General features: G+C 44.7%; 2 protein-coding genes across 6 annotated transcripts; one reads left to right on the top strand and one right to left on the bottom strand.

Annotated features, from left to right (window-relative positions):
• Positions 1 to 44,456: 44,456 nt before the first annotated feature.
• Positions 44,457 to 96,859, top strand: LOC144949607 (casein kinase II subunit alpha). Of its 5 annotated transcripts, none has more exons than XM_078879568.1 (13): positions 44,457 to 44,499; positions 45,890 to 46,012; positions 59,297 to 59,408; positions 65,680 to 65,781; positions 69,153 to 69,203; positions 71,003 to 71,062; positions 72,676 to 72,759; positions 75,752 to 75,862; positions 77,055 to 77,156; positions 78,693 to 78,844; positions 83,588 to 83,736; positions 84,836 to 84,925; positions 86,083 to 96,859. In XM_078879568.1, the coding sequence occupies exons 2-13, from the start codon at positions 45,912 to 45,914 to the stop codon at positions 86,199 to 86,201; spliced, it is 1,233 nt and encodes a 410-aa protein (XP_078735694.1). In that variant the 5' UTR covers positions 44,457 to 44,499; positions 45,890 to 45,911; the 3' UTR covers positions 86,202 to 96,859. The 5 variants fall into 5 exon arrangements, with proteins under 5 accessions (XP_078735694.1, XP_078735695.1, XP_078735698.1 ...); XM_078879569.1 differs by having other exon boundaries at positions 44,464 to 44,828; positions 45,895 to 46,012; XM_078879572.1 differs by having other exon boundaries at positions 44,464 to 44,828; positions 78,693 to 78,793.
• Positions 96,860 to 106,467: 9,608 nt separating this feature from the next.
• Positions 106,468 to 131,654, bottom strand: LOC144949606 (RNA polymerase II subunit A C-terminal domain phosphatase-like). Its single transcript, XM_078879566.1, is given in 16 exon segments — positions 106,468 to 110,289; positions 112,750 to 113,021; positions 113,268 to 113,394; positions 114,401 to 114,745; positions 116,608 to 116,749; positions 117,258 to 117,398; positions 118,468 to 118,588; positions 118,590 to 118,742; positions 119,424 to 120,391; positions 121,112 to 121,272; positions 121,396 to 121,486; positions 122,210 to 122,360; positions 123,320 to 123,448; positions 124,276 to 124,369; positions 125,369 to 125,452; positions 131,315 to 131,654. Coding segments are annotated over 16 exon segments (3,426 nt in total). The 5' UTR covers positions 131,635 to 131,654; the 3' UTR covers positions 106,468 to 110,162.
• Positions 131,655 to 144,179: the final 12,525 nt, after the last annotated feature.

The following is a 144,179-nucleotide window of genomic DNA, read 5'->3' as shown; positions in this document are numbered from 1 at the left end:
GTTTCGCGGGGGGGGGGGGGGTTATTTTGACCATACTTCACCACGCCGGTCGGTAAGGGTTCGTGACGCCGGCGAGCTCAGACGTTAAGAGACAAAACCAATGTTGCCATTGATGTATGTACTATGTTGGACTCCTATCGCGCCGTACGTAGCCAACCGTGCAGGTGCGATAGTGCTAAGGTTGAACTGTGTCGGTTTAACACGTAGTAGTAGGAGGCTTTCACTACCAATATCATCCATAAAATATTTTTTTGGGTTAGATCGCGTAAATATATAAATGTGTCGTTAAACCCGCCACCACCCGACACAGCCAACTAGTAAGGTTTGTCACGTAAACAGAACGTGGCCAATTCGTCCCTAGTACAGCACTAACCGGTATGTTGGAGAGCCAAGCCACAAAATTTACAATCTGAGTACGACGTTTCGCCAGTAATTACAACGGGCATTATCAGGCAGACAGCCAGATTTGTGGATAAATCCTCCTGTTTCGTTCCTTGAATAGAGGGGTAGGTGTGATGACGTCACTTGTGAGCCCTTCACGTGCGAAGGGGTGGGATTAATTAATTCATATAAATAACAATTGGTATCCATTGCCGGTTGAGTTATTCATCTGGTAATCAACGAACATTATCTATGCACGTTGTTATTGTACCGCCTGTCGTTTGCGTGCAATAAAATAGCAGCAACTGTCATTGCGTCGCCCTGCCCCGTCGTTTGTGAGCCGCTTGCGAGCCGCAACTGAGTCTGAGCTCGCTTGCTGGAGCGAAACGTCGGACATGGTGCCGGACGACGTGCGGCGCTAGCGGTTGCCGCCCAGTTGAAGAATCACAACGCAGCCTCACGATGATGCAATCACAGTTGTAACTTTATTACAATCAAAGCTAGAGAAAGGGAGTACGGAACACAATTACAAAAGGGGCATCTTAGAGTAGAGGCAGGAAGAAGAACAAATTAAACTCACAGACGTTCGTCAATCTTACGAAACGTAATAAAGCCGTTGTCTTTCCGCGTGTAGTTTTGTTGTTGTTGTTGTTGTTGCGGTTGCAATTGTCAAAGCGTTTGAATTAAACGATCCGGTTGAATACTCTTTGGTTGATAATTGTTTTTTTACCCTTCTATCTGGCAACAAAACTGACACCTTTTTTACGAGGAGTCATGTTTGCATAGACCACAATACCTGCAGTCATAATGCAAACAAAAAACATAACTCTGAAAAAGGTGTCAGTTTTGTTGCCAGATAAAAGGGTAAAAAACCAATTATCATATTTTTTACTGACAAATGAGATACCAATGGTACTCTTTGGTTCTTTCGGTAAAGTCACTTTAGCAAAAAAAAATTGCTGTGGTTTTCCCACCTGATGATGATTGCTTGTGTTGCGATCGAAACGTCGCGATTTAACTTATTGCATTTTATACCTACGTGACTTTACCGAAAGAACCAAAGAGTATGTATGGATCCCTGCAGTCACGAACACTTCAAATCTAGATTCATCCGGTTTAAAACAAAGGCCTCGTAGCGAAACGGCGGTTATGTCCTTCAGAATGCACTGCAACAAATTGCGAACTGACAATTGGGTGTTGTTGGAAATTAAAGCGGCACATTCAGGCGAGTGTGCGCGACCGTTTTCACGTCACAAATATTTCTGACGGGTGCCCCCCCCCCCTTGTGGATTTTATATTTGCACTCAGTCACATATTCACTTTAAGATGTTTTTTTGTTCATGTTTTTTTTGTTTGTTTGTTGCGGTTGCACCCGATTCAAGAGCCGAATGGCTCACAGGGCTATACCTAATAAATGAACTTGAATAAATGAACTTGAACTTGTGCATGGTACATCAGGGATGCATTTCGGCCGGAGCTGTCCAGTGCTGAGTTCCAGAAAATTACTTCTGCACTGCCGCGTGTTGGGGATGAGGGGCTTGGGGGTGGGTGACTGGTTGGGGGGGGGGAGGTGAAGATTCTGGGGGTGGAGTGGTGGATGGAGAGCCCCGGCAAATACTCCATGAGTTTAGTTAAGCAGTTATATATATCTATGATTGAATGTCATCGGCAATTAATCAACATTGCGAGTGTTTGTGTGAACTTTTTTGACCAGATAATATTTCACCCTAACCTTTGCCGTCTAGGAAACGTCGTACACTTTCAAATTTGACGCTACATCATGGGCGTTGTTTTATCTCAAATGTCCCATCAGCAACAACGGAAGAGAGAGAGAGATGGATTAGCGCAGCGTTCTTCACTAATTTCCAGAGGGAGGCGACTTTCACCGATAAGACATCACTGGGCGTGAGGGCCGCCACGCCTCTAAAACCACTGGGGTTTGACACCATTTGTGGATTGTCGAGGGCCACGCTAAAGGCCAACAAGACATACCAGTGGCCCGCGGGCCTCGCAAGGAAGTAAGCGGATCAGGAAGCCCCTGAAGACGGGAGACAGATGCCACGATGGATCATTACTCTAAGCGAGGGACCCGCAGACCTCCATCTCCTCTCCACTGATCTTTACAACCATACCCAAGTGCGACGGCGATCCGTCAGCCGTAGAGATCGGCGGTCAAACGCGTGGATTTTATTGTGAGAAACTACAAACGACTTTTTTTTTATGTTACCAGGTAAGGTCCACTGTAGCTGTAGAGCTCGTTTTCCGAAACGAACTGTCCACAAATGATAGCTCGATGAAGTGCTCTACCATGCGGAAATTTAAAGCGGACAAATGCTCAAAACGCACGTTTCGAAATGTGGAGGGCGAAAAAAACCGGAGGACCCAGAGAAAAATCCACTCGAACACGGGGAGAACATGAAAATTCTAAATATACAGCAGCAGGCGTCAGGGTTGGTATCGGCAGGGTAAGGTAATTTACCCTTTTTACCGGGTAAAAGGGTAAAGGTGTCGACATGCCAAGGGGTAAGGGTAAAGGGTAGGGTAAAGGTAGGCTCGTTGCTTTTACCTTTTACCTTACCTGCTAAAGGATAAAGGTAGGGTAGAGTGATTGTATTGTGGTAAGGTAAAAGGTAGGGTAAAGGTAGGCTCGTTGTTTTACACTTTTACCTTACCTTGCCGAGGCCTACTCCTGTATACCAGGCGAGGCAGTTAACATCTCGCCACCGCGGCACGCGAGTTAGACTCGGTCGTGCAGCTTGGACGAATCAAATGAAAGTGAGTGAGCTGAATGTACCCAGCTGTTGTTTGTGTTGCAGTGACTGAGAGGGATGAGAGCGTGCATCTCGTTTACACACGGGAAGCCGTTTCTCCTCTTATGGATCGGGTGAAATATCAGTTCGCTGAAACACTCAACCGCACCAACAATCCACGTGATTGTTGGCGGTGACATTTATGCGTTTGCTTCATAAAAACAACTGAATCCCTGCCCACTTAAAGTCCATGGGTCAGAGCAGAAATTGGTAGCGCCTAAGATAGCAGCAATCGTTCCGTAAGAACTGCTTTTTGCCGTTTAGTTTGTTGTCCTTCCCCCGGGACACCTGCGATTAGCGCGGTTGGCTACGTACGGTGCGAAAGAAGTTCAACATACGCACACACGTAGTAGTTTCAGTTGAATTATAGGTAGAATGATTTGATAGCCCAATCATCATTTCATGTGCTTACACTTATCACACACGTTACTGCTATTGGCCACGTATCGAAGATGGAACCAGGCAAGTTACGCCAGCCCGGGTGGTCATTGATGATAAGATGTCCACTCTAGGCTCGTGTGGACTGTCACATACCACTTTTCAACATGCACAGTGTACTTTATTCCTGACAAAACAAAGGTTAAAGGCGAAATAATGTATCGTGGAAGTCGGATGTTACAAACGTTGCGTTGTGTGATCGTTAATTTGGACAGTCATTCACTCCCCCAATATACAGACACTTAGACTTAATACAGGCGCCCATGTTGAGTTTTTGTTTAAAATATGTAAATGTATTTCCACATACGGAACTTTATTTAACGAAGCCAATTTCACTCATTAATTTTGCGGGGAAGCATGCATAGCAGCAGCGATTGCATTTGCGTGCAAATATTTGTATTTGTTTAAATGAAATTTGGGCCACATCCTTACACACGATTTGCCAACTCTTCATCGTCGACTTTACGAGCACCTGGACGAAGTCGAAGCGTCATGTCGTTCGTTCACGAGTGTCATTCATTCGCCGATTCCATTCCCTTTGGCACGCGTCAGCCAGTAGGCCCCACTTTTGCAACAACTGCGTGATAATTCATTTTAAAAAAGAAGCATTTGTCTCTCTGAGATTGTCCGGCCGAAGTCGTCGTTCAATGCGTGATCCTGAGGGTAAACGAAACAACAACAACAACAACAAAAAAGAGATCTCAACCAAACATCCACGGCACACATATTTGATCTGCCAATCACACGCACCAATTCAAATAATCGGCCCATGCGCAGCTGATTCTACGTGGGATTGTAACAGTATGGAAGCACTGTGAGAGATGGTGACAGCTTAGGGGGAGGCATTCATCCAGCAGTGGATTGTTCACCGCTGATGATGATGATGATGATGGAGAGGAATTTACAGCCATGTTGTCAATCCACTGCTCGTGAGGGCCTGTTGACCATACTTCACTGCGCTGGTGCGTGCGGTTCGTGAAGGCGGAGGGGTGTAGACGTGGCAGCTTAGAAGTGCAGTACAACAATTGATTTTACTGTGCTGCCCATCAAGTAGCTCTGCAGCACCATGGCAACCGATGTTGAGTACCGTGATCACCCGGGCTCAACGCTGCTTCGCTTCTGAGGTCTGGCGACAATTGGGTGCATTCTGGGTAATGTAGTCATTGGTAAATACAACGTCTCAGCGGTAAGAGCGAGTTCAAAACCTTGTTGGGGGGTCGACTCAGCCCATCATCCCTCGAGGGTCGATAACAAAATAGGTACCACTTTGAAGGGAAGTCAACAGTGGTTGTCCTATGGGTAGACTTACCCCTCCCCCCACCCCCTGCCATAGGAATGTGGAATTTCCACCACTGGCTCAGAGCTGTAAACAGGAGACGCGCACCACCACGTTTGAGCAGTGAAATCACTTTGACTCTCACGAGGTCGCGCGTAATAATTGCGCAACAGAGGCAATTGGGAGCAAGGTTTTTTTAGGGCAAGTATTGATTTGGTCAGCTGTAGATGGTCAGCTGCAGCTTCTCATTGCTGTAGCTGCGGGTTGCGTGACATTGCACAATGTCTGTGACCGTATTCTCCAGATGATAAGGCACTACGGAGAGTCAGACGCACCCTAGACTTGTGCTCAGTGTCAGCAAACGTTACGCGCACGCGCGCGCACGCACGCACGCGCACGCACGCGCATGCACGCACGCGCACGCGCATGGACGCACGCGCACGCGCACGCACGCGCGCGCACGCACGCGCACGCACGCTTGTACACAGCTACCGGATTATAATTAAAGGGGGGGGGGGGGACATAGTGCGACTTATACTCCAGAGAATACGGCATCATTACAACTGCGGGTGTCAACAGCTGTTGAGTCGAACAGTTTACCTTTTGGCTGGGAGTTAAATCGTAGGCGTCGGTTGTGATTTGTGTTAAGGATAGAGTCACATTTTATTTCAAGGGTGGAGTGCCGGCCCGGAGTATGATGGATTGCTCAGGGGACCTAATGCAATGTCTCACCTTTAAGAGTTGTTAGCGGGGCGTTACACATTACCTGCAATACAAAATGAGCCAACGTATTTGAGGGGTTTATCAGAGAGAGAGAGAGAGATAAAGTGAGAGTGCACGTGCATTTCCCAAAGTATAAGTGGACGGTTTGCGTGTGTGTGTGTATGTACGTGTAGTGTAGCGGTTAGCGCGGCGCACTACAAACCTGGCGACCCGGGTTCGATTCCCGCTCACGGCCAATATCAGTGACGATTATCTGAACCGGTCCTGGGCCTCCCCTAGGTCGACTCAGCCTCAAATGAGTATCTGGTGCGATGTGTAAACAACGCCACTAGGGAGACAAAGGCGGCCGGGCGTGGTGTTGGCCACCCCACCCCCTCGTGTGGCGTGCCGGCCTTCATAGGTGCTCGCTAACAGCACTTGCCCCTACAGTCTGTTAAGGCTATAAGGGGGATCTTTGTCTTTGTTTGTGTATTATTATTACGCGGGATATCAGAGAGCAGTGACATGGTCGTTAGCGTGTGTCGGCAATTCGCCACGAGAGCCTGGGTTCGAATCCTGGCCATGCACATCAGCAATGCAACAACGGAGAGTCGGAATGTGAGCTGACCTTCCTCCGAGTTGCCTAACATTGAGTTGCCTGGCACGACGCGATAACTTTGTCAAGCGGGAGATAAGTTGCGGCGAGGCATAGTGCCAGTACCCGTAATAGGGCAGCCTACGCAAACTGCAGGAATAACAATAATACAAATATCACGACGTTTCGATCGCAACACAAGCGGTCGCTTCTGTTGCGATCGAAACGTCGTGATATTTGTATTCTTTTTTATTCACTTCATTTTCATTTTTATTTTTTTATTGTTATTATTTCTTCTATCTACGTGACTTTACCGAAATGACCATAGAATATAAACAAGTCACGATACATACACATACCTCAATGCACTCTCAACTGGTTAAATCAATTTAATGCTGATGAGCTGATCATACAATAATTAAACACATTCCTGCGGAGGGAGCTGGTAGGAACGTTGGGTTGCTCGGTCAATGGCCAGGTTCAACGGCGGCGTGGTGTATTCCGCAAATATGGCCGACTGTGAGGGCGGGCACAAGCCGGCGTGAGTAGGTTAAACGTTGAGTTTTATAAGGGCACCACGGGGTGACCCTCCCCTCCCCACCCAGCCCCTCCCCACCCAGCCCCTCCCCACCCTCCCCTGTCCACCCAGCCCGACCCCTCCCATTTTTGGATGAACGACAGACGGACGGACACAATAATCCCCTATGGGCTGGTGGAACCAGGAGGTTCCTACCAGTAACATTTACAGCTCTTCATCCATCCATGGCCAGGAATCACATTCGGCGCCACGGTGGTGAGATGTTAACTACCTCGCCTGCTACACAGGAGGTCGTGGTGTTGATGCCGACCCTGCCGCTTGTATATTTGGAGTTTGCACGTTCTCCACGTGGTCACGTGGATTGTTCTCCGGGTCCTCTGGTTTTCCCTCCACATTTAGAACCAACGTCACGCGTTTTAGAGTTATTTGGCTGCTATAAATTTCCACGTGATAAGCCGCTTCGTTGAGCTATCGTTTGCTAAAGGCAGGTCGCTTCTGAAAAATAACTACGTATTACTCAGTGGGCCTTACCTGCTAAACTAAACATATTAGTTTAGTCTGAGTTGAGTATAAACACTCATCGTCTTGAAATCATCATCATTATAATTAGTTTACAAGCAATTCAAAACCCAACGCAGGACCCTGCTTAGGTAAAGAATCCTTGCGAACTTTCCTGGAGAAATACATAATTACATTTCTAAAAGTGGGTCAGAGTAAGGGGCAGTGGAGCGTCCGTGGCAGGTCAGGCAGCAAGGGAGTTGTGGGGGTGGCGAGCCGTGTGACCGCCGGTTCACCCCCTTCACCCTCACCCCCTCGTGTGCTCTGCGTCACTGACTCCGATGGTAGTCGTGCACTCTATCGTGAGATGACAGCGTTGCTTTGGTCGCGGTGTCAATGACCGGCGTTCACACTCAGCTTGGTCGTAATCGAGTGGTGTTTTTTTTGTTGAGTTAGATCGCGTAAATATGAATGCGTCGTTAAAACTCCACGCCCGTCCGCCCGCACCCTTGTGTGAATGAAGCACACGTGGTGGGTTTATTTTTTTTAAAAATCAGCATTTTACAACAATAATTTCAAAAATAAGTATTTTGGGTTTTTGTCAGTGTCATTGTCGATCGTAAACCCTTAGAGCCGGGGTGGGGAACCTTTTTTTCTGCCAAGGGCCATTTGGATATTGAAAACATCATTCGCGGGCCATACAAAATGATCAACTTTAAAATTAGCCTGTTATATTTGGTCAAACATTTAATTAACTCACCACTAATGTGATGGCTGGAACGGCTTCTCTTTGGTGAGGCGTGCGATGTTAGCTGGTATTGATGATGTTGCTACTCGCAACTGCTTTTCCAGGTTTGCTCCTAGATTTATTGAATTTCGAGTCCCGCCTGCGGTTGCCTTGGCAGGACCACACCAAATGATTTCGCGGGCCTTGTACGGCCCAGCAGGCCGGACGTTCCCCACCCCTGCCTTAGAGAGACAATCCAAAAATGCACAGATCACGTGTGCAAAATCGACCCTGTGTCAAGTCGTGATTTCCGGTTGTGCCGCGTTTTCAACTCCTCAAGTAGCTCCCCACGGTTGGAGCGAAACGTCGGACATCGTGCCGAACGACGAGCAGTACCACAACGCGACGAGACGCCGGCGAACGGCACGACGGGAGAGAGACGCCGCTGGAGACTCACCTCCGTGTGGAAGCTGCTGCCCGTTCATCGCGTCCATCCCAACGAGCGTCAGCTCGACACTCTCCACAGAGAGTCCTAAACGAGAGGGGGACGTGCAAGTTCACGCCGGGACACGTTGGCAAAGAAATCCTCCACGAGACACCTCGCCGCCGATCTCGTCAATGAGCCGTAAACCATCATCACGCGAACTGCGGTCATCCTCCCAGCGGCTGTTGGCTCAGCCGTCGGAGCAAAGTCGGCGGTCACCGCATCGTCGCGCGGCGCTTTCAGACGCGCTTCTGCGGCCGTCTGGAACGCTCCTTTCTTCCGATATTCGGAATCCACTGGTGCTGTGCGCTTTTAAATCGAGATTGAAATCGAATTTCTTTCGAACTGCTTTTTGGGTGTTTAGTTTGTTGTCCTTCCACCTCTGATTAGCATTGTTGGCTAGGTACGGTGCGAAAGAAGTTCAACACACATACGTACATACAAACTGTCCCCTACCACCACACCACCTCCCAAAGGCAAAATAAAAGTCGTGATTGCTCCGCTCAGGTCACCGCTGGCGGTAGGGGCCCTCCCCCGGAGGGACCTACACAGACGCCCTTGGCCTACTCTTCCACGCAGTCCAGACGTCTCGGAAGAGGCGACGGAGTGCTCGCCGTTCGATCGATTTAACCCTGGCGTTGCACACCCATTCGTACTGTGGGGTGGACACGGAGGCCCACGCAGGGACTTCGGAAAACTTTCACCGTGTTTGTCAGTTTACAACAAAAAACGTGGGGGGGGAATGTTGTTGTTCGCGTTTAAAATATTTACGGGACTTTTTTTGCCAGAATCAAAGTATGCAAAAATATATAAATAGGGGTTAATCCTTTCTGGCAATGAAACGGCTGTTAAAGGTATATATTTGGCGTTTGAGCATCTTAACACCCGTTTTCATTGTCGAAAGGGAGTACAGCTATTTGTTTTTTTCAAACTTTAAAATATTATTTGACTTTGGGGCCGTCCATAAATGACGTCACGCGATTTTGGACGATTTTTGACCCCCCCACGTCACACGGCGTCACAAAATGTCAGACCCCCCCTCAAATATGACGTCACAAAGATCTGCCCCCACCCCCCTAAATAAAACATGCTTCAAATCGCTTTAAACTATTGTCATTGTAGTGCGTATTTAATGTGGCGCTGCACTCTGATGTTGTAAGAGAAAACATTAAAACAATCTATTTAATTAAGTAGAACGTGTTGTCTATTTTTATTTAAAGTTGCGCATTTTGATGTAACGTCACATTTCTCAACCCCACCCCCTCCTCCTCGTCACACATCGTCACAAATGTCTGACCACCCCCCCCCCCCCCCCGGTGCGTGACGTCATTTATGGACGACCCCTTTACCAGTGTCCACACTGTCCACGCCGGTCTCTTCCGACTCCACGTGCACCGCTCTCCGCTCTCTGGCCCCGCCTGCGACACCACGCGAGGATGAGAACACCGCGAGGCATTTGTTTACGGATCTACTCATCCATCGATTGAAATAACCTCTTAGATTCACTGTGAACTGGAATGTATAGACAATAATAATGATGATGATGACGATAATAATGTACAGCGCTTTGTCATTCAGAATCAGAATCTTGATTTCGGAAATCCGATAAGCTATGAAGCTCTTTTTGTCACAGATGTCTCCAGTAGGGGCACGTGGTCAGCGAGTTACAACAGCGAGAAAGACAAAAACAACGACAGTGGTGCAACATGGTTTGCAAGTTGCTAAGTATCAAAACAATTATATCAATTACGTGAGTTGGATTCATCAAGCTTGGGCAAGGCAGCGAAGTCAACAACAAAACAGTCCCAGACCACACCAACAACACATTCCTGCGGAGGGAGCTGGTAGGAACGTTGGGTTGCTCGGTCAATGTCCAGGGTCAACGGCGGCGTGGTGTATTCCGCAAATATGCCCGACTGTGAGGGCGGGTACAAGCCCACGTGAGTAGGTTAAACGTTGAGTTTTATAAGGGCACCACGGGGTGACCAGCCCCTCCCCTCCCCACCCAGCCCCACCCCCACCCAGCCCCACCCTCCCCACCCAGCCCCTCTTCGCCCAGACCCTCCCCACCCTCTCCTCTCCACCCAGCCCCACCCCTCCCATTCTTGGATGCACGACGGACGGACACAATAATATCACTTGCCAATGTTGTTAGCCGTGACCAGGAGTTCAACTCATGTCGCTGAGTTCGTAACGCAATATCATCACCACACTAAAGTGCCTCTTATCCACGGCCCTGTACAACTGGGTTCGCCACCTGGCCCGTTTTTTTCCCGGGATCGTTTTCGCTTTCGAGGAGGAGGGAGGATGAGGGCGGCTGCTGCTGTCTTTGGGGAAAACTGTTCAAGTCATCCCTGGGGGCAGCGATCTGCCACGGTCATTGCCCGCTCTTTGTAAACAAAGATAGATAGATAGATCGTTTATTGTCATTGTCACCAGTACAACGAAATTTAAAATGCTCACCAGTAGTCAGGGCATCATTCTACACCCGAGACGATGTGTGGTACTTTTTGAGATCTTTGAGATCTTCTTCTGCTTCTTCCCAATATCGCTACCAGTTTTGTTTTTGTTATTCCTTAGAAGTAGTGACCCTTGGAGTAGCCTAGCGTGTGTGACCCATCAACCATTAACGAATGAAAAAAACCACGTTGTACAATCTAGCTTCGAACTTAACCCATTAAGGCCGTTGCCCCCCGGAGTTAGCTGATAATCGAAAAGGAAACAACTTGATCAATGCCACCTCAATAATCAAGTATTGTTCAGTGGTTACATAACGGGGGGGTGGGTGGGGGGGCCTTGTCGTCACCTGTCAGGTGACAGCGACACACGACGGCGTGTAGGAGTTTACGACTTTGGAAATCCCACAGCTCTCAGTGCCAATAGGGCAAATCGTGATGTCAACGGCAGTTTTGAAAGCAAAAAAACCCGACAAAATACGATGCCCCCCCCCGCCCCCATCGCAAAATGACCCTTGCCCCCATTGTCAACAGAACAATGCACGGTAGCTGTTTCGCTCCTGTAATGCCCATCGACGACAGGCGCTGGGCAAGAGATGTTAACTCCCTCGCCTGGTATGCAGGAGGTTGTGGGTTCGATCCCGACGCTGACGCCTGCTGTATATTTGGAGTTTGCGGTGTCTCTCTCTCTCCCCGTGGTCGTGTGGATTTTTCTCCGGGTCCTCCGGTGTTTCCCTCCACATTTAGAATCATGCATTTAGAGTATTTGACTGCTGCTATAATTTCCCACGCGATGGTGATGAACCACTTCGTGGAGCTATCATTCGTGGCCAGGCCGCTCCTGAGAAAGAACTGTACAACTCATTGAGCCTTACCTAGTAAAATAAAAAAATGGTTTAGTTTATCTTCTTGGTTCTTTCGGTAAAGTCATGTAGAAGGGAAAGAATAAAATAATAAAAATGTACATAATAAAATAATTATCACGACTTTTCGGTCACAACGCAAGCAGCCGTCCTCAGGTGAAGACCAGGTCTGTCGGGGAGACAGCGTCTGAATGAATTCATTCAGACGCTGTCTCCCCGACAGACCTGGTCTTCTGCTTGCGTTGTGGCCGAAACGTCGTGAGAATTATTTTATTATGTTTTATTTTTATTATTTTATTATTTCCCTTCTATGTGACTTTACCGAAAGAACCAAGAAGATGAATCCCTGCAGTCACGAAAGCTTTAAATCGTGGTTTAGTTTAATTTATAGTTTAGTTTTGAAGGCCCCAAAGAAACTGGTACACATGAGGTCGCGGGTTCGATCCCGACCCTGGCGCCTGCTGTATATTTGGAGTTTGCCTGTCTCTCTCGCTCTCCCCGTGGTCCGGGTGGAATTTCTCCGAGTCCTCCGGATTTTCCTCTCCACGTTCAGAATCAACATCACGCGTTCAGAGTATTTGGCTGCGATAAATGTCCACGTGATGATAATACGCCTCTTCGTTGAGCAATCATTTGTGATGGCCAGGCCGCTTCTGAAAAAGAGCTGTACCGCTCAGTGGAGCCTTGCCTGGTAAAATAAAAATAGTTTGGCTTTAAATTAAGGTGGGAATTTCCCAGCGTAGCCTTCACAATCTGCCCCCTCCCCCCACCTCCGACCCCACGGTGACTCAAAACCCTTAACCCCAGCTGCGCGTTAAGGGACATCACTTTTGACAAACAGCCCAGAACGTGAGCGGCACAGTGAAGCGAGCCTGCAGTATTGCCCAGGGATTAACGTCTCACTCGATAATCTCCGGGAACTTCTCTCGGCTGGCTTAGCAGGAGGAGATTACCGGCATAAGGCACTGCCACTAGAGTGCTGCGGTATACCTATTCGTAATAGTCCTATATATTATCCTACTCTACATTAATGCGATTCTACGAGCAGACGCCGACGGACGCACGCACACTGCACGCACACCACCGCTACACGCACACACCACGGACACATGCACACAACCGCACGCACACACCACAGACACATGCACAGAACCGCGCGCACAAACCACCGCCACACGCACACACCACGGACACATGCACCCCACCGCACGCACACCGCCACACGCACGCAACCGCACACACACACACCACCGCTACACGCACACACCACAACCGCATGCACCCCACCGCACGAAGGCCACCTTGGTATCACGAGGACTCAATCGGGCGAGATGGACGCGGCGCGCATGCCAAACATAATTCCCGGAACAGCGTTCCGAACTGTTCTGGGTTTGAAATTAAGCGCTGGTTATACTGACCCGAATTGCCTGAGCTGCTGCTGCTGCTGCTTGAATCACTGGAATCGCTAGAATCGCTTGAATCACTGGAATGGCTCGAATGGCTGGAATCGTGTTCATCCTCATGATTTCCGGGGAGGCCATGGGAGCCCAGGCAACCTTCATCTGCACAAAACACGAGTGGGTTTGTTTGGTTTTTTTTCCATTGGAAAGACCCGCAGAGAATCGTATACGCGTCTGTTAACAAAACCTTATTTACCCTTTTTGGAAACAAAACAGGTGTTAGGAAGATATTCAACCCCCAAATAGAAACGTTTTGCAAGGAATCAAGTCCGCATTGACCACACAGAGTTCATGTGGTGAACATGCAAGCAAAAATGCACTGGTAATATATGCATTGTCTTTGAAACTGATTGGGCCTGTCCCAGAGACTTATTTACGACCTAGTCTCACCAGTGTCAGACCAGATAATGCCATACCTTGATTTCTATTTGGTGTTTGAACATCTTAACACCTCCTGTTTTATTGGCAGAAATGGTAAAACCTATTTATATATTTTTAATACTTTGATATTCAGTTTAACAAGTAGGATTTCGCGACCAATATTATTCATATTAAACGTTTTTGGGTTAGATCGCGTTATTTATAAATGTGTCGCAACCCTCCACCACCCGACACGGCCAATAAGTAAGAAAGTGTCACGTTCACAAAAGACAAATAGTTCACTACTTTAGCCCACCGGTGTGTTGAAGAGTGAATCCACAACATTTTATTTTTCTGAGTACGACGTTTCGCTCGTAATTACATCCATTATCATCGGGCAATTTGCCAGAATGGTGAAGCCCTCACTTGCTCCCGGTCTTAAATAGAACCGTCTTTGTTCATTTTCCATACGTATTTGTTTATCGTAATAACAACAGCAACAATTCCATTTATTTACCTACCTCTTCCAAGATGTCTGACCTGCGTGGAAGAGTAGGCCAAAACGTACATTCGAGAGGGTTTTTTTTCCGGAGAGCTCTCTACAGTGCCAGAGGCCCTTCTACCAATCTCTACAATCCACCAAACTTTGCCAAAATCACCCTATTGCAGACGTGCGCCACCACACCTGCCATTATTCATCATCAACACATTTTTTTTTAAACGAACACATACCAGACAGAGCGCTCAGTTTGACATTTCGGGGTCGTTACGTTGAACACTGGCGAGGCGAAATCGCGCGGCTCAAACCCCGGTGGCTCACCCGGTTAATACCGCGGGTTGCGTTGGCCCACAACACCGCACTGTTTGCTTCACAGTGGACGTTTGAAGATCTTCCTTGCCTCCCCCCCCCCATCCGCCCCGATGTCATTCGAAACGAGCAGTTCCATTGCGCGGTCGTCTCCACGCTCGAAACGTGCCAAATTCAAAATAAAATTTCGACCCATCAATGTACTCGTTTGGGATTACACATATGGCAATCATTGCCACCCCACCACCCGCCACACGCCCGCCTTCCCTACTGGCAGGCTCATGCCCGATCGCAGGCCAGGTTGCTGTGCCACTTTCCCCACTCAGGGGCTACCCCCCCTAAATGTTCCCCGAGAGGACATCTAAGTGACTCGTCGCGCGGAGTCTCAAGCGCTCCGGAGACGCGCCGGCGTACAGGGCACTCCGAGTATAATAAAAAAATATATATGATAATAAAATATATAATAATAATAAATATGTAATAATAAAAAGCAAATCGTGACCGTTACCGGCCGAAGACGTGTGCGTGGGGCCGCACAACGAGACCGTCGGATGGCAAACTACGATCGCGGGCCTTCGCTCTCTCAGATGCTGCCCAAAACGAGCGGCAGGCAGGTCTCTAACCCTGGTGCAGGTCTCTAGCCCTGGTGCAGGTCTCTAGCCCTGGTACAGGTCTCTAGCCCTGGTGCAGGTCTCTAACCCTGGTGCAGGTCTCTAGCCCTGGTGCAGGTCTCTAGCCCTGGTACAGGTCTCTAACCCTGGTGTAGGTCTCTAGCCCTGGTACAGGTCTCTAGCCCTGGTGCAGGTCTCTAGCCCTGGTGTAGGTCTCTAACCCTGGTGCAGGTCTCTAGCCCTGGTGCAGGTCTCTAGCACTGGTGCAGGTCTCTAACCCTGGTGCAGGTCTCTAGCCCTGGTGCAGGTCTCTAGCCCTGGTGCAGGTCTCTAGCCCTGGTACAGGTCTCTAGCCCTGGTGCAGGTCTCTAACCCTGGTGCAGGTCTCTAGCCCTGGTGCAGGTCTCTAACCCTGGTGCAGGTCTCTAGCCCTGGTGCAGGTCTCTAGCCCTGGTACAGGTCTCTAACCCTGGTGCAGGTCTCTAGCCCTGGTGTAGGTCTCTAACCCTGGTGCAGGTCTCTAGCCCTGGTGCAGGTCTCTAGCCCTGGTGCAGGTCTCTAGCCCTGGTGTAGGTCTCTAACCCTGGTGCAGGTCTCTAGCCCTGGTGCAGGTCTCTAGCCCTGGTGCAGGTCTCTAACCCTGGTGCAGGTCTCTAGCCCTGGTGCAGGTCTCTAACCCTGGTGCAGGTCTCTAGCCCTGGTACAGGTCTCTAACCCTGGTGCAGGTCTCTAGCCCTGGTGCAGGTCTCTAGCCCTGGTGTAGGACTCTAACCCTGGTACAGGTCTCTAGCCCTGGTGCAGGCATGACTCTAACCCTGGTGCAGCCAGGTCTCTAACCCTGGTACAGGCAGGTCTCTAGCCCTGGTACAGGTCTCTAACCCTGGTACAGGTCTCTAACCCTGGTACAGGTCTCTAACCCTGGTGCAGCCAGGACCCTAACCCTGGTGCAGGCGGTCGAGGAGTGATCTGGGGAGGTGAGGCCGGTAAGTGACGGTCATGGGAATAATAATAATAGCCGCAGGGTACGAGGGGAGTGTTCGAGGGTGAGAGAATACCACTCCAAGTGTATCGTTGACCACCTTCTGTGATTGCGTCCATTTAACAACAACAGAAAATCAACTCGTTCGTCACCAACACGTGGCCTGAAAACGAAATAAATAAATAGCAAAGTGCACTGCTCGTATGATATATATAATAGGTGATGTATCAAGGCCCTGACTCATAAATAGTACGTGCTATGAATAAGGACCATTGCCTGAAACGTCACCTGTTGTATATTTTCCCTTTCAAGGCCACAGTTTTATTGACATGTTTTGAGTTGTGCTTGTCTGTTTCTTTTCTCTGAACGTGGTTGTGCTGCGAATGTGTGTGGGGGGGGGGGGGGGAGCTTGAGGTGCAAACCACTCGAGGTAAATTTTCCGGATGACTAAGTTGAAACCAGCGTTGCCATGATATACATTTTTTCACGATATGATATCAAATTTCACGCAATGACGGTCATCCCGGTATCAGTTTTCCGTAACTTTTGCAGCCGCGTTTTCGTCGCATCGACGGTGCGCCTTGCTGCGCTTCCAGTAAATATGTGTCCAGAATACTTCCTCCCACTGCAGTTCACTGAACTGAAGAGCCCCCCGCGGCCAATAATTATTTTTCGATCATCACGATCCGTAACGCTTACAACGCATCGTCTTGGTTCTTTCGGTAAAGTCACGTAGAAGGGAAATAATAAAATAATAAACATCATAAAATAATTCTCACGACGTTTCGGCCACAACGCAAGCAGCCGTCCTCAGGTGAAGAACAGGTCTGTCGGAAAGACAGTTCATTCAGACGCTGTCTTTCCGACAGACCTGTTCTTCACCTGAGGACGGCTGCTTGCGTTGTGGCCGAAACGTCGTGAGAATTATTTTATTATGTTTTATTTTTATTATTTTATTATTTCCATTCTACGTGACTTTACCGAAAGAACCAAGAAGATGAATCCCTGCAGTCACGAAAGCTTTAAATCGAAGCTTACAACGCACTTGCTGTCTGTTGGGTGTAAAACCAATCATTATCCTACTTAAATGAGCCACGGAATTGATTACACCAGCACCGCCGCCGGTAGCGTTGTTGCTATTGACGTTGGAGGGCGATCCACCACGCGTTCAACAATTGGTTCGCGCGGATGTTTTCGACGGCAGTGACGACCGGCATCGTCAGGCAGCTGCCAGATTTCGCTGATTGCCCGATGGCGCCACTGACGCAGCCACGGATTGGCCACGTGTGGTCACCACGTGACGACGACTTCGTTGGTGGTGGAGGTGAGTGCACGACGCGGCAGCGGCATTTCGTTCAACGGCGGCGAACCGTTGCGAAAGCCTGCGCACGCATCATATTAAATTTCGATTTAAAGCTTTCGTGACTGCAGGGATTCATCTTCTTGGTTCTTTCGGTAAAGTCACGTGGAAGGGAAGTAATAAAATAATAAAAAATAAAACATTGTGAGAATTATTTTATTATGTTTTATTATTTTATTACTTCCCTTCTACGTGACTTTACTGAAAGAACCAAGAAGACGCATCATATTGTTGTGGATTTGCTCTCCAGCACACCGGTGTTGCTGTACGTGTCACGAATTGGCCACGTTCTGGTCACGTGGCACAACCTTACTGATTGGCTGTGTCGAGTGGTGGCGGGGTTAACGACACAATTTCATTTACGTGAACTAACTCCCCCCGCCACCCCAAATAAAAAAAACTACATTATAGATTATATTGGTCGCGAAAACGTGTTAAACTAATTTAAGAGCGACGATTCGTCCACACCTGAGGGTGAGTTTGCTTCACGTGCGTACGTAGGAGCGTGGGTGTGCAACGCACGCGCAAATTGTGACCCACGCGAACGCACCGCTCGCGATGATTCAGAAAAGAGAATGTTGCAGCCAACGTTTCTTTTTTGTGTTGTTGTTGTTGTTGACAAGGGCGATGCTGTTACCACACATCAAGCACAACCTCGCCGCTTAAGGCCGCGTGACAATGAGCACGACCAACATCCCCTTTGCCAATTAAGGGGCTTCTCCACAAATAATTACGAGGTGCAAGCAGCCCGTGTCCCCTTCACCTCCGTAACCCTCTGCGCTTCTCTCGTTCGCGCGTTTTTCACACTCTCGCCTTGAAAGCAAATCGCCGAAAGCCGACCCACGCGCGTGGAAGGCTTCTGGTGGTGAATGTAAAACGGGCGGAGGCGTCGCTTTGGCTCATTCTAAGTGGGTCGACCGCTGAGCCGGGAGGGTTTTTTGATTCTCTTGCGCTGGCCAGACGTTGTCTCAAGAGACGTCCGTGCTTCGCTCTGTTGCGGTTGGCACTGCCGCACTATTGCACAAGGAGAGGCAATGCTGCAAACTCAGTATACCCCAAAACTAAATTGTTAAAAACAATATGTGAAAATTATAATAAGTGGTCCTGAGTAAACGTTTTTTTTAACGGTATTGGGTTTCCACAAATGGAAATGAACCTCAGTAGATATTACCTGGGTTAATGAAACGAACGTTATTGATGATAACTAAAATATACCTTGGTGTTCAAAGCATATATGTCATTTGACATAAATATCCTCCCTTATCAACGAGATGGGTAACATCACATCACATCGGAGACTTTGGAAAGCGGTCGCTCAAGCGAAGTCGTGCTCCGGGTTTGTGAGCCTCCTAGGAGCCCCAGACCTCCAATACGCGAGCGGCATCGCAAAAATACCGGGAGATGAGTAGCCGCTGCTCGCGTGTCCTGCAAACCACTAACCGCCACGACACGACACGTGGTTGCGTGGCTGCCGAGAGGTTGGTGTACGGTGATTTTTCTGCAATATTTTGCTGTCTTTTCTTGGATTTTCTGTTTGCACATAGTCACTTTAAGATGTTTTCTTGTTCAAGTTGTTTTTGTTTGTTACGGTTGCATCCGATTCAAGAACCGAATGGCTCGCAGGGCTATACCTAATAAATTAACTTTGAACTTTAAACTTTGAGGTGCGCAGGCGGTGCAACTGCACTGGGGTCCCCACGGGCCGCAGTGCTACGAAGAGGAGAAGATGAGGTGAGGGGGGGGGCGATTCGGACTGAATCAAAATCGTAAATTTTGCTTCTCGACTAAAGCCCGTAGAGCGAAGAAGCTCTTTTGCTTTCGAGGGCGACTCGGCGGGCCAGTCGGCAGGCAGGCGACATCCAAGCTGGAGCAGGGGGTCGGCAAGCAAGATAACAAGAAGGGACATTTAAGTTCTTTCGAATTTGCCAAGAAAAAAAAGCCTCAATATTTCAAGAGCAATTCCTTAAAGAGCCGCAGGTAGCTCCGGAGTCGCACCCTTGCCCATGGTAAACTGAACTTCCATGGTGAACTGAACTTCCATGGTGAACTCGACTTCCATGGTAAACTGAACTTCCATGGTAAACTGAACTTCCATGGTAAACTGAACTTCCATGGTAAAATGGACTTCCATGGTAAACTGAACTTCCATGGTGAACTGAACTTCCATGGTAAACTTAATTTCCATGGTGAACTGAACTTCCATGCTAAAATGAACTGGCATGGTAAAATTAACTTCCATGGTAAACTGTACTTCCATGGTGAACTGAACATCCATGGTAAACTGAACTTCCATGGTAACATGGACTTCCATGGTGAACTGAACATCCATGGTAAACTGAACTTCCATGGTAAACTGAATTTCCATGGTGAACTGAACTTCCATGGTGAACTGAACTTCCATGGTAACATGGACTTCCATGGTGAACTGAACATCCATGGTAAACTGAACTTCCATGGTAACATGGACTTCCATGGTGAACTGAACATCCATGGTAAACTGAATTTCGATGGTAAGATGAACTTCCATGGTAAACTGGACTCCCATGGTCAAGAGTCGGCAACCAAAATAACAAGAAAAGCCATTTTTTTCCGAATTCGGTAACCCCCCCTCCCCAACCACCATCCCCCCCCCCCCCCCCTCAATATCTCAAGAGCGGCAATGCCACGTGGAGTACGAGACGGCAGTGCTCCTTAATAAATAACGTCACGAAGCAGTCCTTGAAAGACAAAGACCCGCACGTGGCACTACAGCTGCAGGGTTTGCCGGCTCCCCATACCGGAGGGATGGCTCCACATTTTCGTTCCTTGGGGTGGCGGTGGGGGCATGCCCAAGCAAGCAATCTACACCGCTGCCACGACATGAGATATGGTCAAACAAAACAAAAATCTCCCCGATGCTTTCCTGGTTTAACACGGTCTGTGTAGTCCAGCGTTATAATGATGGCCGTACAAAGTGAGTGAGAGTGAATGCGTTGTTTTTGTCAGCGACTGGAGGGGTTTTGATGGTTGAGATGAGAATAATAATAATAATTCCATTTAAATTTCGCTTTTCATCAAATATCTTAAAGCGCTGCACAAGACACAGCAGCAGCAGACGTTCGGCATAAAAAAATAATTATGTTATAGATACATTTTAATAATCCATTTACTAAACAAACAAAATGTTAATAATCGAAAGCATAAAACTAGGGTTTTGAAAATGCCCACATGCTCAGAGATTCGTTTTACCGACGCATTTCTCGTCCTGCGGGGTTGTCTCTCCAGGATTCAGGGACCTCAGATGCTTGCACGAGGCCAGCTGAACCAGGAGGAGGCCCACACACAGCGCCATCAGCACCACCCTGTGGTACACGCGCACGCAATGTCAGGCCGCGTCACATGATGCGACAACACGAGCTTATTCATAATAATTATTCATAATACGGGCCGCCTCGCCTCCCCAAAGTCGGCGAGCTGACCAAAACGCCGTACTCACCCACCCCTCACCACCACCAGTGCCGGATGATCCTCGTAGCAAAAGTAGCTGCATATGCTCCGGGCCCCACACTTTCAAGGGCCCCGCGCTAAATGCTTTCAAGCTATCAATACCGGTTCAATGAATCTGCACTTGCTCTATTACTATAGTACTATACCGCCTAGACTTTTTATGAACGACTGGGTGTTTAAGGTTAGCGATTTGTCATATTATCTGGCTGTATAGAAAATGAAATAAGTAATATTTAAAAATACTTTTTTTTAAACACGCTTTAATGAAATGTACCGTACGAGTAATGGCAGAACTCCACGACTCCAGGAAGTGGCCCCGAGGCTTGCCACAACGTAAGAGAACGTGGTGATTTACAGCCAACGTCAGTTGATCGTGGATAATTAGACCCAAGCCGAAACATAACATATACAAAAGATAATTTAGAAATAGTTTTTTTATGATAGAATATAGTATTGTCATCAGTAAGACATAACTATACCAAGTTTGCAGTCGATAGCACATTGAGAAGTGGGTTAAAATTGAGTTACAACATTTGAAGATATGACAACAACAACGACAACAACAACAGACAGAGTGAGTTAAATAAAAGCGTGAAAATACAATAACTTTACAGTGCAAGTAAAACAAATGTGTGTTTTAATATTTGTGTATTTTTATTTATTTAGGGCCCTTCTTATAACACATGCTACAGGCTCCGCACCAGCTTCATCCGTCACTGCCCATCAGCACGAACTATTACGAATAATAATAATAAATCACGGTTTAAAGCTTTCGTGACTGCAGGGATTCATCTTCTTGGTTCTTTCGGTAAAGTCACATAGAAGGGAAATAATAAAATAATAAAAATAAAACATAATAAAAATTTTCTCACGACGTTTCGGCCACAACGCAAGCAGCCGTCCTCAGGTGAAGACCAGGTCTGTCGGGGAGACATTCATTCAGACGCTGTCTCCCCGACAGACATGATCTTCACCTGAGGACGGCTGCTTGCGTTGTGGCCGAAACGTCGTGAGAATTATTTTATTATGTTTTATTTTCATTATTTTATTATTTCCCTTCTACGTGACTTTTCCGAAAGAACCAAGAAGAAGAATAAATCAAGCAAAAAAAACCAGGTTCGCATCCTGCGGGAGATGCGCGTGTGCATTAAAAGTTCAGAGCGAGCAGAGTTCGGTTGCGGGGATCACCGCGGGACCGAGGACTTGGCAGCGGGGCAAGCCGAGGCGGCTTGCCAAGCCTCGTCTTCGCAGTCGAAAGTTTCGAATGTGGACAAAACAATTCCCGCGCGCGCCATCTCCGTGGTATCGGTGGTCTGTGGGCGTTGACGCAACAGCCGCGAATCATCGGGAATCGGAGTACATTGAGTGACTCGCGAATATGCGAAAGGGTTCGTCCATAAATGACGTCACGCGATTTTTGACGATTTTTTACCCCCCCCCCCCTTCGTCACAAAAAGTCAGACCGCCCCCCCCTCAAATATGACGTCACAAAGCTCTGCCCCCCCCCACCCCAAAAATAAAACATGCTTCAAATCGCTTTAAGCCATTGTCATTGTAGTGCGTATTTAATGTGGCGCTGCACTCTGATGTTGTAAGAGAAAACATTAAAAAGTCTATTTAATTAAGTAGAACGTGTTCTCTATAATTATTTAAAGTTGCGCATTTTGATGTGACGTCACATTTATCAAACCTTCCCCTCGTCACACATCGTCACAAATGTCGGACCCCCCTCTCCGCACCCCTAGGTGCGTGACGTCATTTATGGACGGCCCCAAACTCGCGAGGGTTTACGTGCAACGGTTCCTTTCCCGGCCCTGCTTTCTCCATGCGGGTAATGAACACGGCAAGCCGTGAGCAAGCTATTGGGTGCCCCCTTCTGACAGAGGGCAGTCATAGGCCTTTGCACCCCCCCTACACAACCAATGGCTATTTGACCCTTATGGTGGTAACCAAATAATACAAAATAGCCGAGGCAATTAAATATTTTATTTCTGGGACACTATATTTTTCCAGGGGTGTACTTCACTCCGCGACTGGGTTACCAATCAATGCGAAATCAGTGCCACTCTGCGATGTCGAAAAGCCAACCATTAGCATAACAAAATGCGTTATCGAAAATTTCAACTGTGAAGAGTGCATCGTGTACAGCTCGTCGAGATGAGTCGATTGCCGCATCGCCGACCGTCCACAGACTAACAACGACTGCATCACGGACATCATGCGAGAGCCGGGGTACTAAGACACCCCGGGGTACAGCCACAAGGTTCATTTGAATCCACCGCGTGAACACGGGGGTCCATGCTGCCCCCCCCCCATCCCTCTCTCCGCGTCAAATCGCAATTGTTTCCATAGTCCATCAGCCTGCTGGCTTTCGAGGGCAGCAATGCCACAAGGCTGGACGTGTTCACAGACTCGAACTGGGCTATTCGACCTCGTGGGTTACTCAGCGGCGTTCATTTGACGAGGCCCAGCAAGACGACGCTGCCCCAGAGGTCGTCTGCTGACGCACAATGCTGCCTGGGTAATATCTGAACTGCAGACGTAATATCTGAACTACAGGCGTGCATCGCCACCGCCAACCTCCCAATGTATCTTGTAACTGATTTGCGTTTAATAATGAACGTGATGACGCCTCTTTCGCTTTGCTTACTACCACGTGAACAGTTGATTCGTTGAAACGATATGCTTGGTTCTTTCGGTAAAGTCACGTAGAAGGGAAATAATAAAAATAAAACAATACAATTATCACGACGTTTCGATTGCAACACAAGCAATCATCATCAGGTGTGGAAACCACAGCAGTACATATTTTCTTGCTGTGGATTTCACACCTGATGATGATTGCTTGTGTTGCAATCGAAACGTCGTGAGAATTTTATTGTTTTAGTTTTATTATTTTATTATTTCCCTTCTACGTGACTTTACCGAAAGAACCAAGCACATGAATCCCTGCAGTCACGAAAGCTTTAAATCGTTTAAACTAGTTTCGTTGATATGGGGAACACGATCTGAGTCGGTCGAAACGTGGACATTCACAAAGGAAATGGGACAAAAAGCGCGTGTGAACAAGCGTGGCTAGGTCATAGGTTCAATCCAGGACCATGACGATGCCTTTGATAAATTCAATCCCGAACCCTGACGATGCCTGTGATATATTTGAATTTCGCGTTTTCTCTCTCCCCGTGGTCGAGTGGATATTTCGCCTGGAACTCCGGATTTTCCCTCCACATTTTGAAACAAGCGTTCGGATAAATTCCCCGACTATGAATCCCCACGTGCCATGATGCTGCTGCTGCTGATGATATAAGCCACTTCTGTTAGCTATCACGTACGGCTCGGTCGCCTCTGAAAAGCGAGTTAATAGCACGGCGGGCTTTACCCGGTGAACAAAATAGTTGAGTTGATAATATTAGACTTGGGCTGACGCACTTCGCGGCTCGTGGGGATGATGGCCGGTGGACAGAACTCACGAAGCAGGACAAAGACAAAGATCCCCCGTATAGCCTTAACAGACTGTAGGGGCAAGTGCTGTTAGCGAGCACCTATGAAGGCCGGAACGGTACACGAGGGGGTGGGTGGCCAGCACCACGCCCGACCGTCTTTGTTTCCCCAGTGGCGATGTTTACACACCGCACCAGGTACTCATTTAAGGCTGAGTCGACCTAGGGGAGGCCCAGGACCGGTTCAGATAATCGTCACTGGTGTTAGCCGTGAGCGGGAATCGAACCCGGGTCGCCAGGTTCATAGCGCAGCGCGCTAACCGCTACACTACCGCTCCCCACCACGAAGCAGGACACACACACACACGCACACACGAGGGTGTCCACCACGGAGATCATTCGTCATCATCATCGTCGTCGTCGTCGTCATCATGAGACACGAACCCCTCGGGTTGCCACGATCTCACCCCGCCGAGTGAGGGCCGAGACCCACGGTGGACGGTGAAGATCGTGGAGCGACGGAGCACTGGGCGTTAACACGGAGAGGCTTTTCGCGACCGATATTATTCGGAATTAAGGTTTTTGTAGTCTGACAAATCGTTCGATGATGCTGGCAGCGAAACGTCGTGCTACTCAAATTGTAAATGTTGTGGATTTACTCTCCAACACACCGGTGGGCTGAAGTAGTAACTAATTGGCGCGTCGTTTACGTGGCAAATCCTTTACTAATTGGCCGTGTCGGGTGGTGGATGGTTACGACACATTTTTACTTACGCGATCTAACCCAAAAAAACTTTATTATGAATTTGGCGCTAAGTGGGGATCGTTGTCGCATTGTGAGTCCCTGAGAGATGGTGGCGGTTTTGGGGGGAAGTGGACAGATGATTGCGGATGATGACGACGACGATGATGATGATAATGATGAAGCAAAATCAGCTCGCGAGCACAGTAGGACTGTGAAGAGCTGTACAATGAATCATTCGTCAGACTGGTCCGTGTTAAAGGTTGGCTTGCGGCTGTACTGATCAGCGTACAGGGAAAGCTCGCGTTTGTAAATGCATCGCTAAGTGTAACACCCGTCCAGACAATGTGGTTAGTTCACTTGACGTTGGGGAATCACCGAAGCTGCCATAAAATTTTTTTTTTTAATGTGGGAAAACGGCCACGTGATCAAATGACAATCGTGGCAGCGTGGTAATTTATCTGCCAAAATGTTGGTGAGCACCACCTCTCGTTAGAACATTATGCCAAAGTTTCTTTCTTACCCGGGCACAGTTGGTTCACGTGCGTATAAACATTCACATCAGAAGACATTTAAAATATATATATGCAAAAACTGATATAAGAACGTAAGAACGAGCAACAATATTCAAACGTTTTGAATTACACATTCTGCAGGTAGTTGTCCACCTCCTCTTGCCTGTGCTCCGACCACTGATTAGGCGGTCACCTTCACGAAATTAGTTCATTAGGCAAAGAGTTACATAACACGTAAGTACATCTCAACGTTTAAATGTCCAGCGGTCCAGCATCGCACTACTGCTTACCTGTTTGCCATGGCCGAAGATCGATGGGAGGGTTTTGATATCGAGACTTCTTTTTTTTTTAAGTTCTTCACCGGACTGGCTCTGTTTCAGCAGTGGTCAGGTTTCTCAAGACACTAACTCAACTCGAGCGTTTTGAAACGGCTTTATAAAGGCACCGGTCATCTTGGTAAACATTTGCACGGAAACTTCTGGAAGCGGAGAAGGGCGGACGAAATAAAAAATATATTACGTCGAAGAAAAATGTGAAGTCATCAAAACACTCATCACATTCTTTTTTTTTTAAAGCTCACAAGCCACTTTCATTAACCTTGGGAAGATTACTCAATGTTGTGATTCAGGCAAGCACACACACGTTTCATATACATCGCATTCATTATTATTTAGTGATTGCCCTGAATATGAATATATTATTACGCGAATTTTTTTAAGGATTTGGTTATTTCGTGATTGCCTTTCACAGGAATATATTATTATTTGGATTTAGTTTCATGAACGTTCGCTTGAAATTGTCTCGCCCACTTACTGCGACGTTCGTACCATTAATTGGACGTCTGCATACAAACAAGACGCATCACGTGGGTGACAGCTAGTGATTAAGCTAGTGTGGGGCCTGCAGCATATGATATAAAGGGGCCCTAAATTTTTAAAAACTTTAATATTTAAACGCTAATTTTTTACTTGCATAGTAAAGTTATTGTATTTTTACATTTGCTATACAGCAAGATAATACGACAAATCGCTAACCTTAAACACCCACTCGTTCATAAAAGTTGAAGGCGGTATAGTACTATAGTAATAGAGCAAGTGCAGAATCACTGAACCGGAATTGATAGCTTGAAAGCATTTAGCGCGGGGCCCTTGAAAGTGCGGGGCCCGTAGCTACATATGTAGTTGCTACTAGTATAATCCAGCACTGGTAACAGCAGCTGATGCATCCCTTGGTGAATTATTGAAGGCACGTTGGAATCAAGATGATATGATACAGAGGTGAATGTGAACAGGATAAAGTGCTTTCGGAAAACAGAATGTACTCATCCTTCAGTGCACGTGACACTGCGAAACGCTCTGACACGTGTGGATCAGAAACATTGACAGCGATCGAGTGGACTGAACAAAACCTGATTCAGCGCATGCACAATATCGGTGGGTCCTCTCCTTACCGTTATTCATATTTACGTCGTTTCACGATAACGTCGTCGCCGACGAACGAGGGAACGTAATGAGATTTTCAATCCATTGAATCGCTACAACGTCGTGTGCGTGACGAGGCGCTACTGCGTCCCCTAGCGGGCGTTCACGTCTCAATGTTTACAACATCACCGCTATTCCATTGGAACCTCATTTGCCAGTGAAAAATATGATAATTGTTTTTTACCCTTCTATCTGGCAAACAAAACTGACACCTGTTTTTTACAAGGAGTCATGTTTGCATAGACCACAATACCTGCAGTCGTAATGCAAACAAAAAACATAACTCTGATAATGTATGCACTGTCCTTGGAGTTGATTATCATGTTTTTTACTGGCAAATGAGGTTCCAATGGTGTAAATGTTTACCCCGAGCTCTCATACTCTGATGGTGCATTGTCTTTGAGTTGTGCGCCTTTTGGCGTCATCTGGTCCAACCCATGTGAGACTAGGCTCTAAGGAAAGCTGTCTCGGGTGTGGACCAATCAACTTCAAGGACAGTGCATACATTATCAGAGTTATGTTTTTTGTTTGCATTATGACTGCAGGTATTGTGGTCTATGCAAACATGACTCCTTGTAAAAAAGGTGTCAGTTTTGTTGCCAGATAGAAGGGTAAAAAAACAATTATCATCACCGCTATTCTCCAGCCCAGTGTTCGTCACTGATTTTCGGGGTGGGGGAAGGGGGCACTTTCGCCGACAAGGCATCGTCAATGTTAAGGGCCGCCACACATTACTTGAAACCATTGGGGGTTTGACAGCGCAATGATGATTATAATGGGGGGAGGGGGGTGTTTTACTGGTAGGAACGAAGTGAACCAGCCTACAATAGATTATATCGTCCGTCCAATGTCCGATTAGGTGTAGCAACATCGCCCCCTACTGCAAACACTTGGCAGGACCCTACAAAAACCTTTAGACTCAGTGAGGCTTTCCTGGCTAAACAAGTGTAACATTCCCTTATAATTCCCTGAGATAGTTTTTAATTAAAACATTTAAATTCAAAATTAACTCACAGCGGCCTAAAGCCTACAGCTAGGCCTAAAGCCTAGAACTAGGCCTCAAACTCTCCCTTCGTATCGTACCCCCGCCATTTCATTTTATTATAGCCATTCATTTGTTCGTTCCTACCAGCCCACCCCGCAGGGACCTGTTCACCATTCGTGTATTGTCGGTGGCCGCACTAAAGGCCACCAGGGGGCCGTGGGCCTTGCAACGAAGAGGAACGCTGTGACTCCTCGACTACCCTTGAGCTCACATCAGACCTCTAAACGCAATCTCCGCCACCATTGCTGGTGAGTAGTCTGCATGAACTTACACTGTGAAAAAAAAGTACGAATAGGTTTTACCCTTTCTGGCAATAAAACAGGAAGGTGTTACGATGCTCAAACACCAAATAGAAACCTTTTGCAAGGAATCAACTCTGCATTAACCACGCACGATACTTTACACCAGAGACAGTCTTCTTCATGGTCTAGTCTCACCAGTGTCAGGCCAGAGAATGCCAAAAGGCTGAACTTACATGATTATGAACTTACATTTTGTATTTAAACTTGTTCTATGACATTATCTTTCTGGGTATCTCCCGTCATCTTTTTCTGTACCAATGTAATGTTTTTTCGGCAAATGTTGACAACAAAAATTACCCCCATGAACGGATCGTAAATTTATCTCATTAAGTCATTAAAACATGGCTGGAAGGGATGATTTGCTGATGGAATAGACAGTTGGAGGAATGGCAGTCAAAGTACTACAAATTATTTGTATTTTACCAGGTAAGGCCCACTGAGCCATCAGAAGCGACCTGGCCACAAATGATAACTCGACGTAATTTCTTATCATGTGGAAATGTATTGCAGTAGCCAAATACTGTCAAACGCTCGTTTATTCTAAATGTAGTGGGATAAACCAGAGAAAAATACCACGCGGCCACTGGGAAAGAGACACATGCCAAATATACAGCAGTAGGCGTCAGGGTTGGAATCGAAGCCACGACCTCCTGCATACCAGGCGAGGTAGTTAACATCTCCTCGCCACCATTGAAGAGATCGCACCCGAAAGAACAGAGATGGAGGCGACGCAATCAGCTCATGCGCAGGAGCGAGATTGAATTATGGCATCGCGGGACCACGAGCATTGGTGACAACGTGGAGTGGTCTTCGTCCAGCAGTGCTGATAGACAATGACTGGCGACAATGATGGTGTACAAGAATGCTATACTCTTTACGTCATTTTATTTGCAAGGCACCATTTACACGAATCATCTGCTGCTTCTGTTTTGCGCACGTGCCACTGTTGTTTTCTCTTCTTGGTTCTTTCGGTAAAGTCACGTAGAAGGGAAGTAATAAAAAAATAAAAATAAAACATAATCAAATAATTCTCACGACGTTTCGGCCACAACGCAAGCAGCCGTCCTCAGGTGAAACCAGGTCTGTCGAGGCGACAGCGTCTGAATGAAACAGCACACGTGCTTGGAGCATATATATAAGCTGGGTTGGAAGGGGGGGGGGAAAGGGCGCCTTGACAAAATAATTTGCATATCAAGAGGAATTTAGAATATTTATGGGGAATGCAGGTATGTGATTAATACTACTTATGCCCGTGCATTATGCAGGATTAGCAGCATCCAAGGGAGGGGATATGGGAAATGCAGGTATGTGATTAGTACTACTTATGTCCGTACATTATGCAGGATTAGCAGCATCACAGGGAGGGGATAGGGGTAGCATTAATAAAGGGAAGAAGTGTTAATAGTATGTAGCTGCAGTAACTAAAACCACCACGTAAACAACTAAAGTATAAACTACATAGTATCATCATTATACTAAATATACTCTACAATAAGCTGAGTTACTAACAGTAAGTAATACATTACAATTCTACATATTCTCTTGGGGGTTTTTTCATCTTCTATTATTTGTGAACTGCTTGAAGCTTGGGGGTATTTTAGTGTGTTTTATTTCTGGAACATGACGGTGAGCAAATTGCATTCGTGAAATAAATGGCGAGGACTGTAATTTGTTAAAAAAAAAAAAACCTTGCAAATATGAGCCACGGCCCCGCTGACACGGTGACTTCGTTCTGTGAAAACGATGGCGTGAGTGAGGTCTTTCGCATGCATTTTGCATCAGGCTTGAGTGCTTTTGGTAATCCCCCCCTGCCCCTGCAGAAGTTATAGAGTGTGGCTGCGGCAATTGCATACGAGAGTGTGTGTGTGTATATATAATGCATGCATGTGAGAAGTGGCATGGAAGTGGCCGCCATGCATTGTGTTTCAAACCCAGTAACCTGAAATGAATTCCCAGCCGTGAAAAACAATGAATATACGTGAACCTGACCAGGGGCGTGTTTCTCTCCTAAGTCGACTCAGCCCTAAAACGACTTTGAAAGAATCTACTGAGAAAGCGAATTTCTTTAGAACTGATGTATGTGCTTAGTTTGTTGTCCTTCGCCCCCGCATCTCCGAATTGCGCGGTTGGCTACGTACGGTGCGAAAGAAGTTCAACATACATAGAGTACCTGCTGTAGTAAGTGGGGGAGGTGGGGGCGGGGGGAGACAAAGACGGCCAGGTGTGGTGATGGTTACACCACCCTCCTCGTGTGCTGTGCAGCTTCTCGTGTGTTAGTGTGCGCTTTATATACAGCAGCAGCAACAACAACAACAACAAAGCCCACGTCTCTGGTGGCAATAATCTCAGTGAGAATCAGGTAACGGCGGCGGTATAAGTAGGCGCTTTGTGTGCGACGCACAAAAGCCACGTTTATAATGTGCCCTGCCACCCGTGCAGTCACCCTTCTCGGTCAACATCAAAGAAACATTTTATTTTTGCTAATAAATTGGCCAGCAGGAAAAGTTTAACGGTCACAAGCGCGTAGGTTAGCGGGGAACGAGACGTTTTAAAGCCGCGGTGTAGAGGATACCTTGGCACATAAACTCAACAAATCACATAAACTCACGTGTCCGTGAGTTGATGTGATTTGTTTACCCTGATGGTGCCGTTTAGCAAGTTGCCCGGCTATTTTACACGGGAGATGCTGCGTGATGCTGCGTGAGAACAATAACAACAGTAGCAGCAGCATCAACAACAATAACAAAAAACACAAAATATTAAACCATTAATATTGCAGAGAACTAGTAGAGGAAAGGTCCTTAAGGAATATTGAACAACTTTAAAAAGGAGGTATTTGACGTTCGTAAAACGTAAACACAGGCAAATCGAGTCCCGCTCACAAGCCAACACCAGTGACAATTATTCGTCTTGGGGCCTCCCCTAGGTAGATTGGGCCTCGAATGAGTACCTGGTGCGGTGTGTAAACATCGCCACTGGGGAGACAAAGGCGGCCGGGCGTGGTGCTGGCCACCCACCCCCTCGTGTGCCGTGCCGGCTTTCATTAGGCGCTACTCGCTAACGGCACTTTGCCCCAACAGTCTGTTACAGGCTATACGGGGGATCTTTGGGTTGAAATTATTATGATTAAAGATCCATGATATGAGTATCGTCTGTTTTGTAGATTATCGTTATATCGTGATGATAATTTATCATTACATGTTCCTTAAACATTTGATTTCCTCACAATATATTTCTGAAATGAAGAAAAACGTTCGCAATAATAATCATTTACATGTTAAATAAGTAAGTAAAAAAGTAGCAATTGCGCACTAAATTAGTACTTTGTCAAATAACACTGGTCAACACACTTTTTCTGGCATAAGGTATTCCAAAGGTTTTAAGGTAATTTTGGGGTGCTGATTCCAAATCTGGAATCAGTTTTTGTATATCACATCAGGTTTTTGAGATATCAAATATTGCATTTTCAATAAAAACTGCAGAAGAAAAATATTAAATAAAAGTGGATATCTACATAAAATGATATTATAAACACACTATCCTAAAATACAGCACCATATTTTAACACTAAAGCAGTCACTGACTCGCAACAACTTTCAATCATAAGTGACAGAGTTATTTTCGGGTAAAATCAATGAAAATGGGGTATGCCGATAGCATAAAAATGATGTGATAGAGAAAATCTGAGATCAGATTTGGAATCAGCGCCCTGAAATAAGTCTAAAACAGCTGCAAAAGTCCAGGCCAGAAATTTTGTTTTAGTTTTTGTTGACCAGTGTAATTGACGGAGTGACCGACGGCAAGAAGATGTTGTCTGTGCATTTTAAGCGTTACAGGTTGTAAAGTTGCAGTGATCAGAAGACGAACGGCAGACTCGTGTTGAGTGGAGAGCGATCGACTCGCTGTGAAGCAACCTTCAATCGTACAGCAAAGCGTACACAAATAAGATAATGCGGTGTAAAGGACATGACATAATAGTCGTCACATTGTATTGTTTTATATAACTAGTGTAATTGCCCGTCATATGACGGGTTCATAAAAAATTAATGTAATTAAAAATTATAAAATGTAAATATTATTGGATTTATGTAATTTAAAAAAAAGTCTCTATATGATCACATTCGGTGAAAGTTGACGATCATCTCCCAAAAGTTTTCCTTGCGATGAATTTTGTTGAATCGGAAACTTTGATGATGCCGGTTGCATTTTTGCACCTTGACAAGGCAAACGTAATAATAAAAGTTGTCCATTGGGGGGGTGGTGGACCAACAACAGGTCACGTTGAGATGAAATCCATCGGCACTCAAACGGTGTGTCCTTTGTGACTTATTGCCAACGATAGCAAATGCGAGAATGATGGGGAAGCTTGTCTTGGCTTCACGAAGCCTACCCAGCGTTACACACACACACAGCACGCAAGAGCGTCAGTCGTTAGGCACATATCACCAAAACTCTCTGCATAAATACACCGCATCGAATCGTGAACATTGACATTGCTGCAACCCTACGCTGAACGTAAACAACGTCTTTTTTTTCAACATTCTTTGGCGCAGAACGCGAAAGCAATATCAAGGGCGTAATGACAACCCGTTGACAGGTAATGCAGTTGCAAGCATAAAAAATGGAATTCCTCATTAATTTTTGTTCGCTTCCAAAATGCCTTTGCACCCAAGGCTCGCCTTACACGTGGGAGGTCCCGTTCCATCCGATGCCCTTGGATTCACACCAAGCAAAAGGCCGAACGATCCCCGTTTGATTCACATTATCCCTGTTTGATTCACGTGGTCATCGTTTGATTCACGTTATCCCAGTTTGAGTCACGTCATCACCGTTTGATTCAGGTGATCACCATTTCATTCACATTATCCCAGTTTGATTCATGTTATTACCGTTTGATTCACGTTATCCCAGTTTGATTCACGTGATCACCATTGGATTCACGTTATCACCGTTTGATTCACGTTGTCCCAGTTTGGTTCACGTTATCACCGTTTGATTCACGTTATCCCAGTTTGATTCATGTTATTACCATTTGATTCACGTTATCAACGTTTGATTCACGTTATCCCAGTTTGATTCACGTTGTCACCATTTGATTCACGTTGTCCCAGTTTGATTCACGTTATCACCGTTTGATTCACGTTATCCCAGTTTGATTCGCGTTATCACCATTTGATTCGCGTTATCACCATTTGATTAACGCTCTCATAATTTCATTGACGTTATCACCACTTTCTTCACGTTATCACCAATTGATTCACGTTGTCACCATTTGATTCACGCTATCACCATTTGAAAGGAAGACCTGGGTTGTCGGAGTAAGCGGACAACAATTGTTTATTTTACAATGCACCGTACTCAAGCATGTCATTTTACATTTTGTAATTTTAGCCAAGACACACGTGTTACATCGCAGAATCACGAGGCATCTTCTTGTCCAACCTACATAGTCACGTGGCATGATTGGAGCTTCGGAAGGCTTTTTATCCGGCAGTAGAATGACAATGGCTGATGATGATGATGACTAAGACACGAAAAATTGTCCTTTCTCACCGATGCCACTTCATAAACTATGGGCGAACTTTCATCCTCTCTGGAGGCCTTACCAGGCAACTCGAAGGCAAAAACATCTGTTCAACGGTGAGTGCCTGATCGCTGTGTGACACAGCTATCTGTGTGATTCGAGCTGGGACTTGGTGCCGGTTTTTTTGTCACTTGTTTGAATAACAACGCCACTCAAGACAACGTATGTACATCACGCGTACTTCTGCAGTGTTTCGAGACAGCGTCTGAATGAAACACCACAGGCTTGGAGCGTATATTTAAGCTGGGTTGGAGGGGGAAGAGCGCCTTGACAAAATAATTTGCATATCAAGAGTAATTTAGCATATTTATGGGAAATGCAGATATGGGATTAGTTACTACTTGTGAAATGCGTAGGAGGTGTCTTCACGACAGACCTGTTCTTCACCTGAGGATGGCTGCTTGCGTTGTGGCCGAAACGTCGTGAGATTTATTTTATTATGTTTTATTTTTATTATTTCCCTTCTACGTGATGACTTTATCGAAAGAACCAAGAAGATGAATCCCTGCAGTCACGAAAGCTTTACATCGAAACTAAAAGATGTTCACCCAACCAACCTCACAGCGGATCTCTTTGTTTTCGTCTCACTTGGCCTCGTTCTTAATGAAAAAATATTCATCACTCAGCAGAGCTTTCATTTCGCTGTCTCCACTTGCAGGCAATCAAAAAAAAAGACCGCCGAGAAGGGCGGGCATTGTGCACCAACAATGTGGAGAATTTGTTTACGTCGCTTGCGCTATTAGCCACAAGGACAGCAGCTTTGGGTGACTGAAGTCTTTGAGCCAGAGGTCGCAACCGGGTACCCGATACCCGTACCCTACCCGATACCCGGCTACCCGTACCCGGCCGGGTACGGGTACCCGTTTGCGACCCTGGTGCGGCCGGGTACGGGTACGGGTAGGCCGTGAGTCACTGGTGAGTAACCGTTTGTCACTCATTTCCCAACGTCTTGTGTCTCTTCTCACAATTCAAGTTCCTAGAATCAACCCACCCCGCGCCTGCAACATGGCTTCATCCCAGAAGTCGCAATCAGGTACCCGATACCCGGGTACGGGTACGGCCGGGTACGGGTACCCGTTTGCGACCCTGGTGCGGCCGGGTATGGGTACGGGTAATGAATAAAAACCCGTTTGCGACCTCTGCCGTACACGACCTGCCACCCGACCGCGGCGAAGCCGGTTACCCCGCTGGGTGGACGGAGGCGCAGGGGGTGGTTGGGAATGTGGCGGCGGTAGCGGGGGGTGGGTGGAGGATTTAAAAAAAAAACTGTATCTTCGTTTCAACTGCCGGGCCGGGAGATCGGATCCAAGTGGAGCCCTCTGAATTGTAAGTTCAGTGAACTGCCGCTGACCATCTCACCATGGCGGCATGAGACATTTTGTGGCTTCAAAAACAAAAATCAAACCGAGCTGCGCGCGGTGTTGGTTGCATGCCTGCGATGCAGAAGTTTATAGGCCAGGGTTGGTGGCTCAAGCAGATGAACGAAACTACAACATTGGTATGTGAGGTGGCCAGGAGATGTACAGTACAGCAAGGGGGTTCGCGTAATTTCCTGTTGTGTGCACCTTTAGGTGTTATAATCACCCTCATATTGTTATTCCTGAACACAAAAAGCAAACTTCAGGACAACAAACGAAACACGAAAAGCAAACTGCTTTTTTTATGTTCAGTTTATAGTTTTTCCCCCGCACCTCCGATTAGCACGGTTGTCTATGTACGGTGCGAAAGAAGTCCAACCTCCATACGTATGTTTGGCTTTTCTCTAGCTCCAGTCTTTCCCCCCCCCCACACACACCTTCACAAAACTCCTTAAAAGGGAATTGGCCAAATATCCCAATGCCAGAACTCTGTTGAAAATAAGTCGTGAGTCCTCAGGCTTTCGTGGAGAAATACAGAATGTTGTTAAATCGTCTTGCCCGTGCAAAGTGGCTTGACATGTGAACACACTAACCACTCGGTTACTCAGCCATCTTTTGTGTTTCATATTCAATTAATTCAAATTCAGTATTGTACTTACAGTTATGTCAACTACAAATATTGTGGAGTACTCTACAGTGTAATATTCACACACTTTATGTGCAGCTATTTCATAATAATAATTCCAGCCCCATTGTCAAATCCACCAATGCATGAAGGCCTCACCACACCGGGTCAACAATTGGGGATTTTTGACCATACTTCACCAAACTGGTCAGTGCGTGATGGTTCGTCTTATAACATTTATTTTGCATGTTTGCTGGGCTATCACATAGTTAAAGGTCACTCCCTGCCCTTTGGGCTTCCCACGGTCGTCACAATCACTGCAACATTCAATACATGCGAAATGTTGAATTATTACACATTGCTGTACATGTACTTAATGCTTCAATTCTCAGTTCCATTGCACAAATTCCAGTCTACAACTCTGTAATATAGTACTACTCGCATCGGTAAATAATTCCAAACTAAAGTATGGGTACAGGGACTCCTTTGCTTACGAAGTTTCAGAGGTATGAACAAACTTCCGATTTAAACTTTCGTGACTGCAGGGATTCAATATTCTTGGTTCTTTCGGTAATGTCACGTAGAAGGGAAAAAAAACATAATACAAATTCTCACGACGTTTCGGCCACAACGCAAGCAGCCGTCCTCAGTTGAAGAACAGAGTTGTCTTTCCGACAGCTCTGTTCTTCACCTGAGGACGTCTGCTTTACCGAAAGAACCAAGAATATGAACAAACTTGTCTGTGTGTCCAGTTGCCTTTTCGGACCGAGAGTCGTAAGTTCAACCACCGCGCAATAGATGGCGGTGGTGGCATCTACATCTGCAGAACGTGAAGACCCAGTGGCATCTACATCGACAGGAGATTATACAACTTTTACTGGTAGGAACCTCCTGGTTACACCAGCCCACAGGGGATTATTGTGTCCGTCGTGCAGGGAGGGGCTGGGTGGGGAGGGAGGGGCTGGGTGGGGAAGGGAGGGTGGGGGGTGGGAGGGGTGGGGCTGGGTGGGGAGGGACTGGTCACCCCGTGGTGCCCTTATAAAACTCAACGTTTAACCTACTCACGCCGGCTTGTGCCCACCCTCACAGTCGGGAATATTTGCGGAATACACCACGCCGCCGTTGACCCTGGCCATTGACCGAGCAACCCAACGTTCCTACCAGCTCCCTCCGCAGGAATGTGTTAAAGCCATTCCCCGTGTTTAGTGCACACGCCGTACAACATGTTTGGAATCTACGAGAGTAAAGTTGTACTTCCGAACAAATCGACTTACGAACAGACCTCTGGAATCTAACTTGTTCGTAAGTAGAGGAGTCCCTGTAATTTGAAAGTACTACTTACTGTTTTATAACAGTGCCAAACATTCACGGAATTGTTTAAAATCCCAGTGCAGACCTCTCCAAAACAGTTTGAGAATTACTGAACATTATTTATCACTATTATAACACTGCCTTAAAATAAAATAAATATTTCATAGGTTACGTTTTTAGCAAAGGCCGTACTTCATAGCACATCACATTTAATTCATTATATGAAGTTGGAACATTGCACGAAACGTCGACGATTATATGTCGTTGCTTTAAGGGAGTGTTGTTGACCAATGTTGAGATTTTTGTTGTGGATTATTTACGGACTTCGGGCAGGAAAGTCACAAAAAAATTGCACACGAACGACGTATTCACGCAAGCATCCGATGCTACGTTTTGAAGTTTAAAAATTAAACATCTTTGAATTGTATTGTTTTTTTTTCTTCATTGAAAGCTTATATTATTTTACATCTGGAAAACTTCATTGAAAACGAAATTTCCTTAGAATTTTCTCTCGTCGTTAAGTAGATGGCCTTGCTGGGGGTTTGGTTCGATGCGGACTTTCACCCGTTTGGAATTGCGGGATCGAGATCAGGCGACATAGAGCTGGCCGTGCGAGAAGACCGCCGTCGGCAGATCGATTTCAACGTAATCGAACATCTGTCCCTGCGCCTCCGTCGTTCATGCAGGGGGCGCGTAGGTTTGCAGCGCTCCCTGCATGAAAAAGACAGAAAGTGTAGCGTTCATCACAGATAAAGTTGTGCGTTAATATGTATAGATGATGATGATGATATTAATGGTGCAATGGCGCGCCCTGGTGGCTATCATTGGTCAAAATTCAAACACCATTACATTATTCAGTTAACCACGTTGAAAGGCTTTCGCGACCAATATTATTCAAAATAGAGGTTTTTGGGTTAGATCGTGTAAATATAAATGTGTCGTTAAACCCGCCACCACTCGACACAGCCAATGAGTAAAGTTTGTCACTTAAAATTCGTGACTAGTTCAGCACACCGGTGTGTTGGAGAGTAAACCCACAACAACATTTACAATTCAAGTACAGTACCATGACGTTTCGCCAGTAATTACAACTAGCATCATCAGGCGGACAGCCAATACATCAAAATTGTGTTCAATCTATATGGGATTAAGCGTTTCACCCTCGCACGCGTGGGGTTTTCTCTGGGTGTAAACACTCATTAATAGGCCGATAAAAACCTGAACATGTAGAGGACCGCAGAGCTTTGGAAATTGTTGGTGCTGTCTCACTGCGTCGCTGTCTTCCCTGCTCCTCTGTAGTTCCTCCTCGCGCCACTGAGTGGTTCTCTCTCTTCCAGGGTGAGTGAATACTCTGGAACGCCACGAGTTGAAAGTTGTTTATACGTTGTACGTTGTAATCCCGCTCGAGCATAAATCATTGTTCCTCAACGCCTTCATCACTTACGCTTTCAGACATCTGGACAGGAAGCTGTCTAGCTTAGCGGCAGTCAGCATGATTTCCAATTGTTTGCAATTGTTCACAAGGTTATGATCTGGCAGATGTTTGATGTTTTTTTGCCGGAAATCACCAACGCGTGGCACCAACTCCTGTAGATTTGGCTTTAAAACACTGGTGACATGATTCGCAAATGAGATACTAAAGTTGAAATATTATGCATGAAAAACCCTTATGTAAATACGTCTACATCAATCATACCACCCACACCTCCCATGTTTAATATTGCACGTGCTTTTGCGTGTTTACATTTGTATCATGCGTAAGGAACTCATCAAATAAAAAAAACGCAAATTAGAACTGGATTAAGAGTCATTGAACCCGAGCCACAACCCATCCTGCCCCAATGTGTAACCTCATTCTTATCGCTCGCTCGCTCGCTCCAGCCTTCCTTTCCCTATTTCTCTCCGTGTGCCCCCTCTCTTGGCTGCCACTGTATCACTAATTTAATCAATCATTTGTCAGCTCTTCGAATAACGTCTTTTTGCCCGTCCTGTCTGTTCTCCAATTCATCCATTTTAATCGCTTGTTTCTGATGTGCAGTATGTAAAACTCTTTTTTCAGAAGCGGCCTATCCACGAATGATTCTCAACGAAGTGGCTTATCACGTGGAAATTCCCAGCAGACAAATACAGTACTCTAAACGCATGTTTCTAAATGTGGAGGCAAAAACGGAGGACCACGGGGGAAAACATGGAAACTCGAAATATACAGGCATAGTCAGGGTCGGGATCGAACCCACGATCTCCTGTATACTCGGCGAGGTAGTTAACATCTCGCCACCTGCACATTGTCTTCTATACTAAAGCTTTCAGTATTTTGTTCTAATCAACTACGTCGCTGTCAGGAGAGACCAAATTTCTGATCAGTGTGTCTGCTGACGTTTGTGTGCGAGGGCCGATGTGTTATTCATGATGAATTCATCTTCCAAAAGTAATCATCCCTGCAATAATTCACCGCTTTATTCGAGAACTGTGGTCATGATCCAAACTAACCAGTGGTCCAAGAATACACACATTCTGTCATTTCCTGCAGCTGCAGGCCATAGGAGTGATTGACCGTGACAACTTGTGAAACACGACTTGTTTACCCACTGACTTCTCTTGTGCACTTGGCTGATCACTTCTTGCACGGTTGGTTGTGTCTCTTGATGTGAAGACAAATTAAAAAGCATGAGATGCCGTGTCTCGCTCGGATTTGCCTTTTTCACTCAAGTAACAAGTTCATATTGTTTGCTGCTAATACACGAGAGTATGTCACTTTATTAAACAATTAATAGTCAGTGATATCTTGAATCGGAATGCCTCACCACTGTCAGCGTTAGAATACTGTTTACAAAACGATAATGAGGCAATGTGTACCACAAACAACGGAATTGTTTGAATATGTATCATAGTACCACGTTGCAAGATATATATTTAACTTGCTTCTCAGAACGTCTTACATAGTTGTAAAATATGTATTTTATTTCAACGCCCTTCGTTAACTTAACTAGGTGACGCCACATTTATTTTCACAAGCTGTTTTGCTATGGACAATTACATATGATGTGAGTTTGAGTCCCAGCCACAGCTATCATTAGCATTGAGTGATATTTGCACCAGCCCTGGGAAACCTCTTCATCATCCCACATTGACCAGCGTGGTGAAATATGGTTAAACATCGCCGTGACTGACAAAACTATGGAATAAAAAAGGGCTGTAAATTATTATACATTCATTCAAATTATTAGACAGTATAGCCTGGCGGTGGTGGCTATGTCCGCATGTAATCCAGAACTGTCGAGGCGAGGATTGGTGGATAACACCAATGTTGTGAAACTGTGGGCATTGAGGTGCTATACCCAAGCTTGGCAGTAGGCGGTACAGCAAAAGTGGACTCCATCTGTTCCATCTGTATGGGTTTTCTCCAGGCACTCCGGTTTCTGCGCACATGTATAAACACTCATTAATTGGCTGATAACGTACGTACTGTATGTGCGTATGCTGAACTTCTTTCGCACCGTTTATTGCTGTGGTTGTTTCTTTCTGATGACGGGCAATTGTGTTGTGCCCGAAACGTCATGATTTAATTTATTTTGTACCTACGTGACGTTTTCTGTTTTGCCAGTGAAAACAGCTCTCTTTGAGACTCGTGTAATAATTCCGAAATACGATGGATAGTTATTTCGGTTTTTCAATAGTTTTCGTGGCACGGATTAAAAACGTTGACCGAGGGACTACTGAATTATATTTTTTCGTGCCACGAAAAAGATAAAACAAATTTCATGGAGTGTTTTATTTTGCTGTACTTTTTAGAGGAATTAAGTGAATTTTGTTTTATTGTTGTGGAGTGCCATGCACGTATATGTTCGGTTATCCATGTTATCGATGTCATGGAGATTACATTTTTTACTGAATTTAAACGAAACTATTTTTATTTTACCAGGCATAGCCAAACTGAGCTATATAGCGCTTTTTCAGAAGCGACCTGGCTACAAATTATAGCTCAACGAAGTCGCTTATCATGTGGACATTTATAGCAGCAAATACTCTAAATGTATGTTTCTAAATGTGAAGGGGAAACCCGGAAAACGCTGAGAAAAATTCACACGACCACGGGGAGAGAGACACACAAACTCCAAATATACAGCAGGCATCAGGGTTGGGATCGAACCCACAACCTCCTGTATAGCAGGCGAGATAGTCAACATTTGCCACCTTAGCACCCACATTTAAAACCATTTAATCAAGAAATGCATTCAAACTTAACAATTTGGTGTTTGAATAAATGCATTTAGAGCAAACTGAAAAAAAAAATGTTGAGTAATTTATATTACAGTACGAATCGTTATACACCAATTTATTACGAAAGTACAGCATATTTATTCAAGAAAAAATGGGAGTTGATTAGACAGTTCCAAAAATGATATCTTAATGGCCAATTGCGTTAAAACAAACCTTTTCATGCCTTTTATCTTTTAATGCCTAACAGACAAACCATATTGAAACTTATATTCAAGGTCTTTAATGAAATCTGCCTCATGAAAAATGTTTACAACTGTTTATTTGTTTAATTAATGCATTTAGGACACAGTGACTGAAAAGTATAATTAACTTTAATTGGTATAAGTGGAGTAATTTCAGCAATTCAGTGCATTTTCTACGTCAGTCGCAGAGTAGGATAATCTACACCGCTTTCATGAATATAAATTACGTGTCATTCGTATTCACCTTTATTGAATAATTACGGAGGTATAAATACTCTATGTTATAGTTTTGAAAGGAATGTTCTTTTAGAACCAATTTTCACAGCCTATCATATTCAAATACACAATTCTTACATGTGCAAAAATGAACATTTTAAAACTCAGTGAATGACTCTAAATCAGCAATAATATGTTTCGTGATTTTCAGAACTGCACTGAGGATTGAATAAGGAGAAATATGTTTTGTGCAGAAGTGTAGTCACCACATCTACGCCTCTATATAAGGAACGAAACAGTTAGACTTTTCCACAAATCTGGTTGTCGCCTGATGAAGCTAGTTGTAATTATTGGCGAAACGTCGTACTTAGATTGTAAATGTCGTGGCTTGGCTCTCCAACACACCGGTGTGCTGTACTAGTGACGAATTGGCATGTTCTTATTACGTGACAACCCTTACTAGTTGGCTGTGTCGGGTGGTGGCGGGTTTTAACGACACATTTATATATGTATGCGATCTAACCTAAAAGCCCTCTATTATGGCTGATATTGGTCGCGAAAGCCTAAGTGTTAAACTTGTATGGAATAATTTAATTTACGGATGTCCCATCATTCACAAATAACGTGACAAGATAAGTCACATTTTGAGTGATTTGGTCAATTAATCAGACACCATTGTAATTCATATATAAGTGGAGTTATTTCTCAAATGTTGTCTCAGTGGGCTCTCTCCTGCTGTAAATAAAATTCACATGTTGGTGGTGGAGTGGTTAGCGTGCTGTGCTAAGAACTCGATGTTCTAAGTCTGATCCACAGCCAAAGCGAATATGAGTCGTGTGTCAAATCTAAATTGGACTTGGTTCTCTCCCTCCACGAGGCCACACTGACTAGCGTGCTGAAGTATGGTTAAACAACCCACCACGACCGTCTGGCCATTGTGGAAGACGATGCAAAAAATCACCTCTGATGGAGGTCCTTCTGCCAACAGTTGGTGTGAATAGGAAATTGTCGGGTGGCACCGTCACCTTCACACAAAAATATGGAGGGCACTTTGTGATGTTTAACACTACAGCCACTTACGGGGATTTAAAGAGAGAAAAACATGTTTGAGGAGATTTTTTTTGGTAGGGTTTCCACCTTGTCTGGGTTTGACCCACAAGTCTGGGAATTGACCCCGATGTTCGTTTTCATTTGGATGCAAGTAATTGATTTGAACGGAGATTTGGTAGAATTGTGCTGAGCTTCAATTGTAGTATACTGTACGGTTTTTGATAAAACACTATAAATACACGCAAAAAACTATATATTTTTTTTATTTAACCAGATAAGGCCCACTGAGCTATATCGCTCTTTTCAGAAGAAACCTGGCCATAAATGATAGCCCAATGAAGTCGCTTCTCATGTGGAAATATATAGCAGCCATATACTCGAAGCGCATGTTTCTAAATGTGGAGGGAAAAACCAGAGGACCTGGAGAAAAATCCATGAACCATGCGAGGTAATTAAAATCTCGCCACCACGACGCCCTTTGACCCAGGTTGACTGAGATATGCCTGGGTTTGGTCCAGAGGGTGGTCCAGCTGGCTTGTGACCCCCAATTAATTGACCCCTTTACATTTTTTTAATTTTTTTAAGAAACTTTACTTAAAACATATTTAGTTGCAGAGAATTAAATGGGGGGAAGGGGTGGGTGTCACAAGACATCTGGGCCACTCTGTATAGTGGACAAAAAGGTGGTGAACCTTAGTTGGAGGTGATTGTGAAGTTGGAGGCGTTTTACACGGTGGTCACAAAGGAGCTAAAAAAAACGAGACTTTGTGGGGCGTTAAATATTGGAGGTGTTCCAAGTGGTTAAGATGTTTTTACACCGGGGCCACTGAGGAGATCACCATTCTAGACGGTGGGTGACACTTTTTATTCGGTTCTATTGGAGAAGATGTGGCTGAGGTAAAATTAATAACCACATCCACTGACTGAGGAGATCACGACAAAAACTGCCCACGCACACGGACGGGGGGGGGGGTCGTCACTTCGTGAGGCGATTTTATTATTATTTTATTAACTTAAAAAACCCAGCACCATGGTGCGCCTGGGGACGTGGAGCCCTGTCCAAGCGTGTGAGATAGCCGTGGGAATCTCCTCTGCCACCGGCGTGGTTGTGCAGCATCAACTCTGGTGGTGTGTGGGCGGGCAAGGGGGGTTCCAGAGAGCCCTCTCCGCCATATTGTGGCGCGCGCTCCTTCGTTTCCCGCCACCGCCCCCCCCACCGCGCACCCCCCCCACCACCATCACCCCCCCACCACCATCCCCCCCCACCGCGCCTCACCCTCCCCCCCCCACTATCCCCCCCCCCACCGCGCCTCAACCCCCCCCAGCGCCCCCACCCCCATCACCCCCCCCACCGCGCCTCACCCCCCCCACCATCACCCCCCACCACCATCACCCCCCCCCACCGCGCCTTACCCCCCCACCGCGCCTCACCCCCCCATCACCCCCCTCCACCCCCCCCTCCACCGCACCGCCCCCCCCCCTCCACCCCCACCGCACCACCACCACCACGGCCTTCCCTCGCCCTGCCGGCCACGGTCAGTAACGGGCCCTCCGTGTGCCTCGCAACCCGTTTCGATTCACTAAACGCCCTAGGCTCAGGCGGGACGCCGCGCCACGCCACACACGCCACGCAGAGACCCAGCGCCCCGTCGCTTCTCTTTGGCGCGCGACTCGGGCACCTCGCGAGGGGCGGGCGGGAGGGTGGTAGGGCCTCGCGGACCTTCCCGGCTTTGGAGCGAGGGGAGCCGGCGCGCGATTCTAGTCGAGGACGGGGGGTCCGCGGAGCGCTCGCGTCTCGGCTAGGCCGCGCCGGGGATATTTTGGTGAAGAGGACTTGGCGCTCATAAAAGCACACTTAAAGACGGTGGGACAATGTTTGGATGTTGTTATCTTTGTTCAATTGGTCGTAGCCAGTTAGCGTGGATAAAGATAAGTTGGATGTGTGTTGTAAATGCGTTTTAGTTCGAGGTGTGCCCTATACTGTATAGTTTTTTTAAGGTCGCGTGGTGTCTGCTGTTGAATGACGGCGAATTGCAGCAGTGTTTGTATATTATCGTTAGCTAGGTTTGTATGTTATTATTATGAGGAGCGCAACGCTTTTTTATAATAGTTTTTGTATTTATAGAGGAAGGTTGTATTGATTATAAACGCTTGCCTTAAATTGATAGGTTGCGAGTTTAAATCTGGGTTGCGGCTATACAACGTCAGTGATTACTTTCGGTATTGGTAAAATGCGTACCACTATTATAAGTGGAACGTCAACAACAGTGGTAGTCGTCTCATTGAGACCGGGGTCTCCTTCCATGGGAATGTTGGAAGTTCAATCAGTGGATCAGGACCACAACTTGTGCTATGGATGGCCATTTCAGCAGAGACTGCATTTATTGAATTAGTAAAGTTACAAACAGTGTCTGATGAACCATTTACAAGATGTACAAACCTGAAGTTATGTTACCACTCAGCAGAGTAACATAATTTACACATTCTATTCGATTATTTGAAGTTTTGTTTACTTTGTAATTCGTGACTTTGCAAACCATATAAATCCAATTTGTTAGAAGAGTACGGATTGTTTGTTGCCAAGGGGAGATCTTAATCCAGCAATGGACTGATCATGACCGATCATTATAATTATTATACCTGCACGATGTGTTTTCAGGTTGTACCCACGTGTCGTTCGGAATTGCCTTGACGTTTCACTCCACGTGCTGTGAGCTTCTTCGTGTTTCGCTCTATAATTATACTGTAAGGTCCCAAAGAAGCTCCCAAACACATGGGAGCGAAACGTCGGACATCATGCCGAAGAAAGCACTGGGTAACAATCCGAAAGAGAGCTATTACAGGACTACCTCGAAAAAATTAGTCTATGCAATAGAGGTACTGTGTATGGCAGTTGATTATCAATGTTTTTTGCCAATGTACCAGTCCAGGTCACAGTGGGCGAGCGATGTCTGCGCCCGTGGCGAGCCGAGCGCGTGTATACACGGACGTGAACACGCATCGCCCGCGCGAGTACTGGGACTATGAGTCACACGTGGTGGAGTGGGGGTGAGTACCAGATCGTATCATCATCACCACCATCAACCACCATCATCCATCCGTCCCTTCATGTGTCACCCCCTTACCCTGCCGCCTTGCCTCTGGATCACACAGCAACCACAATTGTCTTGTGACATACAACAATATTGATACTGCATTGACAGGCCGAGGATTTGTTCAGATGTTACTCCAGCTGTGGCTGGGAATCGAGTTATGTTTTTTTTTATTAAATACACAATTTTTTTGACAGTGTTGTTATATTTCATTTCGTGTAATCCTTATCTTGTGTGTACCGTATGTTGAACTTCTTTAGCACCGTACGTAGCCAACCGTGCTAAACGGACATCGTGCCGAACAACTTCTTAAATTGACGTTTTAATTGAAAAATAAAAATAATTTTTACGTATTTTCTCTTATGGGATTCCCACTTTATGGAAAGGCAAATTGTGGTTGCCCTTTGGCTTTGGGCCAATAATTGAGGAAGAGCACTGCCTCATGCTCATTTTGGCTGGGAGATAATGACTTTTTTTGTTCACAGTATTTTAAATATCTGTGTACTGCCTCTTAAAGTGGTAATGATTGTTAAACACGCACAAATACACATCCTTGACTCCAGAACAACTCTACTGTAATAACCAGTCATTCACTATAACATTATTCCAGTGTTGCATTTCTTATTGATTTAATTACAATTACTCTTGAAAACATGTGGCAATTTGGGAAAAACTACTCACGGCTGAGACAGCCTTCAGCAACATGCAACGACATGTTTATCTGTTGGTGATGCAAATATCTCTTGACTTTGTTGTCATTACTTTGGAATCCCTACTGCTTCATGTTAACATTGCAAGCAAATACGTCTGGGTAATCTTAGTAATCTGTTAAGATGCGTGGTTTTATGTGTCAATAGTTTGCATATTTATGATGTCCAGAGTTGTATATAAATGTTTTTAATATTACAACTCCTGTATACCAAAACGTAAGATAAGACATTTAGTTCTGAAGCAATATGTCACTGGAACCTTTATAGATGCAGCATACATTGGAATAATATCAATATTAGTTTTTTATACTTACTACTCATGTTTGAAATTTATTTAGCTTTTTATTAATATTCATCTTGAACTACCATTTATATTAATACATTTGTTTCCTTTTGGCTGGTTATTATGGATAGTCGGGCAACAATACATTGAGGAATCATTTCACGATTCAGATATTTAATTTCTGTGTAAGTATAAAAAAGCCAGACAGCTGGAAAAAAACACAGCAGAATATGTATACCTAGGCAATTTATTGAAGGTAAATTGGGATAAAAATCATAAAATACAGAGGTAGATAACTTTTGCAAAGCTGGATTTAATAATTAAAAACTACACGTGAATTTACTTGAAGTTGAACATTTTCAGTCAGGGCAAGTACCCACTATGATGTGGGTCTGAAAATGGACACTGACAAAAAAACACAAAAGAGCATGTTAAAAGTGCAAAAAGAAGCACATGAAAATGCACACTTGGAATTGCACTGAGAGACAGAAAGAGGACCACATGAATCAAACACAAATCCCATGTATAATATTGACTATTAAGGAAAGTAAGTGGACTTGCACAGGATGCATGATGATGATAATGGGTGATGGATAAAACTGGTGCTAGAATGGCAGCCAAAGGAGAGAATGCTCCCCCCGAGAAGATGACCACCATGGAGATGGAGCAATTGGATAAGTTCATGTGCAGGATTAAGATGGAATTCATAGCATCGCAAGACTCGGGGATGTGACAGCTTGTGGGGAGGTCTTCATCCACCAGTAGAAAGAATGGCTGCTGATGATGATGATGAGGCCATCGAGACCAAAAAGGCCACACTTTCCAAGGAGGGCCTTGGTTTAATTAAATACAGTCATATAGTAGCTCTTATAATTCCCATGCAGAATTATTATATTATTGTTATTATATTCATTAGAATTTTATCAAATAGTTCATCCAAGTAAAAGGTCAGCTCTATGGAAGCATTGTACAGCGGTTATCGGTGTTTCAGTGATTAACCTTGCCGCCCGATTCAGGGACATGATTCGATTCAAAAATCCATTCTTAACATTGTGGTGAATGTAGTGGCCTCTAGCAGTCTCCTCTTTAACTTCAAATGTAGACTCTAGGGTGCACAAAATTCTATGTTGTATTATTCAAAGTTGGTTGATGCAATGGCTTGTCATTAATATTACTTGAAGGTCAGAGGTGTAAGGCTCTTAATTTTCACGCTGTTTCCAGTATGACCATATTTCACATTTTTATTAATTAAAATGAGCAGTAGCTTGTATTAAAATATATACATATACACATTCTACATTAAATGTATCTGTAAACGTATGGTCACGAACACATTACGAAGATGGTTTGAATTTAAATATGTATATTATCTCAAATTTGTCTTTTTTTCTGCACATTGTTGTAAGCAATTAGACAAGCTGCACTTGCTTATTTTTTCTAAATAATTTAGACATTCTTACAGTTCATTCACATACATTTTTCCTGCATTCACTTTAAGTTTTCATTTTATTTATACGTATATGAATCTTTAACCAGGATAAACACCCTTGAGATTTACATCCCATTCCAAGGATTTCCTGGCAAGATGGCAGCAGTACTGATATCAGTTTCACAGCAAACAATTAATAACAGACAAAGGAAAATATGAAAATAATATACATTGGTACTCAATAATATTTTAAAAATATTCATATTCATGGACAATGTATGACATGGAAGAAAATAACCTAATGGAACAATGTATACGTTTTAAACCTTGTAGTAATATATTATTTTACATTTAAGACGTAACTGGATTCAGTCTGCTATTGGGATCTCATTGGTTCCATTCGGATAGTGCTGAGTAAGGGAAAGCTTTGTGGTGCAAGACAGAGCTGACAGGGAGTCTTTCGCATGAGAAATGTCTCTGAGCTTATAGCATGCTTACAATTCATGTGAGCCAGGTAAGAACAGAAATATGGAGGCAATGTGCCATATACACCTGGATAAAAACGAGGCAGTGCAATTAACATTGACTTTCCAAATGATTATTATTGTGTCATGTGGAGGGATAGCAATATATTTGTAACGTTTATTTATATATCAAGTAACAAGAGCTTCAGGAGATGTCATGTGAATTTCAGAGATGTTTCTGGGGATGTTGAGTACAGTGGACATTTGTTCACGAGTGTCCCGGAGCCTCCATTTGTGCACAAGCGTCCATGTGCTGTATCTTTGTTATTCACGACTCTCCACTATTGCCGACAGTCGCATCAGCTTTGGAGCTCCTGTTTTTCACCTCAGCGGGCATCCATTCATTTTGCCACGTACTAATTTACTCGTATTAAATACTTTTAATGCAGCATTAGTATTCGTGTTTATGTTACAATTACGTTCTCAAAATGGTCAGCCATACGCGAATCCTGATGCCCACTGTTATAGATTGGAACCAGGCTGGTGATAATAGTAGAAGATATATTATAGGCAGATTAGGTATAACAATGAATGCCTTCGGAGCAGGTTTAACAAACCACTTCCTATATCTATACAGAAAACCCAGTTTGACTCTTGTCGTTTTTAACCAGATTGTCAATGATTTTTTTACATTTCACAAAGAGCCTCGGGTTCAGGCCCAGATACTTCTCAGTGGGTTGCTGCTGTGTAATGGTCAGAACACTCCACTTGCAATTCAGAAATCTCCTGTTCAAGCTCCCAGCAAATAATAGGCACGTCATTTTTTAATCATCCCCCACCTCTGTCTACACAGCAGTATAAATGGGTACATCACACATTTAGTTGATTGGCAGGGTACATGTGGTGGGATAAAGTGTGGGCACTTCCACCTCTTTAAAGACATCTGGCCAGTGTGGAAGAGTAGGCCAAATACCCTCTGAAGAGGTATTCTTGACTTCTCTCTCTAGTTGAAGCCCCCTCTTCCCAGAGACTAACTGCAACCTTAACTTTTTATTTTCCCTTGTCGGTATGAACAATCTATAATTTATGTGCGCTTTTTGAATTTTTAAACATTTACAAGCATTACATTGGAATATGCTTCCCATTTATATGCAAAGTAGCAATTGTGGAAACTTTTAATACGTTCTGAATTCTATGGGGTGCAGAATTGTCCAAGAGGTTTTTTTTTTTACGAATGGAGATGAGATGTGTGAAGTTATGCAAATACAGCAGTTTGTGTTGGGGACAGCTATTTCTCTGTATAGCTGTTTGCCTAACAATTAATATAAACAAAAAATAATGACGCCATAAAATCCATAATAGAGTTTTTTTTGGGTTAGATCGCATAAATATAAATGTGTCATTAAACCCGGAACCACCCGACTCGGCTAATTAGTAAGGTTTGTGACGTAAACAGAACATGCCAATTCGTTACTAGTACAGCACACCGGTGTGTTTGAGAGCAAACCCACAACATTTACAATTTGAGTTCGACGTTTCGCCAGTAATTACAACTAGCATCATCAGGTGACAGCCACAAATCTGTCTGTCGCCACAGCATACTTCTATAGAGATTACCGTTGGTAGGCTATTTTAATACACACAATAGACAGGAAGGACAAGATCAAAGGGCTCGCATAATGCACATGCATAATGTACGTTGACTCAGCAATCCCCCCCCCCCACTTTGCGCAAGAGCGCAGAAACGTGGTCACCACGTCTACGCCTCTATATAAGGAACGAAACAGACTTCTCCACAAATCTGGCTGTCGCCTGATGATGCTAGTTGTAATTACTGGTGAAACGTTGTACTCAAATTGTAAATGTGGGTTTACTCTCAAACACACCGGTGTGCTGTATTAGTAACCACAATTGGCATGTTCTGTTTACGTGACAAACCTTACTGATTGGCTGTGTCGGGTGGTGGCGAGTTTAACGACATTTATTTTTATGAGTTATCACCCAAAAAACATCGTATGGATAATATTGGTCGCGAAAGCCTACGTGCTAAACTGACTCCATAAACAGTTTAACTGCAGCAAAGATCCTCCATTGCAAACTAACAGCAATGAGAGTTTGGTTTGGCAGCTGTGATGCTGCTTGATATTTGGCACATTTACAAATCTTGCATAACAGGTGCACAGCGCAGAGTGGTGTTACATGATACTCCATAATTTATAAGTATTAAGGTCGAGAATTTGGAATTTTGCGTTCTCTTATTTGTCAGCTTTAAATTCATTGTCCTTTATTTAACTGAGTTTTTTTTTCTCATGTACACTCTGTTACCAGTGGTTACATAGGGTTGATTACGAATGGGTTTTTTAATCATTGATTTATTAATAAAAGTTATGATTGTTTCATATCTTTCCGCATAAGAATGTATTATTATTCCTGCTCTGATATCGACTGTTTGCTTTTGAAATTGACCACATAATTTACTTTGCAGAAGTTTGAAGTTAATGCTTGACACTGCTAACTCGCTTGGGATGACTGATTGTTTGGACATAAATCTGTGAATTATAGTGTGCATTTGCACCTCAGTCTGCTATAACAATGTGTGAATAGTGAAGCAATGTTTGCATTTATCCTTCTTATCATGTGTTTTTTCAGGTAAGTAGTCTCATGACTATTTAGGAGGATCTTTGCTTATGATGTTTGACCAATTCCTTCATATTTTACACGTCAGAGGAACCTTGGGTATTTGGTGACAGCTCGTACATGGTTGTAAATAACATGCAAATATTCTCACAGATGAATGCAAAATCTACTTGAGTTCTGTATATTGATGACATGAACTTCAGTCCACCACCAACCAAAGTTGTGGATCGTAGATGTACACCACTACACTCATTGCTTGGCATCTGCTAGTATTAGTGTATTGAACGTTTTAAAGTCTTTATTGACTACTTGCCTGTCTTCCCAGTTGACTTAAGTGCAAAACGAAAATTTAAATGATGGGTTTCTGTGCAGTCAGCGAACGGTGAGACCATTGTCAGCAGAGGGGGCTGGCTGTGCAGGGAAATGTATTGTTGGACTCTACCACGTGCTTCCATCAATGCGTCCTGCCTTCAACCTACACTTGATCAGCATGGTGAAGTATCATCAAATAACCCCGACTACTACTTGAATGGTGTGGGAAGGCTCTTTATCCAGTGTTGTTGGGGTGATAAAAGGGTTGTCTATGAGATCATTATCACTTGCACAGTTTGGGCGCCTGGTTTTAGCTCTGGTATGAGCCTGGAAATCATACCCAGGATTTTAGGAGTGCCGGTTTTAAACTCATTAACATTGCACAGTATTTCCCTTGACAACATGATACTTGATATGTAGTCCAAGATTTTGGCTGCACCGACTGAAATATTTACAAAGCCAAATATTAAAAAAGCCTATTTTAATCTGCGTTTCTATTTTCAAAAATTCCATCAGAGTTGTCGCAAGGCAACTTTAAATGTACACTTTGTAGCTGTTAAGTACGACTAACATAAACTCACAGATGTGTCACTTAAAAGCATAGTCCTGTAATATGTTTTTTAGGAAGGATCAGTCAACATTTCTTACGTTCATAACAAGCACGATATATAACTTATAAACTGATCTCTATAATACACCAATTTTTCGATTTAAAGCTTTCGTGACTGCAGGGATTCATCTTCTTGGTTCTTTCGGTAAAGTCACGTAGAATGGAAATAATAAAATAATAAAATAAAACAGAATAAAATAATTCTCACGACGTCAGGGAGATAGCGTCTGAATAAAGACGCTGTCTCCCCGACAGACCTGAGGACGGCTGCTTGCGTTGTGGCCGAAACGTCGTGAGAATTATTATATGATGTTTTATTTTATTATTTCCATTCTACGTGACTTTACCGAAAGAACCAAGAAGAAAAATACACCAATTATTATGTATTTAGTAAAATAAAGGAGCCCATTGAGAAGACCACATCTCAAACGGAAGGGAAATCTGAATGATGATCCGTGGTGGAATGCTATTTTTGCCTTGAATTGTAGGACATTTAAAAAAGTGGAATACCATACACCGGCAGAAAATTGTGTTTACCAATGACAGTAGGTTTCTTTTTTTAACAAGGGCCTGTGTGCCTCGGTTATAATGCCCTGTAGAAAATACAGTGCAGCGCTATTTTAGCACTGTCGTTTCTTTGCAATGGTGGGTGCTGTACACTGCAGCAGGCCCTTGCCATGGGAAGGTTACATTTCCACCACTGCCTCCAGGCTGTGATTTTCAAAGGTATAACACACTCTTTGACATAACTAAAATTGTATTTTGCCCTGCTAAATATAATGCATATGTTTATTGAAAAAATGTTGTAGATTATAATTGTTTTTTTTTTATTAACCCATCTTCTTCTGTAATGATAATTGCATTTCTCATTCAGTGACCCAAATCATATTTTTTAACTAATTTAAACAGTTTTTTTTTTGTTATTGAATGCCTCTTGGCAGTGAGACTCAAGTTTAATTAGGAAATCTTGAGTTTTGGCCATATACATACTCACAATAGCTGGTTATTTAGAGACGGTGACTCTCTCTTTACAGTGCATTAGATAAAAATAGTGTTCTAATTTATGACTCAAGCTCTTACACTGTGTACTTTACTGAATGATGTAAGAGGGTTTTTTTTAAACAACTGGTTTGGTAATTTTTTGCAAAAAATACCAGGTAGCTGTGAGGAAGGAACAGTCCACAAGAAATAAACGGACTATAGTGGTACGTTTGTTTACAATCTCTTGTTAACAAACGTACCACTATAGAGCCATTTCATCACACATTTTTTTTTATAATACAGTAGCTGACACAGCAGCATCTCCTTACTGGGCTTACTTTTAATCATCCATATGAATGAACACCTACATGCAGAGCTCATAACCTATACAGTCTTTCTAATTTTTGATTATGGAGAAACTATTTATAGATTTCACTGGTTTAAATTCGTCATGGCATGTATGTAGTTTTCTATTCCATGCTACATTTCTCACTGGATCGGAGCCAACCTGTCAATTACTTTCATCCTTTGACTTCAAGAATGAAATCGCATAGGTGTTTGTTTAAAAGGCTTTTCCCAAAAAAAATAATCACCGGTACAATTACTGACAACCCCTTGTGAATCAGATGCTGAGGTTAATGCAGTTTTTATGCATGCAACTTCGTCGTTTTCTTCAAGTGTGGACAGCATTCCATGTCCCATTCATTAAATCCCCTCCTGTTTTCCAACAAAGTTACACATTCATTACTTAGCAATTGTGGTCTATTATGGCCCATGTTTTCAGTCATTAAGTAAAGCCTGAGGGGCCCAAACCCCGCTCTGCCCTCCCATCTTGCCTGGGCTGCTATGCCCAGACAGCATGGCAGTGGATCTTGGTAAGGAAAGGCATCTGCATGGCCTATGAATAAATAATAATCCTGTGCTGTTAGGTAAGTAAATAAAAGGAAAGAGTTGAGTGTTGTTTACCTTTACAAAGCCTTATTAATATAGTTTTCTTCTAAGAGAAAACATCTCTGGCACCACACTCGTAAACATATTCAACATTTATTATGAGAAAGTGGTGGGGGGGTGGGTATAGTGTTGCTTCACCATGACCATTTCACCCTAAACAGCCAGTCAACGAGGGTTGTGGAAGGGATGCATACAGGAGCGGTTCTTATATCACTCGCCACTGATGTTGGCCGTGGCCAAACACAACCTCAGGTGGCATTCTACTCACCACTGCACAAGTGCTTCAGCCCGTAAAATAAATCTTCATCAATAGCCATAATCGTTATACTGCTGGATGAAGACCTTTATCCAACACGGTCCCCTTCCTACAGTCTTGCGGTGTCATAATTCGTCTCGCTTCCGCACATGAGCTGATCTCATCCGCTCCATCTTCATGGTCGTCTTCCTCTTGGGCGTGTTCCCTCCTTTGCCTACCATTCCTTTGCCAGTCTCGTCCGTCGGCCATTGCTCCTTAAAGTGACGTGTCCTGCCAAGTCTTCTTACTTTTCGATTTAAAGCTTTCGTGACTGCATGGATTCATATTCTTGGTTCTTTCGGTAAAGTCACGTAGAAGGGAAATAATAAAATAATACAAATAAAACATCATAAGATAAAATTCTCACGACGTTTTGGCCACAACGCAAGCAGCCGTCCTCAGGTGAAAAACAGGGCTGTCGGAAAGACAGCGACGTTTCGGCCACAACGCAAGCAGCCGTCCTCAGGTGAAGAACAGGGCTGTCATTAGGACGCTGTCTTTCCGACAGCCCTGTTCTTCACCTGAGGACGGCTGCTTGCGTTGTGTCCAAAACGTCGTGAGAATTTTATGTTATGTTTAATTTTTTTTATTTTATCATTTCCCTTCTACGTGACTTGACCGAAAGAACCAAGAATAAGTCTTCTTACGTTTCCTAAAAATCAATACGATTTATCTCGGTGGCATTTGTTTCGTTGTCTTTATTAGTGCTCATATTTCTGATCCATATGTCATAGCAAGCAATATGGACCCAATTAAAACGTTCTTCGTATTGGAATGTTGCTTTCCATTGCACTCCACCTTGCTTTTGCTGATCTCTCTAGTTTGTCATTTTGATCCTATTCTGCCTTCACTATTTTTTCATTCATTTCCTGTAGTTCATTTCTGTCGGTTGTTGTAATGACTGTTATCAGTAAATCTGAGATGGTAATACTTTTTGCTCCTATTTGTTTTATGCATTTTTATCTCCAGTCGAGTTTTTTTGCATATAATTTGTCAGAATAGCCTTACTGAGAACATATTTCCTTGCCTGGACTCCTCTGTTGATGTATTATATTGTATTTTTTCATCTCAGTATAGCTGTTTCATGTATATAAACGGTTTCATTAATTTCAATATTTTTTTCCCGTATCAAGGCTTAGATGAAAGCTTAGATGACTGCATTAGTTTTCTTTGAAACCAATTATTTTTCAGAGTATGCAAAAGCCAGGCATAATGTATGTGATATTGCTTTTTTTAGAATCTGAATGATTATAGGTATGTGGTCAATAGTAAAAAAATACCATATTTATGAGTGCATATGCTTGTATAAAGAAATTGCATAGTGGTTTCACGCACTACCTTGCAATCTCAGCATCCAGGGATTGCTTCTTGGCTCTAAAGCCCTTTGACAATTGGTGTATGTACATTAAAATATCCTCAACTTCCTCTTGGTTGAGTCAATCTGTGAGTCCTTCGCGCAATGTGTTATTGACATCAGAACTGGTAAGACAAAGTAATGGTGTCAGCCCCACTGCCTTCATCTTTGCCGTTCTGTTCATACTCGGTGCTTGCTCTCACCATTTACCACAATGGTATAGGCTAAAAGTGTGTGTGTGTGCTATGCCTGTGTGTACACTTGGCATGTGTGTGTGTTTTTTTTAGCCAACTCTGGGTTGCTTTCAGTTTGTATTTGCACCACATTGGCACCTCAGGGGTTTTATCGAGTTGTGCTGTACAGCAAGGACCACCGACCTCATCATTCATGCTGAGTGGTGAGCACAGGGGGAAGCCATGCAGGAGAAAAGGAGCATATGAACAGGCATTGTGGAAGATATGGCGACTGGAAACACGAAGGGGGACAAACCTAATTCAAGGATCACAGAAGATGTTATTGAAAGGGTCATAGGGGGAAGGAGGGAGGATGGAGAAGACATTTGTGAAAGATATTTGTTTTTGTGGTTTTAAGTGATATATAAATTAAAATGTGTTGTGTGGATCATGCAGCTAATCCTGTGCCCTCTAAAAATGTCTGACATAGCTCCACTGAAATTAAGGACTAAATCACTGTTCTGCCTCCTGAGATGTAACCTAAGTTTTCATATGGATTGAGCTGGCTCGGCTCATGGTTTCAAAAAATAACTGAACAATAACAGCTTTAGTAAAGTCCAACTCTTGAGAGTTTGTTAAGTAGATTAGCATAGAGGAAACCGCTCAGGTTATCTGCTTAGCTGAAGAGAGAGTAAATCTTGCGAGTGTGCAATATTAACCTTTTAAGAATAGTGGGTGAACGCCTTAATTTGTAGCTTCCGGCACATTTCTGCCTGCCTCTGCTGCCATGCAGTATTCAGAAAGTGATTTGGCTGGATGCTGATAAACCAGCTGGAATACATTTTGTAAATATATAAAAGGGAGAAAAATACACTACAATAATGTTATAGAAATAACAGAATGTTAATTAATTATTATTACATATTTAGTTTATTGTGTTTTATTTGAAAAGCCTTAACACATGGAGTATTGCATTATACAGTGGCGATATGGGTTGCATAATAGATGCTATTCAGCCACTTTGCCGAAATCTTGTAACCCACTGCATTTCTGAACTGAACAAAACAATTCCTGTTTTTTTTGCTTGTCAGTCCTAGAGCTTAGATCCAGAGGCTTGTAAGTGCTTGCTCAGTATCCTGACCCGTGCATTAGCCCCCTGAGCCTACCTGTCTAGTCTAATTTATAATTCCAAGTTCTCGTATATGGAGCAAAACACTAAATTCTATTCAAAAGTGTGTTTTGTACAGTTCCCTCTTCTTAGGCGAAACTCTTGTTTTCTCTGTACTTGTGCTTAGAAATGTACTGTTATTCTTATATTTAACCCACGAGCCCTACATGAAGTGGATAAAACTTAAATATGAAAGTGTTCATGCTGCGTACACATTATTTATTCACTGTCCATGTGAGCACAATGCTTCCCCATGAAGCCAGAAATGAGAAGTATCTTAATGGTATCAGACAGAAAAGTAACCCCCTGTATTAGTGAGCCCTGGGCAGTGCCCATGTCTGTTGACGATGCTGATGGGAAACAGATTATCCGTGAATCACCTGCCAGATAGTGGTACTCCTTCATTATGGCAGTATGAATTATTTGATCAATTATTTATTATTGATTTGATGGGGAGGAGGGGGGCAGCCTTCCAAATCCCCACTGGTTCCTCCCTCAACAACTGTCCATATTATGAACACATAAAACATGTGATCACCACTTGCTACTGACTTGTTGCTAGTGGGGATGAGAGAAAATCCATTTTATTGTTGCCCAAATTGAGAATGGCTCATGTTAGGGCCAGACAAGAGTGTTTTACTGGTAGGAACCTCCTGGTTACACCAGCCCACGGGGGATTATTATGTCCATCTGTCGTGCATCCAAAAATGGGAGGGGTGGGGCTGGGTGGGGAGGGGCTGGGTGGGGAGAGTGGGGAGGGGCTGGGTGGGGAGGGTGGGGCTGGGTAGGGGGTGGGAGGAGTGGGGCTGGGTGGGGAGGGGCTGGTCACCCCGTGGTGCCCTTATAAAACTCAACGTTTAACCTACTCACGCCGGCTTGTGCCCGCCCTCACAGTCGGGCATATTTGCGGAATACACCACGCCGCCGTTGACCCTGGCCATTGACCGAGCAACCCAACGTTCCTACCAGCTCCCTCCGCAGGAATGTGTTCTCGAAGCTGCCAATGTCATGACGTGCAGTTACCTCATCCATACATGTTATCATATGCCTGATCCTACTTATCATCAGAGATTTGAGCTGATGAGACTGTGAAGTGTTGTGGCCACGTGGACAACTTGTGTTGTTCTCGCCTTGGCACATTATCCAGCCCATCCTATCTCCTCAGGTCCTGGAGTTTCTCAGCGAGGTCTCATACCTAGACTTTTTTAATCCAATACACCCCTAGCTCGTTTATTAGAAGAAACGTTTGTTTGCTTGGCTTTGTAAGACTGAAGTCCAGGAATTGTAGTTTGTTTTTACATTAAATAACTGGGTCAAAATGATGTAATCAATTCCACTTATATTAATACCTGGGAGACAGTAGAGATGTTTTTATGGCAGACTGTTACTTGCCGTGGGGAAATAAAACTTCTGCCATTGTTCAGGAATGCTAATTAAGAAGGGGTCAACCCACCCATTTGGTCATATAAGCAAATTGCTTAATATTCAATCGTTGGATTTCTTCAAAGCTTTATTATTAAACAGCATCATAATGCAGTGGAATAGTGTTTAAAATGATATGGTATGAACCCGGCAATCTTGAGTTTGAATCCCAGAAATGGCTAACACCGTTGCTATGAGTGACGTGTGGAGAATTCTATTTTAGCCACAACCCACACTAACCAGTGTGGTGTAGTATGGAAAAACCATCCCCATGATGAACATGACATGGAGATTTTCCGTCAACAGCGGATTGAAAAAAGACTAAATTATAATTTTATAATACGACATTTGTACTAGAATAGCATATGGCTAAAATGTGCGCTTAAGTGAAATGTGCATCATGTTGAATTCAGCTTTAATAAAAGCGGGGCTGCCTTGCTCTTTTGTCTAGGAACCAGGATGACTATCAGTTGGTGCGCAAGCTGGGCCGGGGCAAATACAGCGAGGTGTTTGAAGCCATCAACATCACCAACAACGAGAAGGTCGTCGTCAAAATACTCAAGGTACACAGACCTGGGGCAGCATTTAAGTTGGTAATGCTAACATATGCTGCTTTCACCTTGCTACATTTATTCTGGTAATGTTCTGCAAGATACCATGGTACTTATACTTCATACAAAGTGCCCCATGACCACTTTGTCATCATAATAATACATTCTGTCAAGATTGTCACATTCAGCCAATTGTTCACTTCATAAATGCCTTCAGAGTTGTCCCCGACCGGAGATCTGTCATAATTCAGCGAGACAATCAGCTTACTGTTAACCTACCAAATGTCTTTAAATTACATCATACTCTGAAGATGCATTGCATTGAAGAGAGACTACTAACCCCACCCATTCTGGCATTGCCCATGATCCTCTGCCAATGATACTGCATCAATGGCATTAACCCAACCCGACCCCAGCCATCCTTACCGAAGTGTAACCTCGTTATTTAATTCCTGTTTCTTGTGTTTTCCTGCATGTGCCATCTCATGTTTTAGGTCCCACATATCTCCGTTGACACAATGTCTATTTTTTCCCTTTACAAGTGTCCCCCAAACGAATGTTTTCCCGTATCGGTAGTCAAACATTCTGTTTCTAGCATACGTTTGGCATACATTTTCTTCCTCTTCTCTTAACACGTGTAGAGTAGTGATAGGCTGGAAATGCCTGTAACTAGAGAAGCAGAGACACACACAGCACGTGAGATCTAGAGTGAGAGATATGCATTAAATAGAGATATACAGGATCAGAGATCCAGTGGGAATATGAGGAAAAGGGTACCACAAACAAAGTAAAAAGAGCATTCCCTGCTCCAAATTCCCCCTTGATATAGTGTTGGAAATGTCCGGTCCGCTAACGAACAATAGATCGATGTTTCACTGTCTATAAGTGAATCAGTGTAAATCTCAGCATTACATGAAAGTCAATCGGCCTGTCAAGGTTTTTTTTTTTCCTCAGTGACACAAAAATAAAACCCATATATACATATCCCTGCATGAATCTGTGTGTGTGCTGATGTAGGCCAGTGTGGGAGCGGTAATGCAGCGGTTAGCACACCGCTTTGAACCCATTGACCTGATTTAAATTCCCGCTTATTGCCAACATTGGTGTTGTATATCTGAGCCATCCCTTGGGCCTCCCCTAGGTCGACTCAGCCTTAAATGAGTACCTGGTACGGAGTGTAAACATCAGTCATGTTGGAGACAAAGGTGGCTAGGCATGCTGCTGGCCACCCACCCCCTCGTGTACTGCTCTAGCCTTAATAAGTGCCTGCCAACAGCACACACATATATATACGTACATATGTTAAAGGATATATGGTGTGTCTTTGTGTATATGTATGCATATATGTGTGCCAGTGGTCTCAAATCAACCCATTCCACTGGGGTCTGTCCCGTGACCTGCCAGGGAGCCTTTCACACTTCATGTAGCCTCGAAGTGCACCTAGCCTGGCACAATCGCCGAGGTGACCACTACCACTATATAGCGAGTGGCGGCTGTTGTTGTTCTGTGTGGCTTGTGCGTTCCATGCATGCATGTATGCATATTTATGTGTTTATTCATGTTATAATAGTCATGTCCAGAAATTGTACTCAGGTAGCCAATGCACTATTCAATCACTGCATCGTCACTTTCCCATTATCTCCACATTTTACCTTAATTATCATCCTCAGGCCATAAAGGAACACTTCATCCCTCAGGCATTAACTATGCCAAATGAGCAAATTAACTGATTAATTTGGCCTTTTGTTTACATGGCTTTTGTGGTTTATAATTGAGTTGGAAACTATCAATCTCACTACATTTCATAAACCTTGTTTTATCTTTGTTGAAACCTCAGAAAGTAAACTGAGGATTTCAGTGGTGCTGGCTCAGGACTTTGAGTAGCACAGTTACACATTCCTGTGGAGGGAGCTGGTAGGAACGTTGGGTTGCTCAGTCAATGGCCAGGGTCAACGGCGGCGTGGTGTATTCCGCAAATATGCCCAACTGTGAGGGTGGGCACAAGCCGGCGTGAGTAGGTTAAACGTTGAGTTTTATAAGGGCACCACGGGGTGACCAGCCCCTCCCCACCCAGCCCCACCCCTCCCACCCCCCACCCAGCCCCACCCTCCCCACCCAGCCCCTCCCCACCCAGCCCCTCCCCACCCAGCCCCTCCCTGCACGACGGACGGACGGACACAATTATCCCCTGTGGGCTGGTGGAACCAGTGGGTTCCTACCAGTATTAACTCATTCACCAATAGGCCCAATTAGTATTATTGTTGTTACATATTTTTATACTTGCGTATCCGTTCTCTTTTGTCAGCAGAAGTGTCGATCTGTATTTTGGTCTTCAGTTTAAAAGATAATTATATGATAGGGACTTGTTTTTTAGTCAAGTTTGGCCTAGGAAAAGCCCAGACCAGTTTCAAATACCAATTTCCATTGGTGTTATTTATGAGCATGAACAAATGCACTAATAAAAAAAAGATCCCCGTTTAGCATTACACGCCACAGGGACATGATCTGATCATGAGCATCCGTTATGGCTGGCACACCACACAAGGGGGTCGTGTGGCCATGACCACGCCCGGTCGCCTTGTTGTCTCCAATGCTGAGGTTTAGTTTATTCAACGGGTATTCGTTTAAGGCCCAGTTGACCTAGAACAGGTTTAGATACCAACTTGCCACTTATGCGCATGGCCAGGAATCAAATCCTGGTCACAGACATTGCAGAGCAGTGCGCTTAATACCAAACGTTTGCTCCCCCATGCAAACATGCACATTAAATAAAATCAGCATAGATTAAATGGAATTGGTTGAGGTCTAAATAGCTAGGGGCACATCAATGAAGCGAAAGCCATTCACCAACAAAATGAATTGTCCTATATATATATAAAAAATTGCACCAATTCCAGCATATTGGTTAACTTTGTTGATAAAATACAGCAACAACAATGTAAAATGAACTCATTCTCTATGCAACTGTGAAACAAAATGTGTCGCCTAAGGTTTGCGTTGTAAATTAAACAAATTAATCACTGACGATGCGTTACACTTTAGCAATACAATTTTTTAAAAGGAAAATCTTGGGATTTTTTCAGAGTAGATTCAAAGTTAGGACTTACAGGTCTTTTTCCAATTTAAACACGTTTTCGATTGAATTAGTATTACAAATTCTAAGTATTTTGCATAAATTTGTCACTAATATTACACCTTTTCTTCTCTATAAAAGGGAAATTTGTGAATATTTGTGTCTGTTCAAAATGTTTAGTGTACTTCCCGACATGCAACAAACTTGAAATTTGCCATGTGGGTTCTTTCCAGACTGTACACCATGCAAAAATTCTAAATTATAAAATTATAAATGACTTTGGTCATTTTGGGGGGGGGGGTGGGGCGCATTAATTCATATTTTTTGCACGGCAAGTGAGCTGTGACGTCACATCTGTCATGTCACCCGCGCATGCGTAGTGCTTAGCGCGCCGCTCTATGAACCCGGCGACCCGAGTTCGATTCCCGCTCACGGCCACCACCGGTGACGATTATTTCAACCGGTCCTGGGCCTCCTCTAGGTCGACTCATCCTCAAACGAGTAACTGGTGTGGTGTGTGAACATCGCCACTTGGGAGACAAAGGTGGTCGGGCGTGGTGAAAATTTCAAATCAAGACTGAAATTCAAAAAGTATTTTTTTCCATTGTGCTCCGATGTGTTTTCGGATTGTACTGGAACCTTTGGTACAGCGTGAAAACACATTGGGTAGTAAACAAAATTTGAATGTTTTTAAACAACGTGTGTGACAAAAATCACCTAATACTAGCCACTGGTTATTACCTCACTATTCGTACGTATCTTACAGAGTCCACCATATGAGTGTTTAAATTATCTCTCATACCCTCCAAACCTAGAAGTTCCGATATATCTTGTTCTAAACAGAAACATGCGTTTAAGATCTATTTAAACATCCAAAGATCTTACTGATATTCTCAGTTCTTCTCTTAACTGCCTTACACAGTCAACATCCAATCACTGAAAATCCTCTGAACTGACAACGAATTTTTGTTAAGCACACTTTACAACGGTTGTTTAGCCTTTTAGAATTCTGGTAAACACGTTCCCTGGCTTGCATAATAAACCTATCCCTCTAAAAATTATAGTACTACCTTCCAACCACCTTCATGCATAAGGCAGCCGGTGAGTACGGTGTTACTGCTGGGGTCTTTAAAATTTAGGTTAATAGATGTTGGAGAAATTTTATGATACATTTTTTATACTCTTTGGTTTTTTCGGTAAAGTCACGTAGGTTAAAAAAGAAAACAAATACATCTAATCACGACGTTTCGGAGGCAACACAAGCTTCCGTCTTCAGGTGGAACCGTCACAGCAAAATTACTGTATCAAGTGACTTCACCAAAAAAACCAAAGAGTATGGATCCTTGCAGTCACGAAAACTTCAAATCTATAATTTTTTTTTATCAATCTGTGTTTTCAAGCTTTTCATGCATTTCAAAACACTGTGCACTTTCTCATAGGGCTTAGTATAGTGTTCAATATGCTGCAGCCAGACTTGTCTTACAATAAAAATTACTCATAAATTCACTCCTCGACTACCCGAACTACGTAGACTGCCAGGAGCTGGAAGGTGTAAATTTATCTTTTAACGATCACTTTCAAGTTGTCAAACAAGCTTGGGCCACTGTATTTAGCAGAAACATTGCCAAGTTACGTTTCAAACAAATTACTATCCAGTGGTGCATCTTTTGTATTAAAATAATGGCAGATAAAATTATGCATTGCTGAATGAGCAGTTCGTATTTTTGCACCAAAGTTGCGGAACAGCTTACCCGAAAATATAATTAACGCACCCTTAATAATTTTAAGACTAAATTAAATACAATACATTTTAGATAGCGTATGAATAACTCGAATAAAGTGGACAAAAAAGACATTAGTCTCAACCACATCATGGGACCTCAATTTACAGTTTTATTTTTTCTTGTTTGGTTGTTGACAGTGTTGTTTTTTGACATTGTATTTCGTTGGTAGTCTCTACCTGATGCCGAGAGGTGTACGGCATTAGGGGCGCACAGCATAAATGATAAAGTATGGTTGATGAAGTTAATGTCGGCTACATTGACCCTGGTCAGGGGCCAATATCACCTCCCGTTTTTGTCCATTCACATGAGAGGACAATGACTTTGCCTCCAATCTTGGCCATGTGACAACCAGCATCGCTTCTGGCTGAGTGTTCAGTCTAATTCATTTGCACATGATGGTGTGCAAAAGTGATGTCGGAAAGAGCGAGTCTTTTTTTATCTTGTACCGCCCACTTCTGTATCTCACCGAGTACATCATACGACGCTGGGGCGACGATCCTTCTTGAGCACAGTTTCAAACATTAACTATATTTGGAGTTTGCATGTTCTCCCGATGGTTGCGTGGGTTTTTCTCTGGGTCCTCCGGTTTTCCCCTCATTTAGAATCAACATGCATTTAGATGTTTGGCTGCTGTACATTTCCACGTGATAAAGCCACTTCATTTAGCTATCATTTGTGGCCAGGTCGCTTCTGAAAAAGAGCTGTATAGCTCAGTGGGCCTTACCTGGTAAAATAAAAATAAGTTTAGTTTAAAAAAAATCTGGAACACCCTATCGCCAGACATACAAAATGCGTCAGGTGTCTCTGAATTCCGTGGTCTGTGCAAGACTTGCCTTCCCATAAAAATGTTTTTTTTAATAAAAAACTATCTTCTTTACTTTTCATTTATTTTGTTTTAGTACTTCTCTTTCATATGCTATTCCTTTGCGCACGTTTGCTCTTTATTTTGCTCATGGTATCATTTTGTGGCGAGGTCGCTTCTGAAAAAGAAGCTCATAGCTCAATGAGTGTTACCTGGTAAGATAAAAAAATAGTTTAGTTTTATTTGTACATTTTTTTAAAGTGATTTGCTTACCTTTCCTATACTTTGCACTCCTATTGTATTTTTGCATTGTTTGTTGTATCATTCTGATCCTGCCCCTACTGGACATCTGTGGAAAAGTGCTGTATAGCTCATCTGATTCCTCCAGTATAAAGAAATATTCAGATTCTGACACACATGTGAATGCGTCGTGTTAATTTTTCGTTGTGTCATTTAAACTAATGATGGACCTGTGCTGTAATTGTAATGGCCGGTTTTAAAACTGATGTATCTCGTTAGAGACATCTCATCAGCCTATCATCTGGTTGTACATAAAGGGTTGCTTGATTAATTCATTTTAACTGTTTGTTGTACGTGTTGCTGCGTTTTTGTTTCCCTTAACAGCCTGTTAAAAAGAAGAAAATCAAGAGAGAAATAAAAATATTAGAAAACTTACGCGGCGGACCCAATATCATCACCCTGCTTGATGTAGTAAAAGACCCTGTGGTGAGTTCCGAACCAATTTCCATCGCTGTTTTCACATTTTAGCCACGACTTTTAAGACTATTGGCTTAGCTTAAGGGTAGTTGAGATAAATAAAACCCAGGAAAGAGAAGGATGCTTTTTCACACTTTCTTCAAGGAATGTTTTAATGTGGGTTTTAGTGATGTGTCCTGAAAACCTGTGTTTCAGGCAATGAAGCTTCAAGATTTTATCTCTGAAATTAATTTGTTTGGACATTATGTAGGCATGAAACTATGCCTCACTTTATACATTTTAATGCTCAATGCATACATCTAATCACCTGTGTGAGAATCAGTTATTTATACTTTAAATCACAATGTGCAAATTGTGCCAATGTTACATTTAGGCTAACGGAGCCTTAAAAAGGAAATAAAATACAACCAAGATGGTAGAAATAAGACAAGGATCAATTCTTGAATCGAATCGCAAACTCATCTTGATTGGGGAAGGGGGAGAGTGTGTAAATCGTTACTTGCCTTCTGTTAAGTAAAAATTGTATCGACAGTATGATGTGAGTATCAGGATCTTTATTTATCCTGGACAAATCTGATGAGTTATAAAGCTTTTTTTTCACAGATGTCCAGGAATGCAACTATTGCATTGGGTTTTACAGTTTGCAGTATTATTTATATTTTAAGATTGTCAGAATGTATTTTATTTTACAAGTGAGAACAAATCGTGTATGTAACATATTGGAGGTGAAATGTCAGCTTGTTTGTGGAAAATAGCGCAGAAGTTTTTCTGGCTGTTTGTCCAAATGCATTCCATCCAGAGGGGGAGCACGTTTCATCACAGCTGATGTTCGCATAGTGGAGTGGTCCACAATAGGAGAGGCAGGCTAGTACGGAACTAGGGTATAGCCCAGAATTCAAGATGTGCAATTGAGTCAAAGCAATGGACAAGTTTCTTAAAATCTCTTTTCACTCGGCAGTCTAAATGGGTACACCACAGTTAGTCGATCAGAAGACCACATTTGGTGGGGAAAAGTTTGAATGTTCCAACCTCTTTCAAGACATGAAAAATAATAATAGGTTTTACCATTTTTGGCAATAAAACTGGTATTAATATGTTCAAACACCAAATAGATATACACATTGCAAGGGATCAAGTTTGCACTAACCACATGGTTGAACATGCAAACAAGCATACTCTCACAATATATGCATTCATCTTCTTGGTTCTTTCGGTAAAGTCACGTAGAAGGAAAATAATAAAAATAAAACATAATAAAATAATTCTCACGACATTTCAGCCACAACGCAAGCAGCCGTCTTCAGGTGGAGAACAGGTCTGTCGAGATGGCAGAGTCAGACTCCATGCTGTCAGAGTCAGACTCTGCCTTCTCGACAGACCTGTTCTCCACCTGAGGACGGCTGCTTGCGTTGTGGCCGAAACGTCGTGAGAATTATTCTATTATGTTTTATTTTTATTATTTTCCTTCTACGTGACTTTACCGAAAGAACCAAGAAGATGAATCAGTGCAGTCACGAAAGCTTTAATTCGAAATATATGCATTGTCCTTGAAACTGATTGGCCTGCACCAGAGACAGCCTTCTTTATGGCCTCGTCTCACCAGTGTCGGACCAAAGAATGCCAAAAGGTGAACAAGGACAATGCATGTATCAGAGCATTAATAGCTTTGGGTGAGCGGCTATATTAATGGGACCTTTTTGCCAATTGAGTTAGTGGTGTCTAGGCTCGAAGAAAAACTCCATATCCATCACGTAAACACTCTAAACACTGTCACGTAAGAAAATTGTTTTGGAAAGAACAACACAAATAAATAATGCCCTCCATTCTGCATGTTCAGGAAGCTTTTTTTTATACATACTAAACATACTAGTTGGTGGAACAGGCTAAAATTCCTTCACCCCTCCCCCCCTCTAGTTCATTGCAGAACAGGATCTTATTCACATTTTTGCAGATTATAAGAGTCGATGGGGTGAATTTGTTCTGATTTCCGCAGAAAACATTGCTGCATGGCTATCGCGTTGCTCGCGGCGCATAGTGCAGGGGGGGGGTGCATGTGGGAGTGCGAGCTTCACATGCGCCACCCTGGCCACGGGGCACGCGTATGCGCTGAGCGGGTGGAAGCGCACACGCGTGCCACACGCGTGCCACACGCGTGCCACACGCGTGCCACACGCGTGCCACACGCGTGCCACACGCGTGCCACACGCGTGCCACACGCGTGCCACACGCCCTCCCCTGCGTTGTGCTGCGAGTTTAGTCTTCGTTACGGAGCTACATGCACGTACTTATGTATGTTGAACTACTTTCGTAAGTACATAGCCAACCGTGCTAATCGGAGGTGCGGAGGAAGGGCCAACATACTAAAGACATAAAAGCAGTTCTAAACAAATGAGACAGAATGAACAATTAAGTGCAGTTATTGATGAGGAGGTTGAGGCTGCTGAGAGCACCTGTTTTTACGTTGGGATTGACATTTAGAATCTCAGGAACACTAAAGCCGGGGGGGGGGGGTCTTATGGTAATGGTGCCAAGATGCCCCATTTTTTGCTATCAAAGAGTTGATTATTAATTATTTAGCACCCGGCTCAACAGCACGAAGGACAGAAAGGGAGGCAGCTGATGGGGCATGGGGATGGTGAGACGGGGGCACAGTGCCATGGAAGCAAGGGGGTCGAGTGAGACACAAGGCATGGGGAGAGATCGATATGGGGCGGACAAGACATGGGGCATGTTGTGATCGAGACATGAACATGGAGCTTGCAAGATATGGAGGCACATTAAGCATTTGGCAAATGTGATATTTGGAGGTAATGGAATGGGAGACCTGGATATGAATGTGGATTCCCTTTCTTTCCCTCGCTTCCTCTAGGTGGTTGTAAACATCATCTACCTTTTCCTCCTTGTAGTCTTGAGGTCAGCATGTAGACATCACTGATGATGGTGACATGCATAGGCTCCGCTCCCACCTTCCAGTGTGAATCTGTCACTGCTTCACGTGATATTTGAGGCATTATTTCTTATGACACTGAGCTAAGAATGTCAAGTTGGCCATTTATGGTGAAGCACATAAATTGATGTGTAGTGTGGATTTGATAGAAATGCCAACTTTATTATTGGCATTTCTGGTGGATGTTCAGTCCTTGATTTGGTCTTGAATTGCCATCCACGTAATAGCAACAACACATCTCCTTGCCCTTGCGACTTAAGAAAATAGTTTCGTGATTCTCGTCGTTGTGTTACAACACTAATGCATCAGCTTGTTTAATTTTAATTTAACCTTGATAAGGGGACTTCATTCACAAAAAATGTTGAGGACCACTGTAATAGCCTATGATTATGGTGTGTTTATATCCTTGACATTTGTTTTTCTCTTTCTGCAGTCGAGAACTCCTGCACTCGTCTTTGAACATGTTAACAACACAGACTTCAAGGTAGGTGACGCACGGTTAACAACTCGTTCCTTAAGTAATTAAGCATTGCTATCTATAAGTGGAGCGTGGGGCAGGGGAGGGGGTCGGAAGATGTTGCACTTTCAATATCTCTCCGTGTGCATATGCATGCAAATATAAAATGTGTTAACTGTCATGTGTTAATTAATATGTGCTATTTAACTGGATTTGAAGTGCTAGCACATTCTGTTCTGTGGATGAGTACATACATTTGTGTTTGGCTGGAGCTTAACCTGAATAGTTCAGTATAATTAAGTTATGATGTTTAAATGCCTGGTTGGAGCAGTGGCGAGATGTTAACTACCTAGTCTGGTATACAGAAGGTCGTGGGTTTGATCCCGACCCTGACGCCTGTATATTTGGAGTCTGCATGTTCCGTGCTCTCTGTCTCTCTCCCCGTGGTTGCATGGATTTTTCTCCAGGCCCTCTGGTTTTTCCTGCCACATTTAAAAACATGCTCTTAAGAGTATTTGGCTGCTATAAATTTCCACATTGTAAGCCACTTCGTTGAGCTATCATTTGTGGCCAGGTCACTTCTGAAACAGAGCTCTATAGCTCGATGGGCCTTACCTGGTAAAAGTTTTACTGTCTGACTGGCTGGCTGGCGGGAGGGGAGGGATTGATGGACAGACAATCATGTCCAAAGGATGTGGAGGTTTAATATGGAGTACTTTCAAACATTCTCCTACTGCTGGATAGCACCATTCTGGCGAATTGCCCGATGATGCTGGATGCAATTACCAGCGAAACGTCGTACTCAAATTGTAAATGTTGTGGTTTCACGCTTCAACACACCGGTGGGCTAAATCAGTGAACTATTGGTCTTTTGTCAACGTCACACTTTTTTACTGATTGGCCGTGTCGGGTGGTGGAGGGTTACGACACATTTATAAATAACGCGATCTAAACCCAAAAACGTTGATTATGAATAATATTGGTCGCGAAAGCCTGCCACGTGTTAAACTGGATAGCTCTATTAAGATGTCTCATCACTTCGGCGGCATGCATTCCCAGCAAGGGCAGTGAGTGCTACAATATGGAATAAATGTGGGTAATACTCTTAGTTCTAGATTTGAAGCTTTCGTGACTGCAAGGATTCATACTCTTAGGTTTTTTCGGTAAAGTCACGTAGGTAGAAAATATATCACGACGTTTCGATCGCAACACAAACAACCGTCATCAGCAGTTATCCTGCTGTTTGTTTCACCTGATGACGGTTGCTTGTGTTACGATCGAAACGTCGTGATCTACTAATTGGGTAAATGTTGCAGAATGTTCCAAAACTGTACCATGCCACATAGTGGCCTACATTTTCAAATTGTCAGTGGGTCTTTAAATATCTCCTTCACACCATCTGGTTAGCTTTGTTAATTCGTCACACAAATCGTGCAAGCACTGGGCTGTTTATATATTGATTTGAAGCTTTCGTGACTGCAGGAATCTATACTCTTTGGTTCTTTCGGTAAAGTCACGTAGGTATAAAATAAAATAGATCACGACGTTTCGGGTGCAACACAAACGTCCGTCATGCTTTCCCACCTGATGACGGACGCTTGTGTTGCGCCCGAAACGTCGTGATCTATTTTATTTTATACCTACGTGACTTTACCGAAAGAACCAAAGAGTATGTTTATATATTCTTAAAATAAATATACCATCAACTTAACAATATTTGTGCACTGATAAAAAGTGCTCTTTTTTTTGCATCTTCATGTACGTTTTTTTTTATTTCACAACAATATAAATTGTCCCTTTGTGCTTGTATTTTACTCCTGTGACAGCAACTCTACCAAACCCTCACAGACTACGACATTCGGTTCTACATGTACGAAATCTTACGGGTGAGTTACAAGGTTGTGTTTTTTTTTACGATTGCCATTTAACTCTTAATAAAGACCAACAAAATAATACGTTGAACAGTATCCTTATGCAATAATGGATATTTGGGATTCAATCAATATTTGCATTACTAGGTCAAACAGGACACGTTTATTTATTCATGTGTCTTAATTGCACACATTAGGCAATTATGTTGTGCATTAAAATTAAATGGTTCTCATTAATTTCAAGTGGGAATCAACTGTTATAGACCATAGTACCATACTATTAATAGAAAACGAAAATTCAGAGTTTAAAATTAGATATTCTTATTGTGTAATGGGACTTACATTTTTTTTATGTACTTTTAATAGTGAGTTCTGAACACATTCAGTCCTACCTGCTCTGCATTTGTGGCCATGTTTTGCATGCTTTCTTGGTGTACACAGCATAAAAGTATCAAATAAAACACATCAATCAATCGACTTTACTTCTTTAGAGGCATGTTTCTTCAACCAAGGTCCCTGTACACAAGTTATTATTCTCCAGTAAAACTTCAAAACCATACAATTATAATAATATTTAGGTTACTCTACAACCGTATATCTTGTGAGACTGTTTTAATATTCATCTGTAAGCTTTGGATGGCCACAGTAATCTGCAAGGGCAAGAATAGACAACCCATTACGGAAGAGTGTGCTGTGTGGTTTAAACAAACTATTGCATTTTCAATCTGTTAAGGAATGTGAGAAATCTTGTTGCATGATAGCAAGCAGCCAGTCATGCATTTTCCAACTATCCACAAATGATTCAAAGGGCCACTTAGGACTCCAACATAACAAGCGCACATAGCAGTAACATACTCCTCTAGCTACTGATGTATATCTATTGTTCCATGGCCTTAGATGTCATTCATAATGAAAATATTACAAATATTTCATTGCTCATTTCAACCTTGAATGACTTAAAGGTTGCATGGACAAACACAGCTGAGTAATTCAATGGGGCTTTAAATAGGCCTGGGATTTTTTTTTCTAGTCCTTATCACTTCCATATATGTTGTACTTTTCACATTAACGGTGTATGAAGGCACATTAGTTAGGTGGCGTTCAGACATTTTAGCATATGAGAGTGTGAAAACGCAAACCCACCACACAAATCATTGGTAAAACACGTGGTTTACTTACTGCGGTAATGTGTGAAATGCAAAGATCAACGTTTTTATACAGTATGTTGAAATGCAGCCACATTGATATGCTTTACAAGTTCAAATTGTATTGTATGGCATGGCATGTACAAGGTGTGCTTATGATGTTGAAAAAGGGAAACATGTTAAAGTGATGTCAGAATTAGCTATGACGTCTTCCAGGGCAGTTCTTTGACATTGCACACTTTGAGAACTTTGAATGTGTTTGGGAGCAAAAATGCTAATTTTAGTGTTTTAGATTGCATTGCTTATTAAGATCATCTTTTGTGGAGCAGGGTATACCTTTTGACCGACTGCTATCCCTGATGGGATGTTTTGGAGAGAGATGCATGCACTTGGCGTTCGATAGGATGTGAAGAAAGTTTTCATGAGGACTACTTGCGCGCACACGTATGGAATTTCCTGTGTATCACTTTGTCACTCCCATAGGCCCTGGATTACTGCCACAGCATGGGCATCATGCACAGAGACGTAAAACCACACAACGTCATGATCGACCACGAGAACAGAAAGGTAACCATTCCAATTGGGTGGGCCGTGCGAGACGCTGCAGCTGTTAAATATTCAGCGTGTCGTATTATATTGTGCTTTCATATAATTTTTGTTCGGAGTGCATTACTTTAAGGTGAATGGCTATCCCAAGTGGTCAGCAGCACATTAGTGCATTTGCAAAGTCTTTACAGTTCGATTGGTCGAACTTGGTGCAAAGGTGTTTTCAAGAACAATACTGCAAATTCAGTTGAACCTCTAAAAAAAAATGTAACGTCACGCTTAATTGTTTGTTCCGCACGTTTACCCAGGAAAGCCTCGCTGAGTCTCAAGACTATCCAGGAGGGTGTCGACAAGTTTTCCCAGTAGAGGACGATGTTGTTATATGTAATCCTAATTGAGCAATTTGCAGGTAATGTTTAATCACTGGGATGTTTGCCCATTTCCAGTTAAATTACATTTTTGTTTCTAGCTATGGGAGGAAAGCGGAGAACCCAGAGGAAACCCATGCAGGCCAGGGGAAGTAATTACAAATTCCACACAGAAAGTCACCCCAGTTGGGAATTGAACCAAGGACTTTTCTCTCAACTATCTTATTCATAGTTTGGTATTATCACTAATCGATAGCAGTAATGCACTCGACACTGATTTGTCTGCGTTCCAAATGCAAAACTCAGAATCTCAACTTTTTTATGCAAATAACAGGATAATGTCTCCAAGCCACTTCTGAAGGATTTGCATTGGCTTCCTATCTGTAAGAGACGTGAATTTGTTTACCGATAAGGGCCTTAATAACATGATGCCTGGCTGTCTTGACAGATTCATTTAATGTTTATACTCCAGAAAAATAGAAAAACTCACCCCTTTGTAGCCTCATTGTAGAAGTTGAAGAATGTACGATAACCAAGGAGATGGAGCAATTAAATCGGTTTGTGTGCAGGTGATAGATGGATCGTTGCATCGCAGGATTGTGAGCGGTGTCGGGCAGCTTTGGGTGGTGGTCGGAGTTCCAGCAACGGAGTGACCACCATGGCTGATGACGATAGAGTTTTTGAGCATTTGTTCTCAACTGTGTAATTCATTTCCAGAACGTTTGGTTTCTGTCTGAATGGTGTCACAATTCAGACTTGCCTTTAAATGACAAACCTGTTAAATCTGTCTTTGATGAAAGATCTTTCAGTTATGTATTGAATGTTTGTTGATGCTTTTTGTGATGTTGGGTTTTGCTGTTTCCCGTGTGTGGGGTTTCAATGTCAAAACCCTCAAAACCTATGTAGTGCCTGGCAGGCAGGTGTGAGTCACTATGTATGATGGTTATTATGGTATCACAGGACCGTAAGTGACATTGTGGGGAAGCCTTAATGCAGCAGTGGATAAACAGTGGACGTTTATTATGATGATGATAATGATGTTGGTGGTGATGCATGCGCTGTAGGTATGACTTGGCAGTTGTGTGAAATTGACTGAGGAAATAGTGGCTTTTGGGAAAGTACTCTGTTCTGAGTAATGGAATGATTCATCAATTAAAAACAATTCGTATGTTATAAATATATGTATGAAATTGTGTGTGTGTGAACATGAATTATTTCAACGTCATATATTTATATATTATTGATTCATAAACACCCTACGGGGTTGTTAAAACCCTATAGTTTGTATGGATTCCACATGGCACCACAAGCACAAAGTAGAATCGATTGTGGGATTTAATTCTGACCCTGAATTGTGAAATTTCTTTGTTGTGGAGGTGATGATTCATTGTAAGCTTACAAGATAACATTGGAAAACCATTGTATTATGGAAGATTCCACTCTATTTGTTTATGCTGTAAGAAACCAAATGGAGCTATATTCATGGGCGATGACATTGTCCAGCAGTAGCGTCTTAGCCGCCTGTTGCAGAGGTTCTCGGTGCAAGCCCAGCAGCCATCCTGGTTAATATCGTGATTATATTCATGATAAAAAGTAGGTACACGCCACCTACTCAACAGTGAACGATGAAGATCCCATGGCATTATTTAAAAAAAGAGTAGGCAAAGGGTGCCGAAGTCATAGACCAATTATGCCAAATTAGATAAATTACTCGTAAACTACTACCCGTAGACATATGCCCAATTTATGGACAGTGCTGCGTTGACCTGCCTCACAGGGATAGCTGCCACCGGGGGTGCCCTACTTTGAGATGTGCTGGGTGGTAGGTGGAGTATGAATGTTAAGTGGTGATGATGATTGCCTTATTGACAGTGAGAGTGATGTTTTTCAATGGGATTGAACTCCAGATCAGCAGTTGGTGCTGGCCAATAATTCACCATAATTCTAGATTTGAAGCTTTCGTGACTGCAAGGATTCATGCTCTTTGGTTTTTTCGGTAAAGTCACGTAGGTAAAAAATTAAATAAAACAAATTAAAACAACTACATTAAATCACGACGTTTCGGGCGCAACACAAGCGTCCTTCAGGTGGGGACAACGTAGCGAAAGCACAACCGCTTAAGTGTGTCTAAGAGCTGGCTGTGACGAATTATATAGTCGCGGGGGATGGAGGGAGGGGAGGGGCCATGGTGAGTGTGTGGGTGGGCTGTGGACCGAAGAGGCAACGTAGTGAGGCACGGGGGGGGGGGGGCGCTGGGAGGCAACGCATGGAGTTCAAACTGAAGCTTTGTGATGCAGGGGGCGGAAGAAGATAAGATATGCAAATTATTTTGTCAAGGCGCTCTCCCCCCCTCCATCCCAGCATAAATAGTCGCTCCAAGCCTGGGGCGTGCCATTCAGACTCTGCCTTCTCGACAGACCTGTTTTCCACCTGAAGACGGCTGCTTGCGTTGTGGCCGAAACGTCGTGAGAATTACTTTGTTATGTTTTATTTTAATTATTTTATTACTTCCCTTCTACGTGACTTTACCGAAAGAACCAAGAAGATCAGCCTTTTGTTATGCTGCCTGGGGGGGGGGTAAATTAGAAATGCGCAATAATTCACCAGCCATGCTTAATGTTAGCTTTCTCCGATTGCACCGACAGCTGCGGCTCATAGACTGGGGCCTGGCTGAGTTCTACCACCCGGGGCAGGAGTACAACGTGCGCGTCGCCTCTCGCTACTTCAAGGGCCCCGAGCTGCTCGTCGACTATCAGGTGGAGTGCTCCACGCTGGCGCGGTTTGACGGGCTGAACGTACGGCATCTTACACTATGAGACCCTCCTTTACCAGTGGCAAAATATAGTAATAGGTTTTTACCCTTTCAACTGGTACGAAAACTGACACCTTTATACAAGGGATCATGTTTGCAATAACCACAACACAAGCAATCAAAATGCAAACACAAAGAAACAACTCTGATGATGATAATGATATGCACTGTCCTTGAAGTTGATTGGTCCACACCCGAGACAGCTTTTCTTAGAGCCTAGTCTCCATTCGTGTTGGACCAGATGACGCCAAAAGGCATACAACTCAAAGACAGCGCACTATCAGAGTATTGAGAGCTCGGGGTAAGCATTTACACTATGAGCTGTCTCGGGTGTGGACCAATCAACTTCAAGGACAGTGCATATCATCATCATCAGAGTTGTTTCTTTTTGTTTGCATTTTGACTGCTTGTGTTGTGGTTATTGCAAACATGATGCCTTGTATAAAGGTGTCAGTTTTGTACCAGTTGAAAGGGTAGAAACCTATTACTGTACGGCATCTTATCAAGTGACCGTATCTTTTAATTTAAACCACATTCATCGTTCTATGCTTTGGTTCTGCTGAATTTTAGTTTTTAAAGCTCTGCTTGTGTGCATTGCAGACAAATGCAATCGTGGAATATTCGTTTTAGGGACACACGTTTCGTTAAACGGGGTCGTGACCCGTCGTTTCGTTGAACGGCTGTGTTGGCCAATGGGGCTAAGTGGTGTGTAAGCTTGTAATGAAAACTATTTTATTGATCCAGGAAAGCCTCACTTGGGCTGATAACAGTTTTGAGGATACCGCATTTGAATACTTGGCCAACACCAGACACCCTGAATTCTGCGATCCATTTACACTGCTTTTAAAGCTATGTGGCCGGCCACATGAAACAACTTGTGAAGAATTTTGACCCTATTTTGTCATAAAAAGCAGTGTTCAGCTTAGGGAGTGAAATCACTTACTTGTTCGGTGTAAGCCTTCGTGGGTGTGTGTGTTGTACGGTACCTCGTCACCTCCAAGCGAAAGGCACTTTATAAGTGTCAATTATTATCATTATTAAACAGCCACACAATTCTAGGCATGCCCTACGCTCGTGCGGCCTGCGCGCTGTGTGTGTCTGGATTGTGCAGTGATTGCCGTGTTGTCGCCAAGCAGATGTACGACTACAGCCTCGACCTGTGGAGTCTTGGCTGCATGCTGGCTTCCATGATCTTCCGCAAGGAACCTTTCTTCCACGGACATGACAACTATGACCAGGTGATGGCCATGTAGTGGCGTGTATTAGCCTATTGTGGCCTACTGTGGTGTAGTCCCGTGTGGTGTGCTTGCAGCGTGCAGTCTAGAGTTATATGGCTACTTCTAGTGTCGATTAGGTTAAGATTGTGTGCTGTAGTTCAGAGTGGTGTGATTTAGTGCAGTCTAGTATGTCTCGCTGTGATGCACAGTAAATTGACATACCAGTTAAGCTTTTTTTTGACTCGCCAAATATGAAGCATTATCTACAATTGGCGGAAAAAGAACAGATACATATTGTATTCCTTTGTAGTTGTATTTACTTATGAATATTTAATCAACATTGGCCCTGGAGATTCATATCTAATTTACAATGGGGTCCTGACAAGATGACATCGGTATATTGAATAGAGCTCTTAACGTACTAAATAAATTATCTTCCTTTTCCATATGTCCATGTAAAAATTTAATATTATTCCTGCCTTTGCTGATCAAGCCGAGGAGGTAAAACCAGCTGAGAGTTTGCAAGTTTAAGCAAATGGTGCTCGTAAACATTGGTCCTCCTAATGAGATATTGTAAAGTACGAGTCTTGCTTACAGGGAGCTGAATAAGTTTGATTCTGGCAGCTGCACTGTAATTTATTTAAGACTGTCAAAGCGTACCATCATTTGAAAAAATTCCATGCTAAAAGCTTTTGACGTAATTTACAAGTGTTCTGGACCATGTTTAAAATACACACACACACAACTTAATTACTAAAATGTTCATTATCGTTGTCGTGGGTTGTATGTACACATATAGATACTCCAGTTTTTTTACCCTGTCTGACCCTCCCTCATCCTGGTGTTTCCATGTGGTTGATGTGACTTACAGCTCTTCTGTAATCACACCATGTATAGCCTGGTTTTCTTTCTTTCATTAAGCGCTGGATAAGGGCCTCTCCATGCCATGTCAAACAAGGGGGTTATTTGAACATTATTTGAACATTATTCAACACGCTAGCCAGCGTGAAGGTGGGGAACATAGACGTTGGGACATAGTACAGTACAACATTGTTTTTTCTGCACTACCCTCTACTGACGACGTAGCATCACAGCAGCCTATAACAACCTGTTTTGTGCGTGGTGGTTTGCCCATCCAAGCACTATCCATGCACATCCCCAGTTAGCGGGAACTGATCAGATCAGGCATATTGCAGTCGATTTGTTATCAAAGAAGGTTCCATAATAATAAAAAAAACGTTATTATGTGCCAGTATTCCAACAGTTTGAGGTCCAACAAGTCAAAAGCAAATATCAACTTTAAAAACAGTGATGTAATACAAATAACATTTTAAAATCTTACAGGAAGGTAAGTATCCTTGTGTAAGGGAGAAAACTTGATTACCCATTTAAAAAAAAAAACTACATACGGGAGGAGAACACTCAGACTTCACACACACAGATATAAGCCAAGCACGAGGAGAGTATTGGAAAACAAAGCATGTCCTGCGGTCGGTCTCTGTAAGTGTGATGACCGCCGGTGATGTGGAAAGGACCCGTTCTGTTCAATGCGTGCAGCTGGTGCGGATTGCCAAAGTACTGGGGACGGAAGACCTGTACGATTACATTGACAAGTACAACATAGAGCTCGACCCCCGGTTCAACGACATCCTCGGCAGGTGTGGGCCTCCAAAACCGCAGCCTCTTGTAGTCCCGGCCTGCAGTGGGAAGTGAGCAGGGCTTCAACGATACGGCTCATTGATTGTACTCATGTGTGTGAGCGAGGGTGTGTGTAAGCGAGGGTGTGTGTGTGTGTGTGCGCGTGTGCGTGATCGTTTTGTCTTTTTTGTTGTGTTCTCGTGCGTTTGTCGTTTGTGTTTGGAAGGTGTTTCAATAAGAAAAGAGACGAAAGTTAACAATGAGATTAGCAATGGTTGCCCGATAGTCTCATTGGGGTGTTAATAGGGTAACCACCACGTGGAGATTTTTTCAATCGTTTAGGAGGTGAACGGTGGGATGAATGTGATTATTTGGACAGTGATGAGATGTGTGCAAAAGTGAGTCTTCAAAAACCAAAATAGGAGTCCCAGCATGCGTTGCATGTCATGATGACATCACCATTCTTGTGCATATTATCCACAAAGCCTTGTGGTAGATTCTTCATTTCCTTTCTGCTGGCAGGTTAGATCTTGATTTTTTTCTGCACTTGAGAACTTTCATGATTGCTACTCACCTCTCATCCAAATTAATTGTCTCAACATGAATAATACTTCTATTGCCATTGTCAGCATGGTCACTCCCTGGATGCAGCCGTTCCACCCAATTGTAAACATTTCCACGATTCATAGAATTGTCAAAATACTTTCACGGCATTCTTCTGTAAATTCCACTCGTCCTTAGGGAACAAAAGGAAACGTCTCACTGGAATGTGTAGTTGTCGAAGGGTCCTGCCGGCATTTGTCACTTGATATACTGAACTATTTTTATTTTACCAGGTAAGGCCCACTGAGCTATATAGCTCTTTTTCAGAAGCGACCTGGCCACAAATGATAGTTCTACGAAGTGACCTATCATGTGGAAATTTATAGCAGCCAAATACTCTAAACGCGTGTTGTTTCTAAATGTGGAGGGAAAAATTGGAGGACCCAGGGTCGGGATCCAAGCCACGTCTTCCTGTATACCAGGCGAGGTGGTCAACATCTCCTAGCCACCGTGATGATAATGAGAGAGCCACCGTGATGATGATGAGAGAGACACCGCAAACTCCAAATATACAGCAGGTGTCAGGGTCGGGATCGAACCCACGACCTCCTGTATACCAGGCGAGGTGGTCAACATCTTGCCACCGTGATGATGATGATGAGAGAGCCACCGTGATGATGATGAGAGAGACACCGCAAACTCCAAGTATACAGCAGGTGTCAGGGTCGGGATCGAACCCACGACCTCCTGTATACCAGGCGAGGTGGTCAACATCTCCTCGCCACTGTGATGATGATGATGATGATGAGAGAGCCACCGTGATGATGATGAGAGACACCGCAAACTCCAAATATACAGCAGGTGTTAGGGTCGGGATCGAACCCACGACCTCCTGTATACCAGGTCAGGTCGTTAACATCTCACCACAGCAGTCCAGTGGAAAAATATGCAGATAATAATTGTTGTGCTTAAGTACCCAGTGTTATGTCCTGTCCCACCAATCGGTGTTTACAAAAATCACAGAGTTAATATAAATCTTTTTACTTCTTGAAACACCCTCTTATGTTTACATGTGCTGACTGTTAGAGCTGCAATGATCTGTTGATTCGTTGATGTTGATCTTTGTTTAAGTCGTCGATGTGCATTTTTCATTTTTCATCGTCAATGAGGCACTGTCCACACTTGTACCTCTTTCCCCACATGGTTTGTTCAGATCGCCAAATACATTGGCACCACACTAATTTCAGCCGTTTTAGCTTTGTGAATAGAGGATTCTCATAATATTTAACAATATTATTCTCGGCCACAGTTAAACCATTAATCTTAGACAATGACAATCTCATCTGAGCTGTCATAGACTGACTATTACTAATCATCTTGCTTAAGCAGGCATCGAAAAAGCTTGTTTTTTTGCACACCAAAGCCATCTTTCGCTCTGAACAGTTAATACTACAATGCAAAGCACAAATTTCGCTAAAGTTGGAAAGCTGTCATATCTGGAGTGGAGCATCCGTTCCCAACTCGCTGTGTTTGACGGTTCATGGAGATGCCCTAGTTTGTGCACTGCAATATTAGTTAATGTCCTGGTCAAATCTAATATGTGGCAATTCATATCCATAATAGAGGTTTTTGGGTTGGATCGCGTAAATATAAATGTGTCATTAAACCCACCACCACCCGACACAGCCAATGAGTAATGTTTGTCATGTGAACAAAACATGCCAATTCGTTCCGATTACAGCACATCGGTGTGTTGGAGAGTAAACCCACAACATTTACAATTCGAGAACGACGTTTCGCAAGTAATTACAACTAGCATCAGGTGACAGCCAGATTGTGCCAATTGATATCTGAATTTGTTCTGAGCCTTTCCTTCACTAAAACACACTGACCAGCATGGTGAAGTATGGTCCAGCATTCCCTGTGGCAGACAGCATGGGGAGTTCTTCATTCAGTCGTGGATTGACAAATGGTTACAGATTATTATTATGAAATAAATATTGATTGCTCTTACTTGTAGTTTTTAATTTACTGCAGAGGTGCAGTGTGTTTATTACGAATTGTTTGGGACCGAGGGGTCTAGGTGGGTTACACGGTGTGGGTTTCTTGAATATTTGGCATGTTCATTTTAAATACAACATCTGACCTTTGCTAGAGTTTGGTGCTGGATATCTTGAATGTCATTGTTTAAGGTCACGGGAGGGGTCAGGTTGAGCTCAATAATTGAATTTTCCATTTCCTCATTTGAACACACCCGAAATGTGTGGGAGTTCGTGTTTTTTTAAATGAAACGTAAACAAAAAATGACATCGCCTTTCATTTATGTAAAAATCTCAGAACGATTTAACATCCTGAATTTCTTTGGCTTCCCCCATAGTTTCTTTGTATGTTCCCTGTGTGGGCTCGTTTAATAACATTTTTTTGCTTTCGTCTCATTGTCACGGCAACGCCATGAGCTGAAACCTTTTTTGTATGATGATTTTTAATTTTCCGCTCTGAATTTATTGAATGAATGTCAAAATTGACCATTCAAAGAATGTGTAGAAGAAAATAAATAAACATACTTGGGTCGCCGGGGGGTCATTCAGAGGTCAGAGCACTGAGGCCGGTGCCATTGAGACTCTGGGTTCAAATTTGTGTTGCTGCCTGTTGATTAAACTGGCTTCTCAGGTGGAGTGAGTTCATGGTCTCTGTGTGGTCACAAATAACTGCACGAAAACATCTTTTTTGTTTATTACATTTGGTGAAACTCCCAACTGTGAAATAACCACTGGACTATCATGCGACGATCTCATAGCGGAGTGTGTGAGGAAATTTAACTCCTTGCTTTTTGTGTAAAAGATAATTGTACCACCTCGATTATTAAAAATTTGCTATGAAAAATATCTTGCGCATCCATTGTCCACAAAACATAAAGTCTACTGCTCTGCACCATGTCTAAAATGGACCCTTCATCACATGACTTGATACCGATGGCACAAATGGAATAATTTGGTGAGAAAAAAAGAATATTCGAAAACAAAATACTTCAAACTATTCTTGTAACTGCTCAAACCAAGTTTCTTTCTTGCCATCTGTTGGTACGGAGAAAATAGACCCATTGCAGGAGCTATCGGACGTAGTAATAACGCACTTGCTGAATGTGGTGAGTTTTAATAGATGCAATTTAACTTCTTGACGCCCTGACTGACAACACAGCTGGGATGAATTTGTGACACAAGTCGACGTGGATTGTTTCGGCATCCAGAAATCCACGCCTGCCACCCTCCAAAAGCAGTGGTGCAATGATTTCTGACAATTCAGGGTTGCGATTAGATTTTTTTTAACCTAATCTTTTCTGGCTCGGTTCCTGTTTTCTCTTTTGCCTAGCCTGAATGTAGTATGAGCACCTCTAATTAGTACGGTACAGTGCGAAAGAAGTTCAACATACATAGGCCCATATCATTTACATACAGTTTTCCGAAATCACGAATAATGTCGTTCTTGTGCTCGTGAATCCATGTATGGATCATGAACTTAAGAATCAATTTTAAACAATGAGGCAGTGCATCTATTCTGTTGCACTTTGGAACAAGGCACTATATAAATCTCAATAAGATGTCGAAATAATTAGTCATCATCACCGGACTTAATGGCAGAGATGATTGCGGTAAAGTTCGGTTGCAGGATCAGTCTCGGTCTCTTTCGTAACCACCTTGTGTTCGTTCACGTGTGCTCGTCTCAATTGTGCGTGCATGCATTTCCCCCACGTATGTTTGGGTGTTATGTGCATATTTATGGTTACAAGCATATTTGCCTTCAACGATTGTGCACGTGTGCTGCCTGCCATCCTTGGTAATTGCCTGTGTATTGCTTAATGTAATCAGACACCGTACCTGCATGTGTGAGCGGGATGCGTGCACATGTCGACTCGCCCTTCAGTGAGTACCCGGTGCGGTGTGTTTAAGCTACAGCGCTTGAAAAGAACAAACTTCGACCAGGTGTTTTTTGCCACACCACCCCCTCTTTGCGCCATGCTGGCCTTAATAATTGCCCACAAAAAGCTCTTTCCCCAATAGTCTGTTAAAGGCTATACAGGGGATGTTTATACCATACATGCATGCACGTAGTTGGCACCTGGCTGCATGTATGTGGATATGCGCACATACATTTTTACGCGTGTGCGTGTGTTCGCTAAGTGCAGCTGTGCATCTCCTTTGTTTTCCCCCCTGCGTGGTTCTGTGCTGGCTTGCGTCCGTGCGCGTGTGTGTGTGTACGCCGTGAACCTGCAGGCACTCGCGCAAGCGCTGGGAGCGGTTCGTGCACAGCGAGAACCAGCACCTGGTGAGCCCCGAGGCGCTCGACTTCCTGGACAAGCTGCTCCGCTACGACCACCAGACGCGGCTCACGGCTCGCGAGGCCATGGAGCACCCCTACTTCTGTGAGCCGCCTCCAGCGCCCAAGCGCTCGGCAGTGCACTAGGAAGTGCAGACTTCACACCTTGTACCCGTACATGAGACCGCATCACCCCGCTGCTTGGATCCCCTCCGCTAGCTCCAAATCTAGATTTACTATAAGATTTCCCTTACTGTGTCAATGATTCATGGACACAGCTGGCCTTCCTCTTGCCCCCCCCCCCCTCCGTGTCATCTTGCTCCACTCCCTTTGACATGCTGTCTGCTCCAGCAATCAACGTTTTCCGTCAACCACCAATTAACCTCCGCTCAATAGGAGGTCGCTGCTTCTCCACAGCCATTTCAGGCTAGAGAGGTTCCTTTTCTCCTCTGCATACCTTTGAAACGTCTTCGGTCACACTCTGCCTTACCGTTGTCTCCCTTGGCTACCTCGGCCACTAGCCGGCTTGTCCCCCAACTGCATCCCCATTAAAATTAGGCACTGTAAATGGAACTTGTATGACAGGTGGTGGCGTATGTTCTTCAGTTCTTGATTTATTTAACACGAGAGAAGCAAATGTGCAGCCTCCCATATCCAGCCGCTCACGTCACAATAGCTCGTCAGAGGCAGCATGTAGCTACACATCGCAAGTACGTTAAATTTGGGGCTGCACAACGGAGTTCATGTGACCTCAATCCCAGCCAATCAAAATGCACATTACAAGGTGTCGTCACGTAGTAAAGCAGCGAATTTATGTTATATATATAGTCAAATCCTTTAAGAGTCGTGAAAAGTAAAATTATATAAGATGCTCAAAGTTTCCCAACGAGCAAGCCATCTGTAAGAGATCCTAAAACTGTATTTAAGGCATCCGTTTGTCAAAGAAATTCTGTACACAGTGCAATTTGCATAACACCTGTACCAACTGGGTGGAGCGGCGGTACAGTGGTTGGCACAGTGCGCTAAATACTCAGCGACCCGAGTCGGATTCCCCGCCATGGCTGACATTCGTGGCGTGCGGTATCTGAACCTTCATCAAATGGCACACGGTGACTGCCGTGGTGAAGACTGGAGAACATGGTTTTGACAAAGAGCTGTTGTGATTACTCAGACTTAATTGAATGTCTTTGTGTTTTGTTGTTTAGACCCAATTGTGAAGGAGCAAGGCCGTATAGGCACAAATAGTCTTCCTAACAACTCCACCGCACCGGTGAACAGTTCCAACATGATCTCCGGTGAGTCGAGAGGTCTTCCTTTTATCGTTCTAATGTTGTAGTGAGTTTTATGCCTTCAGATAAAATTTGACGGGCATGTGATGTGATGGTTGTCAGCGATACTTGCTGTTAATTTCATTGTGCGTTTCGGAGTTGAAAAATGTTTTGCGTTGTGCGTGGATATCATATTGGAAATGTATGCAAGGAAATAATTACCACAAACAATTCGTTCATTTTTTTTTATAGATATCTTACCTGGCTCTGGCCCACAATTTCTGGCAGCAAGATTTCACTTACTGCAATTGGTCTTAACTTGCACCTAGCCTGGCACAATCATAATAGTGAAACCACTGCCATCTCGTGGCATACGGTAGATGTCATATGCGTGTGTTTATGTGTTCTTGCGTGTCAGGCATATTTGAGCTGTGGCATATTATTGCATTGCTCTACAAACCTGGTGGCTTGTTTGATTTCAGGCCATGGCTAGCTTCACTTGTAATAATCTGAAACGGCCTTCTGGGCCACCCTTTCACGAACCCGCCCTGACCAGCGTGGTGAAGTCGAGCAACCCCTGTGACAGGCACGGCGAGGGGAAGGCCTTCATTCAGCAGTAGGGGGGGGTTGAGAAAAGCCTGTGAACAATATGCAATTAAATTTCGATTTAAAGCTTTCGTGACTGCAGGGATTCATCTTCTTGGTTCTTTCGGTAAAGTCACGTAGACAGACCTGCTCTCCACCTGAGGACGGCTGCTTGCGTTGTGGCCGAAACGTCGTGAGAATTATTTTATTATGTTTTATTATTTTATTATTTCCATTCTACGTGACTTTACCGAAAGAACCAAGAAGAATATGCAATTATTTAACGAGCAACAAACAGCAAGTCTCAATCGGTAATATGTGCAGCGGTGGGCGCATAATTTACATTCCTAGAAAGTCGCTTGCCTTTACATGTCTATTCGACCTTCAGTGAGCGCGTGGTGCAATACGTAAACAAAAGCACTACTGGGAGCACTGGGGAAAACAAAGGCGGTCGGGGCATGGTGCTGGCCACGTCACCACCTGGTTGCTTTTCGGTGGCCTTGACAGGCGCTTGATAACAGCACTTGCCCTGTCACAAAATCTGTACGGCTACATGGGTAGATGGTGGATTCCTTTGCCTCTTGTTCGTGTGCGCGCAGGAATGACGTCGGTAGCCGTGTCGTCTCCGATGGGGCCCATGGCGGCCTCGCCTGTGCTGTCCCCAGCGGGGAACCCCATCGGAGCACCGGTCCCAGCTGCCACGGCCACCCAGCCCTGATCCCCTCCGCCTGCCCCCCCCCCTCCACGCCCTACTCCACCGCCCTTTCAAACAGTGGCATCTTAAGTGGGATCATTTCTATTTCAATTTTTTTTATTGCTTCAGTTTTCAGTGCAAAACTGCAATCTCTTGGGGGGGGGTTGAGGGGGGGTTCTCTGTGCAGAACTTTATAAAGTTTCCACCTATTTCCCTTCCGTGCATCAGAAGGGGGGTGGGCGGCGGGGTCTTTTGTCGGATCGGGCATCATTTATCAGAAGCTAAGGTATAGCAATGAGTTGCAAGAGCTTTTATTAACTGTCGTAAGGGCACCCCCCCCTCCTCCCCTGAAAATGATGGGCTTTCACCACTTGCATGATGACAACATCAAGATCCTGGGGCCGTGAATGCTGTCCGAGGACTCGACGGAGGGGGATGTAACGCGACAAATATGAGCTTTCTTGTTTGCCCCCCCCCCCCCCCCCTTACGACGCTACTGCTGACAAGCAGCAACTTGCACGCATCTCTCCTACTTTTCACCACCTTCGATGCGGCCGATGGTCTTCTTGCTCCCGGCGCTCCTTATTCTGCGACCCGTTCATATTGTTTGATCAGAGGTGTCCCTCTTGGGCATTGGCATGAAGAAATGAAGATGCCGAAAATGATTAAGACGGACAGCTTTTTGAGTGCTCCGCCAAAGCCTGCAGCTTTGTAATAAGGCCTCGAAACATCGGGACACAAGACCTCTACATGTTTTCTAGGAGGCACGTGCTCTCACTTTTACTGTAAGGAAGTATTTGAATTCATCTGCACAGCAAGATACGGCTGCAGGAGTCTGTCAGCAAGGATGTGTTTATTCAAGTCATTTCAACTAAGCTATGGATTGGCTTGAAAATCCACATTGCTCGGTGTCAGATGATCAGATGGCTTACGTGATAAGGAACAACTGCTGCTACCCTCATGAAAATGTATGATGTGTTAAGAACGATAACATGTAATTGGCTTAAAAACGTTCCAAAAACACATTCAAATGAAGCAAAAAGTGCTAAAGCCCCTAGCGGGAAAATGGGCTTAGTGGCACCAATGTGTTTGGTTTGTAGCTCTGGTCTGCGGTATTAGTGGGTCACACCTTAACTCTTTGGATCCCAAAAATGGGAGGAACAAAAACCTCCACACTATTTCAATAGACGTGGTTTCTTTTCATCGTTCTGCTGTTCCCAAACCAGCCCGCTTTTTGGAACTCTTCTGGCCAACTTGAGTGGTGAGCTGGAAAGGAATGTTATTTAATTTCAACAAAATTCACTGTTTTAATCCTATTTAGCAGCATGGAAATGGGTGCTGAATACCGACGGCAAAAAAAACTGTCCATTTTCATAACCAGACCAACATTGAGATGGTGGTTTCCGCGTGTGTTTATTTTTTTTCTTCCATAATTGTTTTGTAGCTATTTTCTCTAAACGCATTGCAGACTTGAGTGTGTTTAGCGAATGTTTTAATGGTTTAAGCACTGAAAGTTTTTTTTTATGTCGTATTAAATCGAAGCCCTGGGAACACGGTGCCACTTTTACTTGAACTGCAGTTTTGAACAGTTTCAGGAGACGCGTTTTTGAGGCCACTTTTTAAAATACATCTGAAACGAGTTTCAGCTTCTGTTGCAGTGCAATGTCATGGCTGGAACTAATCGCATATCTGTTGTGGTGAATGGACAAAAATCCATCCGTGTCATAAACCTTGGTACCCAAGATATGTTCTTGTAAATGATAAGCTGAATGGCTATATTGGGGAATTATGTGATTTTCATTTGCTCTCAAGCTAAAATGTGGAATGAGAGGACTTCTTAAATCGAAGCTTCAAACTCTGCATGCCATCAATGTTTTACTCACTGCTCCATTACTCACACTAATGCGTGACACAACTCGTTTTTAATTGGCGGGGGTAAAACCAAAATATCTCCCTTACCCCTCCAGGTACCTACTCGTACATGTATTCCTTTTCCACTGGAACATCCAAACCACAGCGGGGCCAGGCCAAGCCAGGCCGTCGCAGGTCAGGAGGCACCAGATTGTTTTTTTTTGTTTTCACAGCAGCAGAATCCGAGCCGTGCCGTTGAAGTCTCTCACTGATTTTAAGTATGTGTCACACACAATGTCATTCATAACGTGAAACGTGTGTCAATGACGGGATGACGCTTACTGAGTTTTTACCGACCGACGTCGCATGCGACGGAATGCGTCGTTATAGCCCCTCACCCACCCGAATGTGTTGCTGTTAGGCCAGCGATGCAATTCAGGACCTCGAAGCGGGAAATTGCCGGCGGAACGTCACGGCACCCGCGAGGTTTCTGCACTCGAAATGGCGCTACTCGGGAACGTGTCAGTGGGCAAAGGGAGGGGGGGGGTAGCAGAAGTGGCCATGAAACTCCTCTCCAGGATCTGCAAAGTTGGTGCCGTGTCCCCACAGTGGTTTGTCATATGGGCTGTGTGTGATGTCTATGCACTTTGCCGACGATATGATAATCGCGCAGGACACGGCGCGGTTACGGCGGTGACTACGACGGTGCTTCGTCAACGTTTATGCTTTTGCCCCCTTTCTTGCCCTCATTTCTATTTCCTCGACGGAAAGCGAAGACAGTGTTTTTGAGCCCCCCCCCCCTCCTCTTCTTTATGGGAGGCGATGTTATTAAGTTGATTTTATTTGAAGATTTAGCTGCTTAACATATTTTGAGTTTAATTTATTTAATTGTAGTTACTGTTGTAAGAAGTAAATAAATATCCACGTGAACGGAGTTTGAAACAAAAAAGAGGGTCAGGTTTCGTGGATCACAGCACCTCGGAACAAGAGATGTGTGGTTCGTCCAATTGTTGATGCCACTCCTGATGGTCTTGTGTGTACTCTCATGGTCCACCCGCATTATCCCTCGTAATGGTCAGACCTGGTTGCAGCTATTGTTGCACATCAGTTTTGCATTTGCACATCACACCAAGACGTTTGCTTCTCGGTGTATGCTCCATGTGCATCCTTCCATGAGCTTGTTTTTAAACACACAAGTCGGCTCTCAATAATTGCAATAATATTCAACGCAGAGCTGACCGATAACAAAATGTCCCCACCAGTGCGCACATCCTGGGTACTAGTCATTTAATGTTTTTTTAAGTACGTCTGAATTTGTAATTTCCATCACGTGTGCAGCAACGCTTCCTTTTTAATTAACAGAATCGTATTGGCCACTTTTGAATGGTCAACGTTGAATGTGCTGCTTGGGTAGAAATACGAGATGTTCACGCACTTGCCACATTGAGAGCCAGTGTGTGTGCGCGTGTGTATTCTAGGACACACGTGGCGTTGACGCGATAACAAATCACACAGCTTTAATCGAGTAATCCAATACAAACGCAAGTGTTTTTGTACGGCATTATATTACAAAGCAGGTCACTAATAATGGCTTGCGGCTGGTTACAAAAAAACACCTGAACGGTTTCTACAATTCTGCTCTTGATTGAGTGAGACAATTTGGGAAATTAAATGTACACGTGCGTCTCTGCATTTCCAGTTTTTTTTTCTCCTCCTTTGCATCCCTTCTCGGAAGCATGCAACCTGGCACCTCTGGACATGGCATTTGTTCAACCGGAGTGACCGTTTATAATAAAGTGGAATAGATTTGTGTGATGTACAAAAACAAAAAACACAGAAATGCATTGAAGGATGGCGATATGTGCATATTGGACCAGTGTGACCTATTGAGAGGTCGCGCGTGTCCTTAAGTCATGGGTTTATGGTTTTTCGTGTAATATATAACGCTAAGTAATCGAGGCACAGTTACTTGTTTTGAGTCTGACCAGGAGACGGTGAGATGCAACTTTTTTTTGACAACAACGTGTCTACGTGTATTATCCCCGTTATCAATGCAAGGGTAGGTAAATAAGTTATACTGGTTTTTTTTCTTTCCAGAATGGTACAAGTACTGTTGCCTTTCGACAGTACTTGTTTTAATCGCCGTGGTAATACCGGACTTTCCGATTCTGGATTTAGCCTCGTGTCACACCCACCACCACCATGGTGGGTAAAAACTCGATGTAACGTCACGGTTTAAAAAGAAAACGAGGCAAAGTAAAGAGTGATTCGTGTCTCGACTGTGGTGCAGATGAACCATTTCCCAGGCATTATTATGCAACGGAGTGTTTAGCTCGGTGACCGGAGTTTAAATGTGATTGGAAATTGCCTCTTGCATGGCTGACCCTTAAGTGTTCTAAAATAAAAACATTTAAATACAATAAAAACATATGAGGTAAGCAGCACGTCTGTTAAAACATTCTCTGCATTTATGCTATCTGGTCTAAAAAAAAAAATAACCAAAGTGATTATATTTTTGTCTGATCTTCGTCGTGATGTCGCATCGATTATTGGTAGTTGAAAACTGACTCATTGATAAGCCTAATATTGGGATGGTATAATATTGTTGTCTCATTGTCCAATAATGCTGACTGCCTGTCCATATACAGATATAAATGGAAAACAAGATAATTACCGTACAATAATTACGTACGATTTCAATATTTGCAATGTTTTCCTGCTCAAGGAGAATTGGGGGGGGGGGGAGGGGGTGGGAATTAACTATATTTTAATTAACGAGTTATTTTCGTTTAAACAATTTATGACTCTTCCATCCTAAGATAGCGTGGCCAAGTCGTTCATCCCTGGAGTTTGTGATATTAATATAGAAATGCATTTTTGAGACGTCAAAATTACTGAGTTGCCAGTCATGGATGAACGTCCAATGCGATGTCTGTGATTTGTTCAAGGGGCGCTTACCAAGGGGAAGACGCACGTCTGCGCATAGAATCGTCAGAATCTGCTACGTTCAAAGCAAAAATTTACCTTTTTTGTTGTAAATATTAACTTTATCGAACAATGGAGAGAGAGAAAAAAATGAACAATTAACCTTAAAGTCTGCCAAGTATTAGTGTGCATTGTGTTTTTGTTTAAGGAACAGAAGTGAACCTTTATTATTGCTCCTTTTTCCGTTTTTTTTATCACTTCTGTAGAGTAATAACATGAAGCAAACCCTCCAGTTTATAAGCGACAAAATAAACTAACAATGAACAAATAGCCTCACTTTTTTTTTACAAAACGTAAGGCCACTGCAACTCATGGGAAAGCCTAAAATAATGAGTGCACCATCCAAAACGTGCATCGCAAACAAGTTGCATGTCAAATATATGACATTTAGACCACAACAACAACAACAAAAACCCTATAATGCTATACCATATAAACCAGTAGTGATTGTAATTACACTACGGTTGGGGGCCTCTATTAATTTTAATTTTGCGCAATTAAATGAACGTGACATTTATTGCTTTTGTTATATTCGGAACCATCGCTGCAGTCCAGCCCTGCTGAGTTCCGCACATGCCTTTATGTGAGGCTAAGCAGGCATCCCTCCACACCGGGGCAAAGTCCCAAAGCTGAGGAATCCGTGCTGTTGTACGCGCCGTCACGCATGCAGATTGCCGTTTAGTTGCATTACAAAATCAGTTATATCTTTGCAGTGCAAGAATATATAAAGAATGTGTTCTAAAAATAAAACTTTTATGTAAGTTCCAATTATTGCGTAATTTGTCACTGGTGATAGACTGGAGGGTCTGGTTTAAGTTCTGGGGTTCTTCCTGTTAAAGTTGCCGCTAGCATTTGGTTAAGGTTAGTAAATCGGTTGCTTTGCAGGGGGTGATAGGCAAAAGCACCTACGATTGGCACGATTGGCTACGTACGGTGCGATAGAAGTTCAACATGATTACAAAAAGTTCTTAATACAAGTAGCAAGCAAACATCGCTTGCCATTACTTCTAGATTTGAAGCTTTCGTGACTGCAAGGATTCATATTCTTAGGTTTTTTCGGTAAAGTCGCGTAGGTACCGAAAAAACCTAAGAACATCGCTTGCCATTTGTCGTCTAGGAATACTTACCAAGTGGTTGGTGGTTTTCCCCATCGTGTGCAGTTGGCGCAGTTTCTACCATTTCAGAGCGCACCGTCTGATGTGAAGTGGACAGTAAATCAGCCAGCGGCTGGGATTTTCAGAAAAACACTGAGCTCATCGTGTTGGTCCAATACTACATTTTGGAACTGGCTGCAGTTTAAAATAATTGACTATATAAAACACCTACATGGCTATACCTTACATCGCAGGTTCGTGAGAGATGGAAGGGAAGTGGCTTGGGGAGGGAAGGCCTTCATCCAGCAGTGGACTGACAATGGCTGATGATGAGCGATAATTGCCTCGTAGGAATACACCTCAATGGGATTTCTCTTGGTCAAAGCAGTTTTGAATTGAAAGTTTCTGATGCACAACGTATTCGATAGTCATTGGTAACCAGGTCAAGAGTTTTAAACGTAGCATCAGGGTTTACTTAGCTCTGTCTTCACTGCGTGTGCACATTCGTTTGAGGGTCTCGCCCTCTTTGCAAGAAAAATGTTTCGTGGAAGTGGATCGCGGAGAAGTCCATGAATGGTTTATTGTAGTGGAACGTCACAATCTTATCGTCGATTCCAGAAAAGTCGCAGCATCAATAATTGAATCCGGTGTAGTTTTCAGTAACGATCGAACGGAGGCGCGCGTGATCGTTCAAGACCCCATGGCTGGTTGAGATGTGATTGGTCAAGTGACAACCCATTACCTAAAAAATATATAAATATAAATACAATTGGCCCTTTGTTAATGCCAGTTCTAGATGAAGGCCTCGCTATGCTTGTGTGACCGTATTTCACCACGCTGGTCAGTGTGGGTAGTTAAGTAAACCGATCATTTGCTTTAATGTGTTTTGTTCATGCGTTTAACAATAAGGCTTCAACAAAAATAACCACCCTACTTTACTATTGAAGGGCATCTGTGGTATTTAATTCGTGATTTAATTTCGTGCCTAAAACTCCAACCCAATCGATGTATATTCTATGGTTCTTTCGGTAAAGTCACGTAGATAAAAAAAATAATTCAAATAAAAATTAAAATAAAGTGAATAAAAAATATCACGACGTTTCGATCGCAACACAAGCGGTCGTCAATGTGCGGAGTACTTGAAAAACAGAAGGTTTTCTTTCGTTCGCGTTTTGTTTAATTCATTTTGGTGCCCCCCTGACTCGTGGAGACGATGTGACTTTTCTGCATGCGTTCACACGACCCACGCCTCTTATCGGGAGAGCAAGGACACGGAGGTGGAGGAGCAAGAAAGCCGTACATGCCATCCATTTACGGAGCACGTAGCCGGCAGTAGATTTGTTTTTATACGGTGGACTACGAGCCAGAGAAGTCAAGCGGCTGCATTGGAGAGCACCAATTCCAGTTGGTGAAGCTAGAGAATGGTTGTGTTGAGGAATCGAACCCTAATGTGATTGTTAATGTGACCACACATGACCAATCTCATTATTGCTGCTGCTGTTTAAACAGATTAACCTGGCATTGATAGAAATGTTGAATTTAGTTGTTAGGCAGATGGAGCTTAAGACGATACTTGTCAGCAGCTTGTAGTATGGAAGCACTGCATGTGTCTGTCCTGCTATAAGTGCAGCTGTTTTGAGGGTTTAACGTTGGCCAACAGGTACAAAATGTACAAGCTTAACCATGCTTTAAAAATGTATAAAACTTTTTTTTTACTTTTTGTGTTTAGTTTGTTGTCCTTCCACCGCACCTCCCATTAGCACGGTTGGCTACGTACGATGCGAAATAAGTTCTACATACACACGAAAAAGAAATCGCAGATGACCGAGTTGAATTCTAAGGCATGTTGGAAAATGGGGAGATGTGTAGTATGCCTCTTGACCTTGCCACTGATGCTGGCAACCAAAGTAATGAAGGATTTTATTGAATGTTATAACTTTACATTGTGTTTATTCTTGACATCTGTGTTTGAGAATGGAGCCTAGGATTTTGATAAAGTTGTAAATATGATTTGTGTGAAAGCTGTGATGCTCACCAGAACATTGTGACGTTCTGATCCGCCCCTACTGAACATCTGCGAAAAAGAGCTTTATAGTTCATCGGATTCCTCCAGCATTAAATATTATTCTGAATTCCCTGCAACCTGTATGCATGAGCGGATTAGCCCTTTGTCCAACACATCCACTTAGACAATTGATCAGGCGATCCCTTGTTAAACAATTACAAGGCATAGCCCACTTCTAATGAACTAATGTGCTCGACTTCCATCGGGTGTTGAAACCCGAGAGCCTGCAGCACTGTGCAATGGATAGACACGTCAGCAGCCTTGGATTGTAGAGACGATATATTATTGAAATCCCCGGTGTCTTCACGCTCAAATTGAACACAAAACAACCTGGAACAAATCTTGACTTAAAGCTGCTTTCGTGACCGCAGGAATTCATATTCTTTGGGTCTTTCGGTAAAGTCACGTAGATAAGTTCCAAAAAATGGCAAAAACTATGACGTTTCGATCGCAACACAAGCGGTCATCAGGTGGAGGAAAAAATAGGGGTTAGCCTCTAAAGGCAAACTGTTTATAAATGTTTAAAATGGGCGTAGCCCAAGTGTCAGCAGATCAGATCACGAATTGTATGTACTGTGTAAAATTCGTGATCTGATCCATTCTGTGAAGGACAAGATCCCTGACATGCAATATCACGGCGTCTACAAACTAAGCTGTATCTGCGGCAGCAGTTACATTGGGGAAACCAAACGACATGTCTGGGACCGTGTTCGTGAGCATAATGCAGATTTGAAACACGGTAGGACCAACACTTCAGCCGTGGCTGATCATTACTTTAATGCGGTTGGCTCACACGAAATTGATTTCTCTAAGACGATGGCACTTTGCAAACCCACTGGCTATCAACGATTCGTTCATGAAGACGCAATTTCAACCGAGAGGATGGGTACAAACTCAGCAATCACTGGAAGGACGTTATAAACCAGTTTAAGTCATAACTCCCTGTAATTTCTCCATTAGCACTGTTCGTTGCTCACCAATTTTTTTTTGAACCCCTCACATTAACATAACCGCCATCCTACATGCGGTGTCCTTCCATTTTTTCATCCCTCACATTAACATAAGCTCCTCCTCCCATGCTGCTGACACTTGGGCTACGCCCATTTGAAACCTTTATAAACAGTTTGCCTTTAGAGGCTAACCCCTCTTTTTCTCTCCACCTGATGACGACCGCTTGTGTTGCGATCGAAACGTCGTAGTTTTTTGTAAAAAAAATTAACCTTGAACAATTGCTTAATTTGGTCTTGGAGCATTGTCACGCCAAAATATGAACAAATAACCGTTTTTGTTTTTAATGTTCTCGGACAGTTCATACATTTGATACATTTGACTGGGTGTTTGGGATTTGTAATTGAAGAAACGATGAGCCCCCAAGTAGCTAAGCACTACAACATGGAAATGCGAGGCGTGCGTGCGCGTGTGTGCGTGCGTGGAAACTGTGATTATGCAACGATGGCAGGCAGGAGGGTTCTGCGTGAGTGCTGGTTTCGGACTGCTAATTGTTGCAGGTACAGCTGCACAAATGCATCGTCCGTGACAGAAATAAACTCAAGTTGGGAGAGGGGGAGGGGGGCAACGTGACGAAAGAGGTGCACATACAGAACAACAGCAGCCAATGGTTCGTAAAACTCCGTGACCCACAATAGAGGTTTTTTGGGGGGTTAAATATAAATGTGTCGTTAAACCCGCCACCACCCGACACAGCCAATTAGTGAGGTTTGTCACTTAAACAGAACGTGGCCAATTCGTTACGAGTACAGCAACACCGGTGTGTTGGAGAGTAAATCCACACAAACCTTATTAATCGGCTGTGTCGGGTGGTGGCGGGCTTAACGACACATTTATATTTACGCGATCAAACCCCATAAAACCTCTTATGTATCATATTGGTCGCGAAAGCCTCCTCGGTGTTAAACCAGGAGACACCCCGTGTGTGCTTTTGTCATTTGCTCGCGTGCACTTGCAGCAAAAAGCATGCCCCTTCGTCTTTTATTTACCTTGTTCAGAAAACTCGTCAATGCAATGAATACATGCGTGCATGCTCTTTGGCTGTTAACCTCATCATAAACTAACGGCTGTTATTACATTAAACAATTTTAACTCATCACGCGGTTTAGCTTCGAGCTGTGTCGACGTTTGCTCGATAAAAGCTCTCATTCGTTAAGCGACACGCAACTATTGACACTGAAATGAACGATTGTGGAGAAATTGTCATTAAAGTCTGCGAGTATGCGGGGGAGGGGGGAGTTCATTTTTGAATCTTTGTGCTTCCAAAAAATACGTGTGGTTATAATTTATCTTATCCCGGGGACGCAACCGTCTGATTCATCTCCCATTGTAAGCAGTCATTAAGTCTCTGTGGCATTGGGAGTGGCTGATGTTCTGGGCAATGAGACGTGTATGTATGTGCGTTACTTCCAGTGATAAGACAACGGAGCAGATTTGTGGCTCGGGTTAGGCTTAGGAGATTGGGTTACAGGCCCACCATGCATGCATGGTTATAAGTAAGGGGTGGGGGGCACTTTGTCTGCATTAATGATCAGAAACGATGCATTTTCGTTGTACATTTTCCAGTGGCTCATTGTGAACAACGTGTTGTGTAGCAATAGTTTGAGGCATTTTCAAGTGTTCATTTAAAATCTGCTTGTTTACATGTTATGGCTTAACAATGAAATAAAAATACCATATTTTTCCCAACCGAGCAAATCAAGTTATTAAAATAGTTGGCAAGACCTCGGCAAGACTGCATAATCCGCATCATTATGAATATTCCATTTCGGTTTTTGGGTCTTTAAAAAAAAACATACTGTGAGACGTCATTGGCTACACGAGGTACGTTTTATGTTTCACGCTGCTGAATTTCACGTGGATTTTGATCCACAACAGGCCGCCAGAGTTCACTTGTCAGGACGCGAGAAATCGAACATGATGCAGCACAAGGGCTAAGCCTCGGCAAGGTAAGAGGTAAAAACAACGAGCCTACCTTTACCTTACCACAATACAATCACTCTACCCTTACCTTTTACCCTTTAGCAAGGTAAGATAAAAGGTCAAAAGCAACGAGCCTACCTTTACCTTACCACAATACAATCACTCTACCCTTACCTTTTACCCTTTAGCAAGGTAAGATAAAAGGTCAAAAACAACGAGCCTACCTTTACCCTACCTTTACCTTACCACAATACAATCACTCTACCCTTACCTTTTACCCTTTAGCAAGGTAAGGTAAAAGGTCAAAAGCAACGAGCCTACCTTTACCCTACCCTTACCCCATACAAATTACCCGATTGCAGGGTAATTACTGGGGTACTACTACACATGAACAAGGTTTATAACAGGTAAATGCTACAAGGTAGAGCGCTTTATTCATATAGAAAACTCGATCATTCCAATTAAAAATAGAGGCCACGGACTGCGCCACGGAGCTTTTAGCGAGTGGCAAACAAGATATTTACCGGGTAATACTTCGCGCTACCTTTACCCTACCCTTTACCTTACCCATTGGCATGTCGACACCTTTACCCATTTTACCCGGTAAAAAGGGTAAATTACCTTACCTTGCCGAGGCCTACGCAAGGCGAACGTGAAGTGAAGCCTACGGCCTCCATGATCCGTATCGTACTCGCCCACGTGCGTGCACTTCATTCGGGAAACGATCCATCGTCAGCCATGACCTATCAACTGCTGGATGAAGGCCTGCCCAAGCCAATTCCTCGTGGCCTCGTGATGGGGACAAATCCATCTCGCGCCTCCTCCAACATGAGCTGATCTCATCGCTACATCTCACAATCTTGATTTAGACTGCCGGAGGAATTCGATGAGCAGCTACAACGCTCCTTTTTTACGGATGTCCAGCCGGGGCGGCTCAGAAAGTTTACAACAATCAAGTTTGGTTGCCACTCTGCCCTGGGTTGAAGCCATGTATCCTGTCTTCTTGGTTCTTTCGGTAAAGTCACGTAGAATGGAAATAATAAAATAATAAAAATAAAACAATAAAATAATATATATTATTTTTATTACTTTATTATTTCCATTCTACGTGACTTTACCGAAAGAACCAAGAAGATGAATCCCTGCAGTCACGAAAGCTTTAAATCAGTGTATCCTGATCTAGCCCACGAGGGGTGGTGGACACGGCCGTGCGGTTGTGCATTTTGCCCTATTTGCTGCGGAAGTTTCTGGTCATGTTTTATTGTCGCCCTGGTAAGTACTACGGGAAGTATTTAACCATCCGCTTCGCAGCGGACGTTAAATATCCCGTGATGTTCTTCTAAAAGTAGTATGCCACGTTTGTGCGGTACTATCGAATGCATTTTTTTTAGTCACTGGACAACTACAGGAAAGGAGCAGAGCAAGCAGCTGCATCTCACCTGTACTGTGAACACATGCCCTTTGGTTGCTCCGTCACAAGTTTGGCCGTCTTCACAAGATTATCACCATCATGAGTCTACGTTAAATACTTTTTATTTCACCAGGTACGGCCCACTGACCGATGCAGCTCTTTTTCATAAACGACCTGGCTATCACGAATGATAGCTCAACAAAGGGGCTTAACATGTGGAGATTTATATAGCAGCCAAAATACTTTAGAATGCGTGACGTTGATTCTAAATATGGAGGGGAAAACCAGAGAACCTGGAGAAAAATCCACGCGACTACGGGAGACACCGCAAACTCCAAACATACAGCTGGTATCAGGGTCGGGATCGAACCCACGAACCTCCTGTATACCAGGCGAGGTTGTTAACATCTCACCACGGACAGAGAGAGACACGCAAACTTCAAACATACAGCAGGCGTCAGTCGGGATCGAACCCACGAACCTCCTGCATACCAGGCGAGGTAGTTAACATCTCACCACGGACAGAGAGAGACACGCAAACTCCAAACATACAGCAGGCGTCAGGGTCGGGATTAAACCCACGAACTTCCTGCATACCAGGCGAGGTAGTTAACATCTCCTAGTCACCGTGGCACCCAGTCAGCCCCACGATGGCCACGCTCAGGGCCTGGGTGCATGTCAATGTCCTGCGAGATGCCCTCGCAATTGTCAGTGGCGTGAAGCGAGGCCTGTGTCCTTACAAGCCGTGTTCTTCTCTTCCTTCTGAGCAGCCATTATTCAACACCACCGGGTGGCCTTGGAACTGACGGCTGCATCCGATGATTTTGTCTCGGCATATTGTGCCCCTGCTTGACATGATTCCCCTTCTCCATCCCTATGCGTGATTGGACATCTGTGAAAACGACTGGACATCTGTGAAAAAAGAGCTTTATACTCTATGGTTATTTTGGTAAAGTCACGTAGACAGAAAAAATTATGATGACAAAAAGAACTTTTTCGCTCATCGGATTCCTCCAGTATAAATATTTGGATTCTGATTATAGTCTTTCAAACAAATCCGACTTCCAGCTCAATTGCATCAGCTGTTCAACATTTAAACAAATGCGGATAATTTAATTTCGTATCGCTGCAACTAAGCTCATCTCTTGAATTAGTGTTTGGAGTTTGCAGTGTCTCTCCCGTGGTCGCGTGGATTTACAGAGCTCAGTACACAATTTCACAATTGTAAAAAAAAGCATAACAAAGGTGTCATACAAAAAAAACTTTTATTTGTTTTTGTATAAACGTCATCACTTTTTGGAGAGAGAAAATCATTAATGTACAAAAGCAACTATATAAACCTATTTGTGCAGTAAGAAAAATACCAAACTAAGAATATCCACAGCCTTAACAAATCGCTAATTTACACTCGTAGCTCTTAAAATTCAGTCTTCCTATAACGTGCAGCAAGAGTGGGCCATAGACTGTACAAACATTCTCAACATTTTTACACTTTCACCGACTGATCAAAAATATAAAACATTTTAAAGCCTTGTTAACAATGCTATAATGCTATAAACCCTCAACATCTGAACACATCCAAATCAACCCTTACTGTAGATTATAATCCAAGATGTTACATTTTTTTGCCCTGTTCATTAACTTTTTTCTGACAGGGGGCAAAATGCATGCACAATCGGCGTCATGACGATTTTCAACACCGCACACCCCAAAAAATGCCTTTTCCAGAAAGATGTCAAAACAGGCAAACTTGCATCGACTCACAAGACAATTGGGGAGTCTTCTACCTACGATATCGTTGAATGTAATTGTAGATGGCTCTACATAGTTTGTACATTTTTGGTTTCAGTTGAGTTCCTGGTCCTCAGTGATGTGATTCATATCGCCGAGGACCGGCAACTAATCGATTAGCTTCGCATTTTAGCCACGCCGTTTGAGACCCATTTCAGGGCAGTGAAAAAGGTGCCAGTGGATGTAATAAGAGACGGCGTTACAACGCTGGGGGGTGGCACCGTGCAAATAGAGCAGCAGCTGACGGCCTACACGCTCTAGGCTTTTGGCAGTGTCGAGGGGGTTGTGCAGTGTGGACTTGAGAGTCAATTTGAGTGCTTTGTTATTTTGTTTCGTATTGTTTATAAATGCCTACCGTTGGTGGATAAGAAAGTTATATCATCTTCTTGGTTCTTTCGGTAAAGTCACGTAGAAGCGAAATAATTCAATCATAAAATTCTAACATAATAAAATAAAAATTCTCACGACGTTTCGGCCACAACACAAGCGGCCGTCCTCAGGTGAAGAAACAGAGCTGTCGGAAAGACAGCGTCCCCTGAGGACGGCTGCTTGTGTTGTGGCCGAAACGTCGTGAGAATTTTAATTTTATGATGTTTTATTATTTTATTATTTCCCTTCTACGTGACTTTACCGAAAGAACCAAGAAGATGAATCCCTGCAGTCACGAAAGCTTTAAATCGAAAAATCAAGATAGAACACCATCTTTTCAAAGGTCACTCACGTCAAGAGCCGCCACTGGATATGAACGCTGGCAAAGGCTTCCCCTTTTCCGAAAATGCCACGTGGTCCTTAATGTCCACTTCACACAGGTGGTTAATGAGCCCACACACGTTTGCCACGGCGGCACTGTAACGTCGCACACGCAAACTGGTTCAGTTAAAGACGAATTGAAAGTTTAAGCCAGACATAAGCGTTGCAGTGCTTTGCATTAATAGGTTCCTAAAAAAAACTGATTTACAACATCCCATGACATCTTTCAGGAAAAGCTCACAATGTTTATCTTGTACAATACACGGGGTTATTTTTTGTTATATGAGAGAGAAAAAAATAATTACAGGACAAAATCGATTTTAAAAGGTGTACAAATCCAGCTTAAAACATCCAGGAGTCATGTCAACGTCAAACGCTTAAGGAAACTATCCCCGCCGCTTCGACAAACAGGAGATTCGTTACGATACACTTTCATTTATATAAAACTCCCCCCCCCGACCGATTCCGTGCGTCCCTCTGCACGTGGCCGGATCGCGGAGGGCCGTCACGTGGAACTCTTGCCGATTCGCGAGTACCGCCACCCCACGTATTTTACGGTTCACAACGAAATCGTTAAATTTCGATTTAAAGCTTACGTGACTGCAGGGATTCATCTTCTTGGTTCTTTCGGTAAAGTCACGTAGAATGGAAGTAATAAAATAATAAAACATAATAAAATAATTCTCACGACGTTTCGGCCACAACGCAAGCAGCCGTCCTCAGGTGGAGAACAGGTCTGTCGAGAAGCCTGGGGTGTGTCATTCAGACTCTGTCTTCTCGACAGACCTGTTTCTCCACCTGAGGACGGCTGCTTGCGTTTGTGGCCGCAACGTCGTGAGAATTATTTTATTATGTTTTATTTGTATTATTTTATTATTTCCATTCTACGTGACTTTACCGAAAGAACCAAGAAAACGAAAGCGCGCGGTTGGCTGCGGCACAACAGCTTGGGGCGAATCGACTTTCTCGAGGCTTCACTTGTTTTTTGGCGTCGGAAATTTCAAATGTCGCGAGCGAGGACCGATGTGGCGCGTAACGAAACGGGGGCCAAGAGACGGCCGCAGCGCCCTTACCATCGTCCCTCTGGACACGGCGAAAACGATCGCCGCGTTGCTACGTTGCGCCGGTTGTTCTTAATGGAGAAGAAGCCGGTGCTTGAGTGGGGGCAATTTTCACTCGTCGGCTCACGAGGAAGGGGGCGCAATGTTTACGCGAAGCGTGGGGCAACTGATCTTTGACAGGCAAGAAAACGAGCCACAGGTCTGTGTAACAAAAATATAACGTACGCAATGCACCGCGGCAATGATCTCACTCTTAACGTGGCTGTTATGCTGGTATATGTCTCACGTAGGCCTCGGCAAGGTAAGATAAAAGTGTAAAAACAACGAGCCTAACTTTACCCTACCTTTTACCTTACCACAATACAATCACTCTACCCTACCTTTTACCCTTTAGCAGGTAAGGTAAAAGGTAAAAAGCAACGAGTCTACCTTTACCCTACCTTTTACCTTACCACAATACAATCACTATACCCTACCTTTTACCCTTTAGCAGGTAAGGTAAAAGGTAAAAAGCAACGAGCCTACCTTTACCCTACCTTTTACCTTGCCACAATACAATCACTCTACCCTACCTTTTACCCTTTAGCAGGTAAGGTAAAAGGTAAAAAGCAACGAGCCTACCTTTACCCTACCTTTTATCTTACCACAATACAATCACTATACCCTACCTTTTACCCTTTAGCAGGTAAGGTAAAAGGTAAAAAGCAACGAGCCTACCTTTACCCTACCTTTTACCTTGCCACAATACAATCACTCTACCCTACCTTTTACCCTTTAGCAGGTAAGGTAAAAGGTAAAAAGCAACGAGCCTACCTTTACCCTACCTTTTATCTTACCACAATACAATCACTATACCCTACCTTTTACCCTTTAGCAGGTAAGGTAAAAGGTAAAAAGCAACGAGTCTACCTTTACCCTACCCTTTACCCCTTGGCATGGTGACACCTTTACCCTTTTACCCGGTAAAAAGGGTAAATTACCTTACCTTGCCGAGGGCTAGTCTCACGGCCGACAATTTGGAGCCGAGGGTTTGTGGATAATACAGCTTTCTGTAATGGTTCAAACCTGTGGCAGGAACCAAAGCGGGTTTGTGAACAAGTCCGCTTGAACCCTTGAGCGCTATTCCCTCGTTTGAAGTGGGGTATCTCCTTTATATTCCCTCTTCCTCCCGAGTGGGGTGGTGAAAAAAAAACCCCAATGAAAAAAGTTTAATTGGTCAAATGTCCCAATGTGGGACCGTCCTGAAATTGAGCCTTGAGAATCAGCGAGGCTTTCCTGGATAAATAAAACACCGTATTATCAATCCACCGGTTAATTAAACAGTAGCCCTCGCATTACTCAACAATAAAACATCTCCAGATATATTCCCTCCTTATAGAGAGACACTATTGGTGAGACGATGTGATGTTAAATCACTTGAACTGGATGCATGACACGTGGAAAAACAGTAAGAATTCAGGTCGGTTTACAAAAACATTCAGGACCAAAGTTGAAATATTACATATGATTAAATATAAATATATATATCGGCTCAGTTATAAATACATTTCCTGATAGAGCGCCAATATATATTCTTTCTAAAGAATCAAACTGTACACAGCCCTGGTTTGAAGTCTCGGTGGTTTAGAAAAAAACAAGACCGGTTAGAGTTACAATGCAGAAAAAAAATCACCCAGAATTCACCGCAAACTCTTGAGGTCTCAGAAGCTCAACAGGCTTGAGAGCCTGCCTGCTTGGACGATCACCGCACGTGTACCACGTGTAACACATTTAACACAGGCCACTGTGAAGCGAGGTGGTCTGCAAAGGGCACGTGCAGCAACATCGATTTGTTGTTGCGCCGCACGACACTCCACAAACGTGCGCGCTCACCTCCACCGAAACCCACACCGACCAGCTGGGTGAAGCATGGACAATAACCCCCCCGCCCGCCCCCGCCCTTCACGAACCGAACAGCGTGGAGCGGTCCTCATCTAGCAGTGGATCGACAAAAGGGTTGCACATGTTGGAAGTGATGCCATGAAGAAAAAAGGCGAGTTCCCCTGCCAATGCATCTGCATGTGAACGAGGCTCGATGAAAACCGAGGCCAGCAGCTTCTGAGATCCAGAGTACGAGTTTGGGAATACTCACCCTGTGACCTCACGCGCGCGGTCTGTTTCATGGTCTCAGGCTGGTCATCTCTGTGCGTTTCCTCGTCCCAGCCTGGTCATCTCTGAGTGTTTCATCATCCCAGCTTGGTCATCTCTGAGTGTTTCATCATCCCAGCTTGGTCATCTCTGAGTGTTTCATAGTCCCAGCCTGGTCATCCCTGTGTGTTTCATAGTCTCAGTCTGGTCATCTCTGTGTTTCATAGTCCCAGCCTGGTCATCCCTGTGTGTTTCATAGTCTCAGCCTGGTCATCTCTGTGTGTTTCATAGTCTCAGCCTGGTCATCTCTGAGTGTTTCATCATCCCAGCCTGGTCATCTCTGAGTGTTTCATCATCCCAGCCTGGTCATCTCTGTGTGTTTCATAGTCTCAGCCTGGTCATCTCTGAGTGTTTCATCATCCCAGCCTGGTCATCTCTGAGTGTTTCATAGTCTCAGCCTGGTCATCCCTGTGTGTTTCATAGTCTCAGCCTGGTCATCTCTGAGTGTTTCATCATCCCAGCCTGGTCATCTCTGAGTGTTTCATCATCCCAGCCTGGTCATCCCTGTGTGTTTCATAGTCTCAGCCTGGTCATCTCTGTGTGTTTCATAGTCTCAGCCTGGTCATCTCTGTGTGTTTCATAGTCTCAGCCTGGTCATCTCTGTGTGTTTCATAGTCTCAGCCTGGTCATCTCTGAGTGTTTCATAGTCTCAGCCTGGTCATCTCTGTGTGTTTCATAGTCTCAGCCTGGTCATATCTGTGTGTTTCATCCCAGCCTGGTCATCTCTGAGTGTTTCATAGTCTCAGCCTGGTCATCTCTGTGTGTTTCATAGTCTCAGCCTGGTCATCTCTGTGTGTTTCATAGTCTCAGCCTGGTCATCTCTGAGTGTTTCATAGTCTCAGCCTGGTCATCTCTGTGTGTTTCATAGTCTCAGCCTGGTCATCTCTGAGTGTTTCATAGTCTCAGCCTGGTCATCTCTGTGTGTTTCATAGTCTCAGCCTGGTCATATCTGTGTGTTTCATCCCAGCCTGGTCATCTCTGAGTGTTTCATAGTCTCAGCCTGGTCATCTGTGTTTCATAGTCTCAGCCTGGTCATCTCTGTGTGTTTCATAGTCCCAGCCTGGTCATCTCTGAGTGTTTCATAGTCTCAGCCTGGTCATATCTGTGTGTTTCATCCCAGCCTGGTCATCTCTGTGTGTTTCATAGTCTCAGCCTGGTCATATCTGTGTGTTTCATAGTCTCAGCCTGGTCATATCTGTGTGTTTCATCCCAGCCTGGTCATCTCTGTGTTTCATAGTCTCAGCCTGGTCATCTCTGAGTGTTTCATAGTCCCAACCTGGTCATATCTGTGTGTTTCATCCCAGCCTGGTCATCTCTGTGTGTTTCATAGTCTCAGTCTGGTCATCTCTGAGTGTTTCATAGTCCCAACCTGGTCATATCTGTGTGTTTCATCCCAGCCTGGTCATCTCTGTGTGTTTCATAGTCTCAGCCTGGTCATCTCTGAGTGTTTCATAGTCTCAGCCTGGTCATCTCTGAGTGTTTCATAGTCTCAGCCTGGTCATCTCTGAGTGTTTCATAGTCTCAGCCTGGTCATCTATGTGTGTTTCATAGTCTCAGTCTGGTCATCTCTGAGTGTTTCATAGTCTCAGTCTGGTCATCTCTGAGTGTTTCATAGTCCCAACCTGGTCATATCTGTGTGTTTCATCCCAGCCTGGTCATCTCTGTGTGTTTCATAGTCCCAGCCTGGTCATCTCTGTGTGTTTCATAGTCCCAGCCTGGTCATCTCTGAGTGTTTCATAGTCTCAGTCTGGTCATCTCTGAGTGTTTCATAGTCTCAGCCTGGTCATCTCTGTGTGTTTCATAGTCTCAGTCTGGTCATCTCTGAGTGTTTCATAGTCTCAGCCTGGTCATCTCTGTGTGTTTCATAGTCTCAGTCTGGTCATCTCTGAGTGTTTCATAGTCTCAGTCTGGTCATCTCTGAGTGTTTCATAGTCTCAGCCTGGTCATCTCTGAGTGTTTCATAGTCTCAGCCTGGTCATCTCTGTGTGTTTCATAGTCTCAGCCTGGTCATCTCTGTGTGTTTCATAGTCTCAGCCTGGTCATCTCTGAGTGTTTCATAGTCTCAGCCTGGTCATCTCTGTGTGTTTCATAGTCTCAGCCTGGTCATCTCTGTGTGTTTCATAGTCTCAGCCTGGTCATCTCTGTGTGTTTCATAGTCCCAGCCTGGTCATCTCTGAGTGTTTCATAGTCTCAGTCTGGTCATCTCTGAGTGTTTCATAGTCCCAACCTGGTCATATATGTGTGTTTCATCCCAGCCTGGTCATCTCTGTGTGTTTTATAGTCTCAGTCTGGTCATCTCTGAGTGTTTCATAGTCCCAACCTGGTCATATATGTGTGTTTCATCCCAGCCTGGTCATCTCTGTGTGTTTCATAGTCTCAGCCTGGTCATCTCTGTGTGTTTCATAGTCTCAGCCTGGTCATCTCTGATTGCATTAAGCTCTACCAGCAGAACAATCGGTCGTTCATCATTGTGTCAAATTAATTGGTCAACTGACCACGTGAGCCAAAACAATTGGTGCGTTAAACGCACGTACACCACGTGGTGATTTCATTAGTTTGGATGTCTGGTGGTGGTACAAGGTCTTACTGGTGCCTAAAATTTGGCAGAGATCATTGCATGCCCGAACCGACAAAATCAATAACGAATCATCAATATTGATTAAGTACTCGACACACAAATCCAATAGTGCACGAAAGAATCAGTTTTTCAATTAATGTGTTATACGCAATGGGTTTGCGTGACCCCTGCAGCCACTAGAGGCCACTATATTCACGGCAATGTTGAATAAATCGCATGACTCCAAAATTGTGACTGTCGCAATCTTTCAATTCCACTCTCTCAGCCCGACTCAACTGATGAAGACCAAAATTGACGAAACCGGTCAAATTTGCATGCTTAAACAAATGTTTCTCGAAAATATACTTCAGCCGAAAGCTTAATAATCAGATATTTACATACTCACTCTTCCACACGGCAGAAGCAGCCACGTGCAGTGGCTTCTTAGTGGATCTGCGACACCGCTTCCGGGTTCATTCCGTAAAATGTTGTGAACTTAAACTATTCAAAATTTTTTTATGTTAGCAGGTAAGGACTACTGGGCTATATCGCTCTTTTCAGAATTGACCTGATCACAAATGACAGCTAAACGAAGTGCCTTACGTGGACATTTATGGCTGCCGAATACTCTAAAACGCATGATTCTAAATGCAGAGGGAATAACCCGGAGAAAAATCCACGCGACCACGGGAGAAGAGACACGCAAGCTCCAAATATACAACAGGCGTCAGGGTCGGGATCGAACCCACAACCTCCTCCATACCAGGCGGGGTAGTTAACATCTCACCACTGTGGCACCCTGCACAGCCATTCCCCCAATGGATGTGCATCTCTGATGGATGCAGAGGTGGGAGGGGGGGGAATCCCCAGTGTGTTACACCTGCGGTCCCATTTCACCAGCCTTTAAAGTCGACCTACAAATGACTAAATTCGGACCGTACATAGCAAATACCCTACTGGCAAAATAATGCCCGGGTCAAACTTGTAAATGATGCCATCCTCTAGACTCTCCAGTTCTCACCTAGCTCAACGAGATAACTTAATTTTTGGGGTTCCACAATTTGAATGCAATTGAAGGAAAAGGGAAAATGAACAAACTGACAATCACACTTTAACGGCCCAAAGAATTCCAACGGTACGCTAAACGATCCATTATTTATTACAAAATAATCATCAGCGGCGTGGAAAATATTAGTAACAAAATAAATAAGCACACAATACGTCGTCTCCTTCATATATTTATCTCTCCACGTAAAAAAATAAGTTTTTTTTTTTTACATCCCATCAGCTACAAAGCCTTCTGGTCATGCACAATTTCAATATTCAATATGAGAAAACTCTGGACCGGTTTCGACATACAATGTCTCATCAGCAGTCAGCCTTGCTTGAACAATATGCTGGTGAACTGCCAGATGCGAGTGGTAAAGACCCTAACATGCAATCGTAAGACTACATCCTACATGCTTTGTTGTACAGAATCCGTAAAATCAATTTTTTTGCTCACAAGGTTAGATTTAAAGACTTTGGTTACAAATTGGCAAGGTAAGACATTACTATCATACTTAAAACGATGTCTGTTCTAAGACCAAGACTTGTTAAGCCAGTTAAGGGACCACATGCCGTAAGGATGGACTTATAAAAACATGTTATCAGATTGGATTGGTGTTCATATTTTTTTGCAAATTCAGCTTTTTGCATTGTAGTGCACTTATAAGAATTGGTAAAATCTGTAAAAAAAAAAAACGGCCTCATTCATTTGAACAATTTAATTTATTTTGAAAATCTTTATCATGAAAAAAATAAAACTCTGCTATAAAGGTTAACAAATTTACTGCATAAAGGACAGACGCGACATTAAAATGTGGAAAATGTGTCCATTGCGACGCTTTTGTGGGTTACATCTCATCGTTCATTCCAACAAAAGACGAATCAGTTGTTAAACTTCTCCGTTTCTTCTCCCATGTCTCTATATTGCAGCGTTTTGCCCTGTAGGTTTTTTGACATTTCCCTTAAAACTCTATCCACAACGCCCACAGCTTAAGAATATTAGCGCGCTGGCCTCATTTTAAAACCCTTATCCCTTCGACGTTTATACGTGGAGCAAAGGCCGAATCAACTATCCATGAGCCGTACAAAAAACACTAGTTTAAGAGATGCCAACCGCCGCTCATCAAGCGGGTCACACACCCCGCTTCGTTCAGCTAAACCCCCGCGCAAAACAATCTCACCACGGATCATGACGCGCTTCCCATCTCCAAGCGATCCACCAACACTGGATGACAAAAAGAGCCGGAGATATCGGAAACACTTCGCCGCAAAAAACACCTAACGACAATCCACCAATTTTTTTTTTTACTTTAAAGAAACTGACTCTCGAATATTGGGGGCGGGGAAGGGGGGTGGCTTTTTTGTACGCACATTTTCTGTAATCTGATTCGTGCTGCCCCATCCAATATTTACAATCGCATTTATAAACTGGGGCAGTACCGGCCAAATCACAACATCACTACGACTGCAGTATTTCACGTGCGTGCGCCACAAATCAGTGCGTCTACGAGAGAATTCCTGCTGGAAACTCGCAGGCCTCTGCAACAAACCTCATCGGGGCCGTTCCCTGAAATTTTTTGTTCCGAGTTACTATTTTAGTTCTGCCGTATCGCTTCCAGAAAAATTGATGAGCCTCCGACACGAATCTATCCGGACGTGGTTGCACATAGGCAACCACTAGTGTCGCGTCGGATCGGCCAGGGTTTTTATTTGGAGAGGTTTTAACAATTTGTGTAGGGTGTACCGCGAGTACATGATGAACAGAAAATGTTCATGGGAGAAAATTTCCATCCTCGCGCTTGCAGTCACTTAAAAGAAAAAGGGTTGCTCAGCCACAACAGAGGTGGGCATATTGCAATTTTTTTACATGTCCGGAAAAAAAGTGTGACGGTGTGTCCTGGTCTCAGCTTGGTCATCTCTATATTTCGTAGTCGCTATATTTTTCCTCATCTCAGCCTGGTCACCTCCGCATTTTCACTGTCAGACGCGTTTGTGAAAGTGTAGCCGCGTGCACGCGTGCGTCGTTCGGTCAACGTCCGTGTGCAACAGCGGGCAAACGTGCGCGGTGCGTTTCAGTGGCGAGCTGCTTACCCAAAAGTAGTCCACAGTATCACCGATACGCTACTCGCCCACGTCCGTTCGCTCCGCCGCTGACAAGACACGAATAGGTACACACCCACACACCGCTGGCCGTGCGTGTCCCCGCATCTTCACCCTCGCACACGCGTGGGTGACGCGCCCAAGTACAGGGGACGTCACATGAAGTTATCAAGCTCGGCATCGAGAGCAGCTGCCATCTCGTCTGCTTCCGAGCTGCTTCCCTCCAGCTCCTCTTCTTCCTCCTCCTCCTCCTCGCTCTCATCTCTCCTGCGCTTGTGTCCTCTGTTGCGCGCGAACACACGCACGCACGCACACACACACACGGGCGGTTCTCGTTGCGTGCACACAGCAGCGATGTCACCTGCCCGTCGAATCCACGCCACGTGGCGGATGACACAGTGTCCGCAACTGCTTGCGCATGTGGCTGAGCAGATGTGATCTAGTAAGGAGGGACAGCCTAGGATGAACCAACTTATATGACAACTCATGTATTTTTTTGTGTATTTGGTGTGTGGTGGCACATGCCTGTGAACCGCCAACTTAATTGCCTCAAATGCCAAATGTATATTTCCACTTTGGGGCAATGCTATTGATAAAAGTTAGGTTATCGTGATTTGTGATTGTGCACCACTGCGTGAATGGTGAGCGATGCGATGTTTACGATGGTGACAATGCGGAAAATGATGCCAACTCCACGATAAAAGTAAGAATATGCCGATGATAAACACAAGAATGCCAGCACTACTGGCAACGCCATTGGTACGGCTCCTGCTGCTGACGATTACGATAATGGAGATGATGCTGACACTACCATTAACGACACTGATGCTGATGGATGATGCTGCAGTTTTAAAAATAACACCGGTGATGCCAAGATAATCGTACATATTTTTATTATTGCGCCTTTCATGACATCATTATTCCACGGTGCCTTACCAAGTACTGCATAGGTAAAGATAAAGATGCAGCCCTGCAATTAAATCGCTCACACCGCTGTTAGCAGTAAGGGCCTCCCCCCCCTCCCCTCCAGCAGAGGGTATATTTACCAACTCTCCCACGCTGCTCAATCATCTTGGAAGAGGGTGAGAATACTTCCCAATTGAGCCCGCTACTCGGGACCCGCATTGTTTCAACTGCCGCGCACGATACACCAAAACCGGTGACCTCTTCTAGATTGCAAGTCCAGTGTGAAATGTGCCAACCATTAACCCAGTGGTTCTTAATTTTTACTGCTGCCTTGCACCGCTTTGGTTCTCATTCGTTAAACAATGTGCAATGTTAATAAACACATAGGCGTTATGAAACAAAGTAGTCGTACCTACATACCCGTGTTTAATGTGTTTCGATGAATTTACCTTCTAAACCAATCTGGCCATCTTCTTGGTTCTTTCGGTAAAGTCACGTAGAAGGGAAATAATAAAATAATAAAAATAAAACATAATAAAATAATTCTCACGACGTTTCATTCAGACGCTGTCTTCCCGACAGACCTGTTCTTCACCTGTCTTCCCGACAGACCTGTTCTTCACCTGAGGACGGCTGCTTGCGTTGTGGCCGAAACGTCGTGAGAATTATTTTGTTATGTTTTATTTTTATTATTTTATTATTTCCCTTCTACGTGACTTTACCGAAAGAACCAAGAAGATGAATCCCTGCAGTCACGAAAGCTTTAAATCGAAATTTAATCTGGCCATGTCTCACGCGCCCAGAAGGGACATCTCGCACCCCCAGCGGGTGCATGCACGCCAGGTTAAGAACCACTGCATTACACCATGGCAGCGTCCCTACCAAGTACGTGACAAGAATCCAAATACCACCACCTCCACTAATGCTTGTGCAACACTGTACCCATGGTGCACACTTTAAACCGATTTCACTCTAGTCAACACTTCCATGCCAAGTTCGATTGGAAAGGGCACTCGGCTCATTAGCCCCTTGCTATGACGCCTAATTAAAATAATCGGAGCCCACGACCTAACTTTCTGCAGGAGATGATGAGCTACCGAGAAAACTCAAACTTGATACAAAAAAAAAAGCATCTATCACCAGAACAAATTAAGCATGAGCAAAAATGACAGCAGATGTGAGTCAGCTAATCTGGCCTCCAGCGACGGGATGTGATTCATCACATTTACTAAATATGAATCTGGCTCATACCACCACTCCCCCCAACCCACCCACCCCCCGACAATTAAAGCAATTGTCCCAATCAGGGGACACGCTTCAATTCAAGGTTATTTGTATAATTGTATGTGTCTCACCCGAACAACCTTTGCCACATGCTTAGTCGGTGTAATGTCTGCCTCACTTGTACTGCTTTTCATTTGCTCGCTTATTTGTTGTTGAAAACTAGCCAAGAAAAAGTTTGCACGTAACTTACCCCGCCCCCCCCCCCCCACCTTATCCCATTACCTTTCCACGGACTTATCGTTTCTTTCTCGCACCACAGCCGTGAACGTCACACTGCAAATGACCATTCCAAAAAGAGCAACCCTCGTCATTATGTGAATGCGGATGATGCTGCCGACAATTTTAAAAAAGATGATAACGCGAATGGCAGAAGACGCTGGGTGACTGTGAAATGACAATAACGTTAGTGGAGATGACGCTGAGTGACTGCCAAATGATAATAAGCGTGAGACGAGTTGACGCTGGTGAGATCACGACGATGTGAACAGTAGGAGAGAGGATGCTGGTGTCCGTGAAACCACTTTGGGCCTCACGCTGCCAGGCGCTCATCACCGCGGGACGCTGCCTTCAAGGCTGCCGCCGCTCGATGACGAAGGGGGCCTTTCGATGAGCGTCCCCAGCTCCTCCTTGCTTTGCGGGGGGGCCCTGCCTCCGGCCCCCCGCTCCACCTCCATCTCGGGCACAGAGGGGGCACCGCTACGGGCAGAGCTCCCTCCAGCAACCTCCGCCTTCTCCGCCGTCTCCTCCTCTTCTTCCTCCTCCACCTCTTCCTCCTGCTCCTCCTCCTCCTCCCCGTCGCTCTCCTCCCCAAGGATGTCATCCACCTGGCCACCACAATGCATCGCTGAGATGGGTAGCCCTCAAGGGAGGTGGCTCGGTTGGTCACAGCGGCGAAGGGTTACGATGCCCGAGCCACAACAGCGAGAGGCAGCTCCTGGTAGCCTTTGTGCCATTAAGGTCGGCGTCTGGTGACTAAACGGTCGAGCGAGCGGCTCACGAGCAAAAGGTTGAGAGTTCAAATCCACGGCTTGGAGCGTGGGGGGGGGGGGGCGTATGAGAGGTTGACTCACTTCCTTGTCCATGCTGTCCAGGTCGTCCTTGGACAGGGTGTAGAGCGGCAGGGCCTCCGACATGCTGGGCTGCCTCTGCCTCCGACTCCCCTCAGGAGCATCCCTCACTTGCTGCTGGCTCAGGCACCTGTGTGCAACGAGGCAGCGAGCAGAGGAACGGGTGGTACAGAGTCTGCATGCGTCGGGGGATACACAGGATTTGTTCGCCACTGAGCAAGTTTGCGTAGAGAACGACGGAGCAATTAAACTATTCTTTTATTTTACAAGGTAAGGCCCACTGAGCCTCAGAGCTCTTTTTCAGAAGCGACGTAACCACAATTAATCGGTCAACGGAACGGCTTATCGCGCGGACATTTATAGCGGCCAAATATTCTGAAAGCATGTTGATTCTAAATGTGGGGGGGAAAAAACTGGAGGACCCGGAGAAACATCCACACGACCACGGGGAGAACATGGCAACTCCAAATACACCGGCGTCAGGGTTGGGATCGAACTCACGACCTCCTGTACGCTAGGCGAGGTAGTTAACATCTCGCCACCGCGGCACCGGTTGAGCTGCCATAGCGACCCGGTAATTTCTGCCGCGGCGTTACTACCAACGCGCGGGCCAGGCATCAAAAAGCACATCATCCACAACATCATCAGAATGATAATGGATTGTCAGCCGAGGAATGTAATGCGTCTGAGAAAACGTCCACCGAGGAGATGGAGTCATGAAAGGAATTGAACGTGCAGACGCTGGGTGGCTTATCACGTCGCAGGATCGTGAGAGGCGGAGGCTTGGGGAGGCCTTCGTATAGCACGGTTGATGATAATTGACCGTGGCTGATAATGATAATGATCCTCATCATCCACAACAACACTAATTAGAGTTGATGGATCGTGGGTCACTACGACGCCACTCTCGTGTTTTGAACATGTCAATGCAGTGACGCAACTTGAAAACCATGACGGCGCTCCTGACTTTCTCACGAAGCTCAAAACCCACGACGGACAATCCGCGACGCTAACGTCTACATTCGTAACTACTCGAAGTCTTATTGATACCCGAGCCTTTCTTTCATGACGCGGAAACCGGTTCAACACCCCGACTGGCGTCTTAGCGCTGGGCAGCAGCAGCAGCACTCTCGTACCTGAAAGGCGAATGGTCGTCATGCCCCAGGCCCCCGGCAGGCGCCGGCGTTATACTGGGCACCTGCTGCTGTTGCTGCTTCTGCTGCAGCAGTTGCCGTTCCTGCCGCTCCTGCCGCTCCTTCCGCTGCTGCTGCTGCTGCTGCCCTTGCCAGCTGCTGGCTCCTGGCGCGCACGACTGGACGCTGCCCTTCCTCAGCAGGCGCCCCGTGACGGGGTCGTACACGCGCGCCTCGGGCGGTGCCGGCGCCGTGCTGCCCCGCGGGTGCATGGGGGTGGGATGCAGCAGAGCGTGGCGGGCGCCGTCACTGGCGCCCGCCTCCGTGTACGTCGCTGGGCTGCTGCTCCTGTCAGGAGGCCACCGCGGTGGGGAGACGGTGAGGGGGGAGTGTTGTACGTATTATTATTTGTATTGTTATGTTGTTGAATCAGAAATATTGCATTTCACAATACGAGGGTTATCAAGATATCGTGTTTTCATATTTCGAGTTTCTCGTAACTTTGTAATTGGACTTGACGTTTTCCGTCATGGTCTCGTGCTTTAATGTACCTCCGGTTTGAATAAGAATAACTGAGCAGTACCACAACTGCAATTCACTCGACATAAGCCTGCCACGAGACTTATACGCATTGTAAACTTACAATCCATACTGTGTTTAACGCACATGCTACTGCCAGTTACACAACAACTAAATTACAAGCACGAATCACTAAATCTTGACTTAAAGCTTTCGTGACTGCAGTAATTCATATTCTTTGGGTATTTTGGTCAAGCCACGTAGATAGGTGAAAAAATATCGCTACTTCTTCACCCGATGACGATTGCTTGTGTTGCGATCGAAACGTCGTGATATTTTATTCTTTTTCTATCTACGTGGCTTGAGAGGAATGAAATATTTTTTTTAAAAATTCAATGAGCAATGCTTATCACAAGACTATATTTTGAAAAAATGTTACAGTTCCGCTGATCTTGAATTATACGAGATTTTGTAGTATCGCCATATCACGGCGAGCCTCTTCCCAACTGCTACGCGAGTGATTAGGGATGTATCAATTCCCGACATCCACAACTCGAGGAAATATCACAATTCAGCAGGGGTCATGCTTCAACTCGCATATTATCATCTTTTTTTATTGCGGTGTGTGTATTACAACGCTTGTCTACCCTGGAAATCCTCATCGAGTTTTCAAGAGGGTCCCGATACGTTTTCATAGTCAGGGGCTGACGATTGGGAAGTGTTTCACAATGAAATAATTAGCAAATAATTTTTTTAATCTTGCAAATGTGAAACATGATGCAGCCACACATGACCTACTCTTCTTCGAATGACATCACAGAGTCTTGAATGTCTGCAATGAAGCAGATGTGTCCTATTATGGTTAATACACCAACAGTATTAACCAGGGCGGCCTGCTGATTCGACCCTTGAACCTCTGCAACTAGCAGAAAACGCAACACGTCACCGCTCAAGAATCTATAGTTGCACTAATCTACAGGCCTTGTGGTCGCATGAACATTATGTACGGGACATTATTTGGAACACGAATGATTCAATGCATGGATCGTGTGGTTATGAACTTATTTTCACGAGCGAAGCAGAAACATGATAGCATCTCCGTTCTGCTCAAGGATGATTTGTGTTTAAATTCCAACTTGCTCATCTTAATCACAAGTGCGTGTGATGGCTCAGTGATGTGACCAAGGGCATCATAGTTCCCTGAGGCACTCAGTTCCTTCCACAGTGCAAAAACATTACCGCTATCAATTCATTCATACGGCGACTAAAAAGCGAATTAATATGACTTTGCAATGGTCATGAAACACGATTACCAGCTATGGTTACTGACCATTAAAACCACGGAAATATATTTTGAAGTCCGTTCAAACAACTCCCGATCACCGACTCTGCTTGCAGGAGGGCCAATGTACGAGCTCCATCCCTGCAGCATCTCCGATTAACACGGTTGGCTAAGTACAGTGCGAAAAAAGTTCAACGTACGGACATGCAAGACTCCACACCAGAGGTCGCAAACGGGTTTTGATTCCTTACCCGTACCCGGCCGCACCAGGGTCGCAAACGGCTACCCGTACCCGGCTGGGTACGGGTAGCCGGGTATCGGGTAGGGTACGGGTATTGGGTACCCGGTTGCGACCTCTGCTCCACACGCGTGTTGTGCAAGCAAAGGCTGGGGGGGGGGGGGGTGGTACCTGTGCGTGCGCGTGTACCCCTCGGTGAGTGTGAAGAGGCACTCCTCGACGTGGTCCCAGCGATCGGCGCAGGCCCACAGCCAATCGGGCGTCACCACACGGACGCGCCGCGACTCCAGCGCTCGCCGCACCTTGTCCGTGCCTGAGCAACGCAGAGTCGGATGTGTTTGTCCAACATCAATTTACGTTTCCGTATGCTTTTGGAGGTGGGAGGGAAGCCGGAGGTACAGCGGAAGAAAGCCGTGCAGAATAGGGGAAGAATATGCAGTTAGGCACCCGAGTCAGGAATCCAACCTAGGTTCTTGTTGTATGTATGATGAACTTCATTCGCACCGTACGTAGCCAACCGTGCTAATCGGACGTGCGGGTGAAGGACAACAAACTAAACACAAAAAGGAGTTCTAAATAAATTCGTTTTCAATCTCGATGATTTAAAAGTGGATAGCTCCGGTGGCTTCCTAATACCGGAAGAGCGTTCCAGACGGCCGCAAGTGTTCACACTGCCCCATCACCCTGCCCACTGATGCCTTACTCCACAAGTGTACATGCGTGTATGTTGAACTCCTTTCGCACCGTACACGGCCAACCGTGCCGATCGGAGGTGCTAGTCGAAGGACCGCCCTGCGACAGCCGCTATCGCCCACACCCACCGGCCTTAGCAGCGACGAGATGCGTGGTGGCGCACTGAGCGCCGCTGGCATCCAGCACCAGGCTGGAACTGACGATGGCTCCCAGCGCAGAGGCCACCCGGTATTCGCGCGTGCGGTCCGCCGGGCAGTTCGTCGGAAACACTGGCGGAGAAACACCGCGCGCGGTATGAGCACCTACGGCACCCTTCGGCCGTTGTTGACCGATCCGGGAGCTGCTCTCGTTGGGCGCTCTATAAGAGCGTCGCGGTGGCGAGATGTTAACTACCTCGCCTGGTATGCAGTAGGTCGTGGGTTCGATCCTGACCCTGACGCCTGCTGCTGTATATTTGGAGTTTGCGTGTCTCTCTCTCATCATCACGGTCACTAGGAGATGTGAACTACCTCGCCTGGTATGCAGTAGGTCGTGGGTTCGATCCCGACCCTGACGCCTGTTGCTGTATATTTGGAGTTTGCGTGTCTCTCTTTCATCATCATCACGGTGGCTAGGATATGTTAACTACCTCGCCTGGTATGCAGTAGGTCGTGGGTTCGATCCCGACCCTGACACCTGTTGAATATTTAGCGTTTGCGTGTTCTCTCTCTCTCTCTTCCCGTAATTGCGTGGATTCTTCTCCGGGTCCTCCGGTTCTTCCCTCCACGTTTAGAATCAACATTACACGTTGAGTATTTGGCTGCTATACATTTGCACATGACAATAAGCCACTTCGTTGAGCAATTGTTTGTGGCCAGGCCGATTCTGAAAAAGAGCTGCATAGCTCAATGGGCCATACCTGGCAAACAATATTTCAATATATATTAACAATCCATGGCTGGGTAGTTCAGGCTGTGCCAAGCTGACACCACTGAGATCCTGCGTTTGGGGATTAAACTGGGCGCTCCAGTGCAGTGCTTCGCAACCGGTACACCGGCGCGGTGAAGTCCAAGGTGTGCCGTGGTTTTTTTCGAATTATGGAAAACGAAAAAAGAACATCACTGTTCACAAGCTAGGACAAAGTCCCCTCCGTGCCGATCAGTGACCAGTCGAGGCTACCGTTACATCAGTGCATGAGAAATCAGCACAAATGTTAATCGTGTTACAATATACTGGCCGTAAGGTCATAGGTCAAGAGTGCTTACCATTACACCGTGGCATGGACCAAATTGTCATCTGAAAGGCGATATATCTATGGGACCTATATATGTATATATATTTTAGATGAAAGAATGAAACCTCCACTGAAGACGACGACGACCCCACGCAGCACGGAGCGGCGTAGCTCCGGCACGACGGAGCGCAAATCCGGCTCGACCACCGCCCCCGCCGGTTCGCTCTCTCCCTGCCGCCCCCCCCCCCTGCTGCTGCTGCTGCTGCCAGCGGTCCTGCTGCACGTAGAACATCGCGTGCACGCGCGACAGCACCTCCTCCAGGTGCAGCAGGTAGTCGTCCTCCTCCTTATCGTCCACCTCAGCGGCGGCTTCCACCACCACCACCGCCGCCGCCGCGCCCTGCCAGCGAAAGGTCGCCAAGTTTATTTCGTTTCTTCCCCTACGGCAGTGCTCTTCACTGCAAGGCCCGCGGGGCGGCTGGCGGCTCCTGGTGGCTTTTAGTGCGACCCCTGACGTGAGGAACCCGCCCCCCCCAATGTGAAAACACCCCCTATCATCGTCATGCTTTCGACCCCAATTGTTTCAAATGTGTAGCGGTCGTCACACCTGGTGATGCCTCATCGGCGTAAGTGCCCCACCCCCTCTGAAGATTAGTGAAGAACACTGCCCTATAGATTTTGGGGAGGCTTCCCACGTTGTGTAGCACAAGGGCGCTTTTTATCAACCGCATTAAAAACAACCGGACCCCGTTGTTTAAAGTGCGATGCAAGGAGATAGAAACAAACCAGTGACCTATGGATCGCAAGTCCAGGGCACTGATCATAACAACACGGCAGCTCCCTTTGTATTTCCAGTAAAAAAAGGAAAAAAATGTTGCGTTCCTTATGAGACAAACCGTTAACCGATATCCGACCAGATTTTTTTCTACGTAAAATTTACCAGTCGTGCATTAAATATTTTAAACAACCCTAATTCAAACACAGCATTATATGGCTCAGTACGAGCCAATATGAGCCTCACGAAGCCACCCCATAGTAGTAGTAGGCGCCGCACTACTTTGATGCTACGTCACCTCCGTACCTCGTGGGCCTTCCCCTCCTCCTCCTCAACGTCGAATTCAGGCTCAAAGGACTCCCCCTCGGTGATGCCCGACTGCTCCGTGTTCTGCGACGCGATGTCCACGGTGTCGTGTCGCGTCTCGACGCCGCCACCGGCACCACCGCCGCCACCGCCACCGTTCTCACCCACCACCTCGGGCTCGCACGCCGGAACACAAGGCCCCGCGGCTTCGCCCAGGCGCTCCTCCCCGCCCCCCGCCTCCTCCTCCTTGGCGGCGTCACGCCCGCTCCGGACGCCGCCGCACAGCGGTGCCGCCATCTCCGCGTCCAAGCGCACGGCGTCCACCTTCGCGTCCGTCTTCGCGTCCGCCTTCACGTCCACCTTCACGTCCACCTTCGCGTCCGCCTTCACGTCCGCCTTCAACGTCCTCACATCGTCGTCGCCGCCGCCATGCGTCGGGGGCGCCACCGCCTCGCTCTCTTCCTTCAGCGCGGCGGAGGGCGACGATGGAGAGTCACTGTCGCTCGACAAATCAAAGTCCAGGTCGGCCTGCGCGCCGCTGCCCGCGTCGCCCCGCTTCTCGTTGTTCTGCCTGGGCTCGGCTCCCACGTCCGCCACATTCGCGCCCGCTTTCGATTCCTCCTCCTCCTCCTTCAACGAAGCTGCCGCGGTGCCGTCGTCCGTCACCGTCGATCCGGCCGTCACCGGTTCCTTGGCGCCGTCCCTGAACGTGGCGTCCTTCGCACCGCCGCACCGGCCCGTGCCGTTGTTGGTCGGAGCAGCCGGGGCCCTGTCCGCCGCGGGTTTGAGCCGCGAGTCCGCCGCCGCCACCGCCGTCGCTTTTCCCGAACCGTCGGTTTCGGCGGCCGGGGGGCATTTGGCGAGCCGCTCCGGGGCGCGTTCCGCAGGGCCGCGCGAGGAAACCGCGTTAGGCGACTCTGCCGATGCCTGAGAAGAACTCTCCGGGGTAACCTTGGCAACGTTATTTCCTGGAGAGAATTGAAAACAAATTTGCACGTAAACAAAGAGTTGACTTTTGAACTATGTTGTTTTGGCGAGTGTGATGCATTGTGGTGGTGTTAGAACCATGCAGGGCTGCTGGTTGTCTTCTCAGTATCGCAATGCAAAAATACTAAGTATGGTGGCTGCAGAAATTGTACTGCTTACTACCCAGCACCTCGGTAGTAAGCACATTGTGTGAACAAACACAAACTCATAAAAACGGCCAGCCAAAAGCCGCTGCTGCGAGGATGACCGGATTTTGCGTGATGATGGTTTATGTCTCAGACACATTGCACGCATCCCACTCATGATAAACATAGCAAAGCCTACATTGCAGGAGGGGTAATGGAGTTCAGCGTTCGGGAATCCGTGCATTATCCTGAAAACGGAAATGTGCGTGACTGCCATGTGACTAATCCGAATCAGAGACCAGCAGCAGGGCATGTGAGAAAGTTGATGCCACTCAGTGTGGATAAGAGGCAACTGAGAGTACAAAAAAAGAGTTGGTTCTGTGTTGTCATCTCCTAAGCGAGTGGTTCTTAACCTTTCTGGACCAGCTGGCCACAAAAACGCAAAGACCAACCATACACTCAAAACTAATTTTGTGGGCTTTTTCAAACAAACAAAAAAAATCGATTGGATCTGCAACAATGTGGGTCCACGCTCGTGCGGCGTAACGCTGCGCATGCGTGCAGGAAGGGACGTACCCCTGCGCTGAGCCTCGCGCGAGCCCGGCGGTGCGTTGATGTCGCCGGTGCCCTGGAAGTAAACGTACTTCCGCACGGCAATCAGATTGGGCGCCGACCTCCACACATCTTCGCGGTCATCGATGATGCACACCATCGAGTCACCGCACGGAAAAAGGTTTCTGCGCAAGGAAAAAATAAAATACACATTCACCGACGGTGCATGCTCGTGTGCAGCAAGCAAAGGTGCGCATTCACGTCACCGTGGAAATGGCTTGCATGAATTGTCCGGCAGGATCACTCACTTGAGGTTGCCGGTTTTGCAGTAGGGATCTATGCACTCGTCTCGGGAAAGGATTCTGTGCGAAAAAAGCTTCTTCTCCGGATCCAAAAATCCTGCGGTCACGAGCAACAAATGCATTCTTTCATTCACCCGTTGGAAGGTAGCATGAAGTGTAACACGATGGAGAAGTATATTTGTTTTCGTGAAATGTTTGACGTACGTAAAGCACCTTTCGCGTAATTATTTGTGGTTAAAGTGGGACCATCAAATTGAAAATGCAACGCTTTAAAATATATTTAAAAGTCACATTTTACACCAACTAGACGTGGTGTGCACTCTGTCTGGCTGATCCTTTATGGCAAATCATGGTACAGGTTTTCACTGCACATAACAGCACAAGGTTCTGATATTTGCTGCAGGAAGACCAAATATTTTAACAAAAATATTTGCGATTCAAAATGTGATTTTTGAGGTTAGGCCACGTAATAATGTAGCCAAATGTATATATTATTACTGTGGTGAGTTGCAGTTGTAATGTTGAAGTCGTTGGCTGGTGTAGTGGCTGTGATTGTAAAAGTTGCTGTTGTGGTGCAACGCGATTGTAGAGTATGTTTGTATGTTGAACTTCTCTCGCACCGGACGCAGCCAACACCTGTGCTAATCCAAGGTGCAGGGGGAAGGAAAGTTTTCACGTCAAAAATAAATGAAGATTCGAAAAATCTTGGCTGTGAAAACCCCCGCCTGTTAAAGTTAGCCAAACATTCAGTCCGGTCGATTTTACGGATTTTAAAAAAGTTCTGGTCCTGACAACGACACGCGCGGCCGGGCGGACCCACCGGCGATGGTGTGTGCGTAGAGGCGGCTGCCAAAGGTGAAGACGTGTAGCTCGTAGAGCTCGGCGATCTTCTGCAGGAAAGAGCGGCAGTGGGGCCGCAGTCGCGTGTGCAGCATCGGCTGACCCTGGCCAAGCTGGAAGTGGAAGATTCCCTAAAGGACGTCGGAGCAATGGAGGTCATTGACGTAAGCGTTAGCACACGAGGATATTCAGCGGCAAAGCGATTTTCTGCTAAAATGAGCACTGAGGCGTGTGTGAGTGCGTTGAACTTCTTTTGCGCCGTACATAGTCAACCGTGCTAATCGGAGGGGCGGGGGAGGGGGGGGAAGGACAACAAACTAAGCACAAAAAGCAGTTCTTAAGAAATGAGCTTTCAATCTCGAAGGCAGTTCTCATCTCCTACTTCGAGCAAGAGACCAGATAAAACACACACAATAACACCTCTTCATAAGTCACATGAAAGAAGAAGCCACGAGCGAGCAGTGGACATTCCACGTTCCTTTGTCAGGGGTGAGTCTATCCACAGGACACAACGACTGTTGACTTGTCAGCAAAGCGGTAGCCAGAGAGACGATGGGCCGAGTCAACCCCCAACCAGGATTGAACTCACAACCTTCCGATTGCGAGCCGCTCACTCTCTGGCTGAGCCACCTGACTGGAACTTTAACACATTCCTGCGGAGGGAGCTGGTAGGAACGTTGGGTTGCTCGGTCAATGGCCAGGGTCAACGGCGACGTGGTGTATTCCGCAAATATGCCCGACTGTGAGGGCGGGCACAAGCCGGCGTGAGTAGGTTAAACGTTGAGTTTTATAAGGGCACCACGGGGTGACCAGCCCCTCCCCACCCAGCCCCACCCCTCCCACCCCCCACCCAGACCCTGTGGAGGGTAAACCCACAACATTTCCAATTCGAGCACGGCGTTTCGCTGGTGATTACAACCAGCTTCATTAGGCAATAGCTTTGCCGACGGCGTTTCGCTGGTGATGACCACCAGCTTCGTTAGGCAATAGCTTGCTGACAATTTGCCAAAGCTGGTCGGGGGAGCTTCGTCCGCTCTTGCAACCCAAGCGCGCTGCGAGCGGCTTTTGCAACCAACCACGGCGGTCCCACCTTGCTGCTCATGTGCGGGTAGCTCTGCTCCGTCGTGTGGATGAGCGTCTGGTCCAGATCTACCATGAGCACCAGCTTGCGGCTCCGCAACAGCCGCTGCTGATCCTCACGTCCCAGGCTCTCGGCTTGCTGCGACGGCAAGCGAGCGCGCACACGCACGCGACACAAACGACACGAGCGCGAGAACAATGAACAGTTGGGGCTGGGTGAGAACGACCTGCGTGTCGATGCGACGGTTCGCAAGAGCGCGCGCGAGAGGGCAGAAGCCACGTAGAATTAAGTCGTCGCCTGCTGTATAGCAAAAGCTAACGTGTCCGAGCGTGACAGCCCAACTATATTTACGGGGCATTTTTTTGCCAGTATCAAAAGTATGAAAAAATAACAATAGGTTTTACCCTTTGTGGCAATAAAACAGGAGGTGATGAGATGTTCAAACACAAAATAGAAACCTTCTGCAAGGAATCAAGTCTGCATTAACCACACGTACTTGTGGTGAACACACAAACAAACGAAGTCGCGTATTTTTACGTACATCTTTCGCCAATTGTATACCGATTGTACCATCGGCGTCGTAGCATACACAACACAAAGAATCTATTACATTTTCTACCTTACAAGTGACTCTGCCTTCTCGACAGACCTGTCTCCACCTGAAGACGGCTGCTTGCGTTGTGGCCGAAACGTCGTGAGAATTATTTTATGATGTTTAATTTTTATTATTTTATTATTTTCCTTCTACGTGATTTTACCGAAAGAACCAAGAAGATGAATAGGGTAGTTACCATTTTTTTTCTAACTTTTGTAAGTGAACATTTTGAACACAACACATATAACGACCGAGGGGGTCCTCATCACTGCAGAGAATAATGAGCATCACGCGCCACAATATTCCAGCGCGCACGGGCACATGCGCATTACACATTGCACATATGTATGCCAGTGCAGCCGGACCTTACCTCGGATGTGACCATGAGCTCGGGCACGCTGTGAACCATAGAGATGTTGGCTGCGGAACTCGAAACCTGCGTCTGTCCGCCTGCCTTCGCCAACCTGGGGGGCAAGATCGGTGGGTAGGATCACCAAAATCTACGCACACTTAAATAATAACATTCGTTAAATTGTCATATTTAAATGGCACGTGGTCACGCGAGTGGAAGACAGTTGAAAACTTTGTCACGTGAAAGCAAGATGACATGTCGATTTGATTTTACCCTGCAGGCTTAAAACACATATTTAGAATTATCCTCTGACAAAAGTGAACATAAATGCACCCGATCTCATCAGATGTCAAAAGACTGAGCCTGGTAGGTGCTTGAATGAGTAACCACGGACACTTTGCAGGTGTTGTAGGTGTAAAGCCAAGCGGCGGGAAAGAGGTGGTAGCATTGAGTGTGACCCACTTAGATGCGTGGGGTTTTTCTCTGGGTACTGTCACATGTCAAACACTCATTATTGGTATTTGCCAAACACTCCAATGCGGGACACTCCTGATAAAGAGTCTTTAGACTCCTTAAAAATAATCAGCGATATTATTTGCAAGAAAATTCAAAGGAACACCTTATCCATCATTATATAATTCTGTTTTCTTAGAAGGTGTAAATATTTGTAAAATTCCAGGTTATTTCCTGCTGCAATGAGCGTTGAGGCAAGGGCGTTTCACCTCCTGTGTGTAGCCCTGAACCATTGTTGGAAATTCCTCATTTCTAATTGCAGGGCCCAGTCTCTTCATAGAACAAAGACAAAGATCCCCCACATAGCCTTTAACAGACTGTTGGGGCAAGTGCTGTTAGCGAGCACCCATGAAGGCCAACACAACACACGAGGAGGTGGGTGGCCAACACTACGCCCGGCCGCCTTTGTCTCCCTAGTGCCGTTGTTTACACATGTTTACACATTGCACCAGGTACTCATTTGAGGCTGAGTCGACCTAGTGGAGGCCCAGCACCGGTTCAGATAATGGTCACTGGTGTTGGCCGTGAGCAGGATTCGTAGCGCAGCGTAGCGCTAACCGCTACACTACCGCTCCCCACGACACACACAGACACTCACCTCCTGAGGTCCTGTCCACACTCGGCGCAGAGTCCCTTCATCACAATGGGATGGCGACAAGCCTCCAGCCGCAGCAGCTCTCCTCTGTTCCACCCACGGAAACATGCAAACCACACAGCAGCAGCACAGAGAAGCGGTGGCGAGAAACGTTGTCTCCCTCGCCAGATAAGCAGAAGGTCGCGGGTTTGACCCCGAACCTGACGACCCCTGTTGTGTATTCGTAGTTTTGCGTGTTCTCTCTCCCCGTAGTTGTGTGCATTTTTTTTCTCCGGGTCCTCCGGTTTGCACCCTCCACATTTACAAGCACGCGATAATATTATTTCGCTGCGAATCTAAATTCACACACGTGACGATATAAGGCAGTGCAATGAGCTATCGTGTGGCCAGGTCGCCTCTGAAAAATAGCTAATAGCTCAGTGGGCTTTACCGGATGAATGAAATAGAAGTAATGATAGTATTAGAGGTTTTCTGCGTAAATGTTGTGGGTTTACTCTCCAACACACTGGTGCGCTGAACGAGAAATCAATTGACATATTTTGTTTACGTGACAAAACGAATTGGCTGTGTCACATGGTGGCGGGTTTAGCGACACATTTAATTACGCGATCTAGCCCAAAAAAACCTCTATTGTGGATAATATTGGTCGCGAAAGCCAACTACGTGTTAAACAGTAATGGTAGTAGTTTAGAACTCTTTAGCAATCGGGCCGGCCCAGTGGTTAGTCGAAAGACGCTCGATGTTTTGAGGTAGTTAAGCGAACATTTGACAGCGTCACATACTGCAATGGTTTTGTATCGAAGGAAGTTTTTTTTTAAATGTACCGTTAATAAGAAGCACATTTCATGTTATTTATATAAATGTAACCACATCCCTAAGCCGTAATCTTAACCACGCTCACCTTACACTCTCCAAAGCTGAAGCTCGCAATGATTGTTAAACATTCCTCATTTGGTGTAAATAAAACATATCGAAAATGCATAACTTTGCAATGCCACTAATACATTCACGCTTTGCACACATTCAAATATTTTACAGCATCACTGCAATGGGTTTTCCCCACGGTGGTTTGTCAATAAATGTGAATGTATAGTAGAGCTGGAATCCTGATGGGTTATTTTTAAAAGGGTGCGATTTTAATGTGGTGCATAATCAATAAGTAGTGCATTAACCGAATGTTTCATCCCATCCATAACATTTTAAACCACCACACTTGCAGGTTAAAACACTTCAATTCCTGCTCATTTCGTGTCACTGCTCAGCTTTGAAATTCTCCCAGAATCTCTATCCACGAATGATTATCACCCTTGCTCAATTCAAAACGTGTTCATAAATTATCATTATCTGGAAAAAAATCAGCCAGGTGGCTCAGCGGTAGCGAGTTAAAATCCTTGCTTCAGGAGTTTACTCAACCCATCATCCATAAGGGGTCGATAAAACAAGTACTACTTTGTGGAGAAGTCAATAGTGATTGTCCTATCAAATTGATTTGCCCTTGCCACAGGGATGTGGAATTTCTACCACTTGTGCAGGGCTGTAATCAGGAGAAAAGCACAACCTCAATACTCATTTGAAAAGGAAATCGCTATTTCTGTATATGAAAGTTAATTCTAGGCTTAAAATCTCAGATTAGCCACTTGAGCTGTTATAATGCATCAGTCACTGAGCTTTCTATCACCCGTTTCACATAAATCTAGAGTTGTCAACACCTTGGAATATAACTGTATTGCGCTGCAGGCGTCTTGACATGACTATAATAACTGCTATTCTGGAACCCACAACAACAGTGATATGATGTCAAAAGTGTTGGTGAGTTCACAACTCACATCACAGCCTATGTATAATATCCTTCAAGGGTACAAACACATTTGACTTAATTCAGCTGCTGCAGATCAGTGACTGGGATATGTGTGCATTCTGAAAATCAAGCCCTGCAGCACTGGAAAGAATTGATTCAAGGACGCAACACCAAAACTATGAGCTCTTCCAGACACACAATACTTTCTCTATGACGTATACGAATTCGTTTGAAACTTGTGTCAATGCAAACAAAGAACTTCAAAGGAAATGAGGCGTAGCATCAAAAGCAAGTTATTACTCAGACGATGCATTAAAATGTGTGCGAGTGAAATGAAGTGCTACAATGACACATTTCACCATTAACTCAAACCCTTTTTTTCTTCTTCTCCACACTAAAGAAAGTTTTCCAACTCCAGTCAAACAGCTCTCGGGAGACAGCTTAAGGAACACATCTACAAAGCACTATTTTTTTGAGTTGTGCCATCAGCCTTCAAGTTATTCAACGACAGACAACCAATAAATGTTGCATTTACTATTCAGGTCAAAATATTGGAATGTCTAATTATATACGTTTGATCCTTGTGCAAAATCAGGGCGCTGCTAAATTTCCTTTCCTGTTGCAACCTGGTGGCTAATTCATGGACTGCTCAGCTCCTTCAGCACAGCTGACACTGCTGAAGTCGTCATCATCGCCATGCTGCTTCCACATTCGTACAGTGTTCTTAACTCCTTTCTCTTTTACCAGATTCACACACTAAAGCTAAATAAGTTACTCCGTCTCTCCCCTCAGTCCCTTGTTTACATCATTCTGCGAAGGAAACGATTTGCTCCATACGGGTTTGTCCCACCATGATCCAAGAGCTAAACCTGATCATTACGTAACCACTTTCACCAGTAATGCCACCCCGAGCATTAATCTTTGACCTTGTGATAACTGCTTTCGATCACAGTGAGCTGAAGCTGCACTTACATCCACCAATCTATACGAGCTTGCTACCATTGGCACTCAGGCCCTGTGGAAGCCAAATTTGTTGGGGTCTGAGTTGAATGCTAGTTATTAGGTTTTAAGAATTGACATTTTTGCTACAGCAATCAACCGTGGATAATGTTTTTCACACTCTCGCTCAGTTTCACAACGCTGAATGTGAGTCGGAGAACGATGCCCGAATTCATCAATCAACATCAACGATTGCACTTATGGTACTTGCGCATCAAAATGCTCATGAAAGAAGCAACGTTTTGCAATTCATATGGTTATATAAAGTGTTCATTGCACCCTTGTAACCACCGGATGCAAGGATGTAAACAAAATAAAAATGTATTAATTGGCATGTTTACATGACAAACCTTACTAAGTGGCTGTGTCAGGTGGTGGCGGATTTAACGCCACATTTATATTTACGCGTTATAACCCAAAAAAAAACAATATTATGGAAAATAAAATCTTGAATCGAAGTGAGACTCTGAAGCACGACCATTCATCAATTTGTCGGGCATGGAGGAAAGCTGCATTATTCCAAGGTGTTCAATTGTTCCTCTGTATCCATTGCCCATTAAGAGGAACTTCCATGAAGCAGACTACTTTATTGAAAATGGATAGGAAAATCTGGCACCAATTAAATTGGTTAACCGTAAGTCACATTTTTACAGTTTTCCAAAACGAAATGTGCCAGTCTGTGTAGGTTTTCTTGTGGATGGTATTTTATTTACATCAGGCCATAACATTACTCTATTATGGTTTTTAAAAGGTGCATTTAAAAAGTATTAATAAAGGGCTCACAATAATATACTCATATTTTGTTGTTAAACAAAGTATCAGAAACATTGCTAACATGTTTTTTCCAAAACATGAAAATCAGTTATATATAATTGTATATCAATATAATTCATAACATACACAACAGCTCTGTTATAAAACTATGAATGAGCAAGACAATAGATCCCTACATTTAATTGCATTTAATTGTACTATGATCAATTTAGCAATTGACGTTGAGAAAAATGCCTCTTCCAAAAATATACAAAAAACTGCTATTAGAGAAAACTTCCTCCTGTCATACGACAGATAAGGAACTGGACGTTGCCTCCCGGAAGCACTCAATCCTATTATCCGTGCCGTCATAAGGAAGAGAGGAGAAACCCAGAAGTGGCAGAACATTCATCCTGTCATCCACGAATTTATTTATGCTTTACCGTTTGGATAAAACAAGTCATTTGCAGGAATAGCACGATCCGTGTACTTTCAGATTTTTTTCCAAATACTTTGTCAGATCTCATGTTTCCAATCTATGTCATGACAGCGAGTATGCACTGATTGAAAACGTTATTCTTTAGGCACATGCATCATGGATATCCCTTGTAAAATAGTCAGGTAACTGGCTAAAACAGTCATCTGTGTAACATATCAAACAAACTCAAACTCACTGGTATGTGGCTTCTATTACAAAAACATTTTTAAACCACTGGATCCTGCACTTTCTTGCATCTTTATTTAATCTATTCAACAGTGTTGAAGTGTAACTTGCATCGCATACGCTTGTCATCACTTTCTGTCTTGAATTTTCCGAGGACAGGGAAATCTCATAAAATCTGCAATTTGTCCTAGAGAATCAAGTAAGTTGAACACGTAGACTTTCGCGACTAATATCATCCACAATACAGATTTTTATTTGGGTTAGATCGCGTAAATATGAATGTGTCGTTAAATCCACCACCAGCCGACACAGCCAATTAGTAAGGTTTGTCACATAAACAGAACATGCCAAATTATTACTGGTACAGCACACCGCTGTGTTAGAGAGCAAATCTACAACATTCACAATCAGAGTACGACGTTTCGCCAATAATTACAACTAGCATCATCAGGCAGATTTGATGATGCTAGTTGTAATTATATTTACGCGATCTAACTTAAAAAAAAACTGTATCATGGAAAATCAAGTCAATTAATTTTTTATGTCCCCATTTGAACCCTCCAGGTACATTTTCCCAGACTATTTTCATATATGTGACCAGTATCTCAATGGCTTAAGTCCTCATTTCATCCACACCTCACTTATTACAATTAATATATCTTGCTTTTGACTCGAATTCAGCAATATTTGATTATCGTGCATTGCATGTGACAGTGGTCAAATCGAAACGTTATTCTATTAATATCCTCTCCTTCACCTTCGCAGCCAATGCCATGACTGGTGGAACCAGATCTGCTGAGGAATGGGAATCGTGGTTAAATGTGCAACATGTGCAACAGACTTTTTACCGTACTTTGCCATGCTGGTCAGTGCAGGTTGGCACTGGCAAGTGCATGCACCAGTCATGCGAGGTTAAGTCTACTCGCAGTTCCCAACAATAACAATGCAATCGCAACCACAACACCAACCCATCACCACCACTGGTGTTTAGTTTGTGGGCCTTCCCCCCGCACCTCCGATTCGCACGGTTGCCTACGTACGGTGCAAAAGAAGTTCAACATACATACAACGCTACAAAAACAGCGCACCACAACACCAACTTCTACAATAACAGCAACTGCAGCAACCAACAGCATGATAACTGCAACTCACCACAGGAATAACAAACAGCAATGCACCGGTCAATTTATTTTCTTTCTACGTGACTTTACCGAAAGAACCAACGAGTAATTCCTGCAGTCACGAAAGCTTCGAATCTAGTTTCAACAAACAGCAACTTTTCACCACTGGCCACGGCGCAGCTACAACTATCCAAACAACTAAACGCCACAATACCTGCACGCTTCATCACAGCAACAATCGCCACAACATCAACCAAAAGTTGCATCGTGTAGCGCAGTTTATTGCAATGCAGTCAATTTTGTTGCATCGCTGTACACACAGTCTTGCATTATATTATAGTGTCACCGATTCGAGTGATTTTAATTACGGTATGTTAGAACAGTACATTCGAGTGCATTGTACTAAAGTGTATTATAGTCTACACTCAAAAGAGCTGTCACACTAGACGAGGCAGACAGAAGACAGACCCAGGCGCATGCAAACCATCACAACTTCTCACGTCAACAAAACTCACTAAAACCTGCACCACCACCACACACATAACAAAACACTCTTAACAACCCCCTAAACAGCATGATAACATCAACCCGGGCGGCGGCGGCGGCATGCTCACCCCGAGGCCACTATTTGTCCGGGCGCGCAGCAGAGGCGCACGACGACGCCAGCGCTGCTCGCCTTCAGCTTCACCTCGCGGGCAGAGCGCCCAGGCGAGACCGTGGTCGCGGCCTGCTCATCCTTCGCCTCGTCCGCCTCGGGCGCCACCGTCGCCGCGTCCTCCTCGTCCCTACCGCCACCACCGCCGCTGTCCTCCACCGCCGCCACGTGCGCCACCACCGAACCCATGCGTACGGCCGAGCCGGGAGCCACTTTCCACTCCAAGAGGCGCACAGCACGAAGCGTACCGGGCACTCGAACCACGCCGGCCTCTGCCATTGCTGAGTGTGAATCGACAGCTTTCGATTCGCGACCGCGGCGCAGTTCAATCTCGAATCGATTCGTGTCCCGTGAATTGGGTTGAAGGGGGAAATGGATCGATTCCCTTGTGAGAGAGTTGTTGATGTGAATCGGAATCGGCTTGGTTTGCTGGGAGGTTCTTGTTTATGAAGTGAAATATGGCGGGATTTTGGTCGGTGCCTCAGAGGGTTCTTATATTTAAGACGTAATAATAATGCTGTTGTTGTGAGGGTTATTTTTTTTGTGATGTTGACCCCCAGTGATTGGATGGGCCGCGGATAAACTCTCACGCATTTTTAACGGCGGTGGGACAATTTATCGTGTATTTCACGAGCACGTCACTATCTTGATACATTATTTGTATTTAGTGATAGTTTCCCGCGAATGTAAAGATGTTACCTGTCACCAGCGAACTAGCAACCGCTCTGATGAAAAATAAGAAATGGTTTTACCGGTTCTGGAAATAAAACGTGAGGTGTTCAAACACCAAAATAGATAACCTTTTGCAAGGTATCAAGTCTCCAAACAACCACACTCACGTAACAAAATATGAAAACAAACATGCTCTGGTAATATCCATTGTCTTTGAAACTGGTTGGCCTACACCAGAGACAACCTTCTTCATGGCCTCATCTCACCAGTGTCAGACCAGAGACAAAGGCTGATAACAAAAACAATGCACGTATCGGAACACTTACAGCTCGGGTTGAGAAGTTATATCTATGGGATAGTAGCGAAAAGGAAACAACTCTCATTCCCCTCAGGCTGGTCTCACACCTACCACTGGTCAATCTCACTCCTACCACTGGTCAATCTCACTCCTACCACTGGTCAATCTCACACCTACAACTGGTCAATCTCATCGCCTTCCACTGGATAATCTCACACCTGCGACTGTTCAATCTCACTCCTACCACTGGTCAATCTCACACCTACCACTGGCCAATCTCACTCCTGCCACTGGCTAATCTCACTCCTACCACTGGTCAATCTCACTCCTACCACTGGTCAATCTCACACCTGCCACTGGTCAATCTCACTCCTACCACTGGTCAATCTCACACCTGCCACTGGTCAATCTCACTCCTACCACTGGTCAATCTCACTCCTACCACTGGTCAATCTCACACCTACCACTGGCTAATTTCACGGTTACCACTGGCTTAATCTCACACCTACCACTGCAGACCACGGGTTGAAAAACCACTGCTCTGGATTGAGGTACATTAAATCATCCAGTTCACAAAAGGTTTTTTAACGTGACAGATTATGCCAATATACAGGAATACAAAAAGCTGTGGCTTCCTGCTCACAGCCAGACGTATACATTCCACATTTCTATGGCGGGAGCAAGCCATTACAAAGAAGAATGTTTTACCTCTGCACAGCGTTTTGTTATTTCCAGCTGGGGCCCACGGCACACATTCCTCCCCTCAAGGTTCTGCGGTCCTTCATATATTAAGGTTTTACCAGCCAAGTAATGAGTGCTTGCATGTGTAGTGTCAACGACTCAGAGACAGAGTTTATAGGAGGCACCTTCTTTATGAACAACTTCCACGGTCTCGACCACACACTCTGCACAGTAGCTTAGCCTAGCCTGTACACAACACCGGCCGTCTAACGCTGACGGCGATGACTGACATAGCCAACTAACATCTTTCGTAGCGCAATATCTAGCGGAGACGTTGAGCGACGACGACGAGACGAGTCCATTCCCAGTACCGACAGCCTCGAGCCCCCCGCACTCAGCTCCTTTTATGCTCCCGGCGCGGCCTGGCTCCGCCCTGACCGCACCTCCCTTCTCGAACCCGCTAGCAGGTTCCAGCAGCCTCCAGATGGGGTACTCCGTGACCCTTGCCCCAGTTCCTCCTCCCTGCCAACACCGTGCTCACGCCCTCACCGGCGTGTGTGCTGTCTGTCCACCACAGTTGCCGCTGCCGTCCACCAGCCGGCGCTATTACACTGCACATGTACTGTAGGAGGAAGCAGGACCACCCACGGCATAGCGACGCCTGCGGACACAACATTTGCTGTACCGCCTTCACCTGGCAAACCAGCGTATGGCACCTCGACGCCCACCAGAAGGGAATTTAACAACATTTGCGTGATCAACCATCCCCTCGCCTCCACCGTGCTGGATTAGAGGCAACATGCGTGGCCACCGCGTGTGATTAAACTGCGTTTTCGCGTGTAGCAAGTTAATGGTCTCCATCTGGTCACTGATAACTACGTAAAAAAACGGGATAAATTATTACAATACTTGGTTTTTCACTTGAGTATTTAATTAATGAGGACTGAAATATGGTTTGCCGTGCGATTAACATCTATAGAGCAAGAGGATGTGAGATATATTGTCATAGTTGAATCATCGATCATTTTAGGCACCTCAGATATAGCTCTGTCATGTCATTTCCAGAGTAAGCTCTTTAACACGGGCAAACCACTGCTTAATTCGAAAGTTCGCTTATTTTCTTTCATTTTCTAAGGCTCATGGCATAATGCCAAAAGCACAGTTGGGATATTATTGTAAATAAGAAATATGTAAGGCAGGGTCTTTTTTAAAATTGTTTAGTATTTCTCTTTTTCTCTAGCCAACTCACGCTGTGTATGTTTGCTTCTGACGATTGACACGGGCAATCCGGAAAAGGAAAACGTTTGCACTGGAAAGTGTTGCTCATCTGGATGAGGGTTTTAGGTTTAATCTGTGGGCGTCTTTGACAGACGGCCTCTAAGCCTAAATTCCTTTACATGTCCGTGTCATCGCACTCAAAACAACCGTCAGATGCACACCTGTAACCACTCGTGCAACATTGTTCGGCTAACATGCATACATCAACCACGCTGATGTATGTTGAACTTCGTTCGCACCGTATGTAGCCAACCGCGGTGTTACATGAGTCGTCGTTTCTGATGTTGATGGGTTCCATTTAGGGGGCAACATATTTGCATTAACTTTGACTTTAAATATACGTTTGGTAAATCCACAGCAGTTTGGGTCCAGCAGTGGATCGACAAATGCAGAAATATATATTCCGTTGGAGGGTTATTGAAATTCGTCAGATTTTATGACAATAATTGGCACTACTTCATGGAGGCTACTTAACAACAATTCAAATTATCATCATAATCATCAGCCATGATAAAATCATTCGATCCACAGCTGGATGAAGGTCTCTCTCCACGTCGTTGCCATCCCTCGCACTCCAACTTGCTGCCTGCGTTCCATCCTTCAGGTGTCATTCCATCACCGGTATCGTCCACCGTCCCATCCTCCCTCCTCGTGATGTATCCTGCCCCAAAGGCCACTTGCTTTTTTTTTGTTCAACAGTCTTAAGCAGTGTTTGTCATTGCAAAGCCCGCGGGCCAATGGCGGGTCCCCTGGTGGCCTTTAGCGTGGCCCCTGACGCAACCCCATCATCATCATCGTGCTGCTGTCACCAACCCCATCATCATCATCGTCGTGGTCCTGGCACAAACCCCCCAATGGTTTCAACCGCGCGGCGGCACTCACACTGGTGATGTCTCATCGGCGAAAGTGCCCCCCTCTGAAAAATTAGTCAAGAACATTGGGCTCAACCGTGAATATGATGAATAGGAAAAAGAAAGAGGGACTCACGGATCCGAGAATGGACGATAACATCATTTTGTGAATTCCCCAGACGATGTTCGTGCATCGTTGGGATTTGCGACGTTGACCCAGCACAGTCCAGATCACTGGAAAGCTTCATATCCATTAGGCTGCCCCCGGCTCATCAATAATTTAATCGTGTTTACCGTTCCATTCCTGAAAGCTGTTCGCATGGCGCACTGCAATAGCGTTATTTCGCCAGAAGAGGATGGCATTTGCTCGTGAGAATGGGACTTTTAAATGATATCCTTGGCGCATGATGCCAATAATGTGCAGGAGCTAAATACCAATGTCGAGGTCTTCTCGCCAAGAGAAGGCTTCCGGACAGAGTTCGTGTAGTTTTGCAATTCCTCTTGCGTTGAAGAAACGCAGGCTATAGTGGTTTACATATATTTTAAAGGCTTTTTACCCTATCTGGCATAAGTACATGCGCTAAGGAAGCTCATTAACTTTGCACTATAATCCAACATGCTAATCTAAGTTCATTTTCTTTAACATGTCACGCTAGAAGGGAAGTAATAAAATAATAAAAATAAAACATAATAAAATATATATTTTTTTACTTCCCTTCTGCGTGACTTTACCGAAAGAACCAAGAAGATGAATCCCTGCAGTCACGAAAGCTTTAAATCGTGACAGGTTGTTTTCCGAAGTTGGATGACCGGGCAAAGAGGCACTTTAAAACCTGGTTTAATCACGGGTGACTGCTCAGATTCAAACCTATGATCTCACACAGTGCAGCTCAGTTGCCTGATCCTTCGAAACCAACCAGCCATCACCCTTTCCTTCAAAAAATGTTTCAACACACCACATCAGAGGTCGAGCGTTTTTTTTGTTGTTGATTGCCTTTTCAGTTCTCGAACATTTTCTCAGCTCCGCTAGGCTGCTGCCACCGTGTTTATGAACCACTGTCCCAGCCTGCCGTGGTGATGTTTTCGACACCTCGCCTCTGTTCTACCGATGATCTCCTCTTATCCGTGGGGGTAGTGGTGGTGACGTTTGCGACCAACATCTCGGAGTCCTGGGCTATTCCCGATTTTACTCGACGTATCCAAGGAGGGGAGGGGGGAGAAACAAAGATAACCGCGGATAATAGAGGGCCACGGATAATAGGAATATTCGCGGAGCCGACACTTCGCATGGAGTATATGAACCACAGATCATAGTAAGGAAGTCTGAAAGTTTGTTATCGGGCACTTGAATCCAGTCTATCACGAATGCGTGCATGGGGTCTTGGATAAGAGCAATTCTCTAATTAAACTAAACTATAAACAATTTTGTTTCATCTTATCAGGTAAGGCCCACTGAGTTATATACTGTAGCCCTTTTTCAGAAGCGGCCTGGCCAGAAATACTTTAAACGCATGTTGATTACACTACATAACACAATTTTTGTTCCTGGGTAGTAAGTGTTATTTCATAATTGCTTATGCCTAAAAAGTATAGAAAATGTGAATGATTCCCCACAAACTTTGCTATTATGACCAGGACAGTGATATATTGAAATGTATCTATTTTCAAAGAGAAAACGGGCGATTTTGTGTATTTTCGTTCACATAAAGTCAGAAAAAAACTACATATGAATCAAAATTAACATGTATTTATACTAAAGTAATACAAAATGACTACAACAGATTTAGAAGTGAGTCGTTTTTGATATTTACGATTATACTGTAAATTACTTTCACGAATCAGCCCCCAAATGTAGTCTCCCATCATGTTCTCGTTATACTGTCCTTGGTAGCGGCGTTCAAATTCAGCAAGGTCTTGATGCTGTTGTAATCATCTTTGAGGTGCACCGAGTGAGTCGGGGGAAGAGACGGGTACTTGTTACCATGATGGAGCAGCACGGCTTTGAGGTTCCTGGATGAGCTGTCAATGAAGAGGCGCCACTCATTCTGGTTACAGGCGATTCCGATTTCCTTGAATAGACTGGCCACATTGTGGCAGAAGCAGAGCCCATCTTGACGGGTGAAGAAGCTGCAACAAGTTTGGTAATGCTTCCTCTGATCTGCGACTTGCACACTTCATCCAACAAGTTCCACTGCTTAAGCCGAGACGTCAAAAGCTCGGCATTGGACTTGGTGAGACCAAGATCTCTGATCAAGTCGTTGAGGTCTTTTTGGTTGGGTTAGTATGGGGTTCCCTCCTCAGTTCCACCTCTGAAATTGTCATCTGGATCTACGACGTCTTCCTCGCTCTCTGACTTGCTACTCTCTTCTAAAGACGGCTGCTCTCTCTCCGGAGGAGTGGGTACGGGGAGCTCATGGCAGTGTGGCACCGGGGCGATGGATGAAGGAAGGTCCGGATACGTGATAGCAGGTGCATTCTTGCCAGTCCGACGTTGGGAAGGGTCCACCATGCAGAAGTAGCAGTAGGATATCGAACTTCATGGCTCTCTTTTCCCCTCTGTACCATCCAACAAAAATAAATGTATTTCACCCATGACTAATGTGTAAGAGATTTTCGCACTATTTTTCATATGCGATATATTTTTTCAATAACATTGAAAATTGTAAAACATTTTAAAATTAAAAACTTTTACAATTAAAAGAATTGTAACAAATTTTATAACGTAAAATTCCGAGCCCGAAGTTTGTCTTGATCCCCGACAGGCATGCCGAAATATGCCTTGTAGGCCTCACACATCTTAGCAGATGCTTCCACAGAGTACTTTTTCGCTCTTGTCTTGATAAATTGGCCGCAGACATAGAAAAATGTGTCTCCCGTAAGCTTGCAGCCTCTTAATGCTATCTCAGAAAAATGCAGACATGTATCCACTTAGGCAGCTGAAACTAAACTGAACTGGTGGGCTTAATGCCCCTGTATTTAAACTACTATTTATATTACTAAAACGCTCTAGAATGTTCTAGAAGTTACCCCAAGTTTACTCAGCACTGAATCTATTTCGAATGTTCTGTAAAATAGGTAAATTTCAAAATATCACTGTCCTGGTCACAAAAGCAAAGTTTGTGGGGAATAATAGCAATGTTCTGTACTTTTGACGCGTAAGCAATTAGGAAATAGCAGTGCAGCGCATTACAAGGTGGTATCTTCTTGGTTCTTTCGGTAAAGTCACGTAGAAGGGAAGTAATAAAAAAATAAAACATAATAAAAACCTCCTACGCATTGTCCATTGGTATGCTAAATTCCTCTTCATATGCACATTCTTTTGTTAAGGCGCTCCTCCTCGCTACACCTATATAAGCTCCTAGCTTGATAATGTTCTCATTCTTCGCCTGAGGACGGCTGCTTGCGTTGTGGCCGAAACGTCGTGAGAATTGTTTTATTATGTTTTATTTTTATTATTTTATTATTTCCCTTCTACGTGACTTTACCGAAAGAACCAAGAAGATGAATCCCTGCAGTCACGAAAGCTTTAAATCGAAGGTGGCATCCTTCATCTTTTTTTACAAAAATATTCCACTGGATTAAAACGCGGGCGCTGTTGAAGCTACGGTGCAGATTTGTCCTGGGCTTTACATCATCTGGCCGGGAGGATCAGCGGCAGCGAGCTCGACTTGCAATCGGAAGGTTACGAGACGAGATACTGGATGGGGAGGTTGACTCAATCCATCATCCCTCTGAGTACCACTTCGCTGGGAAGTCAACAGTGCTTGCCATATAGATAAACTTTGCCCCCCCCCCTGTCATAGGAACGTGGAATTTCCACCACGGGCTCAGGGCTTCGAACGCAGCAGGAACTTACTTTAATATACTTTTAATGCGTATACAGGATACGGATCATACTAATCCAGGATCCCAACGTGGGCTGCGTTGAGACTGTGCGAATTACGAAGAGACTCTTTAACCTCATTCATGTGCTATAAGGGGGCTCCAGCAACATATCAGGAGAACCTCCCACACTTACCGCAGTAATGGAGCTCCATAAATTATGCAAGGGCAGCGAAGGCTGTTCTGACAAGTACAAATCACCTCCCATTCATAATGCATAATGCCACCGGACCCATTGGCAGCGTGAACCCCACATTTTTCAGCCTTTCAAAAATATATTAATAACCACACTTTTTTTTTAAACCTCATATAGGCCCATTATGAGCTTTACGGGCTTATCAATGGAGCGGTATATATATACACGTTGAGCTGACGCTTTGCACGTGGCTATTTGCGTGAATGCAGTAAGTGTTGGCCAATTGGGCTGAATGTTCGCAGGATTTTCTTTTTTGTGCTTTCAAGTTGAACACCGCTGCAACAACCCCCCCCCCCCCCGCTGACACCGGATTGGTGAAGTATGGTCGAAGAACCTCCACAAACAACCCTTAAGGGGTAGTGAGTGTCTCCCAGGGCCGTCATATTTTCTCCAGACAGCTGCCCTGGGAAATTTAATCTGCAAGCCTTCCCAGGACATTAAAAGTCCCGATTTTTTTTTTACCAATTTCGTGATAATCCACCACTCTTGACGATGCATTTGGTTATCCCTTCTTCCGTTACTGCAAGATATGTTTGTATTCCCATGATGCATCCCAGTTTGTTGAACCTCAGAAGCGGGCATCCCCTAAGCCCTGCCCCTCCATCGATGAGACCCCATGCCTCCCTTAATCACAACCTAGTGGACATCTGTGGAAAAATAACTTCACAGCTCATCGGATTCCTCCAAGATAAATAAAGATTCTGATTCTGACAACCGCTCCAAGCCCTCGGTATTCGCCGCACCAAACGTACGCCATCACGTGACCGTGTGAATTACGTCCAGGCACGCAACTTTTTGTTTTGTTTCAAAAATGAAAATAAAGTTGTTTTATTTTTTTTCAACTCGTGTCAGGTGAAGTGTGTACCCGGTCTTGTGACCTTGCGCAACCACAGTGATGTTGTCCATATTAAAAATGATAATAATGATGATGATGATGAAAATGCACGGCACTTTGTCAATCCACCCATGACTGAAGGCCTCATCCACCCTTTGCTGCGTCGCTCGCCGGCGTTGGAATTGGCCAAACATCGCAGTGTAGCCAGACCCTCCTTCACGCAGAGTCTGGAGACTCGGTGAGGATGTCATGTATTGTTATCATCATCATCACCATCATCGCTATGATTGAACTGCTTTTTGTGTTTAGTTTGTTGTCCTTCCCCAGCACCTCCAATTCGCACGGTTGGCTATGTACATTGTACAGTGCAAAAGAAGTTCAACATACACACATATATCAATAATATAGTTTTTTGGGGGGGGTTAGATCGCGTAAATATAAATGTGTCATTAAACTGACACGGCCAACTAGTAAGGGTTGTCACGTAAACAAAACGTGGCAATTCGTTACAAGTTTAGCACACCGGTGTGTTGGAAAGTAAACCCACAACATTTACAATTCGAGTACGACGTTTCGCCCGTAATTACAACCAGCCTCATCATACACACATACATATACGTACATCATCATTTTAAAAAGCTTAAACATCTTCTTGGTTCTTTCGGTAAAGTCACGTAGAAGGGAAATAATAAAATAATAAAAATAAAACATAATAAAATAATTATCACGACGTTTCGGCCACAACGCAAGCAGCCGTCCACAGGTGAAGACCAGGTCTGTCGGGGAAACAGACCTGTCGGAGAGACAGACCTGGTCTTCACCTGAGGACGGCTGCTTGCGTTGTGGCCGAAACGTCGTGAGAATTATTTTATTATATTTTATTTTTAATTATTTCATTATTTCCCTTCTACGTGACTTTACCGAAAGAACCAAGAAGATGAATCCCTGCAGTCACGAAAGCTTTAAATCGAAATTTAAAGCTTAAATAGTCACACATTAAGACCGTGTCATCTGCTTTGTGTTCAAGCACTCTTATATTGCAGCGACGTGAACATTTCATTGGATGGATGCCCCCTCGTGTCGTTAACGCTCGTGGTGAAGGGCTGGATGTTTGACCATACTTCACTAGGCTGGTCGGTCAGTGCGGCTTGGCGACGATTGGTTCTCAGATGTCACTCGTTGGTGACGTCAGCCGTGTCCGGGAATCAAACTCAGGTTGCCGGAGTTCGAGCGCGGAACGAGATAGCGACTGTGACAACCGCTGGTTTTCGCCACTAAGTTCAAAGTTAATTTATTAGGTAATAGCCCTGTGAGCCATTCGGCTCTTGAATCGGGTGCAACCGCAACAAACAAAAAACAAAAACATGAACAAAAAACATCTTAAAGTGAATATGTGACTAAGTGCAAACAGAAAAACCAAGAAAAGACAGCAAAATATTGCAGAAAAAAAATCACCGTACACCAACGCTGTGTGCAAAAATCCCAGTGGGATGCAAGTCAAACAACAACAACAACAACCACAAGACAACTTAGATTAAGGCCATCAATCTAACTCTGTACTACAACAAACAAACATGGCTAAACCAACACATTTTTCGAAATCACCAAAATAAAGTCATGAAAGCAATGAAAAAGCAATCATAGGAACTGTGACGGAATTTTCACAATAAATGGCATAAACATCATGTACTACCAAAACCCTGCAGCCATAGCTGGCTGCATGAGTCACTCCACAACAGCAGAAGCATCAATCGGAGTGCAACAGAATGCGGTGTTTAGTTTCGGTTGAAATTATCACAAACTCGAAAATTGTTAACCGGGAATTACTTTGGAATTTTGTTATCACTGATATTTGTTATTTTTTCTCGACAATTATTGATCTTAGTCTGCTTCTTGCACCATAAATGTTTTGGTTTTTATTTGAAGTAAAAAAAAATCTCTTTAGTATGTGGAATTAATAACGAGCTCTATTTCTAATTGTTAGGGTTGCCACAAAATATATATTTTAGCCATACGATAGTGACTATCACAAATTGACGATTTTCACCATGTGAGTTTCCCTTGAATTGCATTTCAAATTTTTGTTGTCATCTTGCTTGTACGATTTCATGCACTTCTTGTACGCGTTCACCTGTTCACCCGTGGCACAGCACGGGAAAGGGAGTAGAGTCAAGGATGTAATGAATGGGAAAAGATAACAGCAAAGGGAAGGGATGCGACAGAATTTCCCAAGGCGGACAAAGATGAGGGCACGGCTCGAGATGAGCAGCAGGAAGAGAGCACGAGAAGCACCGGGCTTGAAGGGCAGGAGGCGGTGGTGTGGGAGAAGGAATGACCGGGCCAAGTTGTTGGGAATGAGAGGGCGATAATGATGATGATTCTTCTTCTTGGTTCTTTCGGTAAAGTCACATAGAAAAGAAATAATAAAATAATAAAATAACCCAATAAAATAATTCTCACGACGTTTCGGCCACAACGCAAGCAGCCGTCCTCAGGTGAAGAACAGGTCTGTCGGAAAGACAGACCTGTTCTTCACAGATACTGTCTTTCCGACAGACCTGTTCTTCACCTGAGGACGGCTGCTTGCGTTGTGGCCGAAACGTCGTGAGAATTATTTTATTATATTTTATTTTTTTATTATTTTCCTTCTACGTGACTTTACCGAAAGAACCAAGAAGATGAATCCCTGCAGTCACGAAAGCTTTAAATCGAAATTTAATGATGATGATGATGAGAGGGGAGGGAGGGAGAAGAGAGAAGGGAGCAGGAGTGAGCTGTACGGCGGAGCAGCGTGTGTTTTCACAGTGGGCGGGGAAAGGGGAGGAGTTCAGAGTGGGGGGTGGTCACGAAGAAGTCACGTGATGTATGTATGTATGTTGAACTTCTTTCGCATCGTACATAGCCGACTGTGCTAAACGGAAGGGAAAGGACAACAAACTTCCTGACATGCTGCGTTGCTGCCGGTGTTTGAGACAGGGAGTCGTATTTGTGTTGTCATTACAGCTCAAAGCTCTGGGTATTAACAATGCCATCTTAAGGCCCTCGAACATAGGTGCACGTGGTGAAAGGTAAAGGTGCAGGCCTGCGCGATGCTCACTCGCGCCACTCCTAGTGGAAGGGCCTCCACTAGTGGGACCTCTAGGGAGTGTTTGGCCTCCTCTTCCACGCTGGGGGAAGGGGGGGGGTACGGCGTGACGTTCCAATGAAGCGTTTTAGATGCAATCAGACAGGGGGGGGGGCATTGTGGTGGGCGGACCACGTGTGTAGGGTTCGAAAGGGCACAGATTGACCGCAGGTCCGTGACCCAGGGTAACCTAAAGCCAGTTGGTGGGTTCAGTGTTGAATACCCTTGGTATAACAGAGGTCTGAGTGGGAAAAATGTACATCTTACTCTTAAAAGGCGGTGATTTAATGGACAAAATATCATGCAACTGATGCTCAAGTATATTGTTATCTTCCTACTAACCTGGGTATGGTATTCTGTGCTCAGTGGCTGAGTCAAATTCACTGATGGATGGCTGTAAATTGTCTAAAAATAAATACTTTTTCTTCGTTTATCTCTTTTTTCCAATCGTGTCCTAACTGTGCTACTATCAGTGTCACGTTATAAAACAAAGTATCCATTATGGAGACCTCGCAGAGCAATGAGACCCACGGAAGCGATTATCACAAAGCTACCTCTGAGATCCCTTCAAGTGACCATTGGTCTACACAATAGCGGACGGCACTTCCACACCCACTTTGCCCCTGAGCTGAAATATTGATCTCATGATGGTCAAACCATTATATATATACAAACTCTCTATGAAATAATCAGAGCTCGACATTTTGCCAAATTAGGTGTAGAACTATATTTAATGTGGTCGGTTTTTTTTTTGGGGGGGGGGGGGCAAACATTGCCTGTTGAAAATCATCAACTCACTGCAACTCACTACAACCGAAAACATTTTTCGATTTAAAGCTTTCGTGACTGCAGGGATTCATATTCTTGGTTCTTTCGGTAAAGTCACGTAGAAGCTTGCGTTGTGGCCGAAACGTCGTTAGAATTTAATGATGTTTTATTTTTATTATTTTATTATTTCCCTTCTACGTGACTTTACCGAAAGAACCAAGAATATGAACCGACAACAA

Source organism: Lampetra fluviatilis, chromosome 54, assembly GCF_964198595.1.
Source record: "Lampetra fluviatilis chromosome 54, kcLamFluv1.1, whole genome shotgun sequence".
Lineage (NCBI taxonomy): Eukaryota > Metazoa > Chordata > Hyperoartia > Petromyzontiformes > Petromyzontidae > Lampetra > Lampetra fluviatilis.
This window is presented reverse-complemented; position numbering and strand designations above follow the sequence as displayed.

Excerpts from the sequence above, each read along its gene's own strand:
- LOC144949607 (XM_078879568.1), top strand. The coding sequence starts at position 45,912 with ATGTCTGCGCCCGTGGCGAGCCGAGCGCGTGTATACACGGACGTGAAC. Across the intron at positions 59,409-65,679 it reads TCGTCGTCAAAATACTCAAG|CCTGTTAAAAAGAAGAAAAT; the intron begins GTACACAGACCT and ends TTCCCTTAACAG. Across the intron at positions 65,782-69,152 it reads ATGTAGTAAAAGACCCTGTG|TCGAGAACTCCTGCACTCGT; the intron begins GTGAGTTCCGAA and ends CTCTTTCTGCAG.